The 144,179-nt window shown below is 39.3% G+C and overlaps 4 protein-coding genes and 3 pseudogenes across 7 annotated transcripts; 3 read left to right on the forward strand and 4 right to left on the reverse strand.

The window, feature by feature from the left end:
• Positions 1-2,806: 2,806 nt before the first annotated feature.
• AP3S1 (adaptor related protein complex 3 subunit sigma 1) lies at positions 2,807-57,981 on the reverse strand. Its single transcript, XM_079760426.1, is given in 7 exon segments — positions 2,807-3,453; positions 3,456-3,549; positions 12,832-12,939; positions 14,618-14,689; positions 30,871-30,982; positions 34,446-34,537; positions 57,775-57,981. Coding segments are annotated over 7 exon segments (576 nt in total). The 5' UTR covers positions 57,844-57,981; the 3' UTR covers positions 2,807-3,424.
• On the forward strand, positions 25,667-27,354 carry LOC307115495 (cytochrome c-like; annotated as a pseudogene). The gene has a single exon. The product of its transcript is annotated as a cytochrome c-like (transcript).
• Positions 57,982-58,057: 76 nt separating the features above from the next.
• On the forward strand, positions 58,058-70,575 carry ATG12 (autophagy related 12). The gene is made up of 4 exons (XM_079760437.1): positions 58,058-58,491; positions 64,821-64,957; positions 68,411-68,473; positions 70,152-70,575. The coding sequence occupies exons 1-4, from the start codon at positions 58,329-58,331 to the stop codon at positions 70,209-70,211; spliced, it is 423 nt and encodes a 140-aa protein (XP_079616563.1). The 5' UTR covers positions 58,058-58,328; the 3' UTR covers positions 70,212-70,575.
• Positions 70,576-77,779: 7,204 nt separating this feature from the next.
• On the forward strand, positions 77,780-90,879 carry CDO1 (cysteine dioxygenase type 1). The gene is made up of 5 exons (XM_079759644.1): positions 77,780-78,403; positions 81,926-82,003; positions 83,484-83,638; positions 88,908-89,077; positions 89,960-90,879. The coding sequence occupies exons 1-5, from the start codon at positions 78,234-78,236 to the stop codon at positions 89,987-89,989; spliced, it is 603 nt and encodes a 200-aa protein (XP_079615770.1). The 5' UTR covers positions 77,780-78,233; the 3' UTR covers positions 89,990-90,879.
• Positions 90,880-97,253: 6,374 nt separating this feature from the next.
• Positions 97,254-98,235, reverse strand: LOC307113918 (ER membrane protein complex subunit 2-like; the record flags this gene model as incomplete). Its single annotated transcript, XM_079795928.1, is given in 2 exon segments — positions 97,254-97,797; positions 97,801-98,235. Coding segments are annotated over 2 exon segments (888 nt in total). The 3' UTR covers positions 97,254-97,344.
• Positions 98,236-105,655: 7,420 nt separating this feature from the next.
• Positions 105,656-106,790, reverse strand: LOC307105130 (large ribosomal subunit protein uL1m-like; annotated as a pseudogene). Its single transcript has 2 exons — positions 105,896-106,790; positions 105,656-105,773 (listed from the first exon to the last, which is right to left on the reverse strand). The product of its transcript is annotated as a large ribosomal subunit protein uL1m-like (transcript).
• An 11,816-nt stretch (positions 106,791-118,606) lies between these two features.
• Positions 118,607-119,220, reverse strand: LOC307110732 (ras-related protein Rab-9A-like; annotated as a pseudogene). The gene has a single exon. The product of its transcript is annotated as a ras-related protein Rab-9A-like (transcript).
• Positions 119,221-144,179: the final 24,959 nt, after the last annotated feature.

The following is a 144,179-nucleotide window of genomic DNA, read 5'->3' on the forward strand; positions in this document are numbered from 1 at the left end:
AGAGCTGTGAGGACAGGAAGCACTAACTCCCCTACCTGGGTCACTGTGAGTGAGGTAAGTGGAGTACTCCTACTCTACCGCTCAGTGCCTGGACCCAGTAGTCTACCAGTTGGAAACAGAGCACTATGTGAGGGTTGCTATTGTTCTATCCTGGAGAATGTTCCCCATCTTCACAGGGTGTCCATCATCATGCGAGCCTTTTTAAAAGACCATTATATTGCTCTATCTGTCCAGCAGCTTCCAAGTTGGGCAGCAAATGACAAGATCACTTGATCTCTGTTCTGAATTCACTGCTGCACCTCTTTTGCTATGAAGCCCTTTGTGATGCTATGTAGGATCCCAGGTAGGTGCTGGAATAGTGATGTTGGCTGTGGCTATGCAGCCAGGAAAGAAAAGCTCATACCCAAACTGTATCAATTCCAGTAAGGATTAATTCATTAACCTTCTAAGATGGAAGGGTCCAAACTTACTTGCCACCAAGTGGCTGCTTGGTTTTCTCAAGGGAAGGTACTGTATCAGGGGCTCACCATTGATCTCTGTTATTGGTAGATAAAATACAAGGTGTAGCAAAAGTAGGTTTAGAGTTGTAAGTACACAAAACAGTTTATTCTTGTATTATTATTTACTAATTGTGGAACTAAGGCTGCCACCCTGACCTTGCAGTTAGTTCATTAAGATAATTTACCCATACAAACAACTGTAAACCTACTTTTGCCCCACCCTGTATTTGACACAAGCAGTAACTAAATCAGCCTTGATGAGTAGAAGGCCCATGCCCTTACATATCTGGGCCTTGACAATGCTATTTCCTCTGTCTGGATTACTCTTGCCCCACAAATCTCAACTCCCTCCTTACTTCCAGGTTTTTATTCAAATATTACTTCATCAGCAATGCTTTCCCCTACCCACTCTATACATCACAGTAACAGTCCAACTCACTCCCTACCTTGCTACTCCCTATTCCCTTTTCTCCAGCTTTATTTATCTCCACAGTACTTATCATCACCTGACATATTATATATTTGTTTGTTTGTGGCTATTTAAATTTATGCTATAATATAAACTATTTTGTTCCCTGCTATATCCAAGTACCTAGAACAAGCCTGGCACATAGCTGATGCTCAGTAAGTATTTACTAAAGGAAAAAGGAAGGGGAAGAGGAGGAATATTGATTGGTTGTATGAGCATTGTATTTCATAGAATATAATGGAAATAAAACCCTTTTGATTGTTCCTTTAAAGTATGATCTTGCCCAGAGGTTTCCCTAATTTGGGCACATCCTTAACAAACAAAACTTAATCTTCCCATAATTCCTTCCCCCCATCTCCCTCCACCCCCCCACCCCCCCAAAAAAAAGAAAGAAAAAAGAGAAAGGAGGAAATACTGCCAGGCTGCCAGGCACTGTGTGTGGTACTGCATATAGATCCATGAGAACGGGGACTTACTCACCTGGTACAGTAGGCACTTAAACATTTGTCAAATGACTGAAGACCAGGGATCTCCCCAAATGTTGCTTTGTATAACCTTCCTCTAAGACTTTTACACATCTGTGAATTGATGGAAATAATCACCGACTGAATTTCCTGTTGCCTCAACAGGAAGAGGCTTAAGAGTCAGATTAATTTTATTGAGAAAAAAATAGTGACTTTGCTCACATCCCACAAATCTAACGAAATGTTTCAGAGAACATTGGGGAAGGGAAGAGCTGTAAGGAAAAACCTGGTCTCATTGGAAAAGGAACCCCACCCATTGTTCACAAGGTAAGACCAATAAGAAAATGTGGGCCAATTATGAGAAATCAGAATACGAGTGTTAGGACTTAGGAAAATAGTATAGCTCTTTGACTTTGGGATGGGCCAATCAAGAGGAGTTCCAAAGGGTTTTGTAGTCAAAAGAAACTAAGTATTTGCTAAAATTATTTTTCAACTGAGCAAGAAGAGATCAAATGCAAGGTTTAAGCCTTTATGTATAAAATGGATTCTACAATTTTTAGAAAAAGATTTGTCATGTACCATTCCAAAACTCATCCTAGACAATGTGTTATGGGATACATTACTTTTGATTGTGAAATAATTGAGCTTTAGAATAATTCGGTGAGTTTCCGAATACATTGGAACTGCAGTTCTTGAACTTAATTCATGCCAGAAGGCTATTAGAGAAGCGATTTGTTTGAAAACCGAATCATTCCCCTCCCCCCAATTAGAAATAATGTAAATTGAATTAATTAATTCCAGACCCCCAAATGATTCCATTTTAACCTTTCTCAGTTGCATTGTTTTGTGAGCACTTTCATACTCTTAGCATTTTAAAATTGTGCTAATCGTCGATTTTGCCATGCCATATTCAGTAGCCAGATCAGACACCCAAACACCTCTATCATACCTTGCAATTATTTTTTTTTAAGGTCTATTGTTGTTCTCACAACTTTCCTTTTCACTTTGCTGCTATCACTAACCTCCTTTGGACCCATGGGGACTTACTGTAAGTATTTAATAATAATAAGCAGCAACAAAAGAAAACAAAAAATATTCACAGCACAGTTTCCTGAGATGTTAACAATGTGAGGTTTAGTGGTAAACTGACTCAGACTTGCACATTCTCTCCTTTGTTTGCCACCTGAGAAACACGTGACTGATTATACAGGTATCCGCATGAAAGGGTTGTCCAGTTGAGAATTGAAGTTTTGTTTGACAACCAAGACATTTTTCCCGTGAACAACTTGGTCAAGAATTGAATTGTTCGAGATGGGAGATGCTTGAGAACTGAGGTCTGACTGTATTAAAGACAGAAGTATAAATTTAACACATCATCATTAACAGCTGCTTAACAGTGATATAATACACTTTTATTTACTTTGTTGAGTAAGAGGGTCATAAAAAAATTATTGCTAAAGTAGATATCAGGCGAACAGAAAGGTGCTTTAAGAGTCCAGTTACCTTGGAGTTTATTTAAACTAAGAGGAAAAGGTCAAAATGTTTTCATGCAATACATACTTGATTCTTTAAATAACAGTTGTGACAAATAACAGAAAGAATTAAGGAATGCTATACTTGTGATCCATACAAAACACCACCAACATTTTGGGTTGTACATAATTTAAAGAAATGTTTCAAACACTTTCCGAAATACTGTTGTAGCCAATACATAGAAGCATGCCTTAGGTGGGCATAGGAATGCAGTTTAGAAAAGAAATTTTTAAAAAATCACACTGAAACTACTCAATTTCTTTAAAATCACTGAACAAGAAAAACAACATTGAACCGCCATATTGATTTTACACAACTTCTATACAGTACCTTGACTTAAATCCAAGAGCAAAATGTAAGACTCTCCTCCTCTATTTTTGGTAAACAACTGCATGGTAAACTTAGATGACTTTCCCCCCTGGATTTTACCTGGGAGTGGCCTTTTAAATTTTTTTTATTTAAAAGAGGGCAGGTTTGGCACTTTTATACTGATGTCACCAATGTTAATATTTCTTGGGATCTCAGGAAGATTCATATTCTTTACAGCTGAAACAGCACGGGCTGGAGCTCCCGCTAAGCCAGCCTGTATACAGAAGCAAATAAAAGAAAAAGAAGATGTACAACTCAGGTGTAGCTCACCAAAAAACACTAAGAATGGAGGACAATAATAATAGATTTTCATATAACAAGCTTAGAGACCAGATGGTAAGTTTGAATTGATATGGGATGGTTACATTGAAATACTAATCTATAAAGAGAAAACAGTTGACACATTAAAAAATACAGTGAATACATGCAATGATAATGTAAAGATTTAAACACAAATTAAACTCTACCACTTGTATATTACACATAATATTCAAATGACTAAAAGCTAGATATCCACCTAATATCTTGATATAACTGACATATGGTATAAGCATGAAGCATATTTTACATTAGTTCTTTATTAAACATCTCATAACAATCATGATATATTTGGGGGTTTTGCTTTTAAAATGACATTTATTATCAATATATGCTGTGAAATAAAAATTAAAAGTAATAGATCATGCTTGTTTAGTTTTTTTACTTAGGGCTAATGCCTTAAAACAATAAAAAAAATTAAATTTTTTAAATTATGGAGGCTATTCCAAACTTTTAAATAAAGTTCAAGGACATTAAAAAAAAATCAGGCTTTTACAGTAAAGCCTCAATCCAAACAGAACAGGTCTACCTAAAAATGAAACTGCAACAAGAGGATCATTCCAACCTTTGATGCATTAGTAAAGATATAACAATTAAAAATATTCTGTCATATCAAGTAGATTCAACAACATATGTTTAGTTTACAAAATACAAATTTAAAGAATAGCATAAATGTAAAAGATAGCATATATAAAATTTAAAATTTATAAATAAAATTTAAAATTCTCTGTACCATTATTGTACAATATTTGGCTTTTATCTTAGTAGGAAAATTTATAATTTTGTGAAGTAATTTTGGAAGAAAATATGCTTAAAAATAAAAGAAAAATTAACACATATCATTTTTCTCAAGTACCTACATTAACAGAATTCATATTTTTTAAGGATTAATTTATATACCAATTTGATTTCATCAATTTTTAGTCATGCTATATAATAAAGCCAACAAACATCTCAATTATGTGGCATACATTGTCTTGCACAAAGATGACAAGTAACACAAACAAATCTTCAACTTTGATTACATTACATATATACAGGGGTTGGCAAGAGTAGGTTTACAGTTGTCTGTATGGAAAATAATACAATAATTAATAAGTAATAATAAAAGAATAAACTCTGCTTTGCTTACAACTGTAAACCTACTTTAGCCCACTCCTATATAAGAAACAATGTTCATGTTATTAGAGACACTAGTTTTAAAGTCCTGTTTTGTAATTTTAGGTCATTTTTCTTATGTAATCCTACCTCTTTTGTTAATTAAAAAAATAATAATAAAGCTGTTACCTGAGAAAAATCTTGACTGATACAAAATAGGCCAGTGTAAACTATTTGCTGAATAAAGGATACAAACATTGTTAAGCAATGAAATAAAAGCCATGGATTATCAAGTCAGAATTGGAAATAATAGAAAAATCAGTAAACTAGTATTAACAGATGTGGTTCACACAGCAATGATAAGGGTGATATGGACGAAACACTCCATACCCAATTAAAGACTTAATAGAGCTGGGACTTCAGTTTTTGTAATTTAATAGGGATTAGTTGTTTTGATGATTATTATTAAAAATTTGATTGACCTCTACATTTATACCTACCTGAAGTAATGCAGTTTTTGTTACAACTTACTTCTCTCCCATTGCTCCCAAAGACAAAGATATATATGAATATTACTTAGGGTAGCATAAATCATATTGAAAAGGGTCTTTAAGATGATCATTTCAAGAGAATCAAAGAATAATTATGTTCAAATAGTTTTACCATGTTATAGGTTCTCTTCCTTTTAACAGGAAGTATGTTGTCTGCCAAGGGAACAAAAATTATTTTACAAAATCACAGATATCCTGGAACTAGTATCATTTTTCCAGGTAGAATAAATTTTATAATTTTTCTAAATAACAAACCAATGTGCCACTATTTTTACTTTGAAATTTCTATTCAGGGTACAAATGATGACTAGGTTATAGAAAAGTACTGATTAAGATATTTAAATATAAATATTTTAAGAGGTATAAATTATTAGAGGATTTTGTGAAAAAGAGAAAAGGTAGATATGTGTGTGTTTTACTGGATCTATGATTTATATTATAAATAGTTAAAGTAATTGTTTTCAGTATTAAACTTAATTGTCAAGAAGCCTTCTTTTCCATAATACCCTATACCATGAACAGTTAAACTGAACTTAAGCAAAGAAAATGAGAATAAAAATGCAGTCTGTTAGGTTTCATTAGAATAAGTAATTTCTTTGTGACCAAAGATGGTGTCAACAGTTGGCTACTAATGAGAATATATAAAATCAATAGAGCAGTAGATTTAAATAGTATATATGTGCCAAGTTCTTATTATGTAAAGCCAAAAGAAGTTTCTAAGTACAACAAATTACAATTCTTTTAAACATAAGCAGCAAGCCATAGACATGCAAAGGATGGTAACTACTCAGAACACGCAAATGGATTAAGAGAATCAAATTATTTCTCAAGCATGTTCAATACTTTTGTGTAGAATGTCATGAATTTAAATGGTACAAAATTTTAAAATTGTAATGTGTATGTCAATTAAGTTTTAATTAAAGAAACATTTTAAGAAAGCAGATTCTACAGAATATAAAATATTAAGGAAAAATACAAGAAGGACTGTTAATTACTAAGTAGATGCTTATATGAGCTGTTAATGTTTATATACAAAAACTTAGGGCTTAAAAAAACAAACTTCATGTTACCAGGTAGTCAACATCCTAACTGAACTGCTATAAAATCAATTTCATTTTCAGACTTCCATGAAAGTGAAGTCTGAAACATTTTATTAAAGAATAAATCGTAATTTGCCATTAGAAAATCAATTTGCCAACACAGAAATGTAATTTTCATCTTAGTTTTCTTCTCAGTAAAGATATATTCAAAGCAACAAGACAACTTACACTCAAATTTATAGAAATGAAGTTTACCTGACTTCTTAGTAATTTATACAATTTAAAATGTAAAATGACAGTACAACATAGTTCTTAAAGATTTAGGATAACACAGTTGACACAAACAGAAAAAAAAAAGGAATGAAATCCTACTGGAGAAATAACTTGTTTCCATCTATGTTATTTTACTTGAGCACCACCATGGCACGTAAACGGCAGCAACTCCACTAACAAAAACAAATATATGAACCCAAAGCCGTTAGGAGTATGAATTAGATGAAGGAATGAAGTACAGTATATAAAAGAATGGTCATGTTTTCTCTCCCATGAGATCAAATAAATTAACAGAATTAAGAGAAAGAAAACAAAATGAAGTCTGCAAGTATACCAAAATGAGGCCAAACAGATAGAAGACTTATACAGACATACTCTTGGAAATTTCAAGCACTGGAATCACAAAGATAATAATGGATGGATATGATTTTTTTAAATTTTGTTTTTAAATTGCCAGACCCAAAAATAAACAAAATATGTGCAAGCAAAACTAAAAAAGCAGCATTACTAAAATATATTTTTAAAAATTTGAAAGCTCCCTTTCCCTCATGCAATAGCAATTAAGTTTCTTGAAGGGAAAAGGAAAGAATCTAAATATTTATTTTATCTAAGACATAAAATACCAACCTACCATCTTAAAATATTTTTTAAGCATGAAATATAGCATAAGAAGATGGCAGTTGGAATAATTTGTACATACTAAAACCTTTACCCACCCTTCCTGCTGCAAGTTGGTATATGCACATTCAAAATTTTGACCTAACAGCCAAGTGAAAGAACATCAACATTAATAAACACAATATTAAATGGTTTCAGACTCAAAATCATTAACAAAATAATGGCAGATTTTTAAACATGTTTTGAATGAAATAGAAAATGCCAATATTTTAATTTCTGAATGTATGGTAAAATAACTTTTAATCTGGGAACTTATAAGAAGCTTGCTCTTTGCTTTAAAGGCAGTGCTTTAATACTGCAATTATAAACAAAGAGATGAGAAATACTGATGAGAATCCTCTAGTGAGTAAGAATATAGTATTTTATTTAAGATTTTATCAACATTAGAATATTTTATATAATCTTCATTTATAGTTTAATTTCTAGCACAGGAAGTGCCTGTGTGAAAATAATATAGTAGACTAACGCCATTCATGGATTTAATATAACTAGTTTTGACCTCAGGGGTCCCCACTGTAATTTTGTAGAACAGAATAACTGCATGTCAACATAGAGGGGCAGAACCAACTCACAGTTTGACTTCCCAACATCTGTTACTTAAGCCCCTTTTCTTATTCTATACTCTTTAAAAATAGAAACTTGATTTAAAAAAGTAAAAAAGCTAATTACTAGTTCTAGCTATGGAAGTTAAAAGACCCAAGTGGTTGATGGTTCTTTGTTAGAAAATAGCAGTTTAACAAATTAAAAACTAGAACATAGACATTGGCAATGATTTGGATCACTGGAATGATTTACTTTCTATTGCAAGGATAAAGTAATATGGATCTGGGACCAAATGTGGTACACCCAGCTTCATGATATAGCTTATGATCCTGGGATAAGATCTTAGGAAATCACCTGTCTGATGCTGCTTCTCAAACACATCCAGAAAGCAATAATTTAGCGGCTAAATAGCTATGCCACATTCTCAGTGACATTTTCCTAATTATAAGGTAGGTAATCTAACTTGTTGATAGATTTTTTTTTCCTCCATAGATCTCAATAAAGTATTTCTATTTTGAAGTTTTTAAATGGGGTCCTATAAACATTTTCATTTTTCCTGAAATGGCTTTGTACAAAAAAAGTTGTTGCTCATCTACAGAGAAATGTTTAAAAAGTAATTCAAACAGTTAACTTTGGTGTAAAAATATATATATATTCAGAAAAATACCAGAGAAAATTTAGTTTTGTAAAGCTAGGAGTCTATTAAAAACATCTCTAATATTTGCCAATATGCTTCGCAAAAATACTCAAAGTTTATAATATTTTTTTGTCTTATTACGACATGTTTGGATGTCAGAAGGTTCCTACAGTAGAAATCCATTTTATTTTGGTAAATATATTTAATTCCATTCTTTAGAACATTTAATTCAATTTTAATAATTTCTGATCTTGTTTTTTATTGGCTACTTTTAATATGCACCTATTAGTCAAAACTAGTAAAAGCAATTCTGTTAAGACTTTGGAACTGCAGTACTATTTAACAGTCACTGTTCTAAGCCTTCACTGCTTCCTACTTTGCATGCAAAACTTTGAAGGCTCAGCTTTTGGGTTTTAAATTCACAGTTTCCAAAACCTAGTAGGCAATTTTATGTTAGAATCCTAATTTAGAAAGATGAAGGGAAAAAATCTGTGAGTGTTAAAGTAAGATTGGTTCTGCCACATGATGCTCAAAATAAATTCTAAATTTAACATACAAAATAAATTGTCATTTCTACAAAATGTAGTTTGTCAGTTAAATGACAATGTTTAAAAATAAGAACAAAAACTTAACCTTTCCTTTCACAATGCAGGCAGACAAAACAGAACAAAGATGACATTGATGATATACTAGAAAAATACACTAAGTCCAATAAAAGATGAAGAAACTACAAGGAGAAACTAGAATGAAAAATAGGCTACAGGGACTATATGGGTTCATTAACACAAAGAATTTTTGAGTCTGGCCTACATAATTAATTGCCTTTGACATCATTTTGCTTTCCCTTTTGTTAAAGTACATTTTTCTCAAAGTCAGCAATACCTTGTCTACCTGTCCTGTCTGGGAGATTGAAAGATAAAGGTCTGTAAAGAGAAGAATGGAAAGAGCTAGAAAGATCAGGATGTTCGGAAAAAAAGAGGACTAACTTTAAAAAAGTAGTAACTAAATTCAGAGTCATTTTTCATCTTAAAAATAACATGAAATACATAAAAACTAACAAGTCTCCCCAACCCATCCTCCTCCACCCACAGGGAGTCCTTTCATTCCTAGGCAGCTTCCTGGGTGCCTTTTAGATTTTTCCCAAATCCCACCAACTTAACCCTCCTTTCACAAGATCCCAATGTTACAAGCAAACCATTTTTCTATCAAAGCAGGATAGCTGAAAATACACTGAAAGCATATCTTTGCTTCTTCTCTCTTTAACCAGTTAACTGCCACGATATTTTGAATTTAATTAAAAAGGTGCACCGCTTGCGTCTATAGAAGCTTATGGCATACAAATGGTTAAAGATCTGGGTGATCTTTGCTCCTACCTGTCTAGGTATTGGGAATTAAACTGGTTCACTTTTGATTGTTCACTTTTGAACAAAATAATAAAATCTTCGAAATCTGACAAAGTAAAGGCACGTAGATAGATCTACGTTATATTTTAAGAGCTGTATATTAATTAAACCCAGGATTTTTAAAAGATAAATGCTATTCTAAATATCACTTAAATTAACTTTAAAAATAAGATAACCAGATCTTGTCATCAATTATGATACTCTGGATTTTAATTAAGCCTTTCATGGTAAGTTTTTGCTTACATAATAACTCTTAAATTAGTAATTTTGGGTTTTTCTGCAGTCATATGTTTGGAAGATATAACCAATTTAAGTAACCTGGAAATAGAACTCATATGAAAATTTCTGACATTTCAGTGTGTCTAGAATAAAGCTGGTAGACTTCCAAACATACTTAAAATATATGAAAATTACTGAAAAATTACAAAAAGTCAACATTATTTTTCAACAAAATTTCTTAAAATATGATCAGGACTAAACAGCCTCACTTTGACTTTTTTATAACTAAATATTAGCAGACATCACATATAGAGAAACACTTACTAAACAGATGTTGGGGTTTATCCCCAATCAGATTTAAAGTATACTTTCTTGTGAAGGAGAAAAAGAAAAACTAATCTGGTAGCATATAACAACTAGCTATATATTAAAAGATTATTACTATTGGATGAAAATGGGAGTATTCACTAATATTCAGAACCATTTAAAATAGTATTTATAGTATTCTTGTAACTTTCTATCAAAAATGTAAATTCTGCATTTCACTGCTCTTTATAAATTAAAAAACTACTTAACAAAATATCACTGAATAATCAAAAAACAAATATCCATTATGCAGTTATTATAGGTCTTTTATGACTTTTGTCAATATTATATACATCACACTAAGGAGAAAAATAAAAGAAAAAAAAAGGACACCACCAATGGAAAGGAATTTAAATACCTGGAAATTTTCAATGTGAAAATTCTAGACAAGAAGTCTATATATTTTTACAGATGATTACACAGAATTGACAAATTACCACATCCATTCATTTTAGAGTGATTAATGGATTGTGTCACTGTCTCTTGGCATTTAAAATCTATAACCATCGTTTTGTAATTTAAAGTTTAACAGATTATATAAATTGGCGAGATGGATTAGAGGAGACGTCTGGGATTTGAGTTGCGGCAGAGCGGGAGTGGAGGTATTTAGCCTTCTGCCCTATGGTGCCACTGAGAAGGGACAGGACCTTTTGGAGGTACCTGTGCAGAGAGGGGAGCAGGACCTCTCCCTCCTCCAGATTCCTACCCTCTAGTGCCAGCCCCCTGTGAACTTCATCCCAAAGTGGAGCCGGGATAGGGCACAGGTTTGGGTGCTGGATGAAAGACAAGGGGGTGATTTGTGAGTCCCATGTAAATTTGTACGTTGAAATATTTATGTTTGCATATATATTTGGTGTGCATGTATAATGAGCCAATAAACCAGATTGAGTGTAAAAAGAAATTTTCAAATTATCATTTTAAGACTTTAAAAAACTACAGCTTAGAGTTTATAGTAAATCTTTTACTATACATTATATATTGCAAACCAACCACACTAAATAATATTCTAAATTGTTTTCCTTGTCTTAGTTTAATCTAGTTTATATTTTCCCCTTTCAAAAACCAATACTTGAAAAATTGGCTATAGAACACACAAAATACATAGTTACTTAAAAGAGCCATAATTTTAAGCTCTTCACTATTATAAGTCTCTCCTTTGGAAAACCAATAGGGATGGTAAATTGAGATAAGAAGAAATTTTAAATAAAACATTGGAAAATGTTTTTATCAGTTTCAACTGTTTCTAACCCTCAAATTTCATATTTATCCATCATCCTGTGTTTTATTCAGTTCTAATGAGCATAGTATTTATTTGTATTAAACTGATCATTTAAAGTACCAACAAAATAATAATTCTTCAGAACTCACCTGTTGTAAATTAATTCTAACATATTTTAGTATCTTGCTGCTTTTATAGTACTTTATACCAATCAAACATCTGAACTTGTACTAATAATTATAAAATATATTTTCCTAATCTGAGTTATAACTATAAATACCAAAGGTAAGAGTATCCTTAAACAAGCATAGCACTGAATGAGATACTAAGACGTTATCTATCTAAACTTCTGCTACAGTAATAAATAATCAAAATAATGTGAACTTGAGTGGCTCAGCTATAGCACCTGTCACTAATATTCAGCCTAGTACATGAGGGAGGAGTCACTAAATTCTAAAGTAGGGTTTTATACAATGCTAAAGTCCTGGCTGCTCCCCATTCACCCAATCTAACAGCACAAAGTTAGCACTGTATAACGAACCAAATCTTTCCCTTATAGAATGCAATAAAAGCCATGAATATATTTATCAACGAATAAAATATATGACTTAGCAAACTGGTCAGTGACCTTTGGGAAGGATCCAGAATTAAAAGATTAAGGCACTGAATTTCCTTTTTCAATATGTAATCAGGCTTGCTAAGCACCTATTATAACTTATTATTTCCTCATGAGAATTCCATTGCCTTTTCTCTCCTCTTCCAGAAATAGTTTTATAATGCTAAATTTATATATCTTTAAAATACAAGTTCTAAGATATCCTTGATAATTACTGACTAATGTTTTATAAAGCAAATATTTATTCCATTTTCAAGTAAATAATTTCTTTTTTAAGCAGTAAGAATTTGGAATTGTGTTAATTACCCAAGGCTGGTATGACCATGGCTAAAAGAAGAATGCACAACTATTTGGTGGATAGTAGCCAAAGAACATTTGGCATACTAAAATATGTATATTCCATTTAAAAACTGAATAAGCATATCAATTGTACCTAAAAGGTGATACTAAAGGACAAACAGTGAAAGCTACAAATCATGCATAATTTATGACCATGTTTACCACCTTCATTAACTAGAGCACTTTCCGTTCTTACCTCAGATTTCTCCAGTTTATTTTGTGCATCAATTTGTGTAACAATCTCATTCATGTTGGTCTCCAATACCATTCCCCCCATCACCATTTCTGCAAGAATATTGTGAACCTAAAGGGAAAAGAATAATACACACCCATAAAGAAAATTCACTACAAAAACATTTCATAATTCCAGACGTTTTTGGTTTAAATACTACTGTGTCTAATTTATAAGTATGAGCTGTATAATAAAATAATTTGGAATGAAGGCTTACAACCCACTTTCATCACTACTGTGAAGCTTTAGGTAGTTATAAATAACCTCTTTAAGTCTTATTTTAATGGGCTATAAAACAGAGATAATAATAGTATCTCCTTCATAGATAGCTGAAAAAATTAAATGAGGTCATCCATGGAAGTACCCAAAACAAAGTAAATAATCAATAAATATTAGCTACCTAATGATATTTTTAAGAGAGAGGAAGCAAGAGATAGAAACATCAATGATGAGAGAGAATCATCGATCAGTAGTCTTCTGTACACCCTACAACCTGGGCATGTGCCCTGACCAGGAAATGAACTGCGACCTCTTGGTTCACAGGTCAACCCTCAACTGAGCCACACCGATAAGGCCGAAGGTAATTTTTTAAAATCACTTTTCTTGCTAAAAATTTAGGCCACTTATTTTCAGACTATTTTATTAAATGGCTTAATAATTCAAAGCAATGTTAAATTACATGAACTTAATACAGAAAAAAATCTATATATAGTAAAAATGGAATCTATTCTAAATTCTGTATTACCAATACCCAATAATACTGATTAGAAAACTCAGTCATTCTTCCCCTCTCTCACCTCCAGCTTTTAACAGGCTAGCAGGGTCCTACTCTACTCTCTTCATCCTTACTATACTGCCTTAGTTCATTTCTTTCTGGACTACTGCAACAGATTCCTAAATTGATTTCTCTGTCTTTAATCTCCCACCTAGCAATCCAACTTAAAAAAGTCTTGCCCCCAAAATGTACAAACAAAGCAACAATGATACCAATAAAAGCTTATTTAAGCCCTAACCGGTTTGGCTCAGTAGATAGAGCATCGGCCTGCGGACTGAAGGGTCCCAGGTTCGATTCCGGTAAAGGGCATGTACCTTGGTTGCGGGCACATCCCCAGTAGGGAGTGTGCAAGAGGCAACTGAATCGATGTTTCTAACTCTCTATCCCTCTCCTTTCCTCTCTGTAAAAAATCAATAAAATATATTTTTAAAAAAAAGCTTATTTAAAAGATTAAATTGATTCAGAATGAAGTCTAAAATCCATGGCACTAAAGGCACTTCAAAATTAGGCCTCTTGCCCAGCCGGTGTGGCTCAGTGGTTGAGCGTTGACCCAGGAACCAAGAGGTCACTGGTTTGATTCCCAGTGTGGCTCAATCCCCAGTGTGGGGTGTGCAGGAGGCAGCCAATCAATGCTTCTCTCTCATCATTGATGTTTCTATCTCTCTCTCCCTTCCTCTCTGAAATCAATAAGAATAAAAGAAAAAAAATTGGGCCTCTTGATCAATAGCAATCCCCCCTCACAAGAAGTGTGTATTTTATATCTATGCCTATAGAACCACCTCTCCTTTTCTGTCTGTGAAAATATCTACTAATCCTTAAGAATCCAGTTTAAATGTAATTTCCTCCATTCACACAATCCTAAGCAGAGAATAAAAATAGTATTCACTAAATCCATTTTTACTTTGGCAACTAAAAATTAATGTGTTTTTTTTTCAGGTAAAAAGCTTAGAAGATTTTACAACATAGATGTAGTACCTTGTCTACATGGAAAATTAAATCCAGTTCACAGACATTTTCAAAACACTTGTCTAATGTTTCCACAAATACCTAAGGAAAAAGAAAAGAGAAAAAGTTAAAAGCTTTTGAGAACTGTGTAAGTTCATTCAAATCTATTACCTACAAGGCAGACAGTCTTGTGACAAAAACTTTTATAAATATGTTATTACATATCTCTTTTATAATTAAAAAATTATATTAAGTGCAAAAGGAGTAATTATAGACTATTCTTCATATAAACTACTGTTCAATACATTAATATATAAAACAAACTTTGCTGAAAATAAGAACTAGAAATTCTTAGTGCCTTTTACCTACAAAAGCACTGAAAAATACTCAAATCAAGCTCCCTATCCTCATGTGAGGAAACAGAAAGCTTATTAGTATTTTATTAGGCCTTGGCTGGTGTGGCTCAGTTGGCTGAGCATCGTCCCATGCACCAAAAGGTCACTGTTTCGATTCCCAGACAGGGCACATACCCAGGTTGCGGATTCAATCTCCAGTCAGGGTGTGTGCGGGAGGCAACCAATTGATATTTCTCCCTCACATTGAAGTCTGTCTGTCTGTCTGTCTGTCTGTCTGTCTGTCTGTCTGTCTGTCTCTCTCTCTCCCTCCCTCCCTTCCTCCTCCCTCTATAATCAATAAAAACGTATTTTTTTTAAAAGAAGTATTTTATCAGGATAGATGGGCATAGTCCAAGTTGCTATCACATCTAATGTAGCCAGTAATTTCCAATTAGCAAATCAGTATAAAAGATCACTAAAAATTACTTATGGAAAGAACAGAGTCTTTGGAATCAGACTTCCTGGGTTCAAACTCTGGCTTGAATACCTTCCATGACCTTATATGAGAAAGGATTAACTCAGCCAACATGGCTTGCTGAAACCCTACACATTCCCCAAAATTGTCTGATTTCAGACTAGCCCTCAGCTAGCTCCTGGGAACTGAGAGCTTGGAAAGTTCTGTCTGATAAGAGTGTTTAATGTGCCTGTGGTCTTGGGCCACACTGTACCAGTATGAGCAGTTTATGCTACCAATGTGATTTATGGCAAACATCTCTTTTTCTCTGAGGTTCAGGAACTTAAGTAATCAAGGTCAGTCACACAGGTGCTACATTCTGGACACCCAGGCTAAGATGAGCTTCCCTGGTTGGGAACACTTTGCACATATCATCATATATCACTTCTGGGGGAATTAAGCACATCTGTGTGACTCCAGGGGGAAGGGACACCTGGAAGCTTGCACCTTGTTCCATCACACTTTCCCTCGTGTGTTTTTATGATTTTACTCTGTATCCTTTCATAATAAACCCTCACCATGAGCACAGCAACTTCTGAGTCCTGTGAATCCTAGTAAATCATTCAGATGACCTTGGGACCTCTGATATAAACAATCTCTAAAATTCCACCTATTTATATTTCTATTCCCATTACCTTTCTGAATGGTAGCTTTCACAGACAGAGTAACTATTCAATTTATCATCCACATTGGGGGGGGGGGGGAGTATTAACCTTTTGCACTCGGATGTCGAGTGTGACTCGACACGGTTAGCATCGAGATTAAAATTACTCTTTGAACGTATCAATAATTTGAAATATAAAAAAATCCAAATAAATAAGGTTGTATGAAAAGAAACTCCAGTTTTTTATTCTACTGCCACGCTTTGTAAAATCTGGGGTATTTAAAAAATTAAATCCCGAGTAGAATAAAGAAATCGAGAAAAAAGCAAGCAAGTGCAAAGGGTTAAAAGTAAAAAAGAGCAGCCATTAATTATTATTATCCTCTCTCTATATAAAGAGCCAAGGTCGTAATATCTACAACGACCAGAGGCTCCATCAAATGCCAGGCTGCTCGTGCAGCAGGAGAGTGGGCTGAACTGCTGACCTCTCGGAGAGAGAGAGAGAGGCGGGGCTGATCAGCAGTGGCTTTGCCAGCAGCCAAGCCTCTCTCTCTCTCTCTCACAGAGGTCAGCAGTTCAGCCCACTCGCCAGCAGCCTGGGGCGGCTGCTGATCAGCCCCACCTCTATGATCAGGCCCAGAGATAGGCCCGGAGATGCTGACTAGCATAGAAACCGACCAATCAGAACCAAATCTGGGTGTATTGTGAGGAACCAATGGCTGCCTAGGAGGTGGGGCTTTTGACACTGACTGGCATAGAAACTGACTAATCAGAACCAAATCTGGGTGAAGTGTGAGGAGCCAATGGCTGCCTAGGAGGCAGAGCTTTTGATATTGACTAGCATAGAAACCGACCAATCATAACCTACTCTGGGTGAACTGCGAAGGCAGAATCTAAGGTGGGGGCTGAGGAGGGGTTTTAAGGGCAACAACTGTTTGGTGTAAGGTGTTAGAAAGTGATTCAATTTTTTAATGACCGGTTTGGCAGTATAGTGCATATGGCTGGCTATCAGTCCAGATATAGGGATTATGTGTTTTTGTCTGCCAAGAGCATCTCCTCCTGCTGAAGGCTCACCCCCCCCCCCCCCATTTAAGCAATCCTATCCTATATAATCTATCTATACTAATAAAAGGGTAATATGTTAATTAGACCGGGTCAACCATCCATCTTCCAGACGTCTGACTTCCTTCCAGACAAAGCCATGGTGGTGGGGGCTGAGGCAGAGGCAGTTAGGGGCGATCAGGCCGGCAGGGGAGGGCAGTTGGGGGTGACCAGGCCAGCAGGGGAGGGAAGTTGGGGGTGACATCAGGCCTGCAGGCGAGGGCAGTTAGGGGCGATCAGGCACGCAGGCAGAGAGGTTAGGGGCGATCAGGTAGGCAGGGGGGCAAGGTAGGGGCGATCAGGCTGGTGGGGAGCAAGGTAGGGGCGATCAGGCTGGCTGGGGGGCAAGGTAGGAGCGATCGGGCTGGGATAGGGGCAAGGTAGGGGCGATCAGGCTGGCAGGCAGAGAGGTTAGGGGCAGGCAGTGGTTAGGAGCCAGTCATCCGGATTGCGAGAGGGATGTCAGTCGGACATCCCCTGAGGGGTTCCAGATTGGAGAGGGTGAAGGCCGGGCTGAGGAACCCCCCTCCGTGCACGAATTTCGTGCACCGGGCCACTAGTATATAATAAAAGCCTAATATGCAAATTGTCCCCTTGGGCGGTTGTTTGGGAGTTCAACCAGGAGACTGGGAGTTCAACCACTGACTATGACATGCGCTGACTACCAGGGGGTGGCGCAGACATGGTGGCTGTCAGCAATGCGGTGCTGGCAGCAGGCGGCAATAGAGGCACTGCCGGCACTGATAGGCCCCAACGAGAGTGGGACTGCAGCGGGATAGTGGAGCAGATGAGTGGGCGGTGCCAGGCCAAGGCAGGTGCGAGCGGGGGCACAGGTGCTGCCCAAGGCCCAGAGGTCATCTGAAACCTGCCCTTACACTCCAGATGCTCGTGCTTCGATCACCGGCCAGGCATAGGGACTGCACCTATACATGAATTTCGTGCACTGGGCCTCTAGTTATCTATACTAATAATAGCCTAGGTGGTTGTCACGCCCTCATGCCATGATGCCCTCACGCCGTCACAATCCCACAATCCATCACCAGGTGGCTGTGTGCGCAGCGGGCGCACGCAGGTGGGCGGGGACTTGACGCTGTGTACGCGGCGTGGAGATGGGGCCCGGCAGCCGCTCCGCATGGCCAGGCCTGGGGGTCCCGCGGACCCACGCGGTGTGGAGGTGGGACCACCGGCTCCGGCCTACCTCTTTGGGGCAATTCATCGAGGAGCCCCACATGGGTGGGCGGGGCCTACCTCTTTGGGGCGATTGATTGCGGGGCTCCCACATTGTTAGAGGGCACAGGCCAGGCTGGGGGACCACACCTGAGTACATGAATTTCATGCACCGGGCCTCTAGTGTTATAATAATAGATGCGATGTTATCATAATAAAACAACAGCTTGCAACAAGAGATATAAGCAGGACTGTTCAAAGCATAGTGAAATGTATGGTCACCCTATTCATAGGTGATCCAATGGGACAAAGAGTAAATTCTAAACAGCAGGTTTCTTGCTATAACTGCTCTTCAGTAAAATGTCATAATTATATGTTCTTAATTTAGGAAAATAATTCCTAAGACTTAATGCACTAAATGTTAAATTTTGCTTTAAAAAAATCAAAGACCCTCTTCAAAAAACTTTCTAATATGCATAACAAATGGACATAGACAGTAGGGTGGTGGAGGTATGGGGTGGGAGGGCAGGGGCAGGCAATAAAGGGGTCAGTGGGAGAAAAAAGGGGACATATGTAATACTTTCAACAATAAAGATTTTTAAAAAAACTTTCCTTTTCATTTAGCAAAATTACTTAATATGGTTAGAAACTGAGTGCCCCCCAAATAGATACACATTGACAATCTGTTACATGGACAAGGCCAATACAAAACTAATAATCTATAAACTGAAGTAAAAAAAAAATAAGAAAAGAAATTAATGGGTTCTAGCCAGAACCAAAAAATAATAATAAAGTTGCTATTGCACTATATTTCACAAGGAGAAATATTTTTTTAAAAGCAAAACACTAGTAGTGAATAGTAAATAGCACCCTCTTGTGTTTCATTTTTAAAATAATATAAAGTTTAAAGTTAATTTCAATATAACAATTATCTACTAAATAGCTACTCGTTAATCTATGGCCTCAAGGAATTCAAAGACTGGTGGAAGGAAAATTATTTCTAATTTACTAAGAGAATTGTGTTTTAAATTTTCCTTCATTTTAATAATACCTAGTTTTAAAAAAAAATAGCTATTTAAGTCTCAGTTTCTTCATTTGGGCATATTCATGGCACCCATCCCATAGAGTTGTTTTAGTGATTAAATGAATAAATATAAAGGGCTTCGAACAGTGTCTCACCAGAAAAAGCACTCCATATACATTAGCTAGTACTATAATACTATATACAATTTATTTCTGAGTTTGGGGACTTCTGTTAAATTTCAGGAGGACTTTATCCTACTGTTTCTAAGCTGTAATATTAAATAAAGTACATAAATGTAAAACTAACAAGTTATAAGATAGAAAAGGTCTTAAGCCCAAGAATAGTAGGAATAAACTTAAGAATACTAATAGAATGGCAAATGGTCTAAAAAAATATTTTCTTAGCAGAAAAACATTCTAGAAAGATAACTGGTTTCACTCAAACCAAGAATAAAATATACCACTAAAAATATACCAATAATGCTAGGGAAGAGAGAGAGACTGAACTTAAAAATCAGATCAAGTACCTTTAAAGAAAAATTATGAATGTAGCCTAGGTACACACTCCAATGTATACCACTGAATAATATTCATAACCTTAAAGGTATGACTGGATTGTAGACTGGATTTGCACTAAACCTGACCTGGACACTAATGTGCCAATGATTATAATCCTAGTAAAAATAGAGACATTTATTGTGCATTTACTACAAGCAAGAGAGAGAGAGAGAGAGAGAAAGAGAGAGAGAGAGAGAGAGAGAGAGAGAGAGAGAGAGAGAGAGAGAGAGAAACATTGATGTGAGAAACTTCAACCAGTTGCCTTCTCGTATGCACCCCGACCAGAGATCAAATCCTCAACCTAGGTATGTGCCCTGACCAGAATTGAACCCACAACTTTTTGGTGTATAGGGCAATGCTCCAACCAACTGAGCCACACCAGCCAGGGCTAAATTTTCAATTTCAATATGAAGGAATTAAGAGTTGATGAAGGGGCCGAAACTGGTTTGGCTCAGTGGATAGAGCATCGACTTGCGGACTCAAGGGTCCCAGGTTCGATTCCGGTCAAGGGCATGTACCTTGGTTGCGGGCACATCCCCAGTAGGGGGTGTGCAAGAGGCAGCTGATCGATGTTTCTAACTCTATATCCCTCTCTCTTCCTCTCTGTAAAAAAATCAATAAAATATATTAAAAAAAAAAAAAGAGTTGATGAAGGGACTACCTGTATTTTATATTCATGTCATAATGATTCTGAAAGAGATCATATCAATGATCCTTTTTATATGATTATTTATCTTAGAAAAGGTTAGTAATGATAAATTAGCATTTATTCAGTCTATACTATTATGGCAGTGTTACTGTTCCAAGTGCTTTAAGTATATTATTTTATTTAACCCTGCACAGTAATCCCATAAGGCAGGTACTTTTTTTTTTTTTTTTTTAAAGAAAGGCAGACTGCCACGTGCAGCGCCTCATTTGGATGTGTCTGGAGTCTTGGAAGCTTGACTACCCTACGTTCTCCTACAAATGGACCTTGAGAGCTTGTTTGGAGGTTCTAGCAGGGGAGCACAGCTACTCGTATACCCTTGACCGAAGACCGGTCCTCTCCTCTGGGGGGAAGGTCGTCCTCTTAGACCGAGTGCGCAGCTTCGGGAGGGACGCACATGGATCGGTGAGGGAGGAGGGGGACACCCGCCGAGCCAGCCAGATCAGCCGAATCACCCCTGGCGATCAAGGGGGTGACAGATGTCGCAGCCAGATCGCCCTCACATCCAAGGCAGGTACTTTTATTAACAACTATTTACTGACGAGTAATCTAAAGCAAAAAGTTAACTACTAACACAGTGATGTAGTAAAGTATTTATTAAATTCAGAAAGTGTCACTGCAGAGCCAACATTCTTATTTACTAGGAATAATCCTTTCAACAACAATAAAAAACAGCACTTTGTTTTTAATGTAGTAAAAAGTAATTATTTAGAATATTTGGAAAATACAGAAGAGCATAAAGCAAATTTTTAAGTCCCCATATTTTTACCACCCACATTAACCTAGAATTGTGCAAAACAAAAACTGCTTGTACTACAGGAAATTACATTGTAGCCCCTGCATTAAGACTTCCCAGAAGTCTAAGGAAGAAGTGGGGTTTTGAGTTTGTAAGGCTAATATATCAAATGTTCATTTTAAAAATGAAAGCAGCCTCTGATTATTTCTTTTTCTGCACAAAAGCCAATCATGAGAACATTTAAAAAAACATATTGATATAAATTATTAGAACTATATTTAAACTTCCAAGCAAAAGTTTATTTTAAAAATGATATATGGCCTTGAAAGATAGTCTACCTATAATTAAACATGGTACACTTGATGTTTTGAGCAGTGATTTCAAACAAAATAAAATGAACAAAAATCTTAGAATGTTTTCCACTATACAATTTCGACTAATAAGTACATAAGGCATGATGGGAAAATCACTATTTGGCAAATACTACAATAATAATTTTTTCAGGCAAGAGTTATCAATAGATGTTAAAATTAATAACCAAAAACATGATTGGGAAAAGAGTATTTATGTGATCTCTAAATTACTCCCTAAAAAATACTTTTAAGCATGAAGGGAAAATGGAATTTTACAGTAAACCTGACAATTACTAATTTAACCAAGAAAACAGAATAAATATCACAAGTAATAGGACAAAAATTATATCATGTACCTCCTGATATGATGCATTAAAAGGGAAGTAACATCGCTTCTGTGGTATTCTTGCCAAAAATACATAACCTGATTTAATTATTAAGAAATACCAAACAAATCCAAACTGAGGAATATTCTAAAAATAACTGGCCAGTACTCTTCAAAGAATCAAGGCATGAAAGACATGAATAAAAGACAAAAATTGAAGAACTACTGCAGAGTAAAGGAGACATGAAAACTAAATGCAATATATGACCTGAATTGAAGTCTGAATGAAAAAACATTATATTAATGGGACAATTGGCAAATTTTGTATAATGTCTTCAGGTTACACAAGAGTATTGTATCAGTGTTAACTTCCTGATTTTGATCACTGTGCTTTGGTTATATGGACGATGTTAAATGTGGGGAATCTGGATGAAGATAGAATAGGGAAGAATTATTTGTATTATATTTGCCATTCTTTTGTAAGTCTGAATTAATTTCTAAAAAAAAATATTTAAGGAACCAAAAAACTTGAGGAACCGAGCTCAAAGGGAACTCTCCTGCTCTACATCCAATTCCTTCCCAAAAACCTACCATTCTACACTAGGAAATAAAGAATTCACCTTAAAGAGAAACACTATAAGCTCAGTTGTTTCCTCTCTTTCAAACATATTTTGAAGGGGAACAATTAAATTTTAAGTTGCTTCCAGCTCCAAAATTCTGACTTTAAGTACCTGAGTTCCAAAATACTTCCTTCACCACTATAAAGTGAATAATAACAATGTCTACTACATTCTAGGCTCTATGCCGTCAGCTTCATATATATATTAGCTCTAATTCTTACAATGCTGGCAAGGTAGGTATGAATATCAGCCCCTACAGATAAGAATATTCGGGATGGATAAGGTTAAGTAATTTGCTCAAAGTCATATAACTGTTAGATGACAGAGCCAACAGTCAAATCCATACCATCTGACTCCAAACACCAATTTCACACTATGATGCCTCCCAAGAGAACTGTTGAGATGTCAACAAAACATGTAAATTACAATAGCAAGTATCATCAATTTGATTCCAGGATTTATCATGAAGAAGTAGTAATGTAAATAACTGAAAATATAAATTTTACATTTCTAATTATTGAAAATTAGACTTCTCAACAAGAAAAAAAAGATAAGAAAAAAAATATTAGAAATGCTGAATCAGTCTAACAGTCTCTAATTCAATTGTTTACATAAATATTGTTTCATTTCCCCACATATATATGAGACAAATCTTACTGAAAATGAAAAGTTTTAATACTCTGGTAATATAGTATAGTGTAGCAAGCAGAATTTTCCTAAAATGATCCTGGGCACTCATTCTGGATTACCTGGAAAATAAAGCAACTAGGCCAGGGCTCCCTCTTTCTCCAGCAGGAGGAACTGCACCAGAACTCACCTTCCCATGGGATCAGGGTTATACCTACCCCGCCCACACCACCACAATGGCCCATAAGAAAGCTGCAACCTCCCAAATGCTAGTCAGCTGAGTTTCCCAGATTACACTTAAAAACAGGTGGCAACTAAACCTATACAGCCTAAAGCTTAAGCAGTGTATATGTATATGTGTCACCCCACTGACAAGGGTGCTTTCAAGCCTACAGAATAATAATGTTGGGTGGGGTGGGGCAAGGCCTCCTTTGGCACACCATTCTATGTTAGGTAGCACCTACCTGGGCACAACTGGGAAGATTAGGTGATCTTTCTTCACCTAAGTATTCTTGGCTTACAAACTAAGTCTATTTCTTATCATATAATTTTATCATCATGTAGAATTTATCCAAAGCCATCACACACATATATAGAATAAAAAGATTCACAAATTCTTATAAAAGTGAAAAAGATAAAAGGACTTCTTATCCAATTCAATTTGTATACTAATAATACTTTATATGCCTTCCTTAAAAATATATGCTTTAAATGATGTTAGCTAAAAATGACTGACAATTATGTCAGTCATTTATCCACAAGCTTCATGTACAATATCATTTTTTAAATCCTCACCTGAAAACATGTTCTTTGATTTTTAGAGAAAGGAGATAGAGACAGAGAAAGAGAAAAGGAGAGGGAAAGAAACATCGATGTGAGAAACACTGATCACTTGCCTCCTGCATGCATGCCGATGGGAGCCAGGGATTGAACCCACAACCTAGATATGTGCCCTGACTGGGAATCGAACCTGAGATTTGATGTACAGGAAGACGCTCCTACCAACTGAACCACACCAGCCAGGGATACAATATCTTTTTTAATATCTGTACCTATTCTATGAGTTGGTATTATCATTATCTCCATTTTGCAAATAAAAAAATATGGTCAAAGAGGTTAAACAACTTGTCCCAAGTTATATATCAGTACAAAGTGGAGTCTGAATGATTTTAACCACTATTAGTTTGCTTTTATTCACTGATCTTTCAAACAATCTCATGAGGTCTGTAGACAGCAAATTGAAACAGGCATAGTTTACAGGTAAAAAAACTCAGGGTCTATAAAGATTAAATGATATGCTCAATCTCATACTAAATTACCATAACTAAAATAATTTCACAAAAGCTAGTCTAACACACTTGGTACCATAGTAGTAACAAATGCTATACTTGGAGCTCTAGTTTGCATGTTTATTCTAACATAGCCAAAACTTATCTTTCTATATCTATAGAAAAGTTTAGCTGTTAGTTATCAATGATTTCTAAACTACAATTGAACAAGACTGATGGTGATTTAATTGCTACATGGGGTCCAGAAAACAATGACAGAATTTGGAATCATCAAGTGAATTTTTATGCCTCCATTATCAGCTTGCCATAACAAATTAATTGAGGACAATATGATGCTTATAAATAACTCAAACAACCAACATTAATATTTAATGAGCTTCTATTCTCACTCTGTAAATATTTTAACATTCCCAATGAAGATATGCCACAACAGAAAGGACTCTAAAAAAAGCTAGCTATCAACTCTGAAATTTACTTATTTGGCAGTCAATATCACACTAAAATAGTACACATCAGATACAAATAAGATCACCTTTTTTCCCAACTTATAAAGAATTAAAAAAGGAATAAGAGAACACAGAAGCTGATTATTCAATTTCAATTCAATTCAATGCCTTTCTCAGATTTTATATAAGATATAAAGTCAAATCTGGGACAGCATGCATGTCTTAGAAGCATGAAATCTTTGCATAAAAATATGCTTCCATGATCATTTGAATGGTCATTTTTAATATTCAAAATACCAAAACTAAACATATATTGAGTAATTATATGTTGATGTTTAATAAGTTTTCTCAATCCGCTTTCTAAAGAACATGCAAAACCAAGAGATTTTGACCTAAACTCTCTTGGTTTATAATTTTCCACACTTTTTACATATCACTTGCCTTTCTCAAAACTAGAGGTTGGACAAAGCAAGAAAATCAGTTCTAAATAAGTTCTGAATAGCTGTTTCATGAAAGAAGCAGAAACAATAAGCTACTTCTTTCCATCTTTGTTCACTCAATGTTTTTAAAGTGACTGACTCAGGCATGAGCATTCCCTCATGATAATCTTAACTCAATAAAATTATTTGTAGCAACTACATTTTTTTTTACTGTTAGTTAATACGTTCATAGCAACCACTATATTTTATCTTTCTAACTAACTTTTCTCCTAATTAACCTTTGGGTTTTGCTGTCACTTATTTTACAAAAAATTGTAAATTTTAAGCATTAAATATTACATGCATTCATTCAACAATTACCTATTGAGGATCTACTATCTGCCTGGACCTCTGTATACACTAGGGATAAATAAGTAAACAAAATAAACAAAAATCCTGACCATCACAGAGCTTATATTATTATAAGGATAAATGACAATAAACAAGATACGGTCAGTCAAATATATGGTATACTAAATAGTGGTAGGTACTAAGGAAAATAATACAGCAGAAAAGGGGTTAGAAAATATTAAAGAAAAGGGCTATGGGATACATAGAGAAGGTAACATCTGAGTCAAGACCTGAAAGAATGGAGCTAACCATGGAAATATCAAAAGGAAAAACAATCTAGGTAGAAAGATCAGCAAGCACAAATGCTCTGATGTAGAAGCATGCCAGTATTTTGAGGAATAGCAAGGAGATCAGTGTGGGTAGAGAAAAAGGAAAAGGAGTAGAAGACGAAGTAAGATAAGTAGCAGGATATGGGGAGGGGAATCTAATTATGTGGGGCCTCATGGGCCATTTGTAAGAAATTTGGCTTTTCCTTTACTCAGAGTAAGAAAAGCCATTGAAGAATTCAGAATGGAAGAATGTAAGATGTGACATATTTCAATAGTATCACTTTGGCTGTTTTACTGAGATAAGACCAAAAGGAAAAGACAGTAGAAGCAGAAAGACCAGTCAGGAAACTACTGTTATAATCCAGCAAGAGCTAGTGGTGGCTTGGACCAATGTAGTGGCAATGCAGAGTGTAGTAAGTGGTTATATTCTGTATATCCAACAGGATTTGCCAAAGAGATGGGAGAGGTCATAAAACCAAAATAAAGCAACTACAGACATAGGATGAAAACCAGGCAAGTAAGGTGTCCTACAAGGCAAGTGAAGAAAAATGTCATGAAGAAGAGAGTGATCAACAATCTTAATCAAATAAAGGACTGATGAGACTGATCAGCAACTATAGAGCTGAAAACCTGATTGAAATGTGTTCCAGACAAAAAGAAAAAGAAAAAATTGAGACATTTTATACAGACATCTTAAAAGTGTTTTTGCTGTAAGGGGTTGGGGGAGAAATGAGGCAGTGGCTGGAGAAGGAAGTAGAGAGAGGACTTTTTTTTTTTAAGATGGGAGAAAACATTAGGGGCTAGTGGGAATGATCTAAAAATAGAGGAAAAATGGGAGCAAGTTCAGTTGCACCAATATGGATACCTAGGCGCAGATGGGGCATGTCCTTGGACTTAGAAAGCATGACGTCTGGCTTGTGAGTGGGAACCTCTGTGTAACATGCGACCAAAGAGCAATTTAAAAATGAATGATGTTGAGAAGGGCAAGAAGATTTTTGTTCAAAAGTGTGCCTGGTGCCATACTATGGTAAAGGGAGGCAAGCACAAGACTGGGCCAAATCTCCATGGTCTATATGGGTGAAAGAAAGGTCGGATCCCTGGATTTTCTGCCAATAAGAACAAAGGCATCACCTGGGGAGAGATGGAGTATTTGGAGAATTCCAAGAAGTATATCCCTGGAACAAAAAAATGATCTTCGCTGGTATTAAGAGGAGTGCAGAAAGGGCAGACTTGGTAGCTTATCTCAAAAAAAGCTACTAATGAGTAATCGGTGGCCACTGACTTATTACAACAAACGTCTTATGACATTTTTTATTTGTACCATATTTAAATTGATCTCATACACCAGAATTCAGATCATGAACAGCTAGTAAAACATTTATTTTGGGCAGTTCTGATTTAAATAAGACTGGCTTGTGGTTAAATTAATATAATCAGCATTTTGAACGTTGATGGTAATTTCAGTTCAGCAAGTGCTATCATTGTTTTCCCCTTCTAAAAAAATGATTGGCCTTGATTCATAATGTTTAACTTTTCACAGAGATGGTGAATGCCATCCTAAACCCTGTAGGAGATTGGTTTTATACTTAGATTTATATAACTGGTGTATTAATATGTTTAAATACTGAGGAAATCCCTTTACTATTTCTTAGACCAGCAAGACTCACTTGTATTTCAAGTTTTGCTTATTAGCAAGGTCTTAAGATAAGCTGGCAGTGTCCACTTTATCATTTTGGTCCTAACTATGCCAATTCAATTAAAATTCCCTATCTAAACTATTGCCTTTATCTAGTTGCCTTTTATTTAATAAAAGACATTTCAGTGTGGTTTATGTATAATCCTATATAATAAAAGGCTTAATATGCAAATCGACCGAATGGCGGAATGAACGGTCACTATGATGCACACTGACCACCAGGGGGCAGGCACTCAACGCAGGAGCTTCCCCCTGGTGGTCAGTGCACTCCCACAGGGGGAGCGCCGCTCAGCCAGAAGCCGGGCTCACAGCTGGCAAGGGCAGCAGCAGGAGCCTCTCCCGCCTCCGTAGCAGCTAGCAGCGCTAAGGACTGAGAGAAGGTGCAGGCTGGGTTAAGGGAGTCCCTCCCCCTACTTCCCAGTGCACAAATGTCGTGCACCAGGCCTTTAGTATCAAATAAAGAACACTTAACACTTCTCACATTTTATAGATGATCTATAGCAGGGGTCCTCAAACTTTTTAAACAGGGGGCCAGTTCATTGTCCTTCAGACCATTGGAGGGCCGGACTATAGTTTAAAAAAAAAACTATGAACAAATTCCTATGCACACTGCACATATCTTATTTTGAAGTAAAAAAACAAAATGGCAAAAACACCCGCATGTGGCCCGCGGGCCGTAGTTTGAGGACGCCTGATCTATAGAGTTAGTCAGATGCTTTTAAAATTCAGCATGAGCCCTAGCCAGTTTGGCTAAGAGGAAAGAGTGTCAGCCCTCAGACTGAAGGGTCCCTGGTCCAAATCCAGTCAAGGGCATGTACCTCAGTTCCAGGCTTGATCCTCCGCTTGGGGAGGGCATGTACAGGAGGCAACCAATCGATGTGTCTCTTTCACATAGATGTTTCTTTCTCTCTGTCTCTCCCCCTCCCTTCCACTGTCTCTAAAAAGAAAAAAAAAAGTCAATGGAAAAATATCCTCGGGTGAGGATTAACATAAAAAAAAAATTCAGCATGACAATATATAGTAGCAAACATTGCTTGTGAATTCTTTAAGTCAGACTAAGTTATAATTCAGGATTGTGTTGAACAGTTATTCAAAAACAACTATAAAATTACTGTATATATTTGTGATTTGTAATGGTGCTTTTGACAACTTACTAGAAGGATTAAAGTAGAGAATAGATTAGTAACATAAAATTGTGAGTTATGTGATCATAAGGCTTAAGATAATTAAAAAAAATCACAGATCAAGAAATAAATAAAAGAGAGGAAAAATGACACAGAAGAGGGAGAATTGTTACAGTAATGAGGAGAAAACTAGTATATAAGTGGGTGAATTGGCCTTAGCTAGGAGTATAGTGAGTTCACCTCTCATAGAAGAGAGAATAGAGCACATGGACACAGATGTTCTCCTCTGCTTGCTTCAATTTTCTCAGTGAACTAGAAAGCAACATGTTAGAAGTGCTAGAGGTTTAAGGAGAAAAGAGAATGTATCAGTAGTTACCTAGAGTATGGACCAGTGAAAGGACTGAATAGCGTTAAGGACTCTTGGAGGTTAGGGATTATGAATTTAAAGTAAAGCCAGTAAGTATGGTTATGTTTTTTTCCTCTATGTATGTTCAAATGTTTAGGTACAAGGAAGGAATTGAGTACTATATACAAGGCTATGATTATCATGATGACTACAGACTTTAAGCTGGGTAAGGAGGATCAGGGACAGTGAAAATAAAATAGGTTTAAAAGACTTAAAATTCCAACAGGCTCAAAGATTTGTAGGAGTAATAGAAATTGTGATATGAAAGATAAGAGGTGGCAGAGAGTGCAAACTGTGAAGTTGAAATGATGGAGGAATTGAAGTTTGAATAAAGACAAGATCAAGAAGTAAGTAGTGAGGTAGGGGAGAGGGCAAAATTTATTGGAGAAGAGAAATTCCAATGTTTGAAGACACCAATGTACTGAAAGAATTATCCACATGAACACTGAAATCACAAGCAGTATTGAAGTGAAGGCACTGAATAATTCTTCATGAGTCTCCCATGTCTGTACATAATGTGAGCAGAGTTACTGACTGCTTTATTGTGGACTATCTTTTCAAGCAAGCTTGTCTAGCAAACAGCCTTAGAAAATAGAGAGTGTCTCTCCAAAGCAAAGGGTAGGTTTACACTTAGAAAATATTATCTTCCTCCACTTCAAGGGCAGACATGCTTAGTGTCCACTATCAAAGATTCAAGTTCCCTAAGCTTGTGGTTCCTCTGCTATCATTCAATCTACTGTGTATGCAGGTATCACATGGCTCTTTTCAAGTCACACTTTGGAAATTGGGACTTGAGGGCCCAGTGTAAGCAAATGCTTTTACTTTGGCTACTGCTTTTGCTGTTAGTAATAAAGTCCTTTGTTTCTGGCCCAGAAAATCTCTCCTCTTCTGCCAACATCCATGAAACTGTGATAGTTAACTTGTTAGCTTTCAAGTAGGGTAAAATCTCAGACCCTTGAAAGTTTTTCATAGAATCTTCAATGAATGGAAGGTGGGAATGAAAGATTACTGCAACAGGATGGGTAGAAGGTGGTATAGTTTAATAATGTGAGATAAAGTTTGGAGATGTTTTAGAAGAGATAATGATCTGGAAAAAGCAATGAGAAGAGAAGCAAGGGAAGACCTCCAGGATCAATGTTATAAAGAAAGCATGAGAGGCAATGTTACAGAAGATGTTGAAGATAAAGAGGAATTTCCTGATGACTGACCTTGAGCTCCAGGGACATTATAAAAGGTTTTCAGGAGACAGAGAGGAGTGGGTTTTGGGGTCAAATGTGGATATACATGGTAAGAGACTCATGACTCTTGGGCTTCTTATGGTGACTTACATGAACAAGAAAAAAGGATCGTGATGAAATTAGTTGTGATTAGTCTTAATAAGATTAAGTTAGTCTACGTGTTTTTACATCCTTCCTCCCTCTTTTACCCACCCAATACTACTATGGAATGCTTCATTTCTTACCAAAAGAAACATCATTTTAGAAAATTTGCAATACACATTTTTTAAAATGTAAATGGCAAAATTGTTATTTAAGATAGAGGCAAATGTTAACTTACTTGAATTAGATCTAAAATGCCAAGTTCACTTTCTGAAGAATCCACACAGAAGACAAAATATAACGTTGCATAATGTCTATAAATTAGTTTGTTGTCAGATCCTCCAATTAATCTAAATGACAAAACAAAACAATTGGAAAATTATAAGAACAAAATGAAAAACATTTTCATTACCTCAAGCAAACTAATAATTTACTTAAAAACATTTTATAAAATAAAAGGTAACATTTACTGGCATAGCATTCAAGTGAACTTGTATCAGAGACTGAGTAAATTAAGGTGGTTGTTTTCTTAAAAAATGTCAAGTAAAAGATGTTGCTGCTTCATTTTAATTCATTCATTCACTAAACTATCTACTGAGTATATACTATGTGTCAGACACTGATAGTGGATAAGGAGCAATAAACAAACATTATCAGAGTAGAAAGCACTACATAGAGAATCAAAATAGGATGATACCATATTGATGGGTTCATTACTTCAGATTAGATGTTAAGAGTGATATTTAGGCCAAGATCTAATAATACTGAGACAGCAATGACAGAATTTAGAGAAGAGCATTTCAGGCAGAGGTAACAACTAATAAAAAGGCCATTTCATCAAGAACAAAGTATGGATGTTCAGGGAAGAGAAAGACGGTCTGTAGACAAAGAAAGATTAGTAAGCAATGAGGTCAGAAAGAGGGCAGAAATCAGATGACAGAGCATTTGAAAGTGCTTACTAAATTTAATTACATAAGCCACAAGCTTAAGACTGATTAGAAACGAGGGGAGAAAAAAAAAAGAATGACATTTCTACTTAAGTTGGACAGATTTCCCAACAGAATCACCAAAAATACATTTTGTTTTGAAATATAAATACAAAACAATAAAAACTCAATTCTTTAATCAAATGTTTTTATTTATATTTGTTAGAATTATACCATTTTAAAAATAATCTTTCCAAACATCTTACATTTTTCTAAATATAGTTTAGCTATCATAGTTAAGTTTACAATAATTAGTTTGTTCATCTTCTCAAAAGACCCTCTAACACTAACATAAAATCAAGACTAAATGTAATTAAGGGAAAATGTAAAAAAAGGAAAATGGCATATATTACTTACTCAGTAAAAGTAACACTGAAGCCCTAGCCGGTTTGGCTCAGTGGATAGAGCATCAGCCCGTGAACTGAAGGGTCGTGGGTTCAATTTTGATCAAGGGCACATACCTCAGTTGCAGGCTCGATCCCTGGTCCTGGTCAGGCAACCAATGGATGTGACTCTCCCACATTGATGTTTCTCTCTCTCTGTCTCTCCCCCTCCCTCCCACTTTCTCTAAAAATTCAATGGAAAAATATCCTCGGGATGAGGATTAAAAATAAAATAAAATAAAATGGGTAAATAAAAAAAGTAATACTGAAATTATAAGTTCTATAGAAACAATTTCTCTTATGTTCTCTAATAGCAAAGGGAGGAATAATCTTTGACAAAATTTTTTTAACTATGCTAGATATGTTTATAGAAAAGATTCAGTTAGAAAATATGTACACTTTAAAGATTCTCTAAGATTATTTTTATAGGTTATTATTGCAACTGTTCCGTGAAAGACACAAAAAGAGAACAAGCAGCAGGTTAAGAGAAGACCAAACTTTTGGCATTATTAAATGGCTATTAATGTTGTTAAAAATTGCTGTTATTAAAAGAAAGGAAAGATATTAATATGGCAAGTATATATTTACCTTTAAAAATATAATTTCATCTTTAAACTACAGTACAATACTGATACAAATTCTTATATGGAATGCAACATACCATGTAAAACCACAGAATTTTAGAAATCTTTTTAGTCCAAATACCAGATAAAAACTGAGGTAGAAGATTTTAAGTTACCTGACCAAAAAAGCCAGCATGTGTGTGACAAAACTAGGACTAAACCAGATGTGTATTCTCATCTCTGATGCAATATTTGATATCTACTTTTTATAAGGTTGGAAAAGAATAATCATGAAGTAAAGCCATAATTTATAGTTGAAACAGTGCCTGATTAGATCAATCAGGTTTTTGCATGTCTACCACATGCAGTGCATTATGGTGGGTGGTAAATTTCTTATGAGATAAGAGATTAAGAGACTGATATGACAGAAAGTAATAGTGATGGCAAAGACATTAAATTATAAAGGTGTAAGAGAAATAAGAAAATACAATTAAAATATAAAAACAGAAACCAGGTGTACCTGTCTCAACTATTAAATTGATAGCCTTAAGTTAATAGCACAATTTACAAATATTTATCGATTTAAGTGCAGTATGATATGAAATGAAAGTAAACTTTCTACGAGGTAAAAAGTAATTATGTTCAGATAAGAGTGACTTCTCTATTATCCTATTTTTCATAATATGCATTATATACCTTAAAATAAAATAGTATAGGCTTCTCTGACTAACTTGTGATTATTCATAATGGGACTCAGTTAAAGTTCAGTTTTTGAATTGTCAATGAGGAAATATCTTATTAAGAAATCAGTGATATAAACATGGGGGAACATTTATAAAACTATTTCAGAGCACATTATTTTCATGAAACCCATTAATTTAAAAGTATTTATAATAGTTGGCAAGTTAATTATAAGTAATTTTATAAAGTTATTTTTGTTGCAATATGTGTGACATATAACACTACAAAGTATAAGTAATTCTTATTTTTCATTTAAAATAGAAAAATATATTAGCTGAATTCTAATCTATATACAGAAATGCCTATACATATACACATACAGACACATAGACATCGATTTGAAAAGCAGACTTCAGTCTTGTTTGTAATAATAAAATGTATGTCATCTAAAATTTAATGAACAGATCTATTCACTCTAAGGAATAGCCTGTAGTCATTACAAAGAATGAAGTTGCTCTAGATGTGTTTATATGGCAAAGCTTTTCAAATTACTAAGTGGAAACAAGAAATATGCAAACTAGCATACATGGTTTGATCTTAAGATCACACTTTTATATGTTAGTCAATGCAAAATTAATTTTCTAGAAAGACACACAAGAAATTGGGAAGGAGGACTAAAATTCGGAGAGAGAGAGAGAGAGAGACTCTTGATTTACATTTTACACTTCCTTATAATGTTCGAATTTTCACCATATGAATATATTGCCTTATATAAAATACTTTTATAAAATTCTTAAAAAGAACAAATAAGATTGTATATCTTTAAAAATTATTTTTTTAAATATATTTTTCTTGATTTCAGAGAGAAAGAGAGAGAGAAAAACATCAATGATGAGAGAAAATCATTGATCAGCTGCCTCCTGCATACCCCACATGGGGGACTAAGCCCGCAAACCAGGCAGCAAGTGCCCTGACCGGGAATTCAACCGTGATCTCCTGGTTCATAGGTTGACGCTCAATCACTGAGCCATGCCAGTCAGGCTAAAAAAATTTTTAAGTTAGATTTATAGCTAACATAGGTGGCAATTAATTCACCTGATCAAATTAATTAAAATTTAAAAACCTTTACCATAAACAGATTAAACAGTATATATTCTAAACATACAAAGATTAGAATTGTCTATGAAATGCTTTACTTACAATCCTCCTTCTAAGAAATTACAAACATTTTCATCTCTCTTAGATACCAAATGGAATGTCTCCCTGATGATTTGCTGTTGTGTATCTTCACTCTGAGAAAGAATAATTCATATATGTTAGGATTGGATTTGTAGGTTTAACAGCATTTAAAATTTTTAAAAATAGGTTTCTGGTTAAGATGGTGGAGTAGTAAATGCTGTGCTCACCTCCTCCCACGACCACATCAAAATTACAAAGGAACTACTATAAGAAAACCATCATTGAGAACCTCCTGAAGACTAGCTGAACAGAAGTCCCATAACTAAGGATATACTGAAGAAGTCACGTACAGTCAAGGGGGGTGGACAGTGAAGATGCTGAATGGGCTGGTCCAACACCCACATGTGGTGGCTAAAAATCGAGAGGGATATCTTGGCTGCTTAGGTGCCTCCACACTAGGGTACCCAGACCAGGATTCCAGGGTTGGGAAGAGAAGTCCCCGTAACTTCTGACTATAAAAACCAGAGGGATTGTGGCTGAGTGAGATGGAGGGTTGCTGGAGTTCCAAGCATTTGTCTTAAAGGGCTGGCACACAGACTTACTTGCTGACAGATTCACTCGCTCTGGGGAGGCAGCTCAAAAGGTTCCAGGAACATACGGAGCAGAACTGATTTATCTGGCTTCAGGATGAGGGCTGGAGGGGCAGCTTTTGCCCAGACAGAAGTGCTGGCAGAGAACACTGTTCTTTTGTTGATCCCTCCCTCAACCCATCCTGCACTTGCAGGTGGGTGCTGTATCGGAACCGCCATCCACCGAGCTAACACAGTTAACCCAACCCTGACGATTCCCTGAGACCCCACCTCCCCCAACTTGCAAGTACACCCAAGCCGCTTCCAGTGCTCTTCCATACAAACAGCCTGTCTTGGCTCATGCTTCAGACTTTCCCAAAATCTCTTAAAGGTTCACAAACTCCAAAGAAGCAGTGTCTGTCCTTACTGTGCCCCGTATCTCTTGCAAAGCAGCCCCAAGCCTGACAATACTGATAGCCAGCCTCAGTCACCTTAGCCTCTCCCAGGCACCTCCAAATTCAGTCAAGGGGCAACTATCTGTAGATCACTTTGAAGCTCATACCAAGTAGCCCAGATAGGGCAAAGGCAACAGCTAACTTTGGCCTGCACCAGAGTCCCTCCCAACAAAGGTTGGGACATACTCAAAGTGGAGACTTTGCAGGTGTCAGAACCCTACAGCAAATCCTGCTCTGTAGGGCCAACCCCTGCACAACAGCTGCTCCACTGTGGTCAGAGCCAGTCCTCACAACCAATCAGCCGGAGGGTCAATCTCTCCTATTGATGTGCCAACAGTAATCAAGGCTCAACTACAACAGGAGGGACACCCAACCAACACGACTGGCTCACTGGGCCCCTCATGACACTTAATCCATAAGGCCACTCTATCAAGACCAAGAAACATGACAGCTCTACCTGAAACAAACACAGGGGAATAAAGAAACATGTCCCAAATGAAAGAACAGAACACAACTCCAGAAAAAGAACTAAACAAAATGGAGACAAACAATCTACCAGATGCAGAGTTCAAAACACTGGTTTTAAGTATGCTCAATTATCTCAGTGAGATCAACAAAGAGACAGGAAACATAAAAATGGAGCAAGAAAACATAAAAAAAGAACAGTCAGAAATGAACAATACAATAACTGAGATGAAGAATACATTAGAGAAAATCAACAGTATATTAGATGAATCAAAGGACTGAATCAGCAATGTGGAAGATAAGGTAGGAGAAAACACCTAATCAGTATAGCAGAAAGAAACCAAAAACAAAACAAAACAAAAAAGCAAGTATTGTTTCAGGGGCCTCTGGGACAAATTCAAGCACACCATCATTTGCATCATAGGAGTACCAGGAGGAGAAGAGAGAGAGCCAGGGATTGAAAACCTATCTGAAGAACTAATGACTGAAAACTTCCATAACCTGGCAAAGGAAATAAACATATAAGCCCAGGAAGCAGAGAGTCCTAAAGAAGATGAACCCAAAGAGGCCCACGCCAAGACACATCATAATTAAAATGCCAAAGGTTAAAGACAAAGAGAGACTCTAAATAGCAGCAAGAGAAAGACAGATGGTTACCTACCTATAAGACTGTCAGCTGATTTCTTAACAGAAACATTTCAGGCCAGAAAGGATAAGCATAATGTATTCAAAGTAATGAAAAGCAAGGGACTACAACCAATATCACTCTACCCAGCAAAGCTATCATTTAGAATCAAAGGACAGATAAAGAGCTTCCCAAACAAGAAAAAGCTAAAGGAATTCATCACTACCAAACCAGTATTACACGAATGTTAAAGAGATGTCTTTAAGAAGAAAGAAAAAAAGATCAAAATTATGAATAATAAAATGTCAACAAGTACATATCTACCAACAATTACTTTAAAAGTAAGTGGATTAAATGCTCCAATCAAAAGACATAGGGTAGCTGAATGGATAAGTAACCAAGACCCTTACATACACTGCCTAAAGAGACTCACTTCAGATGGAAAGACACACAGAGACTGAAAATAAAGAGATGGAAAAAGAAATTTTTTGAAAATGGAAATTAAAAAAAACAAACAGCTGGGGTAGCAATACTTATACCAGACAAAATAGACTTTAAAACAAAGGCTATAACAAGAGACAAAGAAAAACCCAGCAATTTCACTTCTTGGTATTTATCCAAAGAAATTCAAAGCACTAATTCAAAAGGACAGAAGAATCCATATGCTCACTGCAGCATTATTTACAGTAGCCAAGATATGGAAACAACTTAAGTATCCACCAATAGATGAATGGATAAAAAAGAAGGGGTACATATATACAATAAATATTACTCAGCCATAAAAATGAATGAAATCTTGACATCTGCAACAACATGGATGGACCTAGAGCATATTATGCTAAGTGAAATAAGTCAGCCACAGAATGACAAATACCATATGATTTTACTTATATGTGAAATTAAAAAAAAAATAAATGAACAAATGAAACATAAACAAATTCATAGATACAGAGAACATTTTGATGGCTATCAGATGGAGGAAGGTTAGAAGAATGGGTAAAAAAGGGGAAGAGATTCAGAAGTACAAATTGCTAGTTACAAAACAGTCAATAAAAAGCATATCCTCGGGTGGGGATTTAAAATAATAATAATAATAAATGATATTGTAATAACTATGTATGATGTCAGATGGGTACTAGATTTATTGGGGTGATCACTTTGTAAGTTATATAAATAAAACTAACAATATTTTATGTCAACTGTAATTGAAAAATAAAAAAAAATTATCAATAAAAAATAATTTTTAAAATGAAAGATAGTGTTGGGAAATTCACCTGATAGTTCCTTGAAGAACTAACATATCACATCTTACAGAAACAGAACCCAACATTTTCTTATGGAAAACAAAACAAAACAAAAGTCAATGCTTTATAGTTTACCACTACAATATAACTAGCTAATTTCTAAGTTTCAAGACCAATAAGAAAAATATTAGACAAGGGAATTATAGACATTAGTAAAAGGGACACTAGATATTAAAGTCAAAGCCCACTGTTTTACAAATGAGTAAACTGAAATAGAGAAGTTATAAATAATTCATATAGCTAATCTATTTTTTAATGGAACAAAGTCTGGAGCTTCTAATTAAGTAAGCTTAACTAAATGCAAATTGAGGTAAGAGGCCATCCATCTTACTCAACTTTATATGTTATCAGAAAATGGATTCTTGTATGTGCCCTGACTGGGGATCAGACTTGCAACCTTGGCATATTGGGATGATGCTCTGACCAATTAAGCTACCGAGCTAGGGTGCAATATACAAATCATGTATCATAAAAATGTACATTTGAAACTTGTATAATCCTATTAACTAATGTTGTCCCAATAAATGTAATTTAAAAAGAAAAATGGAAACCAGAATGAAGAATAAACTATGTAAGATGCTCATATTCTCACAGGAACAAAAGACAAAGGGGGCGGCGGGGGGAGAGGGGGAATCCCCTGCTAATTTAAACTACAATTACATCATCAAGTACCCATACTATTGATGAAGACATGTAAATATGTCCAATAATATCAAGTATTGTCACGAATGCATAACAACAAAGCACTTATACAGTACTAGAAGAACTGTAAATTGGTACGACCACTTCTGAAAAGAGACCAGCATTGCCTAGTAAAGCTAAACATGCAAGTACCCTAGGACAATGTTATTCAACTCCTAGTTATGTCCTAGAGAAATTATAAAAGATGTTTGCAAGACTGCTTATAGAAGCACTGTTTGTAACAGTAAGAAAACTACAATGTAAACGTCCATTAATCCCAGAATGTATAAACTGTGGTTTATTTGTGCATGGAATTACACAGCAATGAAAATTAATGACTACAGTAGATACAATGCCAATGGTGATCTTAGAAATGTTGAGTTTTTAAATTAAGTCCGTAAACACCATGATTAAATTAAGTCCATAAACACCAGGAGACTATAAACACCATGATTTTATTTTTAGTTCAAAAACATGCTAAACTAAACAAATATTTAAAGACAAAAATATGTAGCAAAACAAAAATATAATATTATTTTTAAAATTCAAAATGGTAGTTATAGAGAGGAAACAAGATGAAATACAAGAGAAATACAGAAAGATTTCAAAGATATTGGTAATTGAAAAAAGGGTGGTGAATGCATAGTAATTAGGGCACTACTTATCATATTTCACAGATATTTAATATATCAATATTCTTTTGTACCTATTAAATATTTTATTAAAAACTTAAAAGGGAGGGAGCACTGTATAAGACAGTTGCCCTTTTCCTTCATCATGTTTGCTTCATTGTCACCTCCTTCTAGTCTTCATCTAGAGCTAAATGGTGGCCCTGGGATGACCTTATCTACTCTTGTGGTTTCAACCATATTATTATCTCCCTAATCTTTAATTGTCCCATATCTCTAGTACCTAAAAGAAGGCAATATTCTTTTCTGAGTTGGGATAGTATTTCCAGCTTCCAACTATACATCTCCACTTGTAGCTATAAAGTCATATTAAAACCCACATTTTGAAGACTAAAAACATTACATTTTTTCTAAAACCGATTTTTCTTACTATATTCTAATCTCAGTTAATAATATCACCATTCACCAGACTCTCAAGGCAAAAATCTTTAAGGTTCCTTTCCTTTCAATTCACATGTCTATTCTGTCACCAAGTCCTGTTAATTCTATTTCAAAAATAGTCAGACATTTCTCAACTCAGATTCTTATTCTTACTCAGAATACTGTAAGAACCACCTAAATGTTCACTCTGTCACCTCTCTCTACTCCATCCTACAAGCCACCAGAATTACTTCTAAAAAAACAGCATTTTTTACCTCCTTTCTTAAAGCCCTTCAGTTTCCATTTGATCTAAAATAAAGTCCAAACTCCCTACCATGCCATAAAACACCCTCCAAAATCTAACTGAGAACTATGTCTCAAAATTCATCTATTTCTTCTTCCCTATGCAATCTTCTCCAACCATATTGAAGTTCTCACCATTTACTTCCTTCACATTTTCCTACTTCCTCATTCCATTCTCTAACAACATCCTTTTAAGACTTAGCTGAAACATGATAACTCTATGAAGTCCTTTTTTACTTTCTCAGGAAAAATTAGTTCCTTCTTCTTCATTGCTTCCTTGGCACTGTTTCTATTCCTGTTATACACTTATAACGAAGTGCTCAAATTTCCTTTGTGCATATCTGAATTCTACCAGACTCTGAGCTCCTCCAGATAATCTTTGAATCTGAAATTCTCAACAAGTGGCTGGCATAGAGTAACCAATAAAAGTGTACTGAGTAAGTGAATATGTAATCTAAAAGATGGGATCCAGGATGAGAAACCAAGATGGCGGCATAGGTAAACACCTCAACTGCTGCCTTGCACAACAACTTCAAAACTACAACTAAAAGACAAAATGGACATCATCCAGAACCACAGGAAGGCTGGCTGAGTGGAAATTCTATAACTAGAAGAAAAGAGAAAAGCACACTGAGACTCAGAGGAGCTGCGGAAGTAAAGGCAGAGGTACGGAGGCGCACGCGCGGAGAGGGCTGGCAACTAAGTATGCAGTTGTCTTTTTCAAGCAGGAGGGAGACAAAAGCTCCTGACTGCTCTGAACTTCAGTTTCGGGCAAGACTCTGGGGACCCAGACTCATACGGGGAGAAAATGGACTGACTGGCAGCGGGCGGAACTTGAGAGCGGCTTTCTCTCAGAGGTGCTTGCAGCAATTACCGAGGGACACTGAGACCTGGGCGCCTCTTAGGGCAGGGCTGACATGAAGCCATTGCTGTTTGCTCCGCCCTGAGACTCTGCCCCATCCAAGCTGTTCGCAGATTCTTTTGCATATGAATGGCCTGGTCCTTTGAAAACTAAACTTACCTAACAAACTGCAGCTGAGTCAGTGAGACTCAGAACATCCAAAAGAAGGCCCAAGGCCCCACAGCAGCTTGCATTGCTTCACAGCTGGGCCTCAGCTGGGTACCTCCAAAACCCAAACAAAGAAGAGGAATCTGCAGATCTCCATAGCTCCTACTGGGTGGCCTCAGGCAGAGGCTAAATTAGCACCTCCTTGGAGATCCAAGAGCCAGTGTACCCAGGGGTCAGAGTAGGACCATCCAGATTACAACTCCTCAGATCCATAAGGGACACACTCAGGGGGCAGACTCAGTGAGCACCAAAGCCCCACTGAAGCAAGTCTTGCCTCATAAGGGTGTCTCCAGCACAGAAGTCCTCCCATAGTAGACATAGTTGATCCTCACTGCCCATTGGCCTGGAGGTCAATTCCTCCCAGTGATACCAACAACAATCAAGGCTTAACTACAACAAGACTGTGCACCCAGCCCACAAAGGGGTGCACCAAGAGTGTCCACCTCAGGTAACTGGGGAGGCTGAGCCACTGGGCCCTATAGGACACCTCGCACACAAAGCCACTCTATCAACACAGGAAAGCAGCCAAAATGCGGAGACAAAGAAACAGGTCACAAATGAAAGAAATGGAGGAAAGCAAACGACTGGATATAGAGTTCAAAACCACGGTTATAAGGTTTTTCAAAAATTTTCTAGAAAAGGCCGATAAATTTAGTGAGACCCTCGAGGATATGAAAAAGGACCAACTAGAAATTAAGCATACACTGACTGAAATAAAAAATAATATACAGAGATCCAACAGCAGACTAGAGGATCGCAAGAATCAAGTCAAAGATTTGAAATACAAAGAAGCAAAAAACACCCAACTGGAAAAGCAAAAAGCAAAAAGAATTCAAAAATATGAAGATAGTGTAAGGAGCCTCTGGGACAACTTCAAGTGTACCAACATCCGAATTATGGGGGTGCCAGAAGAAGAGAGAGAGCAAGATACTGAAAACCTACTTGAAGAAATAATGACAGAAAACGTCCCCCACCTGGTGAAAGAAACAGACTTACAAGTCCAGGAAGCGCAGAGAACCCCAAACAAAAAGAATCCAAAGAGGACCACACCAAGACACATCATAATTAAAATGCCAAGAGCAAAAGACAAAGAGAGAATATTAAAAGCAGCAAGAGAAAAACAGTTAATTACCTACAAGGGAGCACCCATACGATTGTCAGCTGATTTCTCAACAGAAACTATGCAGGCCAGACAGGAGTGGCAAGAAATATTCAAAGTGATGAATAGCAAGAACCGACAACCAAGATTACTCTACCCAGCAAAGCTATCATTCATAATTGAAGGTCAGATAAAGAGCTTCACAGATAAGAAAAAGCTAAAGGAGTTCATCACCGCCAAACCAGTATTATATGAAATGCTGAAAGGTATTCTTTAAGAAGAAGAAGAAGAAGAAAAAGGTAAAGAGAAAAATTATGAACAACAAATACATATCTATCAACAAGTGAATCTAAAAATCAAGTGAATAAAAAATCTGATGAATAAAATAAACTGGTGAATATAATAGAATCAGGGGCATAGAAAGGGAGTGGACTGACAATTCTCGGGGGGAAAGGGGTGTGGGGGGTGCGGGAAGAGACTGGACAAAAATCATACACCTATGGATGAGGACAGTGGGGGGGGGGGCAGAGGGTGGGGTGGGAACTGGGTGGAGGGGAGCTATGGGGGGAAAAAAGAGGAACAATTGTAATAATATGAACAATAAAGATTTATTGAAATAAAAAAAATAAAGAAAATAAAAGATGGGATCCACATCCCTTTATCTTATCAAATATCTAGGTTATCTTACACACACACACACACACACACACACACACACACACAGAGAGAGAGGTAATGAAGTAAAAACAATATGATGCAATAGTTAAAAGCATGAGCCTCGTTCATAAAAATTCCTGCACAATCTTTCATGTTGATAGATGCAGAAGATCTCTTGACAAACAAATGCTCACATGGAAGGTTCTATCTGATCAGGATGACCAATATTGGACTTTTTGTGAGTAAGAAATAAACTTTTATTGTATTAAACCACTAAGATTTGGGGGATTGTCGTTACACCAATTGCAATTCTTACACTAGCTAAAACTGCCTGATCAACTCAAGTAAAGCTCATATAGACAACTTCTAATCATGGATTCAGAGTTTCCAATTAGCTTTTAGTATCTTAGCCTTAGATAAGAGCAGACAACTAAGGATATTGGACATCTAACATAAAAACTAAGGACAAAATAGGGGGGAGGAGGGAAGCAACTCAGGAAACAAGTAGGAAAAAGAAAAATTTAAAATATATACCATTAATATCAGAAAGATAAGAAACAAGAAAAGAAAGGCATACTGGAAAATAGTAACATTCAGAGATCAAAAAGGAGCTCGTGAAAATTAAAAATATAAGGAGAAATTTTAATACTCATGAGAAAAACTGAAAAATAAAGTTGAGAAAAACATCAAGAAAATAGAGTCAAAGGGTAAAAAGATAGAAAACAGAAGAGAAAGGATTAAAAAAGTAGGACAGAGCAGAGGAATGCTGAATAAAAGATTCAAAAAGAGAACACAGAAAACTGATACATTTTTCAAACAAGGAGGAGAAGAGTTTTCAGAATTAAAGGGCCCATCAAGTTCCCAGCACAATTGATGAAAATTGACTGATAGCAAGGGTCTGTGAAACTTTAGAAACTACAAACAAGAGTTTACATGTATTCTGGACAGTAAAAGCAGATCACATGCAAAGAATAAGTACTCAGAATTATTACAGGCTTTTTGATAGCAATACTGGAAACTAAAAGGTATGGAGCAATGCTATAAAACTGGGAATCAAAATGCAAGGTGATCAGATTTCCTAACACGGTTTCATAACTGAAGTCAAAAGAGATGTATTTCAGTTAGTCACAATTCCTAGATTACATCAGTCTAAAGACTAGAGTTACAGAAGGCTATATTATAAATACTTCTTAATGCATTAATGAAAAATAAAATTTAAAAATTCAGTAAGCCACTAATAAAACTTTCTCTTTTCCTATGTTCCTTTCCTGTCCTTATCTATATATATAAAAGCCTAAGAGACCGGCCGACCAGCAATGACCACCAGGGGGCAAACACTCCGACTGGTAGCTGTGACACACACTGGCCACCAAGGGGCAGATGCTCAACACAGGAGCTGCCAAGCTGCGATGACTTGGCCGCAGCAGTTCTCGGTTGACTCACCCAGAACCAGAGAGGAGGGAGCCTGATTTTGGGGTATGTCACCTGAGAAGCACCCTCTCGCAATCCAGGACCCCTTGGGGATGTCGGAGAACCGGTTTCAGCCCGATCCCCACGGGCCAGGCCGAGGGACCCCACCAGTGCACGAATCAGTGCATCGGGCCTCTAGTGCAGCAGTCGCCAACTGGTGGTCCATGGACCATTGGTGGTCTGTGAGGTCCGAAAGGTTGGTGGTCTGTGGGGTCCGAAAGGTTGGCAACTGCTAGTTTAAGGAAACCTTTGGAGCAGCGGTCGCCAACCAGTGGTCTGAAAGGTTGTCGAACGCTGTTCGACGGCATGTCATAAAAGGCAACGTCAGAACCAAAACTTCCCTCTTAATCCAACAGTAAATACATCCTTATCCTTATCCCTCCCTCCCATGTACACTCAGAGGATAATTTTTTTTAGAATATAAAGGATTACCAAGATGAAAAGAAACAGATCCTTTCTCAAAGCTTAATACAAAAAATAAAACATGAATATAACTATTTTTTAAACTTTTATTTAATGTTCTATATCTTGCTTTTTTATATTCCAAAAAAGAAATATATGTCTTTATTATCAAAATTAGAGGGAAATCCCTGACATATGAATAGTACAAATAATGTCATAAGAACTAAAGGGGTACAAAGACTTTCAGCAGCAAGATTATCATCTTTAAAAGTGACAGACATTTAGGAAGGTCCATAAAGAATAGGTAGAATTCAGAAATACAAAGAATAGACAGAGTAAAGTTGCATGACATTTGAGGCATAAAGAAAAATTTGAGCAAAAGATTAAAATCAGGAAAACAAAAATCACCTGGGAAATAATTAGTTCTTTGTGCATTAAAAAGAAGAGAAATCTGAAGATTAAGCTTCAAAGCACTCTAACAATGAGGAATCAGGAAAAATCCACAAATGTGATTTTTTTGCCAGGCCTTTCCCAAGTAGGAAGTCTGGCTAGAGACTTGGTGTATGTGGGTAGGCCTCACTTCAGGTGATCAGGATGGGGCTATCCTTAAATCCCAAAAGTTGAAGTAATGTTCCAAGACAATTCAATGGGGTAAAGAATAGTCTTTTCAACAAATGGTGCTGGGAAAACTGGATACCCACATACAAAAGAATGAAGTTAGATCCCTACCTCTTACCATACAAAAACTCAAAATGGATCATAGACCTAAATGTAAAAACTAAAACTAACAGTTATTAATCTTTATGACCTTGGATAAGACAAAGATATCTTAGATATAACACCAAAAGCACAAGCAAAGAAAAAAAGAGATAAATTAGATGACATCAAAATTTAAAATCTTTGTGCTGCAAATGATATCAACAGGAGAGTGAAAACAACCCACAGAATGGGAACAAAATATTTGCAAATCATATATCTGATAAGAGATTTGCATCCAGAATACATAAAGAACTCCTACAACTAATAATAATAAAAACACAACTTAAAAATAGATAAAGGATTTGAATAGACTTTTTTCAAAGAAGATATGCAAAGAGCCAATAATCACTTGAAAAGATGCTCAACATCACCTGTCATTAAAAAAATACAAATCAAATTCACAATGACATGTTACTTGACATCCAACAGGATGGCTAAAATAAAAAAGACAGACAACAGCAAGAATTGATGAGAATATGGAGAAATTGAAATTCTCATACATGACAGATGGTAATATAAAATGGTACAGTCACTTTGGAAAATAATCCAGCAGTTCTTCAAACAATTAAACATAGAGTTACCATATGGCCTAGCAATTGCACTTCTAGATATATACCCAAGAGAAATAAAAACATATGTTCACAAAAAATTTTCATATGAGTTCACATGAATGTCCTAGTAGAATTATTCATAGTAGCCAAAAAGTAGAAACAACCCAAACATCCATCAACAAAATGTGGTATATCTATATAATGAAATATTTGGCCATAAAAAGAGATGAAGTATTGGTATATGCTACAACATGGATGAATCCTGAAAGTATCATGCTAAGAAGCCAGTCACAAAAGACTACATATTTCATGATTCCATTTATATGAAATGTCTAGAATAGGCAAATCTATAGGCACAGAAAATAGATTTAGTGGTTGCCAGCGGCTGTGGGGAGTAGGGGTTGGAGATTGACTGTTAATAGGTACTACGTTTTAGTTATTTTTTATTTTTAATGTACTTTTATTGGTTTCAGAGAAGAAGGGAGAGGGAGAGAGACATAGAAACATCAATAATGAGAATCATTGACCAGTTGCCTCCTAAACGCCCCCTACTGGGGATTGAACCTGCAACCCAGACACGTGCCCTGAATGGGAATCCAACTGGGACCTCCTGGTTCACAGGCTGAAGCTCAACCACTTAGCAACACCGGCCAGGCTAGGTTTTATTTGGATTGATGAAAATGTCCTAAACTTAAATTATGGTAATGGTTGCACAATGGTGAGTACAATAAAATTAGGTGATTCTTTAGAAAGAAAAAGCTGGGGCAAGTTTTATAGCTACACTCTTTCCTAAAAAAGTCTCCCTATAGATATATTCTCGGAAATAATAGTGGAGGATATTGCATTTTGTAATAAGGAGGAAGTTCATTCCTAAATAAGACTCAGATAATTTAAACATTGGAGTATTTGAGAATAAAAATACAAGAGGCAATTCAGTCTGAGGAAATACAAAGAATAGCTGAGAACAATCTCTGGAATGTTCTACAGTTCCTTTAGCTTCAAATTTTCAATTGGGGAAGATGAAAAAGTTCTGGAGATAGATGATGGTGATATTGTACACAATGTGAATGTACTTTAAAATGGTAAATTGTGTTATATATATTTTACCTCTGCAAAAAATTATTTGAAACAATCATACTAACATACATTAATGACAAGAAATAGGAAGACATATATATGGTGGGATGAACTAGCAATTTTTCCCACTTAGGTAGCACACAGGAATCAAAATGATCAATGGTTCTGGCAGACTGGCAAAGAGCCCTTTCCTCCTAGGCAACAAAGAGAACAATGACTGACAGCTACTGATTCCTGTAATTACACCAGATTTCAACCAAGGCAGGAAAGATGGAAATGCTTCTTAGTAATAATAGAAGTGGTGTAGTGGGCTTCACATAACCTTTGCATCCCTCTAATTAAGGATGTGAGATGTCTGAGAAAAATAAGTTATTTTCCTCTTGACTTGTATTATTTACAAGTGTCTTAGAAAATGGAACCAGCTTGATCATTGGTCTCAGTACAGAGGCTGCAGAGAATTGGAGCACTCACTTTTACCTTTATTCATACCTTTCCAGAGCCTAAGATAACTAGATGGAAAAGAAAACAATTGAGCAGAGACAGCATCACTGCCTCTCTTGCAGATGCCAGAGGCATTGTTCAATTGTGCAAAATACAAGATTCAAGAAGAAATATCTTTTCTTGTAGAGAGTGTTGGGGATAATGTCATCAGACTGAAAGGTTTGAAGAAGGGGCTGCATGATTTGGCATGCAGTCCCGATCTGGCCCTGTCTTTCTCTCCGACCTCATCTCTTACCACTCTTCCCTGTAATCACTCAGCTTGCCTTCTTGCTATTCCTCAACACAGCAAGTTTGCTCCCATTTGAGGGATCCTGCACCTTTTCATGCCCCATACATTCTCTTCTCAGGTGTTCTCATACACTCCTTTACCTCATTCAGTTCCCCTTTCAAATGCCAGACTCACAGTTTTCCCTGATGATCTTATCTAATACTAGAGGCCCGGTGCACGAGATTCGTGCACTCGGGGGGGGGGGGAGGAGGGGGGATGTCCCTCAGCCTGGCCTGCATCCTCTCGCAGTCTGGGAGCCTTCGGGGGATGTCCGACTGATGGCTTAGGCCCGCTCCCCGCAGCCAGCAGTCGGACATCCTTAGCGCTGCCTTAGCACTGCCGCCACCGCTGCTGCACTCCCCAGCCGTGAGCCCAGCTTCTGGCTGAGCGGTGCTCCTCCCGTGGGAGCGCACTGACCACCAGCCTCTCCCCCATCATGCTTTATCCCATTACACTGTTTCATTTTTCTTCTTTCATAGACTAATCACAATCTTACATAATTTGTTTACTGTCTGTCTTCTATCGCTAGAATGTAAACTCACAAGACAGGGATAACATCTATTTTACTTAGCACAGTATTACCAGTGCTTAAAACAGGGCCATACAAACACAAATAATTATTTGTTGAAAAAATATGGACAGAGAAAAGAGAGTGTAATGCTCAGATCAGGTAATATGCAACGAGTCCACTTCTCTTCTTAAGGAACTGTCTATACGTGCCTCCTTGGGAGTCTTAAGAACTTAACACCTATTAGCTAGAATGATGTCTTTTATTCTTCCTGCAGTTCAAAGGATTTGGTAAGGGGAACGCTGAAAGGGCAGAATGGGCAAGGAATGTGAGAGTTTTATATAACAACTAGAGGCCCTGTGCACGAAATTCGTGCATGGGTGGATCCTTAGGCCTGGCCGGTGATCAGGGCCAATCGGGGCCTTCCGCTGCCAGCCATGGCCTTCCTGCCTGCTGCCGGCTGCCAGCCAGGGCCTTCCTGCCAGCTGCTGGCCGGGGCCTGCTGGCGGGGGAGAGGGACCGTGGGAGGTTGGCCAGGCATGGGGAGGGACCAGGGGAGATTGGTTGGCCGCAGGAGGTTGGCTGTGGGAGCTCCTGCATTGAACGTCTGCCCCCTGGTGGTCAGTGCGCGTCATAGCGACCGGTCATTCCAGTTGTTCCGGTCGCTTAGGCATATATATATATATATATATATATATATATACATATATATATATATATATATATATACTAGAGGCCCAGTGTACGAATTCGTGCACGGGTGGGGTCCCTCAGTCTGGCCAGAGATTGGGGCCGATTGGGGCCATCTCACCGAGTCCAGGGGGAGGAACCGTGGGAGGTTGGCCGGCCAGGAGGAGGGACCACTGCCCCCTGGTGGTCAGTGTGCATTATAGCTACCAGCCGGTCGTCTGGTCATAACGATTGCTTAGGCTTTTATATAGATAGATAGATATGATTGAAAGGGACTGGTTCCTCTTTGGTCTACAACTCAGAATCACCTTGGCTTATCGGCAGCAGTTAAGAATTCCATAACCCACAAGTACAAAGACAACTACAAGTGCTAAAGACAAGAATAAATTCTGACTTTCCAACAAAAATTAGCAAATACTTCCCTTCAGGATCAGAAAAGGGTAGGGCCCTGATACACTCAGTTTACATATATGAGTTCAATTTTGTACAAAAGAAAGATATACGCAGATAAAAAACATAAGCAAATTATTAAAGTGCTATTAACATATATTAAAGTATTTTTTAAATTATTTTTAAAAAATATTTTCATTGATTTCAGAGAAGAAGGGAGAAGGAGCGAGATATAGAAACATCAATGATGAGAGAGAATCATTGATTAGCTGCCTCCTGCACACCCCCTACTGGGGATTGATCCCACAACTTGGCCATGTGACCTTGACCAGAATCGAACCTGGGACCCTTCAGTCCGCAGGCCAATGCTCTCTCCACTGAGCCAAACCAGCTAGGGCTATATTGAAGTATTTTTTAAAATATATTTTATTGATTTTTTTACAGAGAGGAAGGGAGGGGGATAGAGTTAGAAACATTGATGAGAGAGAAACATCAATCAGCTGCCTCCTGCACACCCCCCACTGGGGATGTGCCCACAACCAAGGCACATGCCCCTGAATGGAACCGAACCCGGGACCCCTCAGTCCACAGGCCGACGCTCTATCCACTGAGCCAAACCGGCTATATTAAAGTATTTTTAAACATTCTAACAATAGAGTACCCAGACATTAACAGATCTGATTATCTTAAAGTCACAATTTTTTAATAAATCCAGAAACAGCTTTGATGCATTCATTTTGTGTTACTAATGTCTAAAAAGCATATACTCTTCATTAGGATATTCTGAAAGGAAATCTAAAGAGTGGAGAAAATATAACTAAATGTTAATAGCTATCTGTAGAAATGAAATCAAGGATGGCCTTTCTGATCTTAATACTTCAATATTTTCCACATTATCACAAAAAAGAACACATTTAAAAATTAAAACAAATGCTCATGGAAGGAGCCTTGACTTGGGGTGGAGAACACAACAATACAATATACAGATGATGAATTATAGAATTGTACACTTGAAACCTATATAATTTTATTAGCCAATAAATTCAATAAAAACTTAAAATAAATACTTTAACAATCAACAACTTTGCTAAAGAAACATAAATAGCCGAAACCGGTTTGGCTCAGTGGATAGAGCATTGGCCTGCGGACTGAAGGGTCCCGGGTTCGATTCCGGTCAAGGGCATGTACCTTGGTTGCGGGCACATCCCCAGTGGGGGGTGTGCAGGAGGCAGCTGGTCGATGTTTCTCTCTCATCGATGTTTCTAACTCTCTATCCCTCTCCCTTCCTCTCTGTAAAAAATCAATAAAATATATTAAAAAAAAAAAGAAACATAAATATAACCACCCTAAATAGGCCTTCCTCTGTTTATGAAGTCTAAGAAATGAGCTATCACACTGCCCAATTTATAATCCTCCCCCTAAAGCCAAGAATCACTGTAATTTTAAATATTTTAATTCTTCCTTTAATTTTCCACAGGTTTAATCTTAATTTTTTTTAAAAGCAAGTCTTCAAGCATACTACCTACAAAAACTGTGATCATATTAGAATGGGATTTTTCAATGATCCTTTAAGAATATCTCGAACTAAGATATTTTGTGTGACATGTTCAGAATCACAAATTTCAAGGACCATTCCTGATATTAACAACCTCAGAAGCAATCTAAAATTACAGAGAAGAAAAAATTAGTATCTATTCAAAAGAAATAACATGAGCTAATACAGAGGGAATAGTGGACACCTGTTTGCCTACCCAACGTCCATTCTTTCCAACATAACACCAATTTTATTTGTTTCCATCCTCATCCTCAGTTCCAAGGGTAGATCCTGATTAGTGTAAGCTATTATTGGTCTTGGGTAGGACTAACCAGACTGAAGGGAAAGATATATTCTAACACTGCAGGAACCATCACTCCTTATGAACTGAATTGATTACCACTAATTTCAAGGAGGAGATCAGCTTTTGGATATCAACTTTGTGAAGAGCAAGGTAGAGTAAGAAATTGGATCTATAATGAAGTCACTGATTTGCTAAATCAAGTAATTTTGGAATCTGTCCACTACACTGCACTTCCTATTATGTATTCTAACAGTTCTTTTTAAGCAAAAATTGAGTCAGACTACATAAAACCAAATTTATGTATCCAAAAGCATCCTAACTAATGTGAAAAGAAACCAAATCACTTGGGATTATCTTCTTAATAAAACAACTCAAATACTATGTGTTAATATAATACGTGTTGCCTTGGCCAGTGTGTCTCAGCTGGTTGGGCCATACAAAGGTGGCCGGTTTGTTTCCAGGTCAGGGCACATGCTCAGGTTTCGGGCTCGATCCCCTCCCCTCTGTATCTGTAAGTCTGTTTCTACTAAAAAAAATTACAATAAAAATATATAATATGTGTTAACACCTTAATTAGTACTTAGAACTGCTGACAATTCTATCTTGATCATAAAAATAATTTTAACCATCCCATCTGAAACATTGTCTTAACAGTCACTAAAAAAGACATCAGTAAATATGGATGCATGTTTCTTAATAATTTTTTATAAGAAAACAAAGTTATACATACTTTCAATACTTTATATATCTGTTATGTAAACAAATTCAAAAATGAAAAGAACAATCTTAGAGCTCCTTCTAGGACCTGCATATGGTTGCCAAACAACTGAATAATCAGATACAGTTTATATGAAAATTGAGGCAACTTGTATATGTAACCACTTGAAAACTTTCCTGTCTGTACTTGTATATGTGTATATAAGCTTGACCATACATATGCAAAAATATACAATCTTTTTTTTTTAATCCTTATCTAAGGATATGTTTTTATTTTATTTATTTATTTATTTATTTTTAATTTCTTTATTGATTAAGGTGTCACATATTTGTCCTCATCCCCCCATTCCCATCCCACACCCCTCCCCACGGATGCCCCTACCCCCTGTTGAACTTAACCATTGGTTAGGCTCATATGCATGCACACAAGTCCTTTGGTTGATCTCTCCCCCCTCCCCCCACCCTCCCCTATCCTCCCTCTGAGGCCCGATAGTCCGATCGATGCCTCCTTGTTTCTGGTTCTGTTCTTGTTCATCAGTCTATGTTCATCATTTCCCCTAGATGAGCGAGATCATGTGTCACTAGAGATATACTTATATGAACTGAATGTGAGATGAGCAATAATAGTTATGCTGACAGGCAAATGAATCAGTCTGTAGTGAGTTTCTTTCTGGACCAACAGTTCTTTTGAGACCCAATATCAATGTCCATCACTTCCTTATGTCTACATGTCGGCACTGACCCCTCAGCTCTGGATGGTGGACAAATGGTGGTAATGCAGGTTCGATTCCCTCTGGTTGGGTCTCGGCCGGACCCAGGGGCACGGCTTCATCCGGACCCAGGGACACGTGGCCTCACCCGGACCCAGGGGGTGCGTGGCCTCACCTGGACCCAGGTGCACGCGGCCTCAACCGGACCCGGGACCCAGCCTCACCCGGATCCAGGGGCACATGGCCTCACCTGGACCCGGGATCCAGCTTGACCTGGACCCAGGGGCGCATGGCCTCACCCGGACCCAGGTGCACGCGGCTTCCCCCGGACCAGGGACCCAGCCTCACCCAGATCCAGGGGCACATGGCCTCACCTGGACCCGGGATCCAGCTTGACCTGGACCCAGGGGCGCATGGCCTCACCCGGACCCAGGGGCGCGTGGCCTCACCCGGATCCAGGGGCACACGGCCTCGCCCAGACCCAGGATTCAGCTTCACCCGGACCCAGGGGGGCATGGCCTCACCCGGACCCAGGGGCAGGATATGTTTTTATTAATTTGAGAGCTAAAGGGAGGCAGGGAGGGAGTGAGGGAGGAAGAGAGAGAGAGAGAGAGAGAGAGAGAGAGAGAGAGAGAGAGAGAGAGAGAGAGAGAAAAGAAACCTAGGTATGTGCCCTGACCAGGAATTGAACCACAACCTTTTGGTGTACTGGATGACGCTCCAACCAACTGAGCCACCCAGCCAGGGCTACATATACAATTTTTTAAATCTGTGGAAACAATTAAGATAATTCATATAGCCCTGACTGGTTTGGCTCAGTGGATAGAGCGTTGGCCTGCGGACTCAGGGGTCCCGGGTTCGATTCTGATCAAGGGCATGTACCTTGGTTGCGGGCACATCCCCTGTGGGGGGTGTGCAGGAGGCAGCTGATTGATGTTTCTCTCTCATTGAGGTTTCTAAGTCTCTTTCCCTCTCCCTTCCTCTCTGTAAAAAATCAATAAAATATATTTTAAAAAAGATAATTCATATAAAAGGAAAACATTTTTTACTTTATTAAAGTGATTCACTGAAGGATATACCATGTTTCATTAATAACACAGGAATCATTAACATGGTGTGTTTTTTTCTTGTTTGATGGCTATGTAAAAATATATCTGCTTTAAGAAATATTAGTCTCATTAGTCATTTATAGTAACACACAACTATTGCTAGGCAAATATTAAAAGACTAAAAACATTTGAACTTGTACAGTCATAGCTTAAGGATATAGAAGGCAAAAACAAAAGAGAATTTATTCTGAGTCTACCCTTGACTTCTTAATGTCTGACTCTTGCAGAATGAACCAAAATCTTCAGTTTAGCCAAATATGCATGTGACTTCATGTGTCTCACACATAATAGCAGCTTGGAGGCACAATCAAATCTAAAAATTTATTACAGCAGGAATGGAAATCTGCACTATTAAAGGGTAAAGACGAACATATAAATTGTTATATGAGAGGAAAAGTGAGGAATGAAAGTCCAATGCAGTAGGGGAAGTGGATTAGCAAATGGTTAAACACTTTTCAAATTGCTCAGTGTTAAACCATTATTAATGAATTCAAATCTCGGTACTCAATCAGGATATGAAACTGTTAACCCACCACACCCCTAAATATTGCTTAATAAATTAAACACAAACTGTCAATCTTATTGGATGTGCACTTCTTAGAAATTTCTTTCACCTTCAAACAGAAACAGTTCACGTAACAGCTATTCCATCATTACTTTTGTCGTAAAGGCATGGATTTTGAGAGCCTCTCATCAATGAAGGACTAAATTTTAAGAACTGGAAGGAAATTCAGGAGGTCACTTTTAACCCAAACTCTATCCCAAACTAGGAAACATTTAGCAAAGATTTACTGAGAGGTCTCTACTAGTATATTCAAGACTCACTATTGATTGCTGGGGGTGACACAATAAATCTAAAACCTGATAACTTCCCTCAGGGAATCTATAGAATGCCCCAAAGGAATTCTAGGCTGAGAAACAGAATATTAGACTGTAATAAATATAATGTAAAATCCTAAGAACAAAGAGGCTTCAGGGAATGGTTAAGTGATATTTGAGTTAGGCCTGGAACAAAGGGTCGAATCTAGACATTTGGCAATGGAAGAAAAGAATATTTCAAGCAGTGAGGATAGAATAAACTCTGACTCCCTATACCCGTGGTCGGCAAACTGCGGCTGGCGAGCCACATGCGGCTCTTTGGCCCCTTGAGTGTGGCTCTTCCACAAAATACCACGGCCTGGGCGAGTCTATTTTGAAGAAGTGGCGTTAGAAGAAGTTTAAGTTTAAAAAATTTGGCTCTCAAAAGAGATTTCAGTCGTTGTACTGTTGATATTTGGCTCTGTTGACGAATGAGTTTGCCGACCACTGCCTATACAAATACACCCATTTCCAACTCCTCTTCCCTTACTGGTACACATTCTGCTCTTGCTGTACCAGGTTTCCTGGTGTTCCTTAACATTTAGGGCAGGTTCTTCAAATAGGTACTGCCTTCTCAGGGGCACCGCATCTCCTGCTTCCTCGGCTTGGAATGATCTTTCCCCAGATAACACTGCAAGCGGACTTTCTTCCCTCCTTCAAGTCTTTGCCCAAATGTCGCCTTCTCAGTGAGAACTTACCTGCCCAACCTAATTTTTTTTTCTTTTTAAATAGTTTATTGATTTTTAGAGAGAGAAGAAGGAAGAAGAGAGAGACATTGATGTGAGTATATAACATTGATCGACTGCCTCCTGCACACCATCTCCTGGGGATTGAGTCTGCAACCTGGGCTTGTGCCCTGCCCAGGAATTGAACCAGCAACCTGTAGGTGCAGGGGAATACCGCCCAACCAACGGAGCTATACAGGCCAGGGCCTGCCTATTCTATTGTAAATTATCATCCTTGCACTCCCCGTCACCCTGCCCTACTTTATTTTTTCTACATCACTTATAACTACTTATTAGCTTTGTGTATCCCCAACCCCAGAAAGAATAGAAGTTATGTTTGTTCATCTTCAGATTTTAAAACACTGCCTGCACTTGGTAGGCACGAAATAAATATCTGTTGTATTTGTTGACGAACTGATTGAAATGAGTGAAAAAGATTTCTGCCCTCAAATGGGTTATGGTCTAGTGAAGTAAGCAAATATATAAACAAATAAATAACCTTCCATTATTTCTGAATGACAAAAATACAGTTGGCAAAACTCAATTTATAAAAGACTAATACACAAAAACAGCTCTGGCATCCCTACTTCTACATGGCCTGTGCCACTAGATTCTTCTTTATACTAGTACACCTCTCAGCCCCCTGCCCCCATGAACACCGTCATTTACCCAATGGCCAAAACTGACACCAGAGCTGCCACTGCTGCCAGAACCGCCTCTTCCCACATTAACCTTCACTGCTACCAACTTGGTTAAAGGTAAAACATATTCTATTCCCATTGTTAGACAAGAGCAAGAGGTATTCCTGCATTTCCAGATGAAATTCATTTTTCTGTAGATGGTTAAATTATAAACTTCAAGAACGGTTACACTGATATTATGGATTAGGCATGGAACCTATTTTTAATATTGCTTAATTACTAAGTGTAGACATGGAAAAACAAATGTTTGAATTCTCTTTCATCACTGGAACATACTTTTTTATACTGCAAATGAATGGCACAAGCAAAATGGTTAAGAAAAAGTTCCTTCAATAAAGACTAGTACTATATTTTAGGCAAATGGGTAACACTGTAAAGTTAATGGCATGTTTTTTAAACCCAGAAGGGTCAACTAGAATTTTATCCTGGATTAAGGAATGATGTAGAGTTCTTAAATAAAGCATGAGCATTTAAGTTACATTCTACTCAAGCCAAACAGTAGTAGAAAATACTCTTTATCGCTAGCAACAGCAAATCTACTTAAGGAAATAAGAAATAAGCTCAAGATTTCTCACGTCAACTAACACCTCCACAGACTGCATTATCATTTTAGGCAAAGTGACATTTTCACATTTAATTTTTAATGGCAGGAATGATTTCTATCTGGGACTAACCTGCATAAAAGTGTGAGCCCTGGCTCAATTTAAATATTTAATTGAAGGTTCATTTCTGGCTATAAGCAAAAAGCCCCAATACGGCACAATATTTACATCTTTACATAAACCATACCGATGATAGCCCAACGTTATGTGTTTTATCTAACAGCGGATTTTGCCCTCAGACAGGCACTGAACCCTCACTCAATCGTTACTAAATTACTTATCTTTCCTACCTTAAGATCTCCTGCATTTTAAAAACAGTATTTACACTTCTAAAAAGAGTTTTACAAATATTACTCTTCTTCCTAAGTGGAAGAAAAACTATAAATTAGGACAAAGTCTCTTACGTCGAGAGACACCAAACCAGCAGCTAAAATCCTGACTTTCAAGTATAGAATCACAGTTCTGGCCGGTCAGCCACAAACGTCAATACTGATTAATTTAAATAATAATTAAACAATGCACAGCCCCTAAGAGAAAAGCCCGATAAAAATGTTAGTTCCTCACTTACCTTTTTCTTTAATAAAGAGACACATGAAAGTCAAACTGGGCAGTGGACCACGTATCACAACATACAGGAGGGGGGGGTGGGGGAGAGAGAGATTGTGCAAAGCGTGCGGTTATCAAAGCGCAGGAAGCTGAAGTTGTGCGCGATGAGGGTTCAGAGGAAAACACTAGCCCATCTGCCCGTAGGAGAGAAAGAAGTCCACCAGGAAAGGCTGGGAGTCGGGGAGGTGGGGCTGCGAGGCCAGCGAGCTCCGCGGTCTTCCTCGGAGGCTAACACGGGGCGCGGGTGCCAGCAAGACAGGAGCGCAGGGGGGCTCGCGGGCGCAGGTGGGCTGCAGCCCCGACCCGCGAGGGCCCGCACCGGGAAGTCTCCGGGGCCTCGCCCGCGCAGCCGGGAACCACTCAGGCAACAGACGGGCGGAGGAGCCACCTAGGCAGAGCCACGTCGGAGGAAGGGAGCGCGCGGGAGGTGGGCACCTGCTCACACCCACCCGGAGGCTGGCCACCCAGGAGCGGGAGGCAGCCGGGGCGCGAGAAGTGCCGCGCGTGCCTGAGGGAGTCGCCCTGAGGGCGCTGCCTGCAGCCCACAACTCCCCCTCGCCCGCATCGGCGGCGGCGGCGGCGGGATACTCACGTAAGGCTGGTAGAACTTGGAGAGCCGCGGCTTCCCGTGGTTGTTGAAGATGAGGATCGCCTTGATCATGGCTGAGCCGGGCGGACCGGGTGGGCGCTGGGGGCCAGGGCGGGGGCGGGCGCGCGAGCCTCGCCTCGGGATCTCGCCAGCGATCCTTCCCAACCCGCCCCCTCCCGCACGCGCGCGCGCCCCCGAGCCGCGGGGCGGGTCCTGGGTGGGGAGGGGCGGGGCCGGGGGCGGGGCTGGCGCGGAGGGAAGCGGAAACACCCCGGGCCACGCCCACTGGCCAGAGGGGCTCCTGCGCGCTCCAAGGTCTGTTGCCACGCAGAACCCCGTCCTCTGCCCGAGGCGCGTAGCTGTGGACCAACAGTAGTCGCGGTATTAATGGTCAGGGTTCTACGACGGGCTCGACAGAGCAGGTAGCCGGCGGTGCCAACTCTCCCTGTAGAGTTGGGTCCCCTGTCGCCGTCGCCAGCCTCGCGACTTCCTGGCGCAAAGCCCGCCCACTGCTCGCCGAGCCCCCCCACTTCCTCTCTCGCCTCCCACGGAACAAGATGGCTGAGGAGCCGGAGGCCGGGCTCCCGCTCCCCGCTTCAGGTGCGGCGGACGGCGAAGGGCCGACGGACGTCTCCCCAGGAACAGCCACGCCGGAGCCCCCTTCTTCCGCCGCAGTCTCCCCGGGAACAGAGGAACCTGCCGGCGACACCAAGAAAAAAAGTAATTTTGAGAGTGGTTTCTGGGCAGAGGCGGGAGGTTTAGATCGCTTCCCACGAAGGAGGGCGGCCCGTGAAGAAGCAACATTTAGAGCAAGGCCCGTGCCGGGCGTGGTTTTTGACTCGTTAGGAAGGGAGGTGCACTTGCCAGCTTTGCAGACCGTACTGTTGAGTGCCTTTCCAGAAAGCCGATGCCGGACGCTTGTTGGCCATGGCGTGCGGTCCTTGGCTGCCCCGGCACTTAGGGCACCGGCCGCACTCGACTCCGCCTTGCCGTTGGCCTGACCTCCAACTTTTTATTATTATTACTTTATTGATTAAGGTATCACATATTTGTCATCAACCCCCCCACACGCATGCCCCCCTCCCCCTGTTGTCCGTGATCACTGGTTAGGCTCATATGCAAGCACACAAGTCCTTTGGTTGATCTATCTCCCTTGTCCCCACCCTCCCCGACCTTCCCTCTGAGGTCTGACAGTCTGATCGATGCCGTTCTTGTTCTTCAGTCAATGTTGTTCATCTTTTCCCCTGACCTCCAACTTTTTAAAGGTTCCGGGAGCGGGAGTGGGATCTCGGTAGCTCCAGGTACTTAACCCGGTAGCTAATTATTTGAATAATGATTGAAGATGATTGGGATAGTAGGTGGCAAGTCTGAATTAGAATTCACGCCTTCCAACTAGTTAGTTCGCAGGGTGTGGTGGTTTTTTTTTTAAATACCAATGGCGTATGAATTCACTTCTTGAACCAAAACACTGAAATTTTACCCAAAATGAAGAATGTTAAAGGAAAACGAAAGGCACAGGCATCGTCTTTCTAAAAACACTCAAACCCTTTTGGAACCTTTGTGAATCATGCCATTGTTTGAACTAGCTGTCATCTACCCTGTCATTGCTTGAGAATTCGTTTGCCTTTGTAAAATACAGAAATTCCTAACTTTACTTGTCCTGGAGCATTCTCTGTAGAGTTGCTTATGACAAAAGCAGCCAATCAGCACCTATAATTCAAAAAGGTTGACCCTGGGCCTCGGACACGTTTTGCCAGTCCAGCGTCTTAGAATAGGTATTGGCACGTTTTCCGCCCAGTGAGTCTCGCAGCCTCGCATCGAACTTCATTTTCTTCTGCCATTGGAAGATAATTGTTTCTTCCAGCACTGTTCCCCTTTAAAGTTAGGGGAACAGCGCTGGAAGTTAGGGGAACAGTGCTTCTACGTTTGGGGGATACCTATTGTTGTTCCCACGGGATGCACTACTAGAGAAACAAACCTTTGATTATTTTTATAGATAACCACTAACTCTTTCTTGAGAAGAATTCCATGAGTTCTACAGATTTTTGTTCCTTTTTTTCTTCCGTTTTATTGTAAGCAGGAATAGACTTTCAAAGGGCTTGTTTTAAGCTCTAACAGTCTTAGTCAAAAGTGTTCTACTACTCCCTGAAGATAGCTTTGTAAAACAGTGGCTAAAGATTAATGACCAGCAACAGGGATATAGCCTGGGGTTATATGGCATTATTTCTTTGTTTCTGGCTCCCATGAGCATTTGAGTTTGCCTCTCTGATGATATAAAACTTAGTTTATAGCTATTGAATTTCTACCCTGAAATTGTCATCCTTTTTTGAAGACCTCTTCTGATGAAAGAAGCTTAGCTATTACATATGCTTCACTTCTGGTTTAATCCACAGAAGAAGGAAGATTGTTAAAGCAAACCGAGGTTGTTGGTCCTGGCCTCACTTTAGGACCACCTCAGGGAGCTTTAGAACATACCTGTGCCAAGACCCTACTTCCAAAAATTCTGATTTAATTGATGCGGACTCCTGTATTCTTGTAAATTTGTTCCCCCAGTTGTTCCTAACGCATAGCTAGGATTGATAACTGTAAAGCAAATCACCTTTAGAAATTAAAAGAAAAAGTAGTTATAATTTAAATAAATGTGTCCTCTAGCTCCTAGCCCTTCCAATTTTTTTCCTGCAATAGCACAGCTCATAATATTTTCTCCTTCACTTTCTTGAAATGCTCAGTTGCAACTGAGTTATTGATAGCCTCAGGAGATTGAAGGGAGCATAGAAGGTGAGTTACTCAAAATCTCTGTTTTCTGGATAACAAGCTAGGCGACCCTGCTAGCAGTTCTCAACCTGTGGGTCGCGACCCACAGGTTGAGAACTGCTGCTGTAGAGCCTAAGACCATCGGAAAACACAGATATTTACATTACGATTCAAAACAGTAGCAAAATTACAGTTATAAAGTAGCAACGAAAATAATTTTATGGTTGGGGTCACCACAACATGAGGAACTGTATTAAAGGGTCGCAGCATTAGAAAGGTTGAGAACCACTGAGCTAGAGTATTAAGTGGAGGAAGGAAGGTAAACTTTTTCAGGAAGAATACAGTGTGCATTATGTGTTCCAGGTGCCTTCATTCCAAGGGTAAACTTGAATAAATTGACCTCTGACTCCATTGGATCCCAATTTTTAACACCAAAGACTAGGACAAGAGAGATGCAATATATTAGAATTAACTTTAGGGGGCACCAGTACACTAGTTTGCTTTCACGGGGCTTAATCACAAGGAACAACAACAGCCTGTAATTATTGGAATCAAGAGTCTAGGTCAGTGGTCAGCAAAATCATTAGTCAACAGAGCGGCAAACCACGGCTCGCGAGCCGCAGTTTGCCGACCACTGTACTAGTAGATAGACGTCTTTTTTTCCCCTTTTTATTGAATATATTGGGGTGACATTGGTTAATAAAATAATACAGTTTTCATGTGTACAGTTCTATATTACATCATCTGTATATTGTATTGTGTGTTCACACACATCCTTTTTTTTTAAGTATAGTAACTTCAGGAGGCAGATTCATAGTTTGTGTTTGTATTTTGGATTATTGAAACCTTTAATTTCTCTAACTGAAACTTTTTGGCCCCTAGTTGCTGTTTATTCCCTAATAATTATTATGTTCCTTTATTAGAAATATTATTATAGAATACTTGGTGGTTACAAAAAGTACCAGTAAAAACCAAATAATAATCACCTATAATGTCACTACTGAGAAATAGTATTTTGGTGCACATTCCACATTTACATGAATATGTGCTTGTGATGGTTTTAATGAAATTGAGGTCTTATTATACATGCTGTTTTATATTAGTACATTTTGATAACTTTTTCATGCTGCTAAATATGCTTTTATAGCATGTTTTCTTTAATGGCAATTTATAATCTTAAGGTTCAATAAGTATGAGTTATGAGCTGATACTGTTCTAAGTGCTTTACATGTATTAACTTATTTAATCCTCAAAACAACCTTATGAGGTAGGTGCTATTGTCTTCATTTTACAAAAGGAAAAACTGTGGCACAGAGAGATTAAAGAGTTTATCCAGGTATATATACTTAGCAAGTAGCAGAGCCAGGATTTGGAACCCAGGGACTTTAGAGTGTGTATTCTTTACGGAATTACATAAATTCTATCATAGACTATAATATCATTTATTCAACCAATCCCCTCTAAATACCGTTGTTGGATATTTAGATTTGCCAGGTGTCTTTTTTTTTTCTATAAAAAATAAGTGTTTCAACAAAGGTGAAATCCTTCTAAGTGAATTTTTTTACATCTCATATTTTATGAGACTAGATTCCTAGTACTATTATTATTAGTACTAGAAGCCCGGTGCACGAAATTCGTGCACGGCGGGGGGTTGTCCCTCAGCCCAGCCTGTACCCTCTCCAATCTGGGACTCCTGGAGGGATGTCCAACTGCCCGTTTAGGCCCGATCCCTGATCGGGCCTAAATGGGCAGTCGGACATCCCTCTCACAATCCAGTGTCGGGGACCTGCTCAGACAGAGAACAGGGTAATCCTGAAAGTAGGAGACGGTGACGAGGAAAAAGAAAGAAAGCAAAAGCGGGGATCAGGAGGTCCAACAGCAGGGCTGCTGCTGAAGGCAAGTTTATTCACAGAGAGCAGTACATTTATATCCCAAATTTTGGCTCCCCTCCCGAACTCCCGGGCGTCGTGCTATAAGTCTGGGCAGCAAGCCACACGCACTTCCTTGTGGAGACAAAGCAATCCTTGAGTTATGGACTCTCAATCCAATCTTCCTTGAGCAAAGTTCACTCCAAGAACACTTAACCTCTACATCTGTTACTATTACAGTTTGCTTAAATAACATTCATGTGACCCCTTTCCAAGGACAGGCAATCACGCAGCTGCCTTGGAATAAGAACACCAGTTAGAGACAGACCCTTTTCAAGGCCCGTCTATCCAGTGCCCTTATAGGGAGGCCCCATGAATTTTCCCACAATCCAGGACTGCTGGCTCCCAACTGCTTGCCTGCCTGCCTTCCTGATTGCCCCTAACCGCTTCTGCCTGCCAGCCTGATCACCCCCTAACCACTCCGCTGCCAGCCTGGTTGATACTTAACTGCTCCCCTGCCAGCCTGTTTGCCCCCAACTTCCCTCCTCTGCCAGCCTGGTCACCCCTAACTGCCCTCTCCTGCAGGGTTGATCACCTCCAACTGCCCTCCCTTGCAAGCCTGGTCCTTCTCAACTGCCCTCCCTGGCAGGCCGGGTGCCTCCCAACTGCCCTCTCCTGCTGGCCATCTTGTAGTGGCCATCTTGTGTCCACATGGGGGCAGGATCTTTGACCACATGGGGGCAGCTATATTGTGTGTTGCAGTGATGATCAATCTGTATATTACTCTTTTATTAGATAGGATAGAGGCCTGGTGCACGGGTGGGGGCCAGCTGGTTTGCCCTGAAGGGTGTCACAGATAAGGGTGGGGGTTCCCTTGGGGTGTGGGGCGGCCTGAGCGAGGGGCCTGTGGTGGTTTGCAGGCTGGCCACGCCCCCTGGCAACGCAAGCGGAGGCCCTGGTATCTGGAATTTATTTTCCTTCTACAATTGAAACTTTGTAGCCTGGGGCGGCAGCCATTTCTGGGGCAGCAGCCATTTTTGTGGCAGTTAATTCACCTTCTACAATTGAAACTTTGTAGCCTTAAGCGGGTGAGCCCAGCCAGGGTGTGCGGAAAGCTTTGCTTCCCCTGTTGCTGCCGGCAACCCTGGCCTGCTCTCTCAAGCTCCATTCTGCCGCCATTTGTTTGAATTTGTTTACCTTCTATAATTGAAACTTTGTAGCTTGAGTGGAGGCTTAGGCCTGCAACGGCTATGGAAAGCTTAGCTTGCTCTGTTACCTGGGAAACCTTGCTCTCTGTGGCTGTAGCCATCTTGGATTGGGGTTAATTTGCATACTCGCCCTGATTGGCTGGTGGGTGTGGCTTATGTAGCGGAGTGATGGTTAATTTGCATATTACCATTTTATTAGAGAGGACTAGTAGCCCTGTGCACGAATCCATGCATCACTAGCTCTCTGCCGCCCCCCTCCACCCCTCTCTGCTGCCTGCTTGTAGTTCGCTACCCCACCCTCGTGCAAATCTGTGATCTGGTAGTTATGCTGTTGGTCATTACGCCTCAGGGCGTAATGGATAATTAACATATTCCTCTCTTATTATATAGGATTATTGGACCAAAGCATATCTTAAGTATTTAGTAATGTATTACCATATTGTTCTCCAGAAAGGGTGTGCCATTTTTTTATTCCCAACAGTAGTGTCATCTACAGTATTATTATTCTAATCTTTGCTAATTTGGTTGGTTGTAAAAAGCCATGACATTATATATATGTGTGTGTGTGTGTGTGTGTGTGTGTGTGTGTGTGTGTGTATGTATGTATGTATATGTGTGTGTATATATATATATAAAATACGTTTTTATTGATTTTAGAGAATAAGGGAGAGGGAGCGAGAGATAGAAACATCAATGAAAGAGAAATATCAGACATCCATTGACTGTTTCCTACATGCCCCCCACTGGGGATCGAGCCCACAACCCCGGCATGTGCCCTCACCAGGAATTGAACCAATGATCTTTTGGTGCATGGGTTGACGCTCAATCACTGAGCTACACCGGCCCAGTGACATCTTCTTATATATTTTTACATATTTATTGGCCATTTCTATTTTTTTATTATTATTAAAATGAAATTTAAAGATACATTTCGTGGAGAGTCTTTCTGAGACTGTAGAAAGACTTTTTTTTTTACCACTGAGGTTTTTCTCAAAAAGCCACTGAATGCCCTCGCAGAAAGATCTATCAGAGAACATACGGAAATGTTTAGGTTTTATAATGAGAAATGATGAAAAATAATCTTACAACCTAACATTTGTATATCTTAGACATACCTCCAGTATTTTCAATATATATACTATGTGTAGATTAAAGGTTTAACTTTTCTAAAATGGTTATATGTTGTAGTGTAATTGTCCGTTCTTTTTTCCTTTTACAGTTGATATCCTGCTAAAGGCTGTGGGAGACACCCCTATAATGAAAACAAAGAAGTGGGCTGTAGAGCGAACCCGAACCATCCAAGGACTCATTGACTTCATCAAAAAGTTCCTTAAACTTGTGGCTTCAGAACAGTTGGTATGAAACCAGTGCTGACTATTTCCCTACCATTATCTATAATGATTACTAGGCAATAATGAATAACTTGTATATAGAAATACATATGGAGCCATATATTTTTACTTCAGTAATGTTCTTTTGTTGGTGGGATTTCTGTACTTTATTGAAGGATTCTTTGGGGAACTTGAGTGAAATGAATTTTAGAGTTATGTTTACAATGTGAACTGATTTTTTTTTTTTTACCACTGAGGTGGTTTTTCTCAAAAAGCCACTGAATGCCCTCGCAGAAAGATCTATCAGAGAACATACAGAAATGTTTAGGTTTTATAATTTGTTTTGATATTAATGTTGTTTCCTTTGCGTTCCTCTTGAGGTAAGCAATATGTCCTTGCCATATGTTATGGAAGAACTAAGAGATATTCTTATTTCATATTAGTACATGTTAAACACTTTAAAGCAGTTGGAAAGATTAATATTTTAAATGCCACTGGATTTTAACTTGGTATTCAGCTACAGAAATTTAAATGTCTACTTGTATTTGGAATATTGTTTCATGTTAATTAATATAGCAGACACCTTTATTGGCAAATCACATCTTGGCCAGTATTAATATTGATCTAGTAGTTTGGCTTTAAGTACCTCTCACAAAATGAACATAGTTGCAAGAGTAAGTAAGTATAAGATAGATCAATCACTAGAAGTAATTTGAGGAAGAATAGCATAGAGCCTGGGATTCCTCCAAAGGAAGGTGTTTAGAAAAAGTATAGGAATATTTGAGTTTTGCAGCTGAACATCTCCCTCTGTGATCAGAGTGAGAAAAGCATCTATGCTATTACAGTGCCATGTAGAATTTAATTAAATGTCAGAGATGGGCAAGAAGATTATAGTGTCATCATTCACATGCATATGGGAGCTAAAACCTCAGGAGCAGAAGTCCTTGCCTAGATAGAGTTTCTCAGTGGTTAGAGCATCCGCCCATGGACTGAAGGATGTCGGGTTTGATTTTCAGTCAAGGGCATGTACCTAGGTTGTAGGTTTCTATCCCTGGGACAGTGCAGGAGGCAACCAATCAATGTGTTTCTCTCACATCGATGTTTCTCTCTCCCCCAGCCCCTTCCACTCTCTAAAAACCAATGGTAAAAGTATCCTTGGTGAGGATTAAAAACAAAATCATTATTCTTTAAAACTAAAATAACTTTATCTTCCTAAGTTCTAGCATTTAGCAAGATTACATTTTGAAATTGTTACTTCCATGGAATTTTAAGCTAGCTGAATTGTTTTTTGTTGTTGTTTTTTTTTTAATTAAAGTCACTTTCAGTTCCTGTCTCCTGTTATAAATCGCAATGAGTTCTTATAGTTCTGGTACATTTACTCTACTGTCCTCTTAACACTAAAACCATCTTACTTTTGCCTACAAAGTCCTAACTGTTCTTTCACCTAGTTAAATCCTATTTATTATCTCTTAGAGAAGGCTTTCCCTGATATTTTTGCTAGGTTAAACTAATGCCACATTTGTTGTGTACTACACATCTTGTCAGATGCACTTTTCTCATCTATAGTCTTATCTGCATGTGTCTGCCTCTCCAGTAGATTGAAAACTCATTAATGGGAGACATATTAATCTTCACAGTTCCACACCTTGGAAAATTCCTACCACATAATAAATAGTGAATGTTTGCTGAACTAAAAACTGTCATCAGGAGCCCTTCTCATTTAAAATGTACCAGAAGAATAAAATATCTATGTTCACTCACAGTTAAACTGCCAGGACCTAAAGACAGATTCTTATAGCTGTACTAGAGGCCCGGTGCACGAATTTGTGCATGGGTGGGGTCCCTCGGCCTGGCCTGCAATCGGAATCAATTGGGGCCAGGAGGTTGGCCGGGGGAAGGGGCTTCAGAAGCTCCTGCATTGAGCGTCTGCCCCCTGGTCAGTGCGTGTCATAGCACCAGTAGTTCGGTCATTTGGTCGCTTAGGCTTTTTAAAGTATTTGTATTTAGAGCCAGAATTCAAACTTGGATCTGTCTCAGTAGAGGCTCTGTTTTTAATTACCACACTGAATCACTTAAGGGAGAAATGTAGGCATTATTTGTTTTTATTACAGTTGGTGACCCAAATAGTGTCCATCAACCAACTGTTTATTCTGATATTATTGGGTTTTAAAGGCTATATTAAATCCAGAAAATTTTAGTCTTAGAATTTGCCTATAGACAAAGGCAAATTGATAATGTTACCTGCAAATAATGTTTTATTTTCTAAAAGGAAAATTATCAAAAACTACTAAGACAACTTTTGTATCTGCAGGAATTTTTTTAAGTACAGCTTTTCCCCACTATACAAAAGAAGAACATTCCTATGAAACCTTTCCTAAGCCAAAATGACATAAAACAAAGAAGCAATTACCATTAATTTATGTGAAAAAAATTTTGTGCATACCAAGATCCCCTCAAATAACCTACCAAACCATAATACACTTAATTATATCCAGTTTTATGCTAAGCATAACACCCTTATGAGCTCTCTTAGGCATTCTGATATTTTAGGCCACATCTTGCTAACAGATGTATAAAATTGAGATAAAACACAGATGCTTACAGACACAATCCAAAGCTATGGTGGCTTAACGCCAAGATGCAGAGTGTAGTTCCCAGTGAAAGAGATTGGCAGGGCTAATCTCACCGTTTCGATAATGGCTCACTGCAAAACATGCTGAACGTTATTTTTGCTTTCTTCATAAAAGTGAAAATCCTTTTAGGATTTCTCAGTTAAAACAGGTACTAATGTAGGTCATTCATAACATGAACTTTCAAAAAGCAGAGGATACATGTATTAGAGTGTTTTAATGAAAACAGACTAAACTGAAACATTGAACAATGAATCCTTTCAAGAACAAGGTTATAAGGACATTAGATTTCATTATATTACCATCTTAGTTAGCTACAAGTGACTTTACAGTAGTGGCACCCAGCCTGGAGTTCAGTACTTTTACAAGTTTTCAATGGTGGTAAAGGTAAAAGTCCAACAGTGTTTGTTATTACCCAAGAAAAATGTTCGCACCATCTCAAATATTAGTTTTCCTGATTTTCTACTGTGTATGAAGTTTTATTAGGAAAAATTCTGTCTTTAAAATGAGTAGTTGGAAAAAGTAATACTTTTAGTAATTTCTTGAATAAACCTTCAAAAGCTATTTGTAAAAACATTATTTAAAAGTTTTCAGTTTTAATAAGTAGGAACCACTGCTCTAGGAGCAAAAAATCTGGTTTTATTCCTTCAGGAAGGATGTAATCTTCATAAAGATCGCATTAGTTGACTAATTTTATGAGAAGTTGGAAAAGGAGTTTGAGGAAACTTATGATATTCTTTGTTGAAGACAAAGAATATGAAAGAGCTGGCTGATTGAACCCCAGAAAAATGCAAAATAATTTGGATACCATTAAAAATGAATTGCCTTTTTTTTTTTTTTTTTTGCAGTTTATTTATGTGAATCAGTCATTTGCCCCTTCCCCTGACCAGGAAGTTGGAACCCTCTATGAGGTAAAATATAACTGCTTTATTTTTTTTTTTAATGGAAGATGCACATCTGTGAATAGTATGATTATTAATTCACATCATTATTTTAAGAGATGCTATACTTAATTGCCTCTCAAGAAAAAAGATTACTTGTTTTCTGTTATATCTCTAACACCTTGAACATTTACTACCTCAATAAATTACTCAGTGATTAAAGAATTAAGGAATGAATAATACAAACAGAAGATGAATTTGAATGAATAATACAAACAGAAGATGTCCAGAAAATAAAGGCTTCTTTTTTGCCTAATATGTTTCTTTTACATTGTTTATATAATTAGTAATCCAGATTTGCTTCCAAGAAATTTAAAAGAAGACTACATAAGAATGACTTCATTCAACATTCTAACAGTTTCATGACAAAAATTAGCACCGCTAATGTGTATACTATAATTAGAAAACAGTATATACGTTACAGTTAAGAGATACAGAGAAAGGGCAAGATAAAAATATGTAAGCCCATCCATGCCTATGATGTTTAAAGGACAGGTTTTATTAAACACTAGAGGCCTGGTGCATGGATTCTGCACTGGTGGGTTCCCTTGGCCTGGCCTGCAGGGATTGAGCTGAAACCAGCTCTCCAACATCCCGAGTTGGTTCCGGATTAAGAGAGGGCAGTTGTCGGGTGACACACCCCGGAATCAGACTCCCTCCTCTCTGGGTTCAGGATGCGGGTGATGCAGATTCGGGGCAACAGTGCCCAGCAGCAACCTAACCCGCGGCCGATTCCTTGAGGAATCTGGCTTCCTCCTCCCTTCTCTCTGGGTCCCAGTTACAGGTGAAGCAGAATCAGGGCTGAAGGTGTCCCAGCAGCAACCTCTAACCCACCGTCGATTCCGCGAGGAATTGGGCTCCCTCCTCTACTGGTTGGAGCATCTGCCCCCCGGTGGTCATTGAGGATCATAGCTACCAGGTGAACAGTTGATGGTCGCTTAGGCTCGCATATCCTACCTAATAATAGACAAATATGCAAATTGACCGTACCTTTGCTATGCCCGCGATTGGCCAGGAGGCGCAGGGGGGCGGGACTCGGGGTGGCCGGGGTGGCCGATTGGGCTGGCGGGACGCTGAGCTCGCGTCGCCAGCGGCGGCTCGAGCTCAGCGTCTGCGCCATAGCTGTGCTGCGGCACAGAAGGGGCCTCTGGGGCAGCGAGCTCACGTCCCACCGCGGACCATCAAAAGCGGGGGAGCTGGGTGCCTGTCCGCTCAGGCACCAGGCCTTTCAGAAGCCTCCTCCGCACTGGAGGCTTCTGAAAGGCCTGGTGCACCAGCGATCAAAAGCAAAAGCGTGGGAGCTGGGTGCCTGTCCGCTGGTGCACCAGGCCTTTCAGAAGCCTTCGCCGCACCGGAGGCTTCTGAAAGGCCTGGTGTACCAGCGGACAGGCACCCAGCTCCCCTGTGATCGAAAGCGAAATCGTGTAGGGGACCCTACACGTGCATGATTCAATCATGCACTGGGCCTCTAGTATAGATTATGATTACTGACGTGTTACAATAGCAACTTGTATCTTTTGAAAGAAATAGCTTTGTAAATAATTTATACCTACATGTATAAGGATATTTATGATACATATAACATTTTTTCTTAGTTTCATCAAAGAATAGCAAAAATTAAGTTTATTGCTTTTTTTTCTTTTTGTAGTGTTTTGGCAGTGATGGTAAACTGGTCCTGCATTACTGCAAATCTCAGGCATGGGGATGAACGACAGAGAAAAAATCTTGGTAACTAAAAATGAGTCTTCACAAAGGACACAGCTCTGAAAAGTTTGATACTTATGGCAAGATACTTGTGGATATGATCTCCTTAGCATATTATCTGCTAAGACCCATGTTTATGCATTTAAAAAATCCATAGAGTTGACTCACAAAAATGTGATTTGCATTAATACAGAAATCATCGTAAACGATTGACATTAGAGTATATTCAGTACTACAACTATTGCTCCAGATACGCCTCCAGGATATTGAAAAGGAGACTAAGATTGTATATAAAGCCTCTTTTTTGTTTGTTGTGTGTTTGTTTAACTTATCTTTATTAAAATTATTACAGATGTCTCCTCTTTTTCCCCATTGACCCCTTTTTGGCTGCACAGGCCTTCACCACACTTGTCTGTGTCCATGGGTTATGCATATAAGTTCTTGGTTAATCTCTTCCTACCCACCCCACCTTCCCTCTGAGATTTGACTGTTTGTTCCATGCTTCTATGTCTCTGGAACTAGTTTGTTCACTAGTTTATTTTGTTCTCTAGATTCCACATATGAATGAGATCATGTGACACTTGTCTTTCTCTGACTGACTTATTTTGCTTAGCATAATACTCTCCAGGTCCCTCCGTGGTGTGTCAAAGGGTAAGAGATCCTTCTTTTTTACTGCTATGTAGTATGCCATGGTATAAATGTACCACAGCTTTTTGTATCCACTCATCTACTGATGGGCACTTGGGCTGTCTCCAGATCTTAGCTATTGTAAATTGTGCTGCTGTGAACATAGGGGTGCATATATTCTTTCTGGTTGGGTTTTTAGGTTTCTTAGAGTATATTCCAAAAGTGGGATCACTGGGTCAAATGGTAGTTCCATATTTAATTTTTGAGGAAATTCCATACTGTTTTCCATAATGACTGCACCAATCTTCATTCCCACCAGCAGTGTACAAGTGTTCCCTTTTCTCTACATCCTTACCAACATTTGTCATTTGTTGACAAAGGAGGCAAGAGCATATAGTGGAGTCAAGACAGTCTATTCAGTAAGTGGTGTTCGGAAAATTAGACAGGTACATGCGAAAAAATGAAGTTAGATCACCAACTTACACCATACATAAGAACAAACTCACAATGGTTAAAAGACTTAAATGTAAGTCTTGAAACCATAAAAATTCTAGAAGAAACCATAGACAGCAAAATCTCAGACATCTCCTGTAGCAATATGTTTGCTGATACATCTCCTAGGACAGGGGAAACAAAGGAGAAAATAAACAAATGGGACTACATCAAAATAAAAAGCTCTATACAGCAAAAGGAACCATCAACAAAATGAAAATGGAGCCCACTATAAGAGAATAAATTTGGCAGTGATACATCTGATGGGTTAATATATGTAAGGAACTCATACGACTTAACAAAAGGAAGACAAACAAATTAAAAAATGGGCAAAGGACCTAAACAGACACTTCTCCCGAGTGGACATACAGATGGCCAAGAGACATATGAAAAAATGCCATTAATCATCAGAGATGCAAATTAAAATAACAGATCACCTCACACCTGTCAGAATCAACAAAACCCCTTTTTATCAGTTCTCAAAACGACTGAAATTGTTTACTTGTAGAATTAGCACTGTAAAAGTTGGTTTAGTTTACTAAAAGATTATTTTTGTGCTGCTTCTGGGAAGTTCAGTTTGAGGTATGGGATATACTTTTTCTCGTATACATTTATGTCTACAGTATTATGAAAGAAAATCTCATTGACCTGCTGGCTTTATACCTTACATAGTCCAGTAGAGGGCAGCCCAGATGGCAGAAATAGGCAGTTTGGTTTCACATTTGCCAGATGATAATGGAGGAGAAAACGGTTTCTAGCAAACATCTAGCCAAGAGAGCATATATGTTGACCCACTGGAGGACTGCTTTAGAGAATATGCAAGGTTTAGATTTAATTGTTTTATTGTGAAAAAAAATTTTGACAAATGAATCATGCACCTCTTTCAGTACTAACATTTGATGATTCTGGAGTCCCAATGTTTATAGCTATGGTGGTCTTCTGTCACTTTTACAGTGTCAAAAGCACTCAAGTGAACGTGGCAACATCTTTGAGTTTTTATAATATATTTTTCAACTTGAAAATGCTCAAAGAAAAACTGAACAAAAGCCTTAGTTTTACACGTATTTCATGCCATAACAAAGTACCTTTTTTTCTAATGCCATTAGACTGGTAATTGCTTGAGGTGAGATTTAACTTTTTAAAAATTCTGTATTATATTTGTAGTACAGCATTATAAAAGCATTCCAATAAATTGAATGGAATGTCCAAACAGGATCTAAAGTATGTACAAGAATTCTCCTAAGTGTTTGTTATCAAAAGTAATGTACTTTATGATTAATGATCTGCCATACATTAGCATTAGGGGGTGCTAAGGAAGAATTCCATTTATAGTGATGAAATTGCTGTTCAGTTCTCATTTTCTGCCCAAGAATAAATTCTTAAGTCCCCTTATACCAGTGTTCCGGTGTAATAAATTAATATAGTTAGTAGTTAGCACTGGAATAGTACAGCCTGAATTGTGCAAATTTATCTTGTAAGATTAGGTAAGAAATTTATATATATGTTGGAAGCTGGAAAGTGTATTTTTAAGTCAAATAGGTTGGATGTGGGAAAGATCTGTTCTCTAGCTTCATCCATTTATAGTTACTGAAGGATGTGAATGTATTTATATACATACTAGAGGCCCAGTGCATGATTTAATCATGCACATGTAGGCTGTCTGTCCGCTGGTCGGGACCCGGTGTGGCTGGCAGCTCCTAAGTCCCTGGGCCCCTAGGGCGAGGCGGGGCGGGGGCGTGGTCCTCCTGCAGCCGGAGCCCAGGCAGGGGTCTTGCCTTCGCCTCCCGCCCAGGAAGGCTGGGGCCGCCGCTGCCTCCTCTGCCTTCGTGGAAACCCGCGTCCTCTGCGGACACCCAGACACTGGCCACTGCCACGTGCTCCTGAGGCCCAAATGCCGCCAGACTCCTCCCCCGGGAGCTGCGCCGCCTCCAAACCTCCAAACGCCCTGCTCGCTGCCCCAGAGGCCCGTCTGTGCTGCAACGCGAGCTCAGCATCCTGCCGGCCCAATCACCACCCCAGCCACCCCGAGTCCCGCCCCCTGTGTCTCCCGCTGGCCCAATCGTGGGCGTAGCGGAGTGATGGTAATTTACATACTACCTTTTTATTATGTAGGATATATTTAACAAATAACAAAAATGTGTTTAACTTAATATTTACTACAATAATCAAAGCTATTTGAGTTTGAATTTGTGACATCAATTTAATTGTTCCTTTTTGATCTAAAGAACTTATTAGTTAATTAAATCTAAGGTTAGCTAAATATGTATATACGTTGGGTTTTTTTCCTAATAACCTTGAAGAATATAGTACAGGGCTTTACATTATTACAAATCATATTTACACTATAATCTCTTAATCCTTAGCCAAAGAATTAATTATTCTGTGCTAACTTTGCAACACTTACTTGTAAACCTGGATCTGCTAAGTTACTGGGTGATGGAATTCACAAATCCTTTTGCAGATGTCTGGTTTAAACTGTTAACTGTAAATGAATTTGGGGGGGGGGGGGCTGAACCCTCAGGTTATATTTTGTTTTTTATGTTCATGAGAAAAACATTGTCAGTAATGTCATGCTTTATCTTACTGTGCAAAGATGATCCACAACATACAGAGGGCATGTAATTATTAGAATATTGTGCTTCTGTCTTTGAAGGTATCTACACCAAGAACTTCATAATGAGTTCCTCATATTTAGGGTATAAGGTAAGCTAAGAATATCTGTAATCAAAATAAGATTGGATACCTGACCAGCTGGTGTGGCTTAGTGGTTGAACCAGGAGGTCTCAGATTCCTGGTCAGGGCACATGCACGGGTTGCAGGCACCATCCCCAGTGTGGTGCGTGCAGGGAGTAGCCGATCAATAATTCTCTCTCATCAATGTTTCATTCCCTCTCCCTCTCTGAAATCAATAAAAATATATTTTTTAAAAAAGAGTGAATACTTCCTGGAATCTGAATTTCTAGAAGGGACCTTAAATATTATCTGCTCTAAGCAGTTTAAAAAACGGAAAAGTGCAGACTATGCCTTTGATTATATGGCAGTTTAGTTGTGTATAACCCAAAGTGGAAAAGTGCATTGTTCAAGGGAAGGGGTATGACAGTCACCTTTCATACAGCTTCATTTTTCAAGAATTATACTGGGTAAGCTTCTGGCACCAAGTAAGTCAGCTACAGACCACATAATGGGAGGAAAAGTCTTCAGAAAGCAGTACAGCACGTTTAGTCTTACAAGTACTATTTTCCTAATCATTATTCAACCCACACTCGATTACTCACTATTCTCTGAATGTGTCTTGTTTTTTGTTTCTTAACCCATTGTATGCCATAAGCGTCTGTAGACACAAGCGTTGGACCTTACCCACAAGTCACTTGCATCTATATTAAAAAAAATGTTTTCCCTAAGTGGCAGCCCTGCCCAACTTTAAAATGATTTTTCAGCTGAAAATATTAAATAACACCTGAATTGCAATATATTTTTATAATATTCATTGCAAATTGGTATTTTAAATTAAAAATATCATGATGTGTGGGGATGGTTTCCGTTTTGACGCGTAGCACTTAACTGGTTAAATCTGCTCATATAATTCAGTTATGGAAGTGCACTGACTTTCCCCCTGTCATACCCTGCCTCTGCTTAATATTTTAACGCTTCCTTAAAGCTTGTCTGAATCAGTCAAGGGGGAGGTACTCTCCGTCTTGTTAGAACATTTACAGTGCACTACCACTATTACAGCACTGCTGCATACCACCTTATAAATATTGTGACCAGCACCCTTTCATGATTGTAATGTCCCTAAAAATGGGATTTGGGGTTTTTAATTTGGTACACACATAATACTTTGTGATTTGCCTTACACATACCTAATCAGTAATTCATTATATATTAAGTGAATGAAATTAAGTGTGGCTTTCAAAGTATAATTTAACTTTGAAAAGCAATAATAAAGCAAATTTGTGTAGAATAGCCCCCACCTTACTCCTGACCTCCATTAGATTCCTAAAACCCTGGATAGAACTGAACCCTGTGGATATTGTTTTTTCCTATACATACATACTTACGATAAAAGTTTCCCATACATAGATACCTACACATACATATAAATTAGATACAGTAAGATTTAACAATAATAAAATAGAACAATTATAACAATACGGTGTAATAAAATATGTGAATGGTGTCTCAAAATACAGTTCTCACCCTTCTTGTGATGATGTGAGATGATACAATGTCTGCATGATGAGATGGCCTCCCATATCAGCAAAAGCTGAAGACCTAACAAGGTCTTCTGTGATCAGTCCCCACTTGCAAAACCTGCCATGCATATCCATGTTCATCCGTGGTGTTATTCAAAAACTAAGCTTGCTCCCATCCTAGGGCTTTTGCACTTAATGTTTCCTCACTTGGAAACTTCCCGCAGCAAACTGAGTCTCACATCTTTCAGTCCCTGATCAAATGTCATCAAGAGTGTTCCCCTAGGCCTGTGGTCGGCAAACTGCGGCTCTCGAGCCACATGCGGCTCTTTGGCCCCTTGAGTGTGGCTCTTCCACAAAATACCATGGCCTGGGCGAGTCTATTTTGAAGAAGTGGCGTTAGAAGAAGTTTAAGTTCAAAATATTTGGCTCTCAAAAGAAATTTCAATCGTTGTACTGTTGATATTTGGCTCTGTTGACTAATGAGTTTACCGACCACTACCCTAGGCCCTCTCTAAAATAACACCACCCTCAACTGTCCTCCCCCTGCTTTAGTTTTCCTCCATTGTAAATGGTATACAGTATTTGTGTCCACTTCATGTATACTGTATGTAATATTTCTTGGTGTGTCTACCTGTGCCCCCCCCCTCATTAGAACATAAACCCTCTGAGGGCAGAGACTTAGTTTTGTGGCCAGTGCTTGGCATGTAGTGCACGATTTTAAAAATGGATAGGTGGGTGTATATTTACAGTACAGACCTCTATTCTGGTGCCCTCCTTTGGATACCCACCCCATGTCAATGTCTTAAAATGTGTAAATCCTTGCCCTGAGCAATGCAGAGTACAGTAAAACTACTTCTCTGGATCTAAGTATTAAGTTACTAGATCCTCTAGTTGCACAAAAAGTTGGCTTCTGGCATGCTTTCTACCCAAAGTCCTTTCTGAACAATGGTGATTGAGCTGTCATTTGTACTTCCGAAGAACATTGTTAGCACAAGTAAATTTGTACATAATATATACACTCATACAAACAGGGGTGGGCAAAAATAGTTTAAATTACCAGCCATCACTACCTAAAAGATAAATCATAAGTAATAAGTCATTCTATAATAATAATGCCAATGAATAGAATAATAAATCAAGAATAAGTTTCTGTGTACTCACAACTGTAATCCTACTTTTGCCCACTCCTGTATATACATACATTAAAGCAAAGTCTAAAAGAAGTTTAGACCTTTAATAATCTTGAATCCAAATTATTTCCTGAGTCCATTAATGAGAAAAAAGGAATCTACATTTGCATTTCTTCTGTCCCTCACATTTTTCTTATTTTCATTCATACTTAATTTGCCTTGTTCTCCAAGCACTGCTTCTAGAAATGATGTATTTAAATAGTACAGTGGTCAGCAAACTCATTAGTCAACAGAGCCAAATATCAACAGTACAACGACTGAAATTTCTTTTGAGAGCCAAATTTTTTAAACTTAAACTACATAGGTAGGTACATTGTTATTAATTAGGGTACATGGTATTTTGTGGAAGAGCCACACTCAAGGGGCCAAAGAACTGCATGTGGCTCGCGAGCCGCGGTTTGCCGACCACTGGACTAGTAGAACCCTTTAAATACTGCATTGGGAGGGGGGGGGGGGAAATACCACACACACAGCATTTCCTTTCACCAAGAATTGAAACATCAGGTTTTTGCACTGAATAATTTTTAGGTAATGTTTGATTTTAAAATCAAAGAGGGATACCTGGCCTTCCATCGTTCTACTTGCTAATCTAGCTGGATAGCTGAGTCTCCTTTGTCAAAATGTACTTTGAGTAGAGTACACAATACAATATACAGATGATGTACTATAGAATTGTACACCTAAACCCAATGTCACGCCAATAAATTCAATAAAAGGGATTTTTTTTAATTGTTAAAGGAAGACTTTGACTCATTTTCACCTAGCCTGAAGCATATTATCTAGTTTCAATCGCTCAAAACAGATCTCCATTTTGGAAGTGGAATCCATCCTCAACCTTCACAAGCTCTTCATAGTTCCTCAGCTCTCTGACAGGTAGGGCCCCCGACCTTCTTCAGCATCTACCCCCAGGCGTTCTCTCCCGAACCCAGGGCTCTGCGTCCCAGGGTGTGGAACCCGGTGGCCGAAAGGAACCGCTGGGAATGCCGGCGGAGGGGCGGGTGGAAAGGGGTGGGGATGGGAGGCCAAAATGAGCCTGTCAATGTGGGGGAGGGATTGCGCGCAGCCCACCGCGAGTGCGGGGATTCGAGAGAGAAGGGCTCGCGGGAGGGCTGCATTGCTGGGAGGGCGGACGCTAAGTGCGTGAGCCTGGCCCGCAGTCTCTCGCCGTGGCCACCACCTTCCTCAGGTCGCACCCCGCCTCTCCCCACCCTCCGAGGGCCATTGGTACATTCCCGCTGACTCCGAGAGCTTAAAAAGGGCCCGGGAGGCTAAAGCGAACGGATTCGGTCCTGATTTGTGTACTCCGCACATTCTGAGAGATCGCAGATCCACGCCGCCCCGGTGGAGGTGTCTCTGGATATCTTGGCCAGGGGTTCTTTTAGCTGTGGCTCTCAAGTGTTTGGGGTTTTTGTGGGTGTAGCTGTCTGGCTGGCAGCTGGGGTCCCTCGTCTCGGTTCCTAGGCTCGCTCAGCTCCTTCGCTGAAGCCCAGCAGTGAGACAGGCGCGCCGCCAATTCTGCAAAGGATGGAGCAGACCGAGGTGCTAAAGCCGCGGACGCTAACCGATCTGATCCGCATCCTGCACCAGCTCTTCGCCAGCGAGGAGGTCAATGTGGAGGAGGTGCAGGCCGTCATGGAAGCCTACGAGAGCGACCCCGCCGAGTGGTCGGTGTACGCCAAGTACGACCAGTACAGGTGAGCGCGCCCTAGCCCTGCCCGCCGAGGATCGCGGGCGCGGGCCTCCCAGCCCCGCCGTGCGGCTCTCGGCGTCCGCGGAGAAGCGGGCGTGGTGGGAAGGGTGGGGGTCTTGCTTCGGGAGAGTGCGGGCCCCGTCGCGATCAAGAATATCTCTTGACCAAGAATATCTCTAGGCAGAACAAGCAAACTACTATTATACACCATGTGTCTGCACGCTCCCGGCGCCCCAGGGCCTTCGCCGCGCCGGAGCGCTGCGCCTCCTCCGCCGGCCGGGCTCGCCCTCCGCGCTGGGGGCCGAAGGTGGAGCCTGCGGAGGGGAGGCAGCCGCCTATCTCCAGTTTTCTATCCTCTTCTCACGTGTCAACCTCTCAGCTTCCACACCGCCACTCCTTCCGCCCCCGGCCTCGGATGCGGTGCCCTGGGGAACCGCCTGGCTGGACTGACGGAGGCTGAGGCTCCCAGGGGAGAACTGCCTCAGCCACCGGAGAAAAGGGTAACGGTGGAGGCACAATCCCCGCCGCTGGTTCTCCATCACTTGGCCCCCTGTCGCCTGCGAGCAAGCACCTGCCAACAGGCATTTGTGTGCGTGTGTGTGTGTGTGTGTGTGTGTGCGTGTGTGCGTGTGTGTGTGTGTATGTGCGTGTGTGTGTGTGCGTGTGTGCGTGTGTGTGTGTGTATGTGCGTGTGTGTGTGCGTGTGTGCGTGTGTGTGTGTGTGTGTGTGCGTGTGTGTCTTGGAGTTGTCAACTGCTCGTTTCCAGTTTGTGGTGACCCCTCTCCCAAACCAGTTTTAACTTCCCAGACTATGGCTTTATTTAAACACACTATCGATTCGCGAATTAAAGGACTGTCTCTCGCTTCTCCCCCCACCCCCTCCCCCAGCAATATGCTTTCTCTTATCCTTAATTCTGAGGATCTGGAATGTAAATTGAAGACCGCTGCTTCCCAGCTGTGCGGGAGTGAGGTGCCCTGGGAGGGCTGGTCCTTTGCAGAGGTGGCTTGGTGATTAAGTAAAAATGGATCTCTACCCGTCCTCTGCGGCCACGAATGAACTTTAGTCACTCTGAAGAGTGAGAGGTTCTTTTCTGAAAGGTAGCTAGCGCTTCAGTCATTGTGGTTAGTTGGGTTGAAGGGGATAGTTGAAAGAAAAGAATAAGGAAAGACTAAGCTTTCCTTGGGAGCAGATTCTGTTAGTCGTTTCACAAAACATACTTAGGGCTTTCAGTAAAGTTTTGTCGGCAATGTCTCTAGGAAATTCCTTTTGTTCCTATCAACTCAGTTCTTCTGTGGCTGCCAATAAAGTTACCAGAGTCTAGTGTGTTTTGTTGTTGTTTTGTTTTTGTTGTTAATCCTCACCTGAGGATAGTTTCCCATTTATTTTTATTTATATATTTATTTTTAGATAGAGTGGAAGAGAGGGGAGAGACAGAAACATTGTGTCCTTGACCGTAATTGAACCCGGGACACTTCAGTTTGAGGGCCGACGCTCTATCCACTGAACCAAACCGGCCAGGGCAGAGTCTAGTTTTTTTTTTTTTTAGTTTTGCCATTAGCTCCAAGTAATTGAGGGGTTATTATGGGCCAGATGCCATTGCAGTCACTTTACACGTGTGTTAATTCATTTACCTCGACAGCCCTACGAGATTGGTACCATTCTTATCCCTATTTCACAGGTGAGAAATGATAAGCAATAAAAAGTTTGGATTACCTGTGCAAGGCCATACTTATGTCAAGAAGTGGCACCAGGATCCAAATTAGCATTATTGTTCCAGAGCCCACATTCTAAACCACTATTAAACTTTTGCAGACATATGGTGTATAATAGTAGTTTTCTTGTTCTGCCTAGAGATATTCTTGATCAAGTGAAATTAATTAACCAGGCTGTAAGTGCGCTTAATCTTTAGAACAAGGATATTTCCAGGGGCCTTGAATTTATATTGATTGACAAGCTCTAAACCATTTGGAATGCACCTGCTTGGATTGATTATTCCACAGGTATCTGAGATACAGCTCACTTAGATAGTAGGTGGGTGGGTGTTCGGGGGAGGAGAGAGGGAGGGAGAAGGGAGAGCAGAAATCAATTCGATAGTATTTTCTGCCTAGGCCTGTCCAAACACTGAGGAATTCTGATCTCTGACCTTGGGAAAGCCAAAGCAGAAGAACCAAGACAGAGTGTGTTCCAGTGTAGACCAGACAGTGAATTCTCTGTTAGAAGCCCCAGAGAAACAAGAGGGATGACCCTAAGACCGGTGGAGAGAGAAGTAGGATCCTGGTACGGGAACCAGATTTACTGTGAATTAAAGGCACAGCCCCTTGCTAGCTCGTAAAAGTTGATGGCTGACATCTAAAGAGCATTTACTAATCACCTCCCTTTACTAATCCTGCTCTGCCAGCACCTGGCCTTCAGCTGCAGGGAGGATGGGGCACGTAGGACTTAAGTGAACAGATGACCATGTGAACAAACACTACCCCAGAAATGGGGTAAAGATTGCTTTCCTTAAAAGTGACAGTCTAAATGAATGTCATAAAACTTTGCTAATTAGATGACATCATCAGTACCTCTTGGACCAATAGAAATTTTAAAGTTGAGTTTTATTTTTCTGATGGTGTGGTTGTGGTTGTTTTTGGTCAGGATTTATTTATTTTTTATTATTATTATTTTGCTTATTACTGTCTTATCATCATTGTAAAAGGTTTAGAGTGTTACTTTCCTAATATAGTGTCCTACATTCTAGTACTTAGATCACCCCCTCCACGCGCCCCCGACACACACACCCTGTTTGTGGAGGACTTTTCATTAAGGGTACTTTTGAATGTGGTTTGTATCTGGGCTATAGTAAAACGAAGGAGAATTCTAGAACAGCTATTTAATAAAACCTTGTTTCTCAAATTCAGGTTTATCTACCCCAGAGAAAACACATGACAATACAATAGCAACATACTTGCCTAGCGCACTAATGCACTTTGCAATTACCTTCTGTGAGAAACCTTTTTTCAATCTGAGGCAGTCACATGGAGAATAAAGGAATTTACTTTATTTCCTGTTAACTTTTCCATGACATTAATTAAAACTGAGCAGCTGTAAATACAGCGATTCAAAATATAAAAATGACCAAAATGAACTGGGAAAAATACTTTTCATTTGTGCTGGATTAAAAAACCACATGCAGCCCGGCTGGCGTTGCTCATGGTTGAGTGTTTACCTATGAACCAGGAGGTTATGGTTCCATTCCCAGTCGGGGCACATGCCCGGGTTTCTGGCTCTGTCCCCTGTTGGGGACACACAGGAGGCAGCCAGTCAATGATTTTCTCTCATCATTGATGTTTCTGTCTCTCTCTCCCTCTCCCTTCCTCTCTGAATTCAATAAAAATACATTTTTTTAAAAAGAAAACCACATTTATAGTTGCTTAGAGGTAGAAATAGTAGCATCTGTAAACGAATGATACTTTGTGACACACTTATTTTTACCAGTGCTTGTTTCATCAACCAAATTCAAACTTCTGAATACATTCCTTTCAGGTACACCCGAAATCTTGTGGATCAAGGAAATGGAAAATTTAATCTGATGATTCTATGTTGGGGTGAAGGACATGGCAGGTAATACAACTATTCACAGGTTTTTATTAGAGTGTCTATTCCAGAATATGCAGTGTACAGTCCCAGGCTGGCCACAAGTCTTGAGAGAACTAACAAATCTCATTTTGTAATTATTTGTCCCCTAATCCTAACAACAAATCTCATGGGAATTAGCCTGAAGGGTTTAGGCATACACCATGAATATCAAAACCAGCCCTCAAAATGAGTAGGTGGTAACCAGTTTAACTTATTCTCTCTCCAAACTTTTATGGGATTGTGCTAAAACTTGACTTTTGTATTTTGAAGTGTGTAAATAATTTTGGGACTAAAGACCTAAATGTCCAGATTTGGAGCTAGAAAAGCAATACACAAATTGGGACAATTTCTTTTCACTTCAAGTTTATGGTTTACTTTCTTTATATAGAGAGTAAGGCAACTTAAACTAATACCAATTCCTTGAAATTTGGCTCCTTAATTGTTCTTAGTTTAAACATTTGCCAGCATTATTACCAATTGAGTATTAGTATCTCTTTAAACATATCCTTCTCAGTCTTTTGAGAATGGCGACACAATAATCCAGACCCACTTTTGATGGGAGAAAGGAAACAGGAATTCATAAAGTTTTGGAAAATTAGGTTTATAGAATACATTTATATACTCATGTAGAGTGGAACAGTTTTCCCTTATTCAATATTTTTTCAAAGTAGATTACATATAAAGAATAGGAGTAGGTTCTGTGAATTTTAGGAAACAAGTTCTTCCTGTGGTACATATGTATATATTTTAATCAACCCTACAGCCAATCTTACTTAATAAACTTAAATACTATTTACTATAAGCTTGTATGAATATATTATTTTCCCAAATCAAATTTACTTTATTTCCCCCACAAATATTGGTATGTAATCACAGGTAGGGCACTCTAAATCTACAGAATGTTAACATTATATGTTTATTACAGTATAATTTTAGGATGGTGGCAATAGATACATATACCGTTTGTCCCCCAAAGGAAGGATAAAAGAGAGAAAGCCTGGGAAAAATCATTAAATGTTAAGTGATCTTCTCAGTGTGATGCAATGATTATAGATGATTATTTTTGTCCTTCCTAAAAGTTCTCCAGTGCAGTTTTATAATCAAGTTTTAGTGCAGCTTAACTGAGTTATTAAAAGCTGTATCTTGGAGAAGATAAACGGTTGCTGGTTTTGTGTTTCTCTTACGAAAGTAGTATTCTAACAGGGTTTGAAAAAAATTAACTGTTCTTTAGTAGGGTATGTATGAAAACTGTTCCTCTTATATACATTGATATGGAAGACATTTTCTCTATATTGCACAGTATTGAATTATAAATTGATGACATTTCAAAATTCAGCTGAAATGGATTTTGTCCTGGGAGATGTCCTATTGACAGTGTGCAGCTTTCAGCTCTGGGCTGAACGTTACTGCAGGTCTGGGTACTGGAGCATCTACTGAGTTCAGTTGTCCTTTTGTGTCTACATAGCAGTATCCATGACCACACCAACTCCCACTGCTTTCTGAAGATGCTGCAGGGAAATCTAAAGGAGACATTATTTGCCTGGCCTGACAAAAAGTCCAATGAGATGATCAAGAAGTCTGAAAGAATCTTGAGGGAAAACCAGTGTGCCTACATCAACGGTAACATCCAATAGCTTTTTCTAAGGGCACGTGGGAAAAACCTTTCACTCCCATCGGAAATATTGGTTACTTACACATGTGCCGTAGAACTTGGATCATGAAGTCACTAATTTCAAATGCTTGGAAAAGGACCCGAGAGCAGTGGGTTTTGCTTTTTAAAGTTTTGCATGTGGACTAAAATCACTTATTGGAAACACATGCTTGTAGATTAGTGCAGACTGGAACATCATTTACGTGCCAAATCTTAGGACAGTTAGAACCGAATCTGAATTTATGTATGTAGAGTCTTCTAATGAAGGAGTGAGGCCAAGGTGGAAATAAATAAATATAACAACAAATTGATGTTTCTCTCTCTCTCTCTCTCTCTCTCTCTCTCTCTCTCTCTCTCTCTCTCTCTCTCTTTCTCTTCCTCTGTCTCTCTAAAATCAATGAATAAAGAAAATTTTAAAAAAAGAAAATGTAAAAGCAATGTTCTGGAAGTAGTTATGAATGCTAGCTAGTCCTTATTTTTCTAAAATGCATATACTTAAAAGCATATTCTCAAGGGAAACTTTACAAAGCACATTATTCAGCAGTGATTTATAGATCTCTCACTAAGAATTCATTCTTTCCCCTAACTGTGATATGGAAAACCAAATGCTTTTTAGGGGAGGCAGTGATTAACATCTGTATTCTTAAAGGGGATAATAACTTTCCAGAAAGCTTGTTATGCTTATATGAGATCATTTATTCCCATTTACAGATGAAGTTCCAGCACACAGGAAGATTAAATAACTTGTCCACATTACTCAACTTTTAAGTGGCAGCCAGGATTCTAACCTAAGCAATTTGATTCCAAAGGCCATACTTTTATTGGATGCTATTTCACTTACATATAATAAGATATTATAGAGATTTTTCTGGCAAAGCAGGATTTTCTTTAAAGACAGATATTGGCCTTGGTACTGGCTTAAATTTGTTCATTGGTTTCAGAGTACACTTAGAAAGGTCAGATTACAAAGTAGTTCCCCGTTATCTGAGGGGTGAACCTTCTAAGACACCCCTCCCCCCCCCCCGCCCCAGTGGATACCTGAAACTGTAGTTAGTACTGAACCCTATATATACTATGTTTTTTTCCTATACATGCATACCTGGGATTAAGTTTAATTTATAAATAAGGCACAGTAAGAGTAAAAGCAATGATTAATGATAAAATAGAACAATTATAGCAATATACTGTAATAAAAGTTATGTAAATGTGGCGTGTGTGTGTATCTGATAACTAAGATAGCTACTAAGAGACTAAAAGGCAGGGAGCCTGTACAGCAGGTTGGACAAAGGGATAATTCACATCTGGGTGGGATGGAGCGGGAGATTTTTACCACACTACTCAGAACAACGTATAATTTAAAACTTATGAATGGTTTATTTTTAGAATTTTCCATTTAATATATTCAGACCATGGTTGACTGCAAGTAACTGAAACTGCAGAAAGTGAAACTGCAGATAAAGGGGGACTACTGTATGGGAAGTTTTTCTTCTCATTCACCTAACACAAGGTGTTAGTTTCTTAGGTAGCCGAAAACTCTTGGGGGTTGCTATATATATGAGGCGCACCAGATTTTCAAGAACAAGTTTGTTGCCCATATAACTCACAGAAAAGCAGAAAGCCTTTCAGAATAATGACTTTCAGCAAGTCACAGAGTCTTTGTGAACCTAGATAGGTCTTGAAGAATAGGTAAAGAGTCTACAATGCAAAGAGGATAGGAGCCAAACATACGGTAAATGAGTGCTGCAGGCTGGGAATAAGGCTTGGGGACTGGTGTGTGCAAGCCACAGGGCAGCAACAGGCACCCAGCTCCAGCGAGATCATCCTGACTTCTTTTTCCATAGATGTTTATGGGAAATTTTGCCAATCAGTAAAGTATTGGGTGGAATAAGCTAAATATTTCTGTAGACTAATTACTCATATGATTAAAAATCACATATTTACAACCTTTTATTTTTACTGGTGCAGGAGGGGTGCAGATAGATACTGATCAGTGGGAAGGATGTTTTAAGTACAGGGAAGAGCACGAGTGAAGGCAGAGTCACTGCAAAAAAATAAAAACTTGTCAGGAATGGTCTACCTGGAGGGAAGAAGGACAGGGGTAGTGGGAGAGTAAAGTGAGATCAGGTCCTAGGCCTTCAAGGCCAGCTTAAAATAAGAGCTTGCTTTGGTGAGCAGAATTTTATTTGGGAATATCTTGATCAATATGGTAGCAGTGTGCAACATAGGGTGGAGGAAAGAGAGAATTGGGGGAAGCAGACCAAGTTACCTATTGTAATAGAAAAAAGATGGACATGGCCAGGATCAAACTGGCATCCATAAGTACCACCAAGTGCAGAATTACTGTGACAGAGGGTACACCATGGGGGCAAAGAAAAGGAGGCAAAGACAAAAATAATAATGCTGGAATTCTTAACAATTGGGAACAGACATGAGCCTCAGGAACTTCTCTAACGGACAGGCAACTAGTTTTTGCAGGGCCTTTGCGTACAGATTGTCCAGCATGCATTGGATGGTGTATGTATTTGCAATTGGAGAAACAAATAATTTGTGTAGGGGCAGTCGCTTCTTAAGAATATTGAACTTTTGTTCAAGATTGTGCTTCAGCCAGTATCTTATGAAAGAAGTAAGCTTTGGAATTAAAGAGTTTATGGATCTGAGAATCAGGCCCCATTTTTAGAAGTGAGGAAAACCGAGGGTTCTAGAAGTTGTGAGTTGTTTCAGGGAATAGAACCTAAGTCTTCTGCTTCTAGGCTTTGCTCTTTATCACGCAACCTCATGGAGCTAGATCATAAAGCATAAGGCCAAATTGGGTGCCTACATTAGCTACACTAATTACACTGAATTCCTTCCTTGACTAATCCTCAAATCCTCTCCTAACTATAAATTTCTTCTCAGCATATTTTTTCAAAATCATGTATTTTTTCATTATTTCTTTATTTTAATCTTCTTTGAGACATCTCCTCCAGGGCTTTTTGACCAGCTTCAATGTGGATTGGTTGATCTCAAGGCCAGGGCTCCACTGTCATCCTGGGGTCCCCTCACATCATCCAGGCTTTTCCTTTGCCATCTTCTTTTGCTAATCCCCTTGTTTCCTGATCTCATTTCTGCCTACTTCTTGGTCCAGGCCTTTGTTTTAGTGGAGCATGTCCTCCAGTTGCTCTATGAGAAAGGGTTCTGGAAAGGAATTTTGTGAGACCTTATATATCTAAAATCTCTATATTCAACCCTTAAAATGTGATTGCTAATTTAGCTGGATATGGAATTCTGACCTGATAATCACATTCTCTCAGAACACAGAGGTAATGCCTTATCATTTAATTTTTGGTCTTAAAAAATTATTATTATTGATTTGAGAGAGAGAGAAACATTGATTTGTTGTTCCACTTATTTATGCATTCATTGGTTGATTCTTGTCTGTACCCTGACCTGGGGATTGAACCTGCAACATTGGCATATCAGAACAGTGCTCTAACCAACTGTGATACCCAGCCAATGCTTTCAGTCTTCTTGTTGAAAATCTACTGTCATTCTGATTCTTGAATCTTTCTATGAAACCTATTTTTCCTTTCTAGAAACTTTTGAGATATCTTTTATTATATTTTCTCTTTCTCCAATATTATAGAGATTTATACCATGTTGCATGATTTTCATTCATTGTGCTGAGTACTCAGTGGGTTCTTTCAATCTGGAAATTCATGTCTATTCAAGCAAATATTGTCTAGTTATTTCTTTGACTTCATTTTTTTTGCTCTGTTTATGACATTCCCATTGCTCATATATTAAACTTCCTCTTGCTTTACTTTATCTTTCTTTCCTATTTTCTATCTTTGTTATTTTGTTCTTTGAGTCTTCCTCCACTTCCTTAGTTTTTCTTCCAACCTTTCTATTCAGGTTTTTATTTCTAAAAGCTTTTAATCTCTGGTTGTTTTATAGTATTTTGTCTTTCTCTCTAAGGATATTAATGATACGTTTGTTTTTAAGCCTTCTCTTGAATTATGTCTGTCTCTAGCTGCTCTTTTTAGGTTGCTCTGGCCTCTGTGTTTCATACTAGAGGACTTGCTCAAATGTCTGGTGACCTTGGCTGTGTGCTAATATTTAAAAACCAGGGACAAAAAATATCACTTGGTAGCTCTAAACACTGGACTTCGTTCTAGGATAATCTGGCAGAGCTTTTTTTCTTGATGAACAACCAATGGCAGTTGTTTTTTGTTCTTGAGCCAATCAGATTCCCTGGGAAACTGCTTCCCATCTCCTTCCTGGAGAAGAAAATTCCTATCTGGAAGCATTCTGGCAGCTATGTGGTGAAGAAAGGGGGACTCTTCTCATTCAATATGTAAATTTTCACTTTGGTCACCTCTTTTTCACCTGTCCTGATCTATTATATTCTTTCTAGAGACCAGATCTCAGACTTCTACCAGAAGGAAGGAGAGGGAGAAGTGGTAAAAGGGATGTAAGTCTCTAAACTGAAATAGGCTTTTAACCAGTTCTTGTACTTTTAGCCCCATCTTCTTCCCCATATTCAGAAATACCCATGCTCCCAATTCCTGAGCTGTTTGGGCGGGGAGAGGGAGTTTCACAATACAAATCACTTTATTTCTTGGCTATCTCCCATGTATGAATGAATATTTAGCTTTCTTTCTCCTGCAAGCTATTCATCTATAGTTAATGATGAACAACTCAGGTTTGAACTGAACGGGTCCATGTATACCCAGATTTTTTTTTTTCAATAAATACCTGTAATATTTTCAATTCGAGGTTGGAGGTCCACGGATGTGGAGTGCTGACTGAATGCTTTGATGAATGCTATTTTATACAGGGGGGCGGGGGACTAGAGCATCCTCAGATTTTTATATCCATAGGTGGGCCTGGAACCAATTCCCCCATCGATACTTGGGGACAACTTAAGTTTTGAGAGAGTCAAAAGTTATATGTGGATTTTTGACTATAGAGTGTGGGAGTTGGCACCCCTAAGGTCCATGTTCAAGAGTCAACTGTACATTCAAGCTTTTAAATTTTTATTAATGTTTTCTCTTTTTCTATGTAGGTTGATGCCTTTTTTAGTCTTTTACTGATGTTGTAGGATGCTTTCAGGAAATAACAGAGTGCATGTGTCTTATTATCTTTAACAAGAAATTCCATTCCTAATGTACCCAATTTATGATCTTAGGTGATTGACAAAATTTTTACCTACAGCAATCCTCTAAAACCCTTCATCTGCTCTTCTTGGTTGTTGTTTAGATTCCATTGGCTTACATCGAGTAGAAAATATTAGCCATACAGAACCTGCCGTGAGCCTTCACTTGTACAGCCCACCTTTTGATACATGCCAAGCCTTTGATCAAAGAACAGGATATAAAAACAAAGTCACCATGACATTCTATAGCAAATTTGGAATCAGGACCCCATTTGTAAGTATAATTACTCTCCTTGGTTTAGTGTTTTGTGAGTTGGTAATGTTACACTGTATTCATTGCTTTTTTTGTTCTAGATATTACTTAAATATTTTAAGTATTCTCAAATTAAAGTTTAAATGAACCTTAACTTAGGGGAAAGGCACCTTATATCCTAATTCATTAACTTTGGAGACTATATTTTCATTTTATAAATAAATCTAAATTAGATGCAAAGATTTATTAAGTTCCAAAGTATGCTCATTTCTAAAGAAAATGTTTTCATTAGAGAAATAAGAGTGCAATATATTTGATATAATTTCAGCTGTGACTTATTATTAATCAGTCTAATTTGCTAGGACAACACAAATAACTTGCAGAGTTAACCTTTCCAAAGTTTGAGACCCTATTCCGATTACACAAATAAAGAAACATGCCTATTTTGATTGCCAAATTACTTTTTCTTTCAGTAGTGCTGCTATTCAGACCACAAATAAATGACAGTAGACTATCATGTAGACTAGCATGTTCCCCTTGAGGAACAAGTGTTTCCACCTAAAAATAATAAGGCAACCAATGGTAATATGTTGTAGCAATCTTCTACCTCTGGCGAAATAAGTTGGCTATTTAGAGGAATGTAAAGACTGAAAATAATTCTCATGAATCTTACAGAAGTACAGCCTTTGAGAAAAGCCAGAGTAGAATTTCCTGAAGTGATTGCCCTGCTTTGTTTTCAGCATTTTGATTCCCAAGAGCTACTCTTAAGATAGGAACAAAACAATAGGGCTCCATTGCATGGCTGAGTTTCCATACGCTGATAAGAAAGCAGGACTACTTAGAACAAGCTGAAATGTCTGGTATGCAGATTCTTACACAGCTTTCTTTTTTTCCTTCTTACAGGCAACTTCAGGATCACTGGAGAACAACTAAGGAGCACCCAGCCCTCTACGAGCTGTGCAAAGTTTCGCCTTCAATGGGAAGGCCTCCCACCATTTGCTGTTCAGTCATACACTTTACAAAGCCAATACTTAGATCTCCTGTAAGGCAGATGCTAATTATAAGGCATTGAGGAAGCAAATAGTGCCCTAAGCAACTACAGAAGAAAAATCTCACTAAAGAAAAAAAAAAAAGGCTTGTGATTTTAAAGGCCAAATCAAGTACTCTCCTGGTCTTATTCTCGAAATCAGGGGTGGGAACCTTTTTCTGCCAAGGGCCATTTGGATATTTATAACATCATTCTCTGGCCATACAAATATCAACTTAAAAATTACACTGCTATATTTGGTCAAACATTTAATTAATTCACCTCTAATGCCTTGGCAGGGCTAGACCAAATGATTTTGCGGGCCTTATACTGACCAACGTTTCCCACCCCTGTTCTAAATCTATTGGAACCATACTGGGAATGTCAGTGAAGGGTTTTATAGCTTTTGGGAACACTTTGGTCTCTGAACTATAATTAGCAATATATAAAAACTATAGACATCAAATGCCTGCCTTGTGACTTGGATAACTAAATGTAGATGTCTTTAGTATACTTTGTATGTTCTTAATATTTGAAGAGAATTTTTGGAATCTGTGGATTTTATTTTTTCAATCATATTTTACAAATTCCTGTTCTATAAACAATAGGGTTTTGTAGATGAGAAACTTAAAGTACTTTGACATTTGGTAATGAAATGAAGGGCAAAGGATTTAGAAAAGTAGATGTATTCAAACCCACAACAAACCAAAAACATAAACTCATGTCTGGTATGTCCAGTGGTCATAGTGAAAGACTTTGTACTAGTCTCAAATTCTAATAAAACTGGATTTGAACACATTTGAAGTTATCTTCTGTTTAATTTCATAAAATTCATAGTTTCTTAGATTTGGGTAAACTACCAAAAGCAGTGCAAAGTATGATTTTATGATGTAATACTATGAGAGAGCCCACAAAAATGCATTAAAAAATAGCTTACCTTGCCCTAGCCTGTTTGGCTTAGTGGATAGAACGTCGGCCCTCAAACTGAAGGGTCTCAAGTTCAATTACTGGTCAAGGGCATGAACTTTGGTTGCAGGCTGGATCCCTGGCCCCGTCAGTGTGCACGCGGGAGGCAACCAGTGGACGTGTCTCTCTCACACTGATGTGTGTCTCTCTGTCTCTCCCCTGGGTGATGATAAACAAACAAACAAAAAGTAGCTTACTTTTTTGGGCTTTACATGTGTTCACTAATTGGCTAGAGATACTAACCTGAGGGACTAAATGTAGACCTAACCAAAATTTTGCCTAAAAATCGTGTGTGGGGTCTATAAAGGCATACCTCGTTTTATTGTACTTTGCTTTATTGCACCACACAGATGTTGCATCTTTTACAAATTGAATGCAAGACCCTCTACTGGCAAAAAGATTACAATTCGCTTTATATCGGTAGTCTAGGACCAAACCTGTAATAAGGTATGCTTGTCTGATTAAATGTGAATTGTTTTCCAATATGTAAACACTGGGGATTTCATAGCAGAAGAAGATATGGATTTCTGCTTCTTGAAAATTTGAAGTATCTCAGAATACTGGACCTGCATTGCATTTTCTTTGCCATCAGTCAGCTAGGCTAGGGTCTGTCCCTTAAATGGGGCCTCTCCTCCAATCTGCAGCAGCATCCAACTTGCCTGTATCCCTTATGTATGTTACCAGCAAAGCCCACATATGCATTTGAGTTTGCTACCCCAACTTTAGGCAATTTTCTTAGGACTATCTGTCATAATCTTGGAATTTTATTATCTCTAGAAACTTAATAAAGTCCTTTGAAGATAGTTCTACATAGGTCATTGGTTGCATTTATACCATCTCGGAATTATTTACCTCTTTACATATTTTTTTGTTAATAAAAACAAACCTCCTTATAAATTAGGTACTGTAATGGTTTTCTACTGCTGTTGTAACATCATCACAAACTTAGTGGCTTAAAGCAACCCAAGTTTAATTTTCCTACAATTCTATAGCTCAGAAGTCAAGCAGCTTTACTGCACTAAAATCAAGACATCAGCAGGGCTATTTCTTTCTGTAAGTTCTCGATAGATAGGATCTATTTTACTGGATTTTCCTTCTAGATACTGCTGTGGCTTGGTATCCCTTTCCTCCATCTTCAAAGCCAGCAATGGCAGCCTTAGTTTTTCTATCTCTTAGCACTCTGACCTATTCTCTTTCTCTTGTATGTTGAAGGACTCAAGTGATTAGTAATGTCTCCATCTCTAGGTTATATCCTTAGGACTTAATCTATCTGTAAAGTCTCTTTTGCCATGTAGTCATAGGTTCTGGGGATTAGGATGAGGACCTCTGAGAGGTCATTCTGCCTACCACAGTTTGCCCACTTGCTCCAAATGAGCCATGCCTATCCCACATGCAAAGTAGGTTCACCCCATCCTCAAGTCCCCAAAGTCTCTCATCCCATCACAATGTCAACTGAAATTCCAAAAATTTTATCTAAATTATATCTCATCATTTAAATTCAGTATGGGTAAGGCTTTATTATAATCCATCCTGAACACAATTATTCCCCATATTTACACCTGTTCCACATAGTTTAAAAACCTGCCCAAAGTTATCCAGCCAAGAAATTACAGAGCTAGAATTTGATTCCGAGCCACCTTCCTTTAAAACTCATTCTCTTTATACTCAAGCCTTTCAGGGTAAGAGAAACCTAGGCCACTTCCAATTTTTGTTTCCTATTTTTAAACAACGATATGGTATATTTATATGTTTTGTATGTGTGGTATATTTAAATGTTTCATATATTGCACTTTTAACACACAAATGTGGTCATACCCTATGTGTGACAAGTAATGGCCAAATCTGATTTGAGGATCCTTGTGCCTGTGACCTCAACCTAAATGGCTGCACTGGTGGTCCTGGCTGTCCTGGCTGTCCTGCCCACCTTGACCTCACGACTGGCTCTGTTCTCTGCTGCCCATGACAGTGTTCACAGAGAAGCAGGCATCCTTCTCCTCGAGGAGCTCAGCACACGCTTGGGTTGATGAAATGTATGCACACACAGGGCAAGGCAGTGGAGCCATCAAGGCCTCAAAGGGATGATACAGGAGGGAGAAGGAGCATTGGGGGTTGGAATCATGCTTGTTGCTGAAGGTGATTGGATGTAAAAGAGGAGGATAAGGAGCTGAGTCTAGACGAGGAGGAATGAGCCCTGTGTGAGGAAACAGTGAAGGGTGGTGGTTAGCACTCAGGACCTCCCACCTTACTTACAGCTCAAGCTTCAGCACTTCTGTTCCCTCTGCCTGGCATGCCCTTCTCCAAGCTCTTTCCATGGCTGGTTCTTCTTGCCCTTTAGATGTCAGCTCAGATGCCATCTCCCCAGAAAGGGATTTCCCAACCACTCTACCTGAACATAAAATCTCCAGGCTATCTTCATCCAATTTCACTGACACACTTATGGTTATCTGAAAACTATCATTTCGTTTTTCACATTCTACTAGTAGAATGCAAGCCTCGTGGGGGTAGAAGCAGTGTTTCACTTACTGCTATATCCTGAGCACTGAGACCATATTTGACACAAAGGGGGTATTCAATGGATATTTATGAAATGAATGAAAAAACCCTCAATATCCTTACATAAGAGTTGTATTAAACCCTTGATGCTATGTTCTCTTCTACATACTACCAAATTGTGTGCCATGTTATTTTTATTAAGTATAGGAATTCTATACTTAAATTTTCAGTCACAGACTTAATCTGTGGCCTATGTCAGAGGCTTATGCTTTGGTGTGGGTTCATTAATCATATACTTAAACAAGCTAGTTGATGGCTTTTATGTGTATTTCATAGGAAGGCACAGCATTAATTACCCCATTTAGCAGTGGTGTTTAGCCTTTTTTTTCTGACTAACAATCTCTGAATGCTAAAGAACTTCTCTCCAAAAGACTAGCATACAACAAATGTGCATACAATTTCAGAAGAGATTTCTGGACTCTCTGAAATCCTCCAGGGGCCCCATTTAAGGAACCCTGTCGTATGTGAGTCAAGATGTATGGGAAGTAGCTGGTGGCTATTTCACTTCATTTTCTGAAATAGGAGGGCATTAAGCAAGCTGGGCAACTAGTTAATCTTTTAAATGTTACAACAGGGTTTCTAGGAAACACCAGAGACCATTGCTACTTTGTCCAAGGCACGTCCACACATTACGCAAGATCTGTTTTCTGTCTTTCTAAAAACATTTCAGGAAAAAAAAAAAGTTTCATAATGTTATTTACCCATTTAGTAGATGCTTTTTTAAAAAAGTATATGTGGAATAAGCCAGATACAGAGGACAAATATATGATTCCACCTATACGAGGTACCTAGGATAGTCCGATTCATAGAGACAGAAAGTAGACTAGCGATTACTGGGGCAGGGGGAGGAGTTTTTGTTTAATGGCTGCAGAGTTTCTTTTGGAGATGATTAAAATAATTTGGGTATCGATAGTTGTAATGGGTCCACAGCATTGTGGATGTATTTGATACACCAGATTGTACATTTATGAATGGTTAAAATGATAAATATGTTATATATATTTTCCCACCATAAAAAGGTTATTTCCTTAAAAAAAGGTGCATGTGGGAGAAAGTGTACATATGATGTGTGGGTGGATTGTGTTGGAATAGGTAAGACCTATCATAGAAAGTGGAATAGGTAAGAAGGCTTATGGTGAAAAGTTCCCCCTCCTCGGGCTCTCAGTTTCCCTCTCTAGAGGAAACCTGTATTACCAGTTTCTTGTGTTTCCTCATCTATCTTTCCCATTGTTTATACAAAGTGTAGCATCCTGAACGCCATGCTTATAAGGAGACCTTTCCATATCAGAGTACAAACAGTTTTTGCATTCTTTTGTACTGCTGGCTGCGTGGTATGAACGTACCATGGTTTAGTTCACCAGTCCTCTACTGATGGACTTTGATGTGATTTCCAACCTTTTCCAATTGCAAACAATTCTGCAATGAATAACCACATACATAATGTCATTTCACAAATGTCAGTTGATCATTTCTTTATTATGAAACCACCAAGATAACTAAGCCCCAGGAAATGAGGTAATGGGAGAAGGTCATGGCAAGCCACCCTGGCTGAAGAATAACTCTTCTGTGCAGAATCTGTCACCTGATGCCATCGCTATTCAAATTCAACCATTTCCACTCTGCTCATTAGTTAAGCCTGTTCGTGTGAGCCCTCCAGCGCTGTCAGAAGCTTAATGCTCACAGAGATTAGTTATTACTAGCAAGAAAGCCCAGGGGAAGTCCATGTGTTTGTGACGAAACTAAAGATGTAGTCGTGGTCACTTTACAGTTCTGCCCGTGCTCAGTAGGAAAGTTATGCATTCCTGTTTTTGTTTTCATCACTGAGCTTTTTGAGTGGTTGAAGGTGTGATAGACAACTTAATGTGCTATTTAAAACATGCCTCAGAGATTGCTTAATAAGGGGCATTTTGTTGTTTTTTTTTTAATAACTCACAGAGACATAAAGAAGTTGTGAGACACAGAGATCTACTGAATATGGTTCTGAGCACTGATTTAAACCTGTATCAGTCTGAGAGATATCCACATATAAGCTCAAGGAAATGGTTATCTATTTAAAATACTTATATCTATATACTATAGTGATATGTATAATGTTTACCTAAAAGCACAACCAGAAAAATTCCTTGCACATAATGGGTAGAAATATTATAGAACCTGTATTACCAGTTTAATCTAATGAAACTAAAGATTGATTAGCCTTCAATGCCAAGAGCCCTCCTAAGCATATCATAGCAAGAAGTGTCATTACAAAAATAGATCACTGTGATGTACCTTTCAGCAAAAGCTGTAGGATAATCATGAGTTCATGCAGGATTCATCTAACTGATAAATATAAAATAATCATATTATGGAATCATGAAGATGAAATGTACTTGAGGGAGCATTTAGCCAAACAAGCCTTTTGATAAATGAAGAAACTGAGGCAGGTAAGGTTAAGGTAAACCAACATACCTGAGCAACGTTGTGTTAGTGCAGGTTCATACAACCCCATGGGAGGTGATGTTCAGGAATTTTGCAAGCTGGTTGGCAGGTTAAAATTGGCCCTATTGGGAGGGCTTACACTGTGGAAATCTGTCATTGCTACAGATCAGGGTAATTCTCTTTCCCCAGGGAGTCTGTTGTCAAACATTTGCCAGCATACCATTTTATCTAAGGCTATTCAACCAATTCAAAATAAATACAAGATTTGCCTGGTCTATTTAAATATACATTTTTTATTTTTAAATTTTTATTGGACTTCTGAATTTTTAAGTCACTTTTGTATATATAGATATACATTATTGTCACCTCAGAGAAATCCTTTGAGGTAAGACAGGGATATTATTTCTCCCTGCCTCATTTCAGAGATGAGCTCATTTAGGCACATGTAGATGAAATATTTTACCCTAGGACACACAAGTAGGTAATGGAAAAACCCAAATAGATGTTGCCCAGGACACATTGTACCTTTGGCAAAAGAGAAAAAATTATTAAGCAGGAACAGAAAGTCAACAATGTTACTAATGCAATGGTACCTCTATGGCTTTTCTATCTGAAATCCGTCATTTGGTTCCTGACTTCATAGTTTAAAAAACCCTCAAGAAGTACTTAGGCTGACTGGAATAGTGAAGAGTCTTTATTTTTCCTGAGCGAATCCAATTAATTATTATGTCATAGCAGAGCTTGGGTCTGGCATGTGCTTTTATTTGACAGGGCACAGGTTATAAACTTAGGGACTATGTTCATAGTTATACCCCATGGCACCAGTTCATTATTGTTTTGATTAGGACTCACTCAATTGCAAGTACAAAATGTGACTCAAACTAACTTGACCAAAACAAGTTCATATAACTATAAAGTTCAGGAGATTCTCAGGTAAGGGTGGCTTGAGGAGTTCAAACATTTTTTTAGGATTCTGTCTTGCTCTCCACCTTTCCTTTTTCTTTTTCTTTTTTCTTTTTTTAAAATAAATCATCATGGTTTATTTAATGAGGTTATTTCTACATCAGATTATGGTTTAAAAGCAGTGTGATATTAACAGAATGATGTACAATCAATAAAACTCTAAAATCCTTCTATGGACCTTCCTGATCTTTCTGCTTAGCAATGAAAGGCATTTTTAGGTTTATATAAACATATTTTTTACAACTGCCTCAACAGGAAATTAGCATATAAATAGCACTGGGCATTTAGTAAATAAGTCACAAGCCAATAGGTTCAATTGTGCAGTTGTGAAATGTAACGTGAAGGAGTTTTTGAAACATTAAGACTGGGTAATCTGCAGTGTTTCCAACATGTCTTCGACTGCCTTAAGAGAGTATTTGGTTTCCTTCTTACTTCGACCTGCATACTGATAAGCTCTGTTTATTTGACTAGCTGCCCAACTAGCATATTTCATGTTGTCCTTTTTTGTTTTTGCACTTGATTTTGGATTAGAAGCAATATGACTTGCCGACATGTAAAGTCCAAACAAAGCTCTCATATTTCTGTTGTTCAGTTTCAATGCCTGTGCAAAATACTTTCTTGAAAGTTCAAGGTTTTCAAGTCCACCTTGGGTATATTTAACTTCAGCATATTGCTGGCAGTATAAGTGGTTGTGTGGATTAATCATCATAAGCTCCTCTAAACAAAAGGCTGCTTTAGCATAGTCATGTTCATTGATATAAAGTTCTGCAAGTTCATGCCAGGCTTCTTGGTCTCCAACAAATTGTTCCAGTTATTCATTCAGTTCCCGAATGGCCTCCACATTTTTTCCCTGGGCTTTTTGAATGGCAATCTTATGCTTTCTTGCAGCAGTGTTAGTTGGATCTTCATGTAGAATTCGATATAGCTGTATTGCATCATCATATCTTTCCATGGCTTCAAATCTCATGCCAGTTAGTTGCTTGACTCTGTGACTGCCAGGGAACTGTCTTTTCGAATCCTGAAGACAAAACAATGCCAAGTCATCCCGACTATAGTCTAGAGCTGCAATCATGACCTGTTCATATATGATCCAAATATCATCTCCAAGCTTAGAAGCATATTCATTAATTAATTCCTCTCCAACCTCCACAATTTGCTCACTATTTCTTGAGTTTTCATCTCTCCATTTTCTCATTTTATCTTGCATTTCTTCCCAAGTGACATCGTAAAGCTCTGACACCTTCGCCATCTTCTCAGAACCTAGAGGCAGCTATCTCCACCTTTTTTGACTCTAAAGTCTGCCCTTGTGGTGTTAAGATGACTCCCAATATCTTCAGGCTTACAATTTTAGTTTCAATTTTGGTACAATAAGGGGCTATATCTTCACAGTATTTTCCACTGAGCCAAACTGGTTAGGGCTTCACAGTATTTTCATAGAAGTTAGGAATTTAGCAATAAGGGTTCTGATTGTATCACATTCCCGTCCCTGATGCCTTCACTATGGCCAACAGGGTATGATCTTTGCCCTGGCCAAAGTCATGTGTTTGCCTCTGGAGTCAGGAGTGGAAACAGCCTACCAAATCAGATAGGTTGGTGTGAGGGGTAGGGTCACCAAGGAAAATCAGAATTCTCTTATGAGAAGAAATGGGGAGGGGCAGACTAGATGCCAGGCAGACAAAATCAATAGATTTCTACTACATAGGAACTGAATAGCTCAATAGATATTTGTTAAATTAATGAGTGAAGAAATGAATCAAAGATCATAGAAACTAAATCACCATCACCTTTGTAGGGAGCGGCTCTAGGGTCAAGCCTCAGGCTGACCTGTGGCAGGGCCACAAACAAGTCCCAGCCTGGAGGGCAAAGCTCTCCTAGAATAATTGAGCTTGACCTTGTAGCCATCCCTAATTCCTTCCTAAGTAGCTAATGGGCTGTGGGAGGTGCAGCAAATGTTGCCAAAACAAGAACATTTGTATACATGTTAATCTACCCTTGTTTTAATCAGACTATAAAATAAAGCATTTGGCTTGAAGGCTGGGTCTTTTGTGTCCTCATCCAGGCATGGGAGATCCACCAAGCCCCAGCTGTATTCTCTTGTCTGTTTTTTCTTCAATCCTTCACCACCCCTCCTCAGGTTCACCCTTGGCTGTGCTGGCACGGCACAACCTTTTTACTCCTGATAACACTATTTCAAACATTTCAAGTGTAGTTTTTCTTTCTCTTACTGGTGAAACTTACAGATCACCCTATCACTCCAAAAACAGAGGACTTTACAGATAGACTCATGAGTGTGCCCCAAGGAAACCACCCATGTCAAGATTCTTCTACTAGAATTATAGCTCTGTGCAATAGGAGGCAAGTGGGCCTTTCCGATTGTCCCAGAATCTAGCTAAATCATAAGGTTAAAAATAAAAGATGTCAAATACTCCCATATTCTAAAGAGAATAGACACAGTCAGTAAGAGGTTGGAGTAAGGATTTCCCTTCAGGGTTTATTAGGAGCTGGTAGACCTATTGTCCTAGTAGCAACCCTATCCCATCACTCCTCCCCAGCCTGCATAAGATATGACTGAGGAGTTGGAGTTTGCATTGCCATTGTGAATTACTCAATTCCCTCTCCTAATGTTCATTCCTAAATCTATATGACTGCATTTAGCCTTTTAGAACCACATTCCAGCTCCTGCTATGACCACACCTCTTATGTCTCCTGCCTACTACCCCCCTCCCCCCCCAACACACACACACAATCCAATCCTCCCTCCCCCTCCCCAGCTGAGCCAGATTTTCCATTCAGATATTAGGCCTCCCGGTGCTTTGGCCAAATAACACTTTCCTACTTCACTGGTTTTGTTCTCCTGTCTCCTGCCTAAAATACACTCTGCCCCAGTACCCTGCCTTCTGAGAGTAATAGCAACTCCTCTCTCAGGCCCAGCTCAAAAATTCTTTCAGAAGTTTTCCCAGTGGGAGGGAATCTCTTCATTTTGGGGCTTTCGTGAAATTTAACTTTCTTGTAGCACTTGCCACATTCTGCTCTAGGTTACAGAATTTTGTGTTTGATCTACCACCATATAACAGATGCCTCCGGTGCTGGACAGCCCCCAAAACAGAGCCCATTCAATGGGCCACAGCTACTAGTAATTCTTATTGTATTGTGTTGTAGCAAGACATTTTTTTTTAAAGAATACTAATTTGTGTCTTTTTTTTTTCTTTTGCTACTTTAGAGAAATCAGAAAGAATACTAGCCATTGGAAAAAAATTTTCTGATTATATTTCCCTCTCTGATTTCAGGGGCTTCTGGACAATCTCTTCTACCCCAGCTCTCCTTGTTTTGTTCTTTTCAAGAGCTTAAACTGAAGAGATTATAGTGGGTGTTCAGGGGTTGGGTAGGGTGGGAGGCAGCCTCCTAGAAGCCTTCATGGATGGTAGCTGAATGGAAAGGACATGGAAGTATTTGGAAAAGAGTGAACTTGGGGTACACCTAGGAAGGCTGTACTGAGAACTAGTGTCTCAGCTTTGGCACAAAGCAGGATCTAAGGACCACGCAAATTTAAGTAGTAAGCTTATCAGTGTCTACAAGATGAACTGACCTAGAGGTATTTACTTTCTCAGCATCACATAAGCTTCTCAGATGTTTGTGTAACCCTGAGAGGGGGAAGAAAGCCCCTCCAATAAAGACTAAAATTGAGTTTCCCACCAGGTAGGATATTGGCCAAGACTTGGAATTAATCTGATTCACAGAGAAATAAAATAATACAGCTTCCAATCTTGCATAAGATCCTGGCTATTGTGTTGATTCAAAAGGCATTTTCTTTCAAGCTTAGTTCTGATCCATAGACTTATACTGAACGACAGGGCAAGAATCTGCTGGGAGCAACTGGACTTCTAACTCAAAAAAGTTTGAATCTTGAGCAAGAGCACAGACAAATAATATAAAAACAGAGGATGATGTCATCCAGGAGTCAGCTGAGTCCCTGCAGGCTATGGAACTGAGAGGTGTACTTTGCCTTGCCTTCTTCTGAAAATGTACACTTCTGCATTATGGCAGCTTATAAAATAGTCATTTTTGGTCCCAGGCAGGCAATAGACATTTATCAGAGGTTCAAATTTTACAGCATCATCAACAAATACAGTAGTTGTAGACCTCCTATAAACATATGTTAAATATAGAAGCCTTCAAATCTTTATCAGATAAGGAGATGAATAAGTGTTATGGGATGCCTTAGTGTTTTTAGAAACTTTGATGACATTTTAAAAATTGAGAAAATAATATGATTTTTAAAAATGTAGGCACTTTGTGAATTTACTTTTGCAAAAATATAACTCTTTATTTTGGAAAATATTTTCAGACAGTCTTTTAATAACATAAGTGACAATCAAGGGACCCTTCTCCCTCCCCCCGACCCCCCCCCCCCAGCTTTTGGGGAAACTGAGGTGCTATCATTTATTTCTAAACAGATGTTGAGATAAATAAGCTAAATGCGCTGGGTGATCATGTGAGTTGAACTTATGTCTCTGCAGACTTCGTTGTTACTTTGGAATAAATGGATCTCTTCTCCGGAGAGATGGTGTGCATGGTCAAGCTGGGGCCCATGGGAGATTAGCCACAGAGACTCTAGGAGAGACAAGACAGCCTCACAGTCACCTCCCTCTGCAGAAGAAATGGGGGGAGGTAACTGGCCTGGCTTGAAACGACCTTGTAGGCATTCCTCTCTCCGTGTTGTTCAAGACAGAGTATGCCACGCTTCTGGTAATGAAGTTGGACTGTGTTTCTTTGTGAGTGTCCTGCTGGAGCCAGAGGCCAGATCACATCAGGAGATAGAGGGAGGGATGGGATCGGCAGGCTTTCGCTGAAGGGACTTACGTTTCCTCTCAGTCACTCTGAGAGAGGCAGGTTCTGGCTGAGGGAAAGACAAGGTGGGGCACAGACTAGAAGGGGGTGAAAAATCTCTTCTTCCCCAGCAGAAGGGTGTAAAATGCGGAGCAAGTCTGAGCATTTCTGTAGGGGAGGAGGGCTGCTCCCTCCAGGTAGAAGCAGGAGGCAGCCTAAGGGACCTCAGAGCAGGTCTGAGTTTGGAGTTTCAGTGGAGCCATAGGCAGCAGTACTATGAGGCACTGTACTATGCACAGTCCATTTCACTGTGCCCAAACCCTCAAACCCTCAATGATGTCTTGTTCATTTCCACTTAGTTTTTGCATGGCTGTGAGGGATCAAGGGAAGGTTTGGGTTGGGCCTGCAAAGAGGCTGTGGAGTCCTCTCCCTGAGGTCAGAGTTGGGGATGCAGTGATGGGGCCAAGGGCCAGTAATCTCCAAGAATCATGGGCAGCAGCATTAGGCTAGGCAGCAAAGAAGAACCAAGGGGACTGTTGTACCCACAGGAGACAGTATCCTGCATGTTCTCAAAAATACCTAGGGGTTTCTTTGCAAGGACTGGGGTCCAAAATCTTACTCGTGGGGTCTGGAAGCTTCATCATGAAGGTATTTAACAGAAATGTGATGATCTAAGATTACAGTTGCAGGCTGGTGAGAAGTTATTTGGATTTATTATAGGCAGTATCTCCAGGTGAGATGGCAGGAGACCAGGCCAAGCAGCTCTCATTCTGTGCCCACAAGTCTGTCCTACTTTCCTGTGAGACTCTTCCACTCCACTTCCTGCTGCCATCACCCAGCCTGGCCCCAGGAAATGCTGCTCCTTCAACACTTTGGTCTTATCAAGGATAAAGCTACTGTCCTTAAATCTCTTGAGCATAGTGTTATCTCAATACTAAAAAAAAAAAAAAAAAAAAAGAACTTGTACTAAAATAAATACATTTTATATTTTACCTCAAAAAATATCTGTAAGCAAATATTGAATTCTAATTAATCATAAACAGGCTGAATTGTTTTAGGTTATATGTTTGAAATTTTTGATAATAAAGTATTGGCAAAAAATACATTGTTTAAAAACATTATAGACAACTAGAGGCCTGATGCACAAAATTTGTACAAGAGAAGGCCTTCGCAGTCCCGGCTGCATCAGCCCTCACAGCCCGGGCTTTGTCCAGAAGGTCATCTGGAAGGTCGTCCGGATGGTAGTTCCACTGTTCGGCCATTCGGTCGATTTGCATATTATGTTTTTATTATTATAGATACAAAGTTTTTCCATATGTAGCACTTCACTCCAGTGCTAGAGCAATTTCACTGGCATATCTGAGTTCCTTTTCTATGCTCCAACCCGTCTGCAGGTTGGAAATGTAGCACTCTTTCACTTGATAATTTTCACATTTTTTTTTTCAGAATAGTCATAAAATGAAGTCATTTTGGTTCCTTTACCCTCTCTTCACTTCACAAAAATGCAAAGAAACTGATGAATAAATTTATCTAAGGCTATTTCAAAGATTCAAGTAAAAGAGGTCCAAGAAGCCAGTCCAGTCTCCCTCCAGGCAGGAGGTGAAATCCCAGGAAAGTCTCAGCATAAGAGGGTGGTTTTGGAATTACAGACCGAAGTCATCTAGGGGAGAGCTAAAAGAGGGATCAACGAGTGGAAACCAAAGCCCCTGGCTGACCAGCTGAGCCCAGCGGGCCCCTGGCACCGCTACTTATGCCAGGCGCTGTAGTGCATGTTCACATATTATTTCACCCCATTTCACAAAAACCTTGTGAGGGTGTGTTTTTAATCCTCATTTTACAGATAAAGATATCAGAGGCCCAGAGCAATCTGCAAAGTGGCAGACTTCTGATTGGAACCAAGTTCTGTCTGACTCCACAGTTTGTGCTCAGGCACACTGCTGCTCTGCCTCTCCAGCAGGTTTTTCTCACACTTGAGCAGACCCGATGAGTATCCTGACTTCAGGCTGATCTGTTCAGATGCTGACAGCCAGCAAACTGAGCCCTTGGGCATAAAGCTGAGACTCCAAATTCCCCTGGCAAATGGCCCTTATTTGACAAGTTCTTATTTTTCCATTCCGCTCACGGTTATTTTCGAATTTCTCCTACTTCTAATAAAACAGATATTTTTGTATTATTATTTACAACAAGATACAAAGGGTTATTATTGCCTTTCTATTTAACCTGGTGGCGTTTTTATTTCCTCACTCTCTAAACGACAGCTTTAGAATACAATTACCTTTCTTATCTCCCACCCTCTCCCCATTCCTGTTTTTTGAGATATGTCTAGGAATAGACATAGTACTTATTTTTCTAAGATGGCCTGGAACTCAGCAAACCTTTTCAAGGTGATGACTTCAGTCTTTATTTAAACCAGACTGTTGTCCTTTGATTTGAGATACCTCTTCCACTTGACTATCATACCATTAATTAGATTGTCAGTTTCATCTTTCCTCTTTTTCCATTTTTTTCACTGAATTACTGAGCTTCAAAATAATCCCTTTTAGGTCCAGAAAGTCCTCTTGATGGTGTAATAGAATCTCTTTGAGTGCTGATTTATTTATTATTAAATGTATTTGTCTTCTGTCTCCTCTAGCCATTACTACTATAGAAGCTAACCCAATCTGGGAGCTCTGGTTGCTATTCATTCTTTTTTTTTCTGCTAGGTTGACTAAGGCCATTTCTTTGTCCACTCTTGGCTTTGTCTGCCCCTGAGGTTTTAGTCAAAATGATAGTGTGAGTGACACTGCAGATGCCGTGGTCTCTGCTCTGGTGGCCCTGTGATGGACAAGCATGCAGACTGTGACCCTTCCTTGATCTGGAACCAGAGAGGAGTTTCTGTTTCCACCCTTCTCACCATTAAGGGCCGTGTTCCTCAGGGAAGGAGAGCAGGCTGTGTCCCTGGTTGGCTGGGTGCCCGGGTGCCCAGCAGTTTTTCCTGGGCCACATGGAAGCAGATTGGCATAGTCTGTCCTCTCAGGTCCTGGTGCAATAACCACAGAATGAGCCCAGGTGCATGGCAAGAAAAAGGACTCTCTTTTCTTGGTCTCTGGCTCTGTTTCATATTTGCTTCCACTTCCAATTTTCAAATTTTCATCTCACTGAAATGTGCTTCAGTTTTTAAAAATACCCAAGCTTTTCATTTATTTTTTTATTTGTTTGCTCTAGAACCATTTTTCTCAAGCAATCCACCATGAATTATTATGACCTGGGGGTGGATGAACTGGAGCCTGGACTTGCTAAAAGCATTCCCAAATCCTAGCTGAACTTTAGTGCATCAACAACTAATGGGGGATGGAAGCCTGGAATCAGCATCTTAAATATGCTTCCTAAATGATTTTTAAGTACATGCACTAAAAGTTGGGGAGCGCTGCTATAGGAATATGAAAATACATACATTTTTAGAATAAAAACTCAAAACATAGTGTCATTTAATTTCCTTGTGGGGTTTTAAATATAAATTTATGGCTCTTGAAACTAGCAGTTTTCTTTTTTTATTGATGTTAGAGAGAAAAGGAGAGGGAGAGAGAAATAGAAACATCAATAATCAGAGAGAATCATTGATCGGCTGCCTCCTGCATGCCTGGGCATATGCCCTGACCGGAAATCAAACCATGACCTCCATGATTCATGGTCGACACTAGACTACTGAGCTACACTGGCTGGGTGAAATTAGCAGTTTTCAAAGTTCTCAAGACCTTTCATGGAGTCCACAGATCAAACTTTTTTTTTAAGAAATTATACAGTTTTATGATTTTCTCTGTTGCTTCTTCATTCACTATGAATAATTTCACAATAAAACACTTTCAAGCAGCTTCTCTGCTACTTTCTTTGGTTTCCACTTCTTTAGGCCACAATGGCTCCATCTTTAGTAACAAACCTTTGCTTGTTGAACTATAAGGAAAGCTCATACCACAAAGGGTCCTCGGGGAGGAATGAGTGGCACGTATGCAATGATAGGGGCATTGGACGTGTGCCCAGTTTACTGCACAGCCACCACACCTTGATCACGTTTCACTGTTCTCATGACATGATTAAAATCTTATTTCTTTCCCAAATTCTGCGGTCTGTGCCTATAAACTTCATTGATAACAGCCTGCAGATTGGCAGCTATCTGATCACTTGACATATCTAGAGTTGATATTTTGGTCTCGAGAAAGTTCTCCCTTTCTTCATCTACCTTAATTTCAATTCCAGTTTTAAATAACTCAAGCATTTTGGGATGTCATGGCCAATAGAATTGTTGAGTAAGCTTTGGAAATCTGTTTTCTTTTTTTTTTCTTTAATGGATTAAGCTCAGGCATTATTTCTGGTACAGCTACATAAAAGTCTGGTTTAATGTTATCTCTGAAAATCTTCTGAATCCGATAGTTCCTCCTGCAAACTCAGCTCCATGTTTTTCTGCTATTTTACTATCTGATGCCTTCCCTGTAAATACAGCAACTTTATTGATTTCTGAAAGAAAGGGTATAGCAAACTAATGACACTGGCAAATGGCTTCACTTGTTTCTTCTTCCCCAGTGCCATATCCAGTGTCAAATCAAGATTAAAAGCTTTGCTTTGTATATGTAAAGTCCAGAATTTGAAATTTCTTAAGTAAATGAATAGCTTTATCCACCTCGTATATCTGCCTTGGATATAAGTATTTTAAGTAAATATCGTCTTCAGGTTTGCTTTCCATAAACTGGTATGACTTTATTTTTCTACCTTTGTTTTTCATTTGATGCTTTTTCTTTGGCACCTTCTCTTTGTTTTCTTTTCAGGCTTCCTAGCAGCAGCAGCAGCAGCAGCAGCAGCAGCAGCAGCAGCAGCAGCAAAGTGTCTTTTAGGCACATGAACACACGCAGAACAAGGATAAAAAGGTGTCTGATAAGCCATCTTGGGAAGACTATGCCTTTGAGGTATCAAGACTCTACCAAGGGATCTGAGGGCTGCTGCCATGTTGTGTTCTGGATTGTGTTCCAAACTACTTATTTTTATAATAGGGAGATGGAGATGTCATTTGACTTTTTTTATACTCATTCTCTTATGAATATGCAGTGGCATTTTCCAGAGGCTAAATGATGAGTGATATCACAACAAACTGAATGCAGAAACAAATAGGAGGATCTAGCTTTCTTCTATTAAGCTAGACATTAAAAAAACTCTCAAAAATGTAAAACAATGCTACTCTTCTCATTATATATATTCTGTTTTGAAAAATATAGTTATTTTTCATAAAAATGATATTTGTTAACATATTGTTGTTTTAAAATAAATTAAGCATTAACATATTTTAATTACTTAGTTTTAATATCCAATATCAATGAATATAATACACATATCAATAGATATAATTTGCATAAATGAAAGCTGTTTTGTATGTTAAATAATTTGTAAGACAGTAAAGTTGTCCTGAGTCAAAAAGTTTGAGAACTGTTGTCTCAAATGTATTTTTCCTTTATAAAAGAATCCTAGAGGATTGCAATGAAAACTCTCTCCTCATCCTTGATCCACTGTACATTCTGATCTTTATGATTTATGACCAACCGACTGCTTGACCAGGTAAACAAATATACTATTAGGACTTTGGTGAAGCCCCTTGTCTACTCAAGAGTAAAAACAGTGATAGTTTACTAAATAAGAAATTAAAAACTAGAAAAACAAGCTCTCAGAATTTCATTCAAGTAGCCAAGTTTAGTCAACACTGAAAGAAGAACAGATGGAACATTATTAAAATAAAGATGTCTTAGGCATGCATAATATGACACAGTAAAAACAGCGTTGTTCCTGAAGCAAGCATTTTTAGAGATAAGATTTTTATTTCTTGCTCTCTGATCTTGGGAAAATCAAACTTCCCTGGGTCTGTTTTCTCATCTGGGGTTTATATTGAAATCTAATATTTACTCATTCATTCATTCTTTTACTCAACAAATATTAAACATCTTGGCTTCAGACACATTAAGTACTGAAGATATAGAGATAAATTATCTTATGGCTGACTCTGAGGTATTCACAGGCTATGAGGAAGATAAATATATTTAAGTTATTTAAGTTATTCTAACTAAAATATCACAACGTTTTATCTCTTTACCTGCTACTTTTTCTTCATAGCAGTCATCATTACATGATGTATTATATATTTAGGTATTTATTTGGGATGGGGAGGGAACTTATATCTATCCTCCTCACTAAACTATAAGTTTCAGGAGTACAGGGACTTTAAGACAATGTTTCTCCTGACACATGACTGACATTCAGTAAATATTTGCTGAATGAATGAAATAAAAAGGGTGGCGGGGGGGGGCTAAATACATATATTAGGGAAAGAAAGAGGAAAAAGAAGAAAAGAGAAAAAGATAATGCATAGGAAAACAAATCAATGTATTTATTGAGAAAAGAAAAATCAGTTGAAGTTAGGTAAAGTATTGAAGAGACAGAAAGAGTATTCCAGGAAGAGGGAAGAGCATGTACAAAGATTTAAAAGTGTGGAATAACTCTGTTAAATACAGAGAGCTGAAATGTGTTATCTGTAGGGCAGGGGAGGGGTGCAAGAGATGGGCAGCTCTATCATTCTATGAATATAAGAAGGAATGAGGAGCTTTGTGCTGAGAGGTCAGAACTAGATGTGCTGCTGTGGTTTGCGGATTGTTTTGAGCAAAGGGCAACTTGAGCTGTGGGCTCAGGAGAAGCTTCTGCCCCTTCCCTGACTACCTAGAAGACCTCGAATTGTCCATAATGGGAGATTATCAGAAATCACCTCTTTGACCTGTCTGTAGGCCAGGACAAATTTCTATTTATTAAACATCTGCTTTTCTTATCATACTGTAATGACCCTTTGAAGTCCCCAAAGCACCTTCCCTCATCCTTGTTCAGAATGTCTTATAAACCATGTTCCCCTTCTGTCTCTGAACCTCTGGTGCATGTGGTGTCTCTGACTGTCTCAAGTATGCAGAGTTCCCAAACATATGTATGTATTAAACTTGGTTATTTCCTCTTGTTAATCTGTCTCACGTCTATATGATTATTAGACCAGCCGGAAGATACTTTGGGGTAAAGGAAAGTTCCTTCTCCCCCCACAGTGCACCTTTCACTTTGCTACCTGAGTGAGCAGTGTGGACTTCCCTGTGAACTGTACTGATATACAGTAAGAATGTTTGTAGCCATTGAAAGGGAAAACGATTGTTTTCCTTCTCTACACACACACTACTCTCAATACCTCACTTCTGGTCCCAAAAATGTGTGAGTTTTTTCTCACACTGACCAATTCTTCCAAACTAGCTGGTGTCCTGCAATTTAACTCAATCCTGACACTGTCTACCTGGAGTTAGCCTCAGATTCCATAGCTTAAAGGCATCAGTCCGACAAGACTGCCCCCTCACTTCAGACATCAATTGCAAGCCCAGTTCCTTACCCGAGCCTCTGCATGATTGGCTATCTATTGGAGGTTCCTACAGCCCACTCCTCAGCTTTGATAATTTGCTAGACTGACTCACAGAACTCAGTAAAATGTTGACTTCTTAGGTTAGCAGTTTATTCTGAAAGGGTACAACTCAGAAACAGCTGACTGTAAAAGATGCAAAAGGTAGGCAAGTGGAGAGGGGCACAGAGCTTCCATGTCCTCTCCAGGCTCATCATCCACATATTCATTAACCTGGATGCTCGGTGACCCTGAGCTCCATACTGTTTATGGATGTTTATGGAGGCTTCATTCCAAAGGCATGATTGATTAAATCACTGGCCTGTGGTAATTCTACCTCTAGCCCTAGCCCCCTCCCGGGAGGTTGGAGGGTGGAGTTGAGAGCTCAAACCTTCCAATCTCAAGTTGGTTTCCTGGGCTATCAGTCCCCATCTAGGGGCTTTCCAAAATTCACCTTATTGACATGAACTCAGCTGTGGTGGAGGGGCTCTTTATGAATAACAAAAGATACTCCTTTCACTTCTAGAACTAGACCAAAAGCACAAAAGATGCTCCCACTTCTCTTATTAGTTAGGAAATTACCATGGTTTTAGGAGCTGTGTATGGGGCAGGAAGACCAAATTCATATATCTATATAATAAAAGGGTAATATGCTAATTAGGGCGGACGTCTTCCGGACATCCATCGGGACAAAGCCCCAGCGGGTGTGAAGCCTGGGGCTCACGGCAGCCATGGGCTCAGGCAGCTGCAAGGCCCAGGGCTCAGGCAGCCATGAGCCCCAGTGGCTGCGAGGCCCAGGGCTCAGGCCTCACAGCTGCCGTGGCCAGCAGTGACAGCAGCAGCAGGGTGATGGGGGCGGCACCTTCCCCTGATCAGCCGGGTTGCCTCCCGCAGAGGGAGGCCAGACTGTGGCTTAGGCCCACTCCCCTTGGACATCCCCTGAGGGCTCCCAGATTGTGAGAAGGGGCAGGCTGGGCTGAGGGACCCCGCCTTCAGTGCACGGATTTTTGTGCACCTGGCCTCTAGTGTTATTATAAATCACAATATCACAGCCATCATCTAACAATGTTGATGATAGTATTATTATGATTGTGGTTAATAATACTGAGTTCTTACTACGTGAAAAGCAACGCCAATCACTTTTGACAGAAATGAAAGGCAAAAAAGCTTTTATTTGGAAATCTTTTTAGGAATTGCAAATCCAGGAGACACAGATTTTGGTAGAAACCCAACTGTATTCCAAGGGGAGGGGAAGGGAACCAAATTTATAAAGACAGAAAAGGGGATTCCAAAAGAATTATGTAAGTTGTTTTGAAAGAGCTGTATTTGGTGCTGGCAAGCAGACTTACACTATGCTCTATACGTGGTTAATGGCTTATGCCTTTTGCTAAGTAAAAATGTATTTTTTGATAGAGAGCTCAGTGATGCAGAGCCAGTTCCAGGAACTGGATCAGAATGTAGCCATTTGGTTTAACTCAGTTCAAAAGTTCAGGCTCATATGAAGGGGGGTGAGTTAGCTCTATGCTTCCCAAAGGCCTCTCAGCTCCATTTTACGTTGCTCTCTTGACAATACCAACTCCATTGATCTGTGTGTGTTTTTCCATAGCACTTAACATATATTATCTCATCTTCAAATAACTTCATCATGGGTTAGAGACAGTTATTTATTCCCATTTTATATAAGGATATTGGTGCTCAGAGGGGTTATGAGACTTTCCCAAAGTAAGTGACAGAGTGTTTTAATAAGATCCCCAGTCAATTGGTGTGCACATTAAAGTTTGAGATGCACTGGTCTACAGAAGTGTCTTGTAATCACTAGTGTCATCTATTTTCCAGAATACATCGTGGAGGAAAAAGGGGCCACATATCAAATTTGACAAGCTCAGGGGAGGCCAGCATGGTGGCCTTACAAACTAAGAGCCCCCCCCCCCCCAAAAAAAAAAAAAACACCAAAAAAACAAAAAACAACAACAACCTACATAGGATGGCCTGAAATTAAAACTTTCTAACTAAAAGTGAGTCATGGCAGGTAGTCATGTCCTAGGGCAGTATCTGCCCTGACAAAGGTCAATCTTTACCTTAACTGAGCCTATTATCTTTTTGCATCTAAGATGACATACCTTTGTCAGGGTAATTTTCTTTTACCAGACCCTTCGTGGCACAATCACTGCATCAGAACTTGAGACCACAGAACCTCTCAATATTGTTGTTATTGTGTTAATTATTAACTGTTAACTATCCTATACCCAATTATGTAAAAGAAATAAATGTTTCTATTCTTTTTACTTTTTATCCAATTCCAGAGATTTCCTTGTTTTGATGTCTCCTGCCTTCCTTATCTATCACAAATGCACTCAATCCATTGAGATTTTGCTTCATAGCAGTTGTTGTTAGTTTTGCTCAAATAAACTCTTAAGAATTCTCTACAGATGTGGATGTTTGTCACATCGACAGCATAATTTTTACTTCCATGAGTAAAAATGAGAGGTAAGCAGAAGTTGGTGAATGAGGGCTTTAGGAAAAATTCTTCATAAAAGGAAAGCTCGGCTTGCTTGCACTTTTTTTACTTTTGACATCGTGTCCTAACCTTTTTACTTCTGCCTGGAATGTGGACAAGAAGCTGTGGACAAGTGCAGCTGCCTTCTTATAGCCAGGAGAACTAAAACCACATCAAGAGGAGGTGGAGGGAAAGTAAAAAGAAGTTGGTATTCCTAATGGGATTGTTGAACTGTCATACGAAACTGGGACTGCTTATATCCAAACTCCATGCTGTGTGAGAAGAATTGAGTCTGTTCTGACGAAGCTATTGTAGCCAGGCTTCCATTACATGCAGCTGAACATATTCCCGAAGCAAGCCACAAATACACATTCACATCACAGCAGGCCGATGTTGGTTTTCATTCCTTCTGCAGGTGTGTATTTCCCTGATTGCCAAAATTTAACCACGTACTATATGGCTTTTAAAAGTAAATTTTAAAAGGCTTATTTACAATAATATTTAATCATAACTGTGTAGTCATATGACCAGGAATAATGATTAAATCTATGTTAGATTTTGTTTTTTGTTTTCCTTTGTTTTTAACTAAGCCCATCAAGTGACTTCTATAAGCAGCCAAAATTAGTATTGATAGAGTGCTTACCCAAATGGTATTTTGTTTTAAAAAATGAAATAACTGAGATAGAGCTTTATAATAGGAACACTTAAAATGTCAGATGTCAGGCAACTCTCATTTCTGATACTCCTTAATTTTTATTTAGGCATTTATAGGCATCAGAATAAATCTCTATCCAGCATTTTGAATCTATGTACAGAGCCAAGAGCAAGCAGGTTGGCCCTGGCCAATTTTCTCAGTGGTTAGAGCTTCGGCCCAAGGAACAAAGGGTCATGGGTTCAATTCCCTGTCAAGGGTTTACACCTCGATTCAAAGGCTCATACCTTGGTTGCAGGTTCAATCCCCCTGTCCCGGTTAGGGCACAAGTGGGAGACAGCCAATCAATGTGTTTCTTTCACATTGATGTTTCTCTCTCTCTCACTCTCTCTCTCTCCCCCTCCTTCCTTCCCTCCTCCTCTTCCCTTTCTTCCACTCTCTCTAAAAATCAATGGAAAAAATATCATTGGATGAGGATTTAAAAAAAAAGAAAAACGGAGCAGGCTGGCCTGAGAGGGCTTCTCTCCTTCTAGGCAGCGTGATTTTCTGGAGTCAGGCATTAAAGGTAGGGTAAGGAATGGAAAGACACTCTTGGAGTTCGGGATAAGAATTCCAATACAGAGGCAGTTTTCTAGAGAAGCAGCAGAATTCATTTTAAGGTCACAGCAGCCCTAGAGAGTGTGCTTTGGGGAACGATGGAGAAGAGGCTGCATTCACATCGTGGCACAAAGAGAACTGAACAGAGATCTAGTAGGAGAATGGGAGTTTCCTCCCAGAGACTCTGGGTTTGGAGCTTCCAGAGTAATATGGGATGGGACTATAATTTTTTATTTGGGTGTTAATAAACAGTTTGATACTAGGAGTTTGGAGGATTTTGGAGGGATTGGGGTTGCATCTGTAAAATCTCATAGCTCATGTGTCTGGCAGATGGTAAATATCCACTATAGGCTTGTCAAATGTGAATATGGTCATTTGGTCTGTGCCCAAGGCAAGCTTATGCCTAATACAAAAGCTTACTGAGAATATAAATCAAAACGGCAGTTCTGTCAAGCCAAACTGTTGAAATTAAACATTCAGAATGGACAAACACGTCGGGAGCACCTGCTGTGTGCCTTGCTCTGCTAGGTACTTTTACACGCATTTTCACCTGTGCCTTGTTAACAGTCCCCTCCACGGAGACGTACTTTGCTTATCTGGCCTAACTTGAAGCCCATTGCTGCTCCTTCTGAGGACCTCCCTGCCACCATGCCCCGGATGTTCTACCCTGCGGAGGAGCCCAAGAGCTGACCAGCTGGCTCTGAGCGTGTGTTTCATTGTCTCGCCTTCGCTCCCCACATGGCTTCTGGGTAAGAATGACTTTTTTTTCTTCTTATCTGTGTAGTGCTTTGCATTCCTACTCAAAAGCTATATTTATGCCTGAAACATTTAATGCCCTCCTACTGGGTGTCTTTCCACTGAGAGGGTTACAGCATATTCATTCCACAAGATTTGACATCTCATTTAAGGGAATGAGTGGGAGGAAGCCATGCAACAGAGAAACTGAGGTAAATACAGACTCATCCCGAATTATAGTTAGGTATTGTAGTGGGTTTTTCCCCAATTACGGTTGACATATATTAGCTTCAGATGTATGATATAGTGATTAGACATTCGTATAATTTACAATGTGATCACTCCAATAAATTTAGTACCCCTCTGATAGGTGTTATAGTTTTAATTTTGTTTAATGTACCAGACCAATGTTTCTCCAATTTGAGAACTATTTTAACCTTTTCAAGAGAAAGAAAATTCTCATGAAGTCCCCAAAATATGTCCATTTCTTCAGTGGGAGAAACACTATTTTAAGAAACAAAAGTCTTATTTTACAAAAAATCTTTTCCAGATGTGAATTATCAGTGCAAATGACTTAACTTTTTATAACAAGATGATTTTTATACCATCTTTAAAATGAAAACTCAACATTTAAAATTCCTCACAAAACTTCTAAGCCTCTAAGAACGTAGCAAGTCCCTCTCACCCCCTGCCCAGTTAGAGAAAACCTATTTCAGCCACAATTTTATTTCTAAAGAAAACAATTCCCAGTCACATATGGAGTCTTTCGAGGCCCTGACAATGTAAAGCACCACCCTACTGGTATTTCCTTGTGTAAGCTTAAGGGGGAAGAAAACCAGCATAAAGCTTTCAACTTGTTCCTGTAAAATACAGTTAACCTACATTCCATTTGTCTGGGTTTGCTGGGTGTGTGTGTGTGTGTGTGGATGGCTGATGTCATAGCCACAGGCAAGGAGTTCAACTTTGTTTTCCACAAGCTTTTAAGCCCCACTTGCATTCTTAAATGCCAGGCATCTTCTGGGTTGGGTTCTCTGACCTGGAGATGCCCATTCCAACTAGTCACTGGTGTTGTAAGGGCTCCAACGGCCTTAGAAGAGCTTTGTCCTCTGGGATTGCTGGCTGCCCAGAACTCTGAGTCATGCTTTTGTGATGACATTTGGTTGCTTGCCATATGGTGTCTCAAAGGGTCTGGTATCATTTTCTGTAAGAAATCATTAGAATCATGTTACAGTGTCCAGGGTCTAAGAGTGGCACTTGACACTGACAGGAGAAACACACTACTGGGTGACCTTAAGTACCATATGGAAATGGGGCAAACCCTGGGAAGGTTTGGATTAACCCATTACAGGGCAAAGCAAGGAGAGGATTGGCTGGGACTCCCAACAAAAACTTTGCAAATCAAAAGACTCATTGTAGGCTTAGCCAGCGTGGCTCAGTGATTGAGCCTCAACCTATGAACCAGGAGGTCACGGTTCGATTCCCGGTCAGGGCACATGTCCAGGTTGTGGGCTCTATTTCCAGTAGGGGCTGTGCAGGAGGCAGCCAATCAATGATTCTCTCTCATTATTGATGCTTCTATCTCTCTATCCCTCCCCATTCCTCTCTCTCTCTTAAAAAAAAATCAATAAAAACATATATTTCTTTAAAAGACTCATCATAGGACTATTCTAAAATGTTGGATAGAAATTTCAGGGTGATATTTATTAATAGTTTCATTTGGTGCCTATAAAAACTGTTGCTTCAAAAATACTGATCATTAAAAATATCACAAAATTTTTGTCTTTCAAATTTTTGGTAGGACAACAAATGACCTTTTTCCTGCTTCTATATATTTTTAACAAGTTACCTTTTCCTGCTTCTGTATACTTTCTGCAATTTCCAAGTGAGCTACAATGATGCAAGGGTAGGGATTTAGATTCAGACAAATGGGCTCCACTGTTTAATAGCTATGTGGCCTTGGTTAAGTACTAATCTCATGCCATTTGGGTTTCCTTCTATAAAATGGGGAGAATAGTATTAATAATATCTGCCTTCATGAGGCTCTTGTGAGGATTAATGAGACCTTTCAAGTAAAGAGTTTACAGTGCCTGGTACACAGTAACTATCCTCAAATTTTAGTTATTATTGTGGTTACTACTATATTTCATTAATTCTAAGTCTCACTTTTTTTCTCTCTTTAATTTTGAACTTTTTTTAAATTGGGATATATCTTACATTAGATTGTAGACATGCTTAATGGACAGCGTCTTCTTTCTATCTTGGTAATACATGAAACAGAAAGGCATCTTAAACCAATGGCATTACTTTGTGTTGGGTGAGCAGTTATTTCCCAATCTTATACTTCCTGTGGAGGATGCGAAGCGATGGCATTTAGCCCTGATGCTTCTGGCCTCTCTCTATCCCTATTATCCTCCCAGTTAGAGGAGAACCTCCCCAGCTGTAGAGTATGGCAGGCGCTGGGCTGCAGAAACTCATCCCTTCCTTGCTTAGTCTTCTTGGGACTGCAGTATGGAGGGGGTGAGTTGAAGCCAGGCGAGTGCTGGGCATTGGGGCATTTGCAGCAAACCTAGGGAAATAGATAAGGAGTAGAATTAATTTGGGTACCCAAATGGCAGTCTTTGATGGAACTTTAGGTGGGGCCAGGTCTCCCAGATTTTTGTCCGTGGAGGTTTGATGCAGTTAGTCTGAACAGCTGTACAATTAACTTTTAACTGATTCAGCCTGGGCCAGTTTCTTTCCCTCAGGCCATGCAGGATTTTTGACTTGCTGGTTACTTCTGATTAAGAGTCTCTCTATTCACAGGCCAGTGAATATGGAGGAGGACCCCGCAAATGCATGGGGCCCATGGTTGGTCTCAGCAAACAGCCATGAGGGGCTGGTGAGCAGGCAGACATTGGCCTTGTCCTCAGCAAAGGTACTGTCCCCCAGGGGTGGCTTTGCTGTGCAGGCTGCAGCTTGTCCTTGGATTACACAGGCAAGCATGCTCTGGCCTCCTGGGCTTCTTGGAACACCAGTGGGCCCTAGAGGGATTAATAGCTGGAGGAGCTGAGGCAGTCATCCGGTTTTAGGGAAAAAAGGACATGCTTTTAAAGCAGCACACTTTTACTGCTTGTATAATGCAATGCATCTGAGGTGTGAGTGAGAGTGAGTGTGTGTGTGTGTTACAGAGGTTTTAATTATTAATGCCTGACCTTGGTAGGGAACACTAGCTGATCTGCATCCAGGATGAACTGTGAACTGTGAAGTGTGAAGCAGATAACCCTACATTCATGTGCTTGTGCAGTCAAGAATCACTCCCCATCATGTGATCTTCATATAGCTCAGATTAGAAGGCTGGGTTCTCAGGACGAGTGAACCATCAGCAAGAGGTAGTAAAAATAGTATCTATGGGAAAAGGCAGCAAAGATACATAAGAATGTGAATGCTGCGTAACTAACTGGGGCCTACATGCAATTCAATATTGGGGTGCTAGTGAGGGAAAATGTGTGCGAAATTATGTAACTAGGTCACATCTAGACTAGCACACACCCTTCATAGTTACCTGATTCTGATTCTATGGGAGCTATTTTACAACTCTGTGAGTTGAAAACAACTGATAGCAATGCAAAGTAATTCATGGAAAATATTCCTTCTGTGAGGGACAACCCTCACACCGCTATCCTGTGCAAAAGCCTGTTTTGCATGTATTTGCACATTCATTTCAACATTCCTTACTCCAAGAAAATTTGTGCTTCTTTGATTTTTCCTTTGAGCCAGTTGCCTGGTTTTTCCGTTGAATCAATTAGTTAAATAAAATCACCAGCACATGTTTATTTTATATATGTATATGTGTCATAATTTTGCTCCTTTTTAAAATATATATTTTTTATGGATTTCAGAGAGGAAGGAGAGATAAGAAACCTCAATGATTAGAGAATCATTGATCGGTAGTCTCCTGCACACCCCCCAATAGGGATCAATACACAACCTGGGTATGTGCCCTGAACTGGAATCGAACCACGACTTCCTGGTTCATAGATTGATGCTCAACCACTGAACCACACCAGCCAGGCTGATTTTGCCACTTTTGAAAGTATTTTTTAACACTAGAAAGGTGGAGTTCAAAGGGGAATTGGAAATTTAGAAGATTTTTAATATACTTGATTGGAAAGAATGGAACCTCAAACAAGACTGGGATGCCACCAGGTCAAATTAAAAGACTCTGTTCAAGCAGCAATATCTTTTTTTTCAAATGCATTATATTTTAATCTTTTCTTAATCCTCACCTGAGGATACGTTTATTGATTTTAGAGACGAAAAGGGAAAGAGAGAGCAAGAGAGAGACATGTAGGAGAGAAACACGCCTGCCTCCTGTATGTGCCCTGACCAGGAATCAAGCCTACAACCTTTTTCATGTGTATATGGAACAATGCTTCAACCAACTGAGCCACCCAGCCAGAGCAGATCTTAATCTTTAGTATCCAGCATTATTGCTTTAGGATTTTTTCCCTGAACCAGGAATAGAGCACTACTTACACAGATATATACATACATAAAAAGTAGTTCTCCATTTCCCCAGGGACAAAAAAAACAATAACTTCTTGAGTATTCAAGTATTTTGTTGTAATTATAACTAAAGTCTTAGTCATCTCATTTATTAGCTCTGTAACTTATACATTTGAATTAAATGTTATTAGACAACTGTTACAATTTATAAATGCAAGGTGCCATTACTGAGTAAATGGTTTTGTCCATGAGTGGATGTGTCCCTTCTCCCACCCACTAATGAAGCAGCCGTGTGGTTAGTGCAATTTTATGAGTAGATGATCCATTGCTGCAAACGCTAATTCTCTCCACCTTGTGTGTATGCTGAGTTGGTTAAAAGGCTCAAGCAGCCTCTATAACGATAAACAGCGAGATGAGCTAGGCTTGGGCTTTTGGTGCAGATGACCATATCTGTCTGAATCAGGTGCTCTGACCCATCCTCAGTAGCAAGCACTCTTCCAACTGCTTCCTCAAAGGCAGATGTGACATTCGTGGCATCTTTTGCACTTGTTTCAAAGTAAAGGTAGTTTCCATTATCCCTTCATCAGGCTTAGGGTTCTTCTGCAGATACTTGCCGATCACTTATGTCACTCTTGCTACCCAAATCACAAAAGGAAAGCTTTCAGACTCTTTTACATCTGATAATATAAAAATTCTTTCTTCTAGTTACTCAAGTTCTGAAAGCTTTGAGAATCATTGACACTAAAAGTGAGCAGGCAACAGTCAGAACCTCTATAAAATGGTGTCCTCAGGTTTCTAAACTGCTCTTGACCAGCCGTGTCCCAAACCCACATGGTAACCAAATGTCCATCTAACTCCAAATCCTCATTTAAAAATTCCACACCTATTGTATAGAAGAGCTGGGTACCAAATTTATTAGTCACATATCTATTCATTAGAGAACTCTTCCCAACTTTGACCATTCCCCAAGAAGAATTACTTTTAAAAGTGGTGATTCTCCTGCCATTATTAACCTCAAGATCTTTGATTTCAGAACCTTTAATTGTTCAGTTCAAGCATCATCATTATCTCTAGGGCTCTTGGGAAGATTTACTGAGACACAGAGGAAAGCGGTTCCCTATTGTGCCACCCTCATTGCAGGAGCGCAGGAAGTTTCTCTGGGCCACACAGAGGACGTCTGGGAGTTCCCAGCTGGCCTGTCCAGGTGCAATGAGAAAAGTGAGAGGGTTGGGGACCCGGCAGGCTGAACAAGGTGGCAGGGTTGCCCAGGTCCAAATTCCAGTTGCTCCCACCCAATGCCCAGGGAACAATGTCAAGCAACAATATCTTCAATGTCCTTTTCTGAGAGGAGACAGTATGCGTAGATGGATTTCTCCCCCCATCTAGAAAACTCATAGTCCAAAAAAATCTCTTTCCAATAACTATTTCCCAATTGATTTGAAGTTCATAGGTCATGGCCTCTAGACAACTGGCATAAACACTGGCAAACTGATACAGCTCAAACCAAGGAGGTATCTACCTTTCCTCAATGCCGCTGAGTCTCTGCAGTGTCTTTGCCAACGCTTTTTGGTTTAGACTAAGTATCACATTCTGAGAATATAATTTTGTTCTGGGCTAACTGCCCTAGGAACTGAAGATCGAGTCATTTTCTAAATTTGGTAGCTGTGGGGCCAGTGTTATGATAATCTTTTATGTCCTTGGGCCAAGTGATGGATGTAATACCAGCATTTATTTTGTCAATGTTGTACCCACCTTTGACAAGAGGAAGGACCCCAATGCCAACTCTTAAACTAATAATTAACTCTGGACATCTTGAAGGGTGGTTTGTGAAAGAGTTACCATTAAGTAATACCACTGCTTGTGAACTGTGTTAATTATGGTATGAGGCAACCTAAGCTATAGCTATGGAAAGAATCACAACTTTACCCAAGATGGAGAATCCCTATATAAAAACTGAATAAGATAAGAAGTTGGGAAGGGTAAATTTTGAACATTCATGTCTTTGTACTTTAATACTGAAAGGAAAGAGAAAATGATTCTGGATTTTTCACTTCTTTGGGCCACATGGCTTTAGATTCACTTTGTAAGTCGGGTTTAATTTATGAACTTCAGTTGCTCTATCAAAACTATTAGTGAAAGAGAGTTTATATTTATATTTCTATGTTGGCCATTTTCTGATAGACTATCTTAATGTTGTCATTTGCTGTCATTGTGAACTTTATTTAAAATCATTTCTTATTTTCAATTACAGTTGACATACATTATTATATTGGTTTCAGGTGTACACTCTAGTGATTAGACATTGTGTAACTTAATAAGTGATCTCATCTCAATAAATCTCATACCTACCTGACACCATACACAGTTATTAGAATATCATTTATTATATTTCCTATGCTGTACTTTACATCCCCATGACTATTCTGTAACAACCAATTTGTACTTCTTAATCCCTTTACCTTTTTTGCCCATCACCCAAAACCCCTCACATTTGGCAACCATCAAAACATTCTCTGTATCTATGAATCTGTTTCAGTTCTGCTTATTCACTATTTTGTTTTTGGGTTCAATTGTTGATAGATGTGTACATATTGCCATTTTATTGTTCATATTTTTTATCTTCTTCTTCTTAAAAAAAGACCCTTTAACATTTCATATAATACTAGTTTGCTGATGATGAACCCCTTTTAACTTTTTCTTGTGTGGGAAGCTCTTTATCTGTCCTTTGATTCTAAATGACAGCTTTGCAGAGTAGACTAATCTTGGTTGTAGGTCCTTGCTTTTCATCACTTTGAATATTTCTCGCCAATATCTTCTGGCCTGCAAAGTTTCCTTTAAGAAATAAGCTGACAATCTATGGGAACTCCCTTAGAGGTAACTGTTTTCTCTTGCTGCTTTTAAGATTCTCTCTTTGTCTTTAACTTTTTGCATTTTAATTATGATGTATCTTGGTGAGGGCCTCTTTGGGTTCATCTTGTTTAGGACTCTCTGTGCTTCCTGCACTTGTAAGTCTATTTCCTTCATCAGGTTAGGCAAGTTTTCTGTCATTAATTTTTCAAATATGTTTTCAATTTCTTGCTCTCTCTCTTTTCCTTCTGGCACCCCCATGATGTGAATGTTGGTATATTTGAAGTTGTCCCAGAGGCTCCTTATACCACCCTGAGCCAGGTTGATGGAGACTCAGATGTGACACCCTTCTGCTGGCTCTATAGGGGAGAGCTCAGAAAAGGAGCAATGGCTTCTGCCAGCACTTTTGTCTGGAAGAAAGCTGACACCACCCCCACCCCCACCCCCCCTCCCAGCTCTCACTCTGATGCCAAACAATTCAGTTCTTCCCCATATGCCTCTGGCATCTTTCAAGTTGCTGCCCCTGTGCTGGAGGTCAGAGAGAGTGAGTTCAATAAAGTCCTTTAAGAGGAACTTCCAGGGACTCCAGCAGCCTCAATCCTTCTCAGCATCAATTCCTGCTAGTTTTTATAACCAGAAGTTATGGGAACTTCTCTTCCTGGCACTGGAACTCTGGTTTGGGGGGCCCAGTGTGGGACTGGGATCCCTTGCTTCTCAGGGGGGACCTTCACAGCTGAGATACCCCTCCTGATTTGTATCTGCAACACTTGGGTGTGGGATCAGCTCATTCTACATCTTCATCCCTCCTACCAGTCTCAATGTGACTTCTTCATTATTTCCATAATTGTAGGACTTCCATTTAACTCCATTTCAGGTTGTTGTGAATGATGGTTGTCCTGTAGTTCACTTGTAATTTTGATGTGGTTGTGGAAGAAGGTGAGTACCGCATTTACCTATACTGCCATCCTTGCTGGAAGTCTGTCATTGTGAACTTCTAGCAAACTATGTTGGACAATGAGGCTGCTCAGGATTTGTGATGGGAAACAGGATAGTCAAATTTATAATTGGTTAGAAAGTGGCCTTCACCTTAATTTATCTAATGTATTGTTCTGGTGTATTTATGAGCTTTTTGGAGGCAAAATCAAAACTGTTCAGTAGTGGTTCCGGGATGCTATTCAATGAGGAAGCATTCATAATGGGGGATCTCAAAACTGCACCCCAGGATTACTAGTGAATAGAACACAAAACTAAAGAATGTGTTTGGGAAACACTCCTGATGTTTCCTCCCATCTGAAGGGCATGCATTAGATAACACGTTCCACTCCTTTGCTTATCAGACCCATGAGTTGAGAAGGAGAAAATGGGCATGAAGAGCATAGACTCTTCATTTTCCCTGCCTTCTGAGAGTGAGCTGCCCAAAAGAGAACATGCGCCTTCCTCCTCACATGCAGAGGACAGCCCTGCCCAGTTGGGAGAGGGACTGTCTAATTCTGGTTCCAATATTAGGAAGCTCATCCACAGATACAAGCCCCCTTCTCCAAAGTCACATTACACTGCAACTTGCATAATAATTTCTTTTTTTAAAGAAAGCACATTATACAATACAACAATGTGTATAATGTATTTTAAAATTATATAATTATACTATATACTAATATATATTAATACTGTGGGTGAACTGGATTTAGATCTGATGAGGCCTGGATAAGATTAATACCAACCCAAAAGCCTTTGAGAGTTCAACACCCTCCCCTGAGGTTTACTTCTTAATGTATCTATCTGTCTCTGTACTTCTATACCCTTGTACACTGATTTGTTTCACCTTATAAAACTCATATGTAAAATAGTCCTTTCTTAAAAAATCTGTTCCCTGTAAGCCTTTTGTGAGTTTTTGCTGACTATTGAAGGTTTAAGAGTGTGGTGTTGATTACTTATACTCCTATCTCAATAGGTCTTCAGACTTTATCCTGCCTAATTCTGGAAGCTTTGGTGCCAGCCAACATCTGGCCCCAAGAGAAAGGTGATAGAATAAGATTTTTTCTTTATCATTAGATATGTATATATCATATAAGTATATATGCATATACATGAATATGTCTGTGTTTATAATAGCATGTTTATGTATAAAATATCCCCTGGCTCCCTGGATATTTAAAAATTTAGAAAGCTGACCGGAGAAACCAAGATGGCGGCATAGGTAAACACCTGAACTTGCTGCCTTGCACAACCATTTCAAAACTACAACTAAAAGACAAAACGGACATCATCCAGAACCACAGGAAGGCTGGATGAGTGGAAATTCTACAACTAGAAGGAAAGAGAAAAGCACACTGAGACTCAGAGGAGCTGCAGAAGTAAAGGCAGAGGTACGGAGGTGCACACGCGGAATGGGCTGGCAACTGAGGATGCGGTTGTCTTTTTCATTCGGGAGGGAGACACAAGCTCCCGACTGCTCTGAACTCCAGTTTCGGGCAAGACTCTGGGGACCCAGACTCATACGGGGAGAAACTGGACTATCTGGTATCGGGCGGAACTCGAGGGCAGCTTTCTCTCAGAGGTGCTTGCAGCGATTACCGAGGGACACTGAGACCTGGGGGCCTCTAAGGGCAGGGCTGATGGTCAGCTATTGCTGTTGGCTCCGCCCTGAGACCCCGCCCCACCCAAGCTGTGCACAGAGGCTTTTGCATATGAATGGCCTGGTCCTTTGAAATCTAAAATTACCTAACAAACTGCAGCTGAGTCAGTGAGACCCAGAACATCTAAAAGAAGGCCCAAGGCCCCACAGCAGCTTGCATTGCTTCACAGCTGGGCCTCATCTGGGCACCTCCAAAACCCAAACAAAGAAGAGGAATCTGCAGATCTCTCCATAGCTCCTGCTGGGTGGCCTAAGGTAGAGGCTAAATTAGCACCTCCTTGGAGATCCAAGAGCCAGTGTAGCCAGGGGTCAGAGTGGGACCATCCAGATTACAACTCCTCAGATCCATAAAGGACACACTCAGGGGGCAGATTCAGTAAGCACCAAAGCCCCACTGAAGCAAGTCTTGCCTCATAATGGTGTCTCCAGCACAGAAGTTCTCCTATCGTAGACATAGCTGATCCTCACAGCCCATTGGCCTGGAGGTCAATTCCTCCCAGTGATACCAACAACAATCAAGGCTTAACTACAACAAGACTGTGCACACAGCCCACAAAGGGGTGCACCAAGAGTGTCCACCTCAGATAACTGGGGAGGTTGAGCCACTGGGCCCTATAGGACACCTACCACACAAAGCCACTCTATCAACACAGGGAAGCAGCCAAAATGCAGAGACAAAGAAACAGGTCACAAATGAAAGAAATGGAGAATATAGAATTCAAAACCATGGTTATAAGGTTTTTCAAGAATTTTCTATTTTCAATAAATTTAGTGAGATCCTCGAGGATATGAAAAAGGACCAACTAGAAATTAAGCATACACTGACTGAAATAAAGAATAATATACTGAGATCCAACAGCAGACTAAAGGATCATAAGAATCAAGTCAAAGATTTGAAATACAAAAAAGCAAAAAACACCCAACCGGAAAAGAAAAAAGAAAAAAGAATCCAAAAATATGAAGATAGTGTAAGGAGCCTCTGGGACAACCTCAAGCGAGAGAGCAAGATATTGAAAACCTATTTGAAGAAATAATGACAGAAAACTTCCCCCACCTATTGAAAGAAATAGACTTACAAGTCCAGGAAGCGCAGAGATTCCAAAAGGAATCCAAAGAGGACCACACCAAGACACATCATAATTAAAATGCCAAGAGCAAAAGACAAAGAGAATATTAAAAGCAGCAAGAGAAAAACAGTTACCTACAAGGGAGTACCCATACGATTGTCAGCTGATTTCTCAACAGAAACTATACAGGCCAGACGGGAGTGGCAAGAAATATTCAAAGTGATGAATAGCAAGAACCTACAACCAAGATTACTCTACCCAGCAAAGCTATCATTCAGAATGGAAGGTCAGATAAAGAGCTTCACAGATAAGAAAAAGCTAAAGGAGTTCATCACCGCCAAACCAGTATTATATGAAATGCTGAAAGGTATTCTTTAAGAAGAGGAGGAAGAAGAAGAAAAGGTAAAGATAAAAATTATGAACAACAAATACATATCTATCAACAAGTGAATCTAAAAATCAAGTGAATAAAAAAATCTGATGAACAGAATAAACTGGTGAATATAATAGAATCAGGGGCATAGAAAGGGAGTGGACTGACAATCCTCAGGGGAAAGGGGTGTGGGGGTGCAGGAAGAGACTGGACAAAAATCATACACCTATGGATGAGGACAGTAAGGGGGGCAGTAAGGGCATGGGGTGGGGTGGGAACCGGGTGGAGGGGAGCTATGGGGGGAAAAAAAAGAGGAACAACTGTAATAATCTGAACAATAAAGATTTATTTTTAAAAAATTAAATTAAATTAAAAAATAAAAATTTAGAAAGCTGTTTTTCAAGTTAACAATGGCTATCTGTGCATAGCAGAAGCACAAATGGCTTTTACATTCTTCTTCAAAATTTTCTGAAATTTTTACAAGCATGTACTACTATTATAATAAGAATAAAATACAGTTATTCCAGTTTTGAAGATAGAGGTATAATACGAATGACAAAGCAGTATTTCTCTGGATCTGTCTGCACCAGCTCTGCAGAAGCCCAGTGCCTTCAAATTCACCCCGAAATGTTCAAGGAGCTGTAGTGGTATTAGGAAGCACTTGTGATGGGAGATCTCAGAACTGCTAATATTAGCTACCACGTTCGTTTCCCATTTGCTGTTGCCTCTGCGGGGATGTCTCCTGCCAGCATGCCTAAGGGCATCCCCCTCACATGGTTCTCAAAGATCCCTACACTACTGCTGGTGGATGCCCACCAGTACCTCAGCCAAGGGGCTGACGGTCTCACAAGGCCACCAACCCCTATCTTTGCCCAAATTGACCTTCTTCTATTGACTTTCCCTTTTGCGACTCCCACAGAGCACACTGCTATTTTACAGAGCCAGTAATGACCTCTTTCTCCCTTTCTCTACTTTTGATAGGAAGGAAAGATAAAAAAAATAAACAAGGCTTAATGTCCAAACCAGTCCTGCAGTTTTCCTTCCATCTCAGGTCAAAGAGAACAAAGGATCCCTGTATTCCTTCCTTCCTGGAGCTAGCACCGCAAGGCCCTGTCAGGAGGCTGCTGGAGCGGCGAACAGCCTGGCTGGACCACCCACACAGAAATAACAGAAGCCTGTCTGACTCCCACTCTGCTTGTTTGGTGGATGGTGGGGAACCAGACAGAAGTCCCCCAAGCAAGCACTCCAAGTAGACTTATGACAACTGCACTGTCAATTCCAGTACATCAGAGAGGATTTGCCAATATACCCTCTCAACATCCGGAGAACCCAATGGAAGGGTCACCCGCTTACAGTCAACCCCTGCAGAGGATCCCTGGGTAGGGGAGCACTACCAAGCTCATAAATTATGGCCCCTTATTATGATCTCCACAATCTCAGGATGGTGAATACACAAAATCTGGCATCAAATCTCAAAGGGCCAGTCTAGCCAAAGAAACACACTGCTTCCAAGGAGAAAAACATAGAATCTCAGGATCTATGAAAAACTGGCTGGCCATAGGCTGAATCTGGCCTGCAGGTATACTAGTATTTTACTTCAGTCCACTCACCTGAAGGGGTGAGAGAGTAAATACATGCATAAATACATACACTTTTAAAAATACATACAGGGTGGGGCAAAAGTAGGTTTACAGTTGTTCCTGGAAAATAACACATTAATAAATAATAATCAAGAATAAACTGTGTTATACGTACTCACAGCTGTAAACCTACTTTTGCCTCACCCTGTATAGACTTCCAGGGAATAGCATTCTAGCCAGAAGCAACATTCCAGAGGAAGACTTAAGGAAGTTTGTCTAGTGTCTTCAATCAAAAGTTAGTCTTTTTTAAGCCCTAGCTGGGTAGTTCAGTTGGTTAGAGTGTCATCCTAATACACCAAAGTTGTGGGTTTAATCTCTGGTCAGGAAGCAACCACTGAATGCAAAAATAAGTGGAACAACAAATCTCTCTCTCTCTCTCTCTCTCTCTCTCAAATTCAATTTTAAAAGTTAATCTGGTTTAGAGAAGGGTACATAAAATAAAAGGTCAGAGAGATTGTAGGGTAGAGATGGTGTGAGGTCCTGTAAACTACTGAAGGGTGTCTGTCACTTACTGGGTGAGATGGGAAGCCATTAGAAGGTTTTATTAATTACTAGAGGCCCAGTGCATGAATTTGTGCATGGACAGGGTCCGGCCAGCCAGGCCCCAATAGGGGCGGATTAGGGCTGAGCTTGTGGGGTGGAGGAGATGGCAGGAGGTTGGCCGGTGGGCCCACCCTGATCGGGGCCCGATCAGGGCTGGCTGGCTGGGGGGAGAAGCAAGGGCAATTGGCCAGCAGGCCCTGCCCACAAATCGGGTGTGGGGGCCGATCAGGGATCAGCAGCCGGGGAAGGGGCTGTGGGAGGTTGGCCAGCCAGCCCCACCCCTGATTGGAGTTGAGGGGGTGATCAGGGGTGAAGCTGGTTGCGGGGAGGGGCTTCGGGCCGATCATGGTAGTGGGGTCCCATCGGGGGGCGGGACCAGCTGGGGGGAGGGGCTGAAGGTGGTTGGCCGGCCAGCCCCACCCCCTATTCATGTAGGGGGGGCAATCAGGGGCAGAGCCGGCTGGGGGAGGGGCTACAGGCCAATTGGGGTAGGGTGAATCCATCGGGGGCGGGGCTGGTTGGGGGGAAGGGCCACGGGAGGTTGGCCAGCTGGCCCCACCCCACAATCAGGCTGGTTTGCTGACTGCAGTGGGCGTCATAGTGACCAGTTGTTCTGGTTGTTATGGTGTTCCAGTCGCTGGCTTTATATAGATATATATAGATAATTATGCTAGAGTTATTTATTTTATTATAGTAAACCTAAGAAGAAAGGTAAATATTTTTTATAACCATGTCATCAACCTGGTCCCTGTAGACATCAGAGTTTGCAGTCATAGTTCATCAGAATATCATAATACAGGACAAAATATCTGGCTTTCTCCACCCTGTTAGACAAAGTCAGTCACATTGACTCACCTTCAAAAATATGCCACTTTTGGTTGCCACCTTTCTCTAGCTTTTGAGACTTTGACCGCACTACTCTGCTCTCTCTCCCCATAGCACACCTTTCCTTCCCTTTCCTTGTCATCTGCTAGCACCCTCATCACCTGGGGTTTGCTCTGATTCCCTTTGCCAAAGCCCTCTCCCTGGAGACCTCATCCAGGCGCATATTCTAGGTCTTCAACCTGAGCTGCCTTACTTCAGGACACACATCACTGATAGCAAGATTTATGATCTCCGGAAAAGGAACTTGTAACACCCTGAAATTTACTCAGCAGCCACACCTCACAGGTAAACTCTATAAATGGAGCTCATATTTGAAATGAGATTCGAGATTAGAGGAAGCAGTTTCACTTCTAAACCCAAAGCAAGCTTTTCTGAAATTATTCCACCAGTTAGGATCAAAGTTAATATATACTCAGGAGATTAAAGACTAGGGAGTTAGCCTGAAGAGTTACGTATGTTTTGGGAAAAGAAAGAAATCAGGCCATAAGTAACTTGGCAGAATGCAATTTGTAAAAGCAAATTAAATGAAGGTAAGTCAGTCAATGTCAGTTTGTTTCTCAAAATCCCCACTCACAAATATCAACTCAAATATATGTGAATAGTTGATGTAACCAGCTGTCATGAGAATTCACATAACCACCTTGGTTGTAGAACTTTCTGGAGCTCAGTTATTTCAAAATATTGGGACACTGAGGGTATATAAAAAGGGTTAAAAGATTATGACTGGAAGATAGAGCATTTCTCTCTATTCCCTCTCAGGCGTCCTCAAACTACGGCCCGCGGGCCACATGCGGGTGTTTTTGCCGTTTTGTTTTTTTACTTCAAAATAAGATATGTGCAGTGTGCATAGGAATTTGTTCATAGTTTTTTTTTTTTTTTAACTATAGTCCGGCCCTCCAACGGTCTGAGGGACAGTGAACTGGCCCCCTGTTTAAAAAGTTTGAGGACCCCTGCGAGGTATAGCCAAATCCCTGTATACTGTATATCAAACAAACATAAAAATATTCTAAAAGGTTCAGAGAAGAAGACAGACCAAGGGACCTTGGAACCTTGGAAACAACACGACTCGTTAAATGATTGAAACCGTAGTAACTAGAGAAGTAATTCGTCAGGTAGAGTTTACAGTTAACTAGAGCTATGGTATAGTATTCAGCACTTCCTCCAAACCAAGGCTTTCTAAATATTTTAGAATTAAATTTAGCGCCCCCCCCCCCCCATCGTATTTCTGCCCCTTAACCAAGTATAAAGGCAATGTTATAATGTTAGCAGGAAGAGGTACTCCAGTTGGCTGTATGAACCAACATACAATGTGGTTGGAAATAGGATGAAAGAATCTGACATAAGATTATCTGTGCTATAAAACTTACCTTTTCTCCTTTATGTCATCCCTGATGTTTGCTAATGCTTGGACACTCTTTTTACATAAAATGAAATTTTATCTATCTTAAGGATTAAACAAGTTTGGTAAATGTGAATATGTCTAACATAGAGCAAAGTAAACAATAGGTACTTAATATTAGTTTTCTTCCTTCATCTCAGTTTTCTGTTGGACAGAAAAATCTAGAAATATTTAGAATGAACTCTACTACTCACCTATTTTTATGTTTTCTTTAAAAAAAAATTGTGAACCTGAGTATAATCCTGATGTATAGATCATTTGGAGAAGAAATTACTACAGAGTTTAATCATGCTATCACTCATCTTTAGGGTGACCATTTAATCCATGACCCTATCTGGGACACTTTTGAGAATAAAAGAGGACACGATTAATATATTTCTTTAGTACATCAGAACTCTCATGGAAAATAATGAGGATATAAAGTCACAGATCAGAGTTTCAGCTATAACCTAAGAGCTGAATCACAAAGGCATCAGAGCAACCAAAATGAAGACCCCAAAATGAAGACCCCCCAAGTTCACTCAGACCATGCATTGTATTTCTGGAAAGGCTCCAACAGGTCTCAGCAGAACCCATTTACTCTTTTTTGTTTGTTTGTTTGTTTGTTTAAAGTATTACATATGTTCCTTTTTCCCCCGATTGATGTCCTTCCCCTACCCTGCAGGACAAGCCCCACCACCCCAGTGCATTTACTCTTATTTTACACTTAGTTTGTCAAGATTTCTTTTCTAATTTCTAACTCATAAAAGATGTTGACTATAAGACATGACAACGAATGGAAAGGCAGCAAGGGAGATACTACAACCATGAATAGAAGACAGAGATACCCAAAGTATAGCAATTTAGGAGTCGGGGCAAACAGTTATACACCTCAACAGTATGAAATAGCTGTATTCTAGAACAATGCCTGCAATCATGTTCGTAATGCTGACCTGGAGTCATTTAGGAAAGTCTGACTCATGTTCAGATTATAGTTTAAGGCGTTAGTAAAGACTGAACTGCATTTCTATCCAAAACTTTTTTGAAATTTTGTTTTTCAGTGAATAAATGTTTAACTATTTGAAACTCAGCCAACTAGTAAATGCAATGGGGACCTTAGCTTGAACCCCAGCTGGGCCTGACCTGGTACTCAGAGGTGTGTGATCATGACAAGAAGGCCTATGGACTACGGTGGGGGGTGGAGGCAGGCTAGAAGAGGTCAATGGGGGAAGGGGGGAGGGGGACATCTGTAATACTTTCAACAACAAAGATTAAAAATAAAAAAAAGAAGGCCTATGGAGAGAACTACAGGGCTCCTTGAGAAGAACTCACCTCAAGGAAAAGGCAGCCCTTCAAGAGAAGGTGCCATTTCTTAGAAATGAGAGTGGGTCCGTTCTGAGAAACTGTGGTTCTTATTGCTTTCTGGTCCACTTCCTCCAACTCCTCTTGTTCTCCTCCCCACCGCTGCCCGACCGGCAGGTCTGTGAAGAGCCCCGGAGAGTGGAGTGGTAGCTGAAAGCACTGTGTATGAGCCACACACGGGACACCCCAGGGATTTGAAAAGGGCTAGCAAGCCCACAATAGTCGTAGAACCCAGAACCATGAAATCATAGGCTACCTTCAGGGTGGCACAGACTGATGGGGCCTGAGACACACAGATCTCAGACTCATTTGGGGATCTGGATAGCTGAGATATTTACTGTGCATTTTTAAATGAATCTTCCCCATGCTACTGATTTTCACATATGCAACACTTGAAGATTTTACTCATCAACTGTTTTCTGCTGATAAAAGAAATATATCTACTGTATAACTACCTGATATAAAGGTAAAATCAGTATTAATTGTAAAGAAAAAAGGATATAAATGTATATTATATATATGTGTGTATATAGTATACGCAATTGTATATATGGGCATGTAAGTATAATGTATATTCTTTAAATAATGTAGAGAAATGTAGGATGATAAAAATAAAGCAAATAGCTGAAAGAAACAAAAATCATAGCAATAACAGGGCCTGAAAATCTTTACAGTGTTCTAAATCTAGAACTGAATTTTCTCATACATGCATTTGCGTGATTGTATGTACATGTTCAGTTTTTTGCACCTCACTATAGGGAAGTTATTTGGTAGGTAATGTCTTTGGAGACCTAGACTCTAACAAAATGGTTATAATGTAGATAAATTTTTCTTAAATCGTTATCCTGGGGACTTAAGGTTTATTTTTCTACATGGCTGTGATCTTCCTTGAATAAATTATTCAAATATCTCCTTAGGTAAAGAGCACTCATTCAAATATTGAAAATGAATGTTTGGTGTATGTGTGTATTTATGTATGACCACACACTGGTTCTGGGATTGATTTTAGACATAAGACTGATTTAGAATGTGACTGATTATTTCGAATAATTAAGAGATGATTTTAAATAAAATACACTTATCATTAAAAATAGGAATGCACACTATTGGGATTTGGTGACAGTCCAAAAATGACACCCTCCTTTCCCTTGAGTTTTGAAATAAGATTTTAAAAGTTAAAAATAACTTTCTGTGTCAACAAAAATTTATTCAAATCCTGATTTTTTAATAGTAGCATGATTTTCTACTATATAATTAATTCATAACATATTTAACTCTTCCGTGATTGAACATATATTATTTCAGTTTTTCACTATTTTACAATAAATGGTTTATCTTTTTCTTTTTTAAATATATTTTTACTGATTTCAGAGAGAGGAATAAAGAGGAAGCGAGAGATAGAAATAGCAATGATGAGAGAGAATCACTGATCGGCTGCCTCCTGTACACCTCACACTGATGACCGAGCCTGTAACCTGGGCCTGTGCTCTGACTGGGAATCAAACCGTGACCTGGTTCATAGGCCAATGCTCAACCACTGAGCTATGCTGGCTGGGTGATTTATATTTTTCTAATAATTTCCTAGGATAAATTCCTAGAAGTAGGATTTCTGGGTCATAGACTATGTCCATTTTGAAGGATTTGTGGTACAATTTAATAGTGCCCTTTACAATAATGGTAGCAAGTATTCTCCCACTAATCCTGTAGGACAGCTCATTTATGATTGTTATATATATTTAGCAGTCTGTTGGCTGAGAAATTGTAGGTCTTTTTAAAAATTGTTTTACTTATCTGATTATATATAGCAAGGATGTATTTTCTTCTTTTTTTAATTGAACAACTATAGAAATGTAAATTCTTCATCATAGTATTTTAAATGTTTGTCCAGTTTTTTGTTTTAATTCTGATGTTGCTTTATTGTATTTTTTCAACATAAAAGTTTTATATTTTTCTTTTTAAACATATTTACATATCTTGTGCTTTATGGCTCTGCCTTTGGTGTCATGCCAAAGACCTTTATTTACCTAAAGTATAAAATTATTCACCTAGTTCACATTTTTCTACTCCCTTTATTGTTTGAATTTTACTTAAAATTTTAAACATACCGAATACTTTTTTTTTTCATAGAAGGTTATGGCAATGATTGAACTGTTTGGGTTGTTTTATTTGTTGGGGTTTTTTTGTTCTTTTGTATCTTTGTTTTGCAAAAGGCTAGCCAGTTATCCCAACACTATGACTCCCTCTGATTTGAAATGTCTGACTTATGACTATCTTAACTTGACCCTCGACTGGGAGAGACTGAGAAATATAAGAAAAACGTATGGAACCTACCTGTCCATGACCTTAAAGTTTTGCATTTCAGGAGCTGCACTAACCCCACTATAAAACTTGCTTGTTATTTTTATTGTACCCTGGTAGCCTTGCATAATTTTGGGCATACTACCCAGGTAGTCTGTTCAGTAAACAGCCAGAAGTTCATGCTCCTTTTTCTTCTGAAGACTATTTGAAAATGAAAAATTGTAAGAGAGACCTACATTGTTTGTCTACTCTAGGCTTTTAAAAAAAAAATTTCACTTTCTGTCCCTTCCAAGTCGTAGATAAGTTTTTTTTTTCTTTTGTAACAACATATAAAGACTGGCATAGCACCTTTTAACGACACTGTTTCTGCTCTCTCTAGCCAGCAGGTAAGAATTGCTCCTAAGCACCTTGGTTCTGATTTTAGACTGAGAACTATATTGAAATCTCCATTAACCTGGGGCTCTGGGTCTGTCATGTGATGGAGAGTCTTCTTTGCTTGGATTTCAAGACTCTTGTTCTTCGTAATGTTGACCACAAGGCTCCAGGGAGAAGGAGGGCCCTCCGTCTGAACACTGTTTATTAACTTGTTTTATTCTGCCATACACTATAATTACTTACCCAGAAACTAGGTACTGAACAAATCTTTTTAGAAAACATGAACTCATGATTATACCCTACTTTTATTACACTTATGTGTGTCTTTTAGCTTCCTTACTAAATTATATACTTCTTTAGGGTAGAGCTTTTGTCTTCTACATAGTTGTCTCCTCCTGGGGTACCTAGTGCAGATCTGGGAACACAGAAAGGCAGTGTCCTTAACACAGGCTTCTGCTTTAGACAAAATGGGTATAGAAACCCTACTCGATCACCAATTAACTGTGTGGCTGGAGGCAAGTTGCTTAATCTCTTAGAGCCTTAGTAACTTAGCTGCAAAATGGGGACCATTTTCCCTCTCTTCCCTCTTCCCCTTTCTTCCTTCCTTTGTTCCTTTAGAAATCACTTACTGAGCACCTGCTTCATGCTAGATACCAGCGGATACAAAATAAAATAACAAGCAACAGAGGAATCTTTGTTCTCCCTGAGCTGTTTTAAGATGAAAAAGGCTGACAAGAGCCCTGCCAGCATGGCTCGGTGGTTGAGCGTCATCCTATGAACCAGGAAGTCACGTAGGAGATGTGCAGGAGGCAGCTGATCAATGATTTTTCTCTCATCATGGATGTTTCTATCTCCCTCTTCCCTCCTCCCTGAAATCCATAAATATGTAGATATATATTTTTAAAGTCCATGTTTATTCAGGACACCACAAGAAAACATTTGCAAAGTGCTTTTATCGATGCAGTGGATGTAACAGGAAGGTATGGGAGTTAATAGAACAATCTGCAGGCCAGGTGCTGCTGCTTAATGTTTGATTTCCAAATGAAAACAACACAAAGCTTTCATTGTAAAAATGATTGACGTATTTTGAAAAGTTGGCTCAAGAGAAGAAGCATGCCGTATAAGAACTTGCAAAGCAGACAAAGTCTCTTACTTCCATTGACCTTCTTTTTTCTCATGCCCTTGAAATAAGAAGCAATCTTCTGAATTAGAGCTTTTTTTTAAAAAAAAAAAATGTTTAAAACGTGTTTGTTATACCCTTCCTTTGGCCCATATTTTGATACAGGGAGGCAGGCAAAAGTGTGGGAGAGAGGACGCCTGGGGAGCTGTGTGGTGAGCACAGGGAGGAGAGCCTGCTAAAAGGGAAGGAAATGTACAGAAAAGAGAGGCGTTGCACAACAAAGAGAAATTTCTCCTGTTTCACAAATTCTCTCAGTTCATGTGAATTTAGCATTCACATGTGTGAATAGCCCAGTAATTATTTGCAAACTTGTTTTAAAAATAGCTCTAATTTTTTTTTAAACCATGGTTTTTATTTTTACTAGCATGAAAGTTAAACTTTCCAATACCCCACTTGGAATTAAAACTGGAAATCTCTTCCCCCTTCCCTTTTTGTATAAGTGATTGTGAAATAAAGCAGGCATAATGTACTCTGTACTCTAGGCAAAGTTTGAGGTTTTTTCATCTAGTGCAAATACTGTAAGTTGATTGAAATGTAACCAGAATCTCTCACCATCTGTCAAACACTTAATGCCATGTCCGCTTCAAAGTCATAGTACTCCCAGCTATTTTTCATTTGACAACAAAACCGCATTCATGAAATTTCACAGTCGAGATTTTAACGGAAGTTGAAGTTGAGAAATCTTAACTCATTCTCACATACTGGGCTTCAGTTTAAAATCTTCTTATAACTTAGGCAGACAGTTGCAGGAATAAAAATCCACCTAAGCATGGAAAGGATCAGTGATAGTTGCTATGGCAATGTGCCTTTGCCTCTCCGGGCTATGCTGGGAATGGCTCTCTGTCATGGGAATGGCTCTGTCACACAGAAATCTCTGCCTGTGCTATCTGCCACCACAAATCTCTTCCTCAGGGTGGTTTCCACAGATGGGCATCTCACCCAAGTGGAAAATTCCTGTCCTTGATATGTGCCAGCAGGTAGGTGGGGTTTCAAAGGCCTGTGACTGCTCGTATTGAAACTCTGCTGAGACAGGACATCATGTCTTGCACACCCCAATATTTTGTTTTGTTTTGCTCCAAGAAAAGACTAGTTGAAAGTTATAACAGGTGTAGACTAAGATAGCAAGCAGGATTTTAACAAAGTGCTGGTAATGTCAGCCACTGTAACAAGAGAACAGCCCAATGATATCTGTGTCCCTTAGTTTCGAGCAACTAGGTAAACGCACTCATCTCTGGAGTCCAGAGTTCAGGCCTTCCCTGCCTCACTAGTAAAGTGACTTCACTGTGGTCTGGTGAGCAGACCACCTCATTGCAAACGCCACTAAGCCTCTGAGTTACCACTTGGAAGGAGAGCGGCAGCATTTGTTGGCTCTCGGCTTCTAGCCAAAGTTTGCAAAATCAAGTGGTTACAGGGGACAGACAGATGATATAATTGAGCAAGGCAGGCAGGTGGAAACTTGAAAAATCAGAGAACTCTTTCCCAATATAAAGGCCCTGATGGATTAAAGTGGCCAGCCCTTCTCAACAACATGTAGTTGTCATACAGCAGTGTGGCTCCGCGTTGCCAGATCTTTGGATTTGTCAAGAGAAGTCAGATATACATGTGAAATCTATTCATTATAAATATTGGCAACAGATTTATAAAATATGTTGAACACTTTGTCCTTCTCAAAATCATTTCACCCCCATCAAGTCTTTGCTTAAATGTCATCTTCACAGGAAGGATTTCCCTGACCAGCCTGTTTTATTTATTTATTTATTTATTTATTTATTTATTTATTTATTTATTTATTTATTTATTTTTATCCTCACCCAAGGATATTTTCCCATTGATATTTAGAGAGAGTGGAAGAGAGAGGGAAAGACAGAGAGAAATATTGATGTGAGAGTAACACATCGATTGGTTGCCTCCTGCATGAGCCCCCGACCAGGGCCCAGGCTGGGGAGGAGCCTGCAACCAAGGTACATGCCTTTGACTGGAATCAAATCAGGGACTCTTTAGTCCACAGGCCAAAGCTCTATCCACTGAACAAAACCAGCTAGGGTACTTTATTCATTTTATTATTATTTAATTTTATTTTACCTGACCACCCTGTTTTAAATTACACCCTATTTCCTACCCTGGCCCATCCTTATTCTTTTTCTCTGCTTCATATTTCTCCATAGCACTTATTGCTGCCCAACACTGAGGACAGAAACTCTTACTTGATTGCTCCTGTTATGAACATTAAGAACAGTGTTTGACTCAGAGAAGGTACTTGAGAATATTAGCGAATAAATGACAATCTGATACACAGAGACAGGACTAGGGTAAGGTGAGTGAGGCATCTAGGGTGCAAAATTTAAGGAGGCACTGAGCTGGCATGACTACGGGAGTGAGTGCCTCCTTAAATTTTGTATAGTAGCAGTCTCTGATATAATTCGTGAGTGGGGTGAGAGAGAGGGAAAGGGATTAGTGTGTTTAAAAATTAACATGCTACTGTTATTTAAGCATTTATGACTCCAACGAATCTCTAATGGGCCCATCAACAGCACAGATGGTATTGACCAAGAGTGGTGCACTGGTCTTGAGTGAGAAAGCAAATCTTCTGGGGGTTGGGAATTCGAGTTTATGATCTCCTCTGCATTTTTTACATAGAAAACATAGATCAGGATGAACTCATATGGAAATTTCCCATCAGCAGGAGACACAGAATTGATTTCAAGTTTAGGCACAAGATGACCAGAGCTGAAAGTGCCCTTTACTGAAAACCACCAAAACAGAGGAGGCAGGGGCAAAAACTGGGGAAAAAATTAATGTCTGTGGAAGAGGTATTATAACCCATTTTCAAATTTAAGTCAAAGCAAAACTTAGACTGAAAGGTAATAAATAGAATTTCCAGAGTAGTGAGGGCCAGCCAACATTTTTCACATATAGCTTTACTGGCTTGGAAGGAATATCATTCTGCACTCAGACCTACCAAAGGGACAATGAGCCATGATATGCAGGGTTAATGTAATGGCAAATGTTAAAGATTTTAAGTAGGAAATCTGTCTGAGGCTCTGAGATATGATAGCTATCAGGTACCTAAGAGGTTAATGAGGTAGATCAAAACGAAAATTGTTAAAGGAATGGTGGGAGAGCTGCTTTCTCAAGCCAGAGTTGCAGTGGGAGGGACCTATCAAGGGAAAATCAGCTTTAAGTATCTGCCACGCCAAATAGTGCAAAGCCCTTTAGAATGACAATAGTCAAGGAACCTGTCTGTACTCCTTTTCCCACTTCCCTCCAACTGCCAGGACCTAAGGGCCTTGCTTAGCAGGTTGAGAGAGAGAAAAGGCACCAACCATCATTTCTCCTTGAAGCCTGTCCTGGCTAGGAGAGGAAAAAGGTTTAAACTAAATCAAAGAAAGAGTCCTGCATATCATATGGGATTGGGCATCCTTATACTGAATGGAGACTATTTTGTGACATAAAGTGACCTAGGATGATCTGTTTCCTAAGAGTGAACAGAAAAATCATGAAACATGCTGGATTTTATTCAGGGAAGGGGAAACTAAACCACTTTTTAAATTTTATTTTTTAATTTATTTTTTAGTTTTAGTTGATATACAAAATTATATTAGTTTTAGGTATACAACATAGTGATTAGATATTTATATAACTTATGAAGTGATCACCCTGAGAAGTCTAGTACCCATCTGACACCATACACAATTATTACAATACTAGAGGCCTGGTGCACAAAATTCATGCATGGAGGGGGGTGTCCCTCAGGCCGGCCTGCACCCTCTCCAATCTGGGACCCCTCGGGGGATGTCTGACTGCCGGTTTAGGCCCAATTCCATAGGCCCGACACCCCCCTCACAATCCGGGACCACTGGCTCCTAACCGCTTGCCTGCCTGCCTGCCTGCCTGATTGCCCCTAACCGCTTCTGCCTGCCAGCCTGGTCGCCCCCTAACTGTTCCCCTGCCAGCCTGATTAATGCCTACCTGCTCCCCTGCCGACCTGATCACCCCCAACTGCCCTCCCCTGCAGGCTTGGTCACCCTCAACTGCCCTCCCCTGCCAGCCTGGTCATCCCTAACTGCCCTCCCCTTCAGATCTAGTCCCCCCCAACTGCCCTCCCCTACAGGCCTGGTCACCCCCAACTGCCCTCCCCTGCAGGCCTGGTCGTCCCCAGCTGCCCTCCCCTGCTGGCTTGATTGCCCACAACTGCCCTCCCCTGCCGGCCATCTTGTGACGACATCACACAAGAGTGTTGCACCACCTAGGCTTTTATTATATAGGATTTTTTACTGTATTCCCTATGCTGTACTTTATATCCTTGTGACTGTTTTTATAACTGAAAATTGTACTTAATCCCTTTCACTTTTTTCACTTATCCTCTTACCTGCTCCACCCCCAACCGGGTGACTATCAATATGATTTTTGTATTGATGGATTTGGAAACTAAACATATTTTAAAGAGACAAAGGGAGACAAAGCTCAAATTTTCTTTCACTCACATATCATGAATGTGCTTATTAATGTATTAATTATTGAGAGCTAAAGCAGACCTTGCATTAATCCTATGACCAGTCTCTACAATGATTGTTAAATTATCTAGAAAACTTGCTCTTATGAAGAATAACTAACAAGAATAGTTTAGTAAGAGTGAAAAGAAAATATGATCAAGTATAGTGTTAGGTGGATTTGTATGACTGTGTAATAACTGGGAGTTAAAGAAGTTTCTTAGTTCAAACATTTATTTCTCACAGTTCTGAAGGCTGGGAAGCCCCAGATCAAGGCAGTGCAGATGTGATGTCTGGTGAGGGCATCCTTTTTGGTTTGTGGATGGCTGCCTGTTAGTTGTATCCTCACAGGGCAGAAAGAACAGAGAAGAAGCAAGCTCTCTCCTAGCTTTCTTAAAAGGGTAGTAATCCCATCATACAGCTCCACCCTCATGATTTAATCACCTCCCAAAAGGCCTGTCTCCAAATACCAGTACATTGGGGATTAGGGTTTGGAGGGACACAGACATTCAGTCTATAGAGAAGGAGCTCAGAGTAAAGTCTTGGAAGGAAGAATGGAGCCAACTAGGCCTGGGAAGCTTGGCAGTGGGGCTTATCCCCTTTTTGAGAATTTACCCCTTACTAGTTATAAAAGATGAGATCATCCCTTGAAAAATTGAACCTATAACCCTTAGTTCATACCTTTTAATCCAGATATTGTAAAATGAAGAATTGAAACACAACTAACAAATCCTAGTAAGTGAATAACTTGCAATACATTGCTGACTAAAGTGAGGAAGTGGAAGAAATACAATCTTGGAAGACAGAGTCAGATCTGTCACTTATGGCTTTATACTTCTTAGTTTCTTCATCTGTAAAAATATATGCTCTTAATATCACTTTTAGGATTATTGGGTGGATGAAATGAGAACATATATATATATAAATAAAATGTCATAAAATTTTGGACCACAGGCAACATTCAATAAGTGAGAGCCATTATTAGTAAAGCAAATGCTGGAAGACTCATTATCTACATTGGAAAAAAAATTACTTGTATCATTATATTTATCTCTGTTGTCATCATTTTATGCAATGAGAGTTTATGAATATTGATGTTGGAACAAATATATTTATTTAGTGTAGTTTGCTTACCTAACATGAATAATATAAGGAAGCACATGACAGAAGACTTATAAAGTTGAGGAAAGACCTCCACATATACCCTTCTAGAAAATTACCTCTTATCAATTTTATTTCACACCCTAAAAATGTTTGGAGCCCAGCCGGTATGGCTCAATGGTTGAGCATTGACCTATGAGGCAGGAGTCACGGTTTGATTCCCGGTTAGAGCACATGCCCAGGTTGCAGGCTTGATCCCCAATGGGGGCGTGTAAGAGGCAGCTGATCAATGATTCTCCTCATTGATGTTTCTCTCTCTCCCTCTCTTTTCCTCTCTGAAATCAATAAAAATATATTTTTTAAAATATATGTGTGGAGAGTTCAACAGTAACTTCAAAATTTAAGAGGGTTAAGAGAGCTATTCTAAAGTGAATAATTTTTTTTTCCTAGCTTCTCTGTCTTTAAAAGGGAAAAGGCTAATTTACTTTAGGGTAGTGGAGATGTACCATAATGCAGCCGAAGTAATAACTAATGCAAACAGCTTTGTGACTTTTTTCTTTGCCTTATGCCATCTTGGTAAAAATGTTTGTAGGACCTGACAAATCAAATTGCGCTGATTTCCCAAAGTCCCAGAGGGTGATGGGTGACCTTTTTTTTTTTTTCATTGAATGTCTGCTGTTTTCACAAGTCCCAACAAGATATAGTTTAAGTTGTGGCTAATATAAAACAGGTATCATGAGTGCATGTACCAATATGTTTATCAGGATCACATGCTATCAACAGATAAGAATGGATGATCAGATTCCGGCCCTTACTTAAATAGGAAAAAATTGTGCTTGGTCATGGTTACAGAAATTATTACATAGGCAGAAAGGTGAAGACTGCCATTGGATTGTCCATGTGTGTGTCACATCTACACTTAAGTCTCTGATTTTCACTGTGCCATCCCTTTTACATCTGGACCGCTTTGGTGGCTGTTCTCCCTCCTCAGTGAAATGCTGCTGCCCTTGTGAGCTCAGCGTGGGGATCCTGTAAGGATGGGAGAGCAGGATGTGCAATTTTGGGATTTTACTTTCTACCCAGATTGTATCTTGATTGTAATGGTAGTTCCATGTGTGTATATACATGAGTCAAAACTTACTGAATTTTACACTTGAAAAGGATGTACTCAATTGTAATTATACCTCAATTTAATTATAGCACAATGAACTGATTTAAAATAATTATGCTCCAATCAGATTATTAAAAAGTAATGACTGACATATTAATCCCCCCCCCCCCCAAAAAAAAAGAAAAAACACTTCAGTAGTTTCCCTTTATCTATAAGATTGCATTCACCCTGCTAAAGGAGATATTTAAAGCTCTCTGCTCTATGCTCCCAAGCTACCTTTGGCAAACATTTATAACCTGTTCTGTATCATGAACGCTTTTGGTGACCTGGTGAAAACTACTGCCTTCTTCTCAGAGCAATCTGTTTAAATGCAGAAAATAAAAAAAAAAAAACACACATAAGAATACAAGAGAAACCAATTATATTAAAATATTATAAAATTTGTGATATTGTAGTATAAGTGCTTCTTTATTAATTCATTAAATAACAAGAGCTAGCACAAGTCTCGAAACTACCATACTTTCAAAGTAATGATGGGTAGAAACAGTAGTTTCAGATATCTGCAACCACTATAATGTGGAATGAAACGATCTGTGAGTTGTATTGGTGACAGTTACACATACTGCTGATACTATTGTGATTATTATTATTATTATTATTTTGCCCACATTTGAAACAAAAGGAAATGCTAAATTTCAATGATAGGTTAGTGAAAATAAAGGTACATTCTCCGCCCCCCCCCACCCCCGCCATCAAATTCAATTTCCCTCCACACACGCACCCCTTGCCTGCCTTAATTCCCAGTTGAGAATTCCTGCCTATGTCCTAGTTCCCCAACAAGCCCCAAGACACCCTCTGCTTTAGTGCCCGGGTCACCCATCCTAAACCCAGCAAATGGCCGGTAACATGAATATGTGGATGAGCCAGGAGGTCTGACAGTGGAGAATGATGACATATACAAAGCTCACGTCTTCCCTCAGGACATGCAAATAAAACCTTTGTTTTTGACAAAAACAAACAATAATTAACAGCTAAATAAAGATTATCCCAGAGTTGTCCAGTGTGCAGCCAGCCACTGTTTGATCAACCAGGGTGAACTGCCAGTTCCCTTCCCACCCTCCACCACACCTCCGGAGTTTCGCTGGTCTGTCCTTTCTAATCTCTGTTAATCAAAACACAGCTTGTTCAGAGGTTGGCATTTCCTGCTTCCCCTGCTGGAAGTCCTCTGACCCCTCTCTGTGCTCCCAGAACACTTGGTTCAAATCTTTCTCTGGATTGTTGGTGTGTTTTTTTAAACCCAGCTCCCATTTTGCCTTGTCCTGAGTTTATTAATGTACATGTTTCACCTTCTCTAATCCATCATGAGCTCTTTGAGAGCTGGGTGCCACCACATTTCTCTTTGCATCTCCCCAAATAGCTGCTCTCTGGTGTACACAGGGCCAAAGGGACACAGTGGAATCAGGCTGACCGTGTTGGGCTGGCCCCTGCCTCCTGCCTCCTGCCTCATGTCTTTTTGTCTCTTTTACTGATGGGTTCTGATTCTTCAACCACTAGAAATAAAGCCTTGACATAATTTTTCTTTCATGCAAGGATTTACAATGTAGCCACAAACCTCACAGCCAGATAAGTAATTGATGTCATTTAAAGTCTTCCTCCAAGATTGGATATTCATTCATTCAATCACTCCTGCAATCTCTCATTCTCCTTAAAAACCAGGTGAGAGCTTACATATGAAATACATCAGGTCGGGACTGGCAGGGTAGACACACGGTGATGCCTGTTTGTGAAACTGTTCCTTAGTAGCCAGGGAGATTAATGCCTCTTCATGAAGGGCACTCATTCCTCCTCTGATGTGGGGGAGTTGCCCAAGGACATCCCATTAACGTTGCAGTCAGCAGTGCCCAAGGCCCCACTGAATACCCATAGCTGTGGACTCCGTGACGTTACATATAAGACATGAAAAGAACAACAACAATAAAATCTTAGTTTGTATCCTAGCTTTCAAAATTCTTTGCAGTGTGACCTTGAGTAAGTTACTGAAGATCTCTGAACCTCGGTTTTGTTATCTGTAAATTTGGATGGTAAGAATATCTACCCCCCTTGATGTTTAATTAAGTCACTACATGTACAGCGCTGGGAACAGTATCTGGCACATGATAAATGCTCCCTGAGTGTCACAAGTGCCAGCTAAAACAAAACTCCTCCCAAATGTCTGTTTCTGATTAAGCACCTGTTATGGGCTAGGCACTGGGGTAGGCATCAGGGATATGAAGCTGAACAAAACAAAGCTTATTCCTCAAAGAGCCCATTACATAATGTAATGTTTTTCAACCTTTCTAGTGAAGATTCCTTGGAAAGCCTTTTTCCAAGAATTTACTTATTCTTTAGACTGAATAATTAACTTGCCTCAAACATATATGGTTTATTTCAAAAACATATGTAGTTGCTTTGGGATTAATAAATTTTAAAATCATTTAGGACTCCCTACTTCATAATTTTTGTCATTACAGATCACCTCAACCAATATTAAGGGAATAAATGTGATCATGTGGTGGTCCCCAACATTTTTTGGAAGATATTAAAAATAGCTTTTATGATCAAATTTTCCAGGTCTATTGATGGAGTGGGTGGTATAATCTGATAGAAACGCAAATAATCCTGTCTGCTTAGGCATTCAGGA

The sequence above is a fragment of the Cnephaeus nilssonii genome (assembly GCF_951640355.1).
Source record: "Cnephaeus nilssonii genome assembly, chromosome: 2".
In the NCBI taxonomy this organism is placed as follows: domain Eukaryota; kingdom Metazoa; phylum Chordata; class Mammalia; order Chiroptera; family Vespertilionidae; genus Cnephaeus; species Cnephaeus nilssonii.

What these genes read in the sequence shown, in the direction of transcription:
- ATG12 (XM_079760437.1), top strand. Translation starts at nt 58,329, where the DNA reads ATGGCTGAGGAGCCGGAGGCCGGGCTCCCGCTCCCCGCTTCAGGTGCG. An exon ending in CGGCGACACCAAGAAAAAAA is followed by an intron (nt 58,492 to 64,820) that starts GTAATTTTGAGA and finishes TTCCTTTTACAG; the next exon opens with TTGATATCCTGCTAAAGGCT. An exon ending in TTGTGGCTTCAGAACAGTTG is followed by an intron (nt 64,958 to 68,410) that starts GTATGAAACCAG and finishes TTTTTTTTGCAG; the next exon opens with TTTATTTATGTGAATCAGTC.
- CDO1 (XM_079759644.1), top strand. Translation starts at nt 78,234, where the DNA reads ATGGAGCAGACCGAGGTGCTAAAGCCGCGGACGCTAACCGATCTGATC. An exon ending in GCCAAGTACGACCAGTACAG is followed by an intron (nt 78,404 to 81,925) that starts GTGAGCGCGCCC and finishes CATTCCTTTCAG; the next exon opens with GTACACCCGAAATCTTGTGG. An exon ending in TTGGAATCAGGACCCCATTT is followed by an intron (nt 89,078 to 89,959) that starts GTAAGTATAATT and finishes TCCTTCTTACAG; the next exon opens with GCAACTTCAGGATCACTGGA.